The sequence below is a fragment of the Acomys russatus genome, chromosome 7, assembly GCF_903995435.1.
Source record: "Acomys russatus chromosome 7, mAcoRus1.1, whole genome shotgun sequence".
Taxonomy (NCBI): domain Eukaryota; kingdom Metazoa; phylum Chordata; class Mammalia; order Rodentia; family Muridae; genus Acomys; species Acomys russatus.
Genome location: NC_067143.1, coordinates 68034693 through 68177440, shown reverse-complemented (window position 1 = coordinate 68177440; position 142748 = coordinate 68034693). Strand labels below are relative to the sequence as shown.

Below are 142748 nucleotides of genomic sequence, written 5' to 3'. Positions count from 1 at the left end.
GTCTGTTTGCACACCCATCTCACACCAACAGTAACATCCTAGCACCCTCTCCAGGCACCTTCAGAAGTTCCTAGTGAGCACTGTTTGCGTACATGTGTAATGGATCCTTGGACAACTTCTAGAAGAGATGGGAGCTATGGATATGATTAAAGAAACAGGCCGGGCAGTGGTGGCGCACGCCTTTGATCCTAGCACTACTCGGGAGGCAGAGGCAGGTAGATCTCTATGAGTTCGAGGCCAGTCTGGTCAAAAAGCAAGTCTAGGACAGCCAAGGCTATACAGAGAGACCCTGTCTCAAAAAAAAAAAAAAAAAAAAAAAAAAAAAAAAAGGAAAGAAAGAAAAAGAAAAGGAGTGATCCCACACAATTTCTAGATTATCATAGTGACAATAAGAGAACTATTTTTGGTGTTTTGTAAGACAAGGTCTCACAGAATCCAGGTTGACCTCTAGAGAGTACGTAGCTAAGCCTAGCATTGAACTCCTGACCCTCCTGCCTCCCCCTCCTGAGTCTGGGATTAGAGGCATGCACCACCTTGCCCAGCCAAGAACTAAATTTTGCCTTAAGCTTCTTATTAGTGCAGAATACAAGGAAATCAGTGTCCAGAATACAAGGAAATCAGTGTAGGTCACTAGACTCTCATAAGTGAGCAGAAAGCAGGGAAGCTTAGCAAGTCAGCCATGCTGCTGAGGATCAGTTTCTGGACAGGTTTTATGAGAATTCTTCTAAAGGGATCCGATAACAGGGTGAAGCCAGCTGCCAATGTCACATAAAAAGCACTCAGGGACAGACAACCTCAGGAGCCTAAAGTTGAAGAGACACCAGGGTCCCCTCCAGGTCACTGATATGAAAATCTGTATAAAAGGGCTTATGCAGCCTTGATGAAGAGTGATATTATGCTAAATACAGAGAAATGTGTGCAGCTGGAGATCATCATTTTAAGCAAAAGAAGTCAGACCCAAAGAAATATCACTGGGCTGAAGAGAAGGCTCAGTGGTTAAGAGCACTTGCTGCTCTTCCAGAAGACTCAGGTTCTGTTCCCAGGACTGACATGGTAGCTTCCAGCTACCTGTAATTCCAGATCCGGGTGATCTGACATTCTCTTCTGGCCTCCATGACACCAGGGATGAACTTGGTACATAAACATGCATACAGGTAAAACACTTATGTACATTATAATTTTTAAGAGATAAAATATTCAGGTATGGTGCTACATTCCTTTAATGCTAGCACTGGGGAGGAAGAAGTGTAATGCCCAAGTTGTGAAATCCCCAAAGACCACCAGGAATCAGCCAGATGCAAATCACATAGGGTCTCATTTATTTATTTATTTATTTTTGTTTTGTTTTGTTTTGTTTTTCAAGACAGGGTCTCTTTGTGTAATCTTGGGTGTCCTGGCCTCGCTATGTAGACCAGGCCAGTCTCAAACTTACAGAGATCCTCCTGCCTCTGCCTCCCGAGTGCTGGATTAAAGGTGTGTGCCACCACACCAGGCTGGATCTCCTTTATTTTAAGCTCAGAGCCTGGACCTTCAGCCCCCTCATGAGGAGGGAAGATGGTGGTCCCTAGTGCTAGTGGAGCAAGATTTTTAGAGGAAACACTGTAAGTGGGGAGTTTCCAAGCCATTTCCAAGCCTTGCTGTTACATGATAGTTAGAGGGGTGCAGAAAAGCTGCCCTTTGAGCTGATTGGCTGGGGGACCAGGACTAAGTGAGGGGACCAGGGCCAGACCGCAGGAGGGAATTTTTCATTTATTCTGGTCATTGTGACCTGCAGCTCTGATTGGTTGGCCCCGGGTACAAGCTCCTAGGAATGGTTACAGGCTGTATGTTTGTGGCTCTTCCTGGAAACTCCGGGGGTCGGGGTAGGGGTGGGGGGGTCAAGTTCTCAGGCCCTGAACACAAAATGGTGTTGGTTTGGTCTCTACAGAAGCAGCTGGATTTTTGTGAGTTCTAGGCTAGCCTGGTCTAACATTGTGGGCTCCAGAACAAGGCTATGTAGAGACTCGGTCTCAAAAGACCCAATTAGTCAATTAATTAAAAAGAAAAGAAAGCCAGGCATAGTGGCACATGTCTTTAATCCCAGCACTTAGGGGGCAGAGGCAGGGGATCTCTGTGAAGTTGAGGCCAGCCCAGTCTACGTAGTAAGTTCTAAGACCCTGTTCAGTACACAGATAGATGGATGGATAGACAATCACATTTTCCCTCATTTATGGATTTTGGGTTTTATATAGACAAAATCACACACACACACACACACACACACACACACACACACACACACACCAAGCATGGAAACAGAAGCGAGACTATTGGGGGGAAATGGGGTTTTAGAGGAAGGAGGCGGGGAGATAAAAGGAGGGAATGGCAGTGAATATAGGTAAAGTACACGACGTATTTTGTAAAAATGTCCTAGCAAACCCGTCATTGAGGGCAATAAACAATAAAAATTCTTCCTAAAGAGGGAGCTAGATGACTGGCTCGGGGGTTAGGAGCACCTGACGCTCTTGCAGAGGACCTGGGTTCGATCGCCAGCGCCCACGCGGTGGCTCAACCACATGTAACACCCAGTTCACAGCATGCACACGGTGCACAGACACACATGCAGGCACACGCCTAAAACACCCACACACACGCACCCCCCCACATACACACACAAAAGAAAAATATAAAACAAAAAGATTTTTATGTGTCCTTCCTACAAAGAAAGGAGAATCCATTAACGGAACGCATTCAGCTCCCTTAGCCCTTGTCCTTAGCCCTGATTTTTCTCCCTGTGTCCACAGTTATGGGAACTGTGAGATCTAATGTGGTCTGCAGATGTCATTGTGAACTGCTGATGTCACGGTGTCTATAAAACAGGCTTCTGTAAATTAACTTAGTTTGTTGATTGATGTATCGTATTTTATTACACAGTCATGGGGTACAGTGCGATGCATGGTTGTGTGTACTTTGGATAATGATTAAGAGGGCAACAGCATGTCATCGTCTTAAACGACAACTGTTTCCTTATGGTGGAAACATGAGGAGTCTTTCTCTTGAAATGTGTGGTGCCTTTTTTTTTCCCCCTTCGAGATAGGGTCTCTGTATGTCCTGGACTCACTTTGTAGACCAGCTGCCTTGAACTCACAGAACCCACCTGACTCTGAGTGCTGGGATTAAAGGAGTGCACCACGACACCTGGCTGTGTAATAGTGTTGTTGTTGTTGTTGTTGTTGTTGTTGTTGTTGTTGTTGTGTTTTTGTCTTCCCTTTTTGAGACAGGGTTTCTCTGTATAGCCTTGGCTGTCCTGGACTTGCTTTGTAGACCAGGCTGGCCTCGAACTCACAGCAATCCCTCTGCCTCCCAAGTGCTGGGATTAAAGGCGTGTGCCACCATGCCTGGCTGTGTGATGCATTCCTATTAGTTACTTTCATCTGTTGTGCTAGGATGGCTTTTGCCAGGAACTGGGTGACAAATATTTATAATAGGCTCTAATCTCTGATGCGGGCCTCACCTGAATGTTCCAAGGTCACTGACTGCACATTGACCACCATAGTGGCCTTTATGGCTGACCATCAAGTGGACACTACAAGTGACCACCACATTGGACACTACAGCTGACCACCACAGTGACTCAGTGGCATACGTATATATATTCCAGAAGAGGTCATAGTGTCTAAGAGGAGTTTGAAGACAGCATGGAAACAGATAAGATGAAAATATAGTATACATATTGTGAAAATTTCAAATATAAAAATGCATTTCTAGACGAACTCCCAATATGGAGTGGGGAGGCAAGCACAAAGTCCCATTCCTACCCAAGGAGCCATTGGCAAATGGGCTGGTGAGGCGGGGAGGAGAGGTGGTTTTCTTTAAGCATGGAGCCCTGGTAAGGCAATCACACTCTAGTGGAAGACCACACATCCAAGAACATATGGGCAGCACAAGCTGGACTTGATAGGTATAAATATGTATATGTTTATATATTATTATACCACATATAATTTGTATATAATATATTATACTATATTGCATATTAGATATATAAATTATATATTATATAATAAACATAATATATATAAATAAAAAGAGGTCACAAAATTGGGTAGGTAGTAAAGGGGGAATCTAAGAGGAGCTGAGGGAGGGATAAATATGATCAAAACGAATTGCATGAAATTCTCAAAGAACTTGGAAAAAAATACTAACTAAATAACTAAATAAAAATAACTAAATAAAATAAAAATTAGTTTTTTTTTTAAACAGGGTTTTTCTGTGTAATGTCCCTGGCTGTCCTGGACTCCCTTTGTAGACCAGGCTGACTTTGAACTCACATTGATTCCCCCTGCCTCTGCCTCCCAAGTGCTGGGATTAAAAGCATGCACCACTATGCTTGGCTGCTTCTTTCTTTTCTTTCTTTCTTTTTAAAATTAGTTTTTTAAGAAAGCCTTCTTAACAGAAAATATAAACTTCAGTGAAAAGACACAGGAGTTTTCTTGATTTACAGTCATTTAAAATAAAAACTGAGCCAGGCGTGGTGGTGGTAGGAGTGTCAGAGATAGGAGGAATTCTGGGATTCACTAGCCAGTCAGTCTTTCCTGCTTAAGGAGTTCCAGGCCTGAGAAACTGTCTCAAACAGTAAGGCGGATGGTATCTGAGTAATGTGTGTACACATTTGTGTAACACACACACACACACACACACACAGCCACAGCCACACACACACATATGCACACACATGCATGCATGAACACAGAGGGTGCCTGACATCAACCTCTGGCTTTTGCTTGCACGTGCCCACACACCTGTGACCATACAAGCAAGCACACACGCATACCACACTCAGAGACACACACAAAAGAAGAACATTTCCACTGAAGTCTTTCTAATTAACAGGCGCATAACATCTCTACCAAGGAGTCTTCCGCAGCCTTTCAACTTTGTCAGGATGCCCTTTGCAGCCAAAGGCCAATGAAGAAACTTCCTGAAGCCACAGTGTGTGGCCAGAATCACACCGCAGACACATCTGCCTTACGAACTAGTTTTGTTCCAAGAAACCCTACGGTAAGTTGAAGATACTGTGTGCCTTAGGTAAGGTTTCATTGCTGTGAAGAGACACCATGACCACGGCAACTCTTAGTTGGGGCTGGCTTACAGTTTCGGGGGTTTAGTCAATTATCATCATGGTGGGAAGCATGGCAGCGGGCAGGCAGACATGATGGTTAGAGGAGCGGAGAGTTCTACATCTTGGTTGCTAGGCAGCAAGAGACCGGGTACCACACTGGGCATAGCTTGTGTATAGGAGACCTCAAAGCCCACCCCAACGGTGACACACTTCTTCCAACAAGGCCACCACCTCCTAATAGTGCCACTCCTGATGGGCCAAGCATTCAAACCACCACACTATGAAACCAACGGATGAACACCCGAGGCAACTGCACTCATCAGTACAGCAAACATTGTGCATGCCGGCTGCATTTCCCGTGGCCGTGGGACTGACAGGAAGAGTAAGGTGCCATCTCTAGGCTGGGAAAGTGTCAACAGTCACCTCTCAGAATCCAAGCTCCGAAGTGCTCCCCCTGAACGCAGGCAGCTCTTGCACCCTCACACAGTCAAAACAAGGTAAGGCGGAATTCCTGGAAAGAAGCTGTGTCTGCCAAGACTGACAGATTAGAGCTGAAGTGATGGGAATGCCTCAGTCCCGGGGGCTAATTACTTTATCCTGGGCTAGTTCCAGCCCTGGTTCCCCCAGCCCCGTGCCCAGCCATTCTTTACCACCTCTGTGAGAACCAACATCCTGTGGCTAACAGATGAAAACCTTTCGGAATCTATTTATTTACTAGGCCATCTGTTTCCAGCAACTTAAAAGCCAAGACTGTCATCACAGCGTCTGAGGACTGCAGAAAGCTTACACCAGTGTATTCAAATTCTCCTTGATTCATGACTTTCTTACTTCTGTAGAATTATAAAACTTCATGAAACGGCTTCTGAATTGAAACATCGTATTTGGGGCAACCTAAATCTGGGTCCCCAGGACATGGTCACTCAAAGTTAGCTCTAGAATAAACTCTTATTTCCCCTTTAAAGTGAGAGCAGCTGTTGGGGTTGGGGTGGGGGTGGCGGGTGTTTTTGTTTGGTTGGTTTTCTCTGCACAGACAGTAAATTGGATCATGGGCACTACCGAATTTTATTTTTACTTTAGCACACAATGACTTTTGTTTTTAATGTGTACTTGCTGCTTGGGGTCATGTCCCCTGAAAGGCCTGTGCATTCATGGCTTGCTTCCCACCTGGGGCTGCTGTGGGCCATTGGTGGGGCCTGTAAAAGGTGGGGGCCAATAGAAGGCCTGGGCTCAGTGGGGGAGGTGCCTTTAAAGATGACATTAGGCCTCCAGCCCTTTCTTCCTCTCTTTGGCCTCCTTGCCTTGACTGGCCATAAGCTCAAAGCAACAGACTCAACGACCAGACTGGAATTTCCAAAACCATGGGCCAAATAAACCTTTGTAAGCTGATCCGCTCAGGTATTTGTTATAGTAACAGGAAGCTGACTAGCACAGTATTTTTATTATTAGCAAGAGCAGTTCCCCACCCAAAAAACTGTTTGCTGCTGTTCTCTACAGCAACCTCCTGCTACCCTTAGATCTGTTCTCCGCTCACGCAGCTTTGCCTTTTCCAAAATATTTTGTGGATAAATGGAAGCCCATTTGTGGAGAGTGGCTTCTTTCACTCAGCAATAATATAAATAGAATTTAAACTATGGGCTAGTAGATGACTTAGTGATTAAAACCATGTGCTACTCTTCCAGAGAACTTAAGTTCTGTTCCTACCACCCACATCAGGCTGCTTTACAACGCCAGTTCTAATGATCTGACTCCCTCTCCTGGCCTCTTGGGGTACCCACACAACCAGGCACATACCCACACATACAGACATGTACATACATAAAATAAAATAAGTCTTTTTTTAAATATGCGGTTTTAATTTTCTTGAATGCATACATGCATAGAAACACAGAAACTGCCACTAAATCTGGTCCCAAGCTGTCTCCATACACAGGGAACTAACAGCCTAACAGGATAGCATATTCTCGTAGCAAGCAGCCATACCTCTGCCAGCCACTGCGGCTGAGTTTTCAGCTGTTCACAAGCTACAAACTGCTCAGATCTATGCAAATACAGCAAGGTGTGATCCTGAACCTCCCTCACTGCTTTGAGTGTCTCCCTCCTTGTTTTTGTTAAGAGTATCTGCCCAGTTGCTGGTGGAGTTTCCTAAACCTTCGCTCATTCAGACCACTTCACGATTCAGGGATCTTTTCCTTCCAGAAACCGAGAGACTGATTTACTTCTGAGAGCCGTACCTTGATGTGGTGGGTAGCAGAAGCCAGAAGAAACAAGTGACCCATACACACCTTAGGAAAGTCAGAGCAGCAGCTTGGTATGGAGTGGTAGGAAGCTCTTTATGCCACGTCTGAGGTTTTGGCACCAGATTCATAAGGGAGGGCAGGGCTCAGAGAGGGACAGGACAGCTCCCAGGTATGATGGAGAAGAACCTTTATGACAGATATGAGGGAGCGCATAGCCAGAGACACCTGGAAGGGCCCACAGTGAACATGACCACGTGAAAAAACAGGAAGGGGAGAGTGGAAAGGCCAAGAGGCTAGAAGACAAAGAAAGGTACCCCAGGACCAAGAGAGCAGGAGGTCAAGAGACAAAAAAGGGCTAAAAGGGACCCTGTAACCAAAATGGTTCAATTATATAGGGAAGAGCAGCTTGGGGAAGGGAAAGCCCAGCCCAGTCCCTGGGCTGTAGTTGTTTAGGGTAGCGAGCAGGGTATGTCATCAAGGAGGACCGTGTAACAGGTAACTAAGGAATGCTGGGAGAACGTGGTGGACAGAGTCACGCAGGTATGTTAACAGGTTCCTCAGGTAGCTGTTTGTCCTGAGCTTGAGACCTAACATTGACAGCCTTGTTCGTAAACAAATTGTACATGTTCTCCATTGACAATAGACATTAGTTTGCTGTTACAGGCTGAGAGCAGACCTCAGCTGTAGAGCCCAGTGTCTGCAGAACCCTGAGTTCCATCTTCACTCCACACACACGGGGTCTCTACTAAAATAAATGTATTAAGCGACACGAATAAATGCATAGCGTGTAATGTAATAACAGGACCAAAAGTGATGAAGAGAAGGAACACTAAACGACTAAAGTTGGCAACCGTGGCTTATACGCTATACAGAAAAGGTAGCTGTGGAAGCCTGTTATTAAGGTTGAAGTCTGGTGTTTCTGGATAGTCTCTGAGCTTGGTATAAAATGATGGACTCCCTTTCTCAGCTGGGTTCCCTCTCCACCTGATCTGGGGAACCCCAGAACCTCTAAAGAGCATCACACTGTCTTCAGAGAGATTACAAGCCCAACCCTTTCCTGATAAGAAACCTGTTCACCAAACACTTGGGGATTCCTGGAGATGCCCACTCTATGCTAATAAGATGTCTTGGTGTCTTGTCTTTCAACCAATGGCTTTTTAACCGTACCAGAAGGTTCTCCCCCACCCATAGGATAATGAAGTACTGCTTTCCCCTCTTACGATAGGGCTGTTTTGTTACGTGTAGATCAAGTATCCCTGGCACCCCCTAGGCCCATCAAATAAACACATTCACCCTCAAAACCCCTGCCACTGCCCAAGGTTTATGATGTCCCCCATTAGTTAGAGTAGGGGGAGATGTCATCCCCCAATTCATGAAATAAAGGTTTTTGCTTGCTTGCTCTCTCATTCTGTTTCTTCACCACGACCGTCTGAGCCTCATCATCTATTCTGGGGAAGAATCACTGATGGTTGCCGTGGGCTTGCCTGCAAGTCAGGCAGTGACCCAGGAACTGCTTTGGCAGCCTACCCCATCACTGAACTTAGTGCTGACCGCCAGTGAAGTACCCACGGGGGCCGTGTCTCACCCATCCTGCCTTCAGGCCCTCCAAGGCTGCATCATCTGCCCACCACCTCTACTGTTGGAACTCCCAAGTCTCCACTGCCATCTTATGCTGCAATCTCATTTTTAAAGAGCTAACTGTTGTAACACACAGTGGAAAACTCATTTCTACCTCCCCAGGTGAGACCAGGAGCCTCATCTAGTGCATGGGCCTCACCCAGCACATGGGCCTGGCTTTGGGCGCTCTGAGCAGCTCCTGAGAGAGAAATGGGATCTTTGATCTTGAGGTCCCTCTGTTCCCCTCTGGAAGCAAACGGTGCCTGGACTAGCCTGCTGGACAGGGGACCCAGGCTGCTCCTGGACGAAGAACAACAGGCAGTCATTGTACCCCCCTTCCCCCAAAAAAGACAGACAGACACACACACGTGCACTACATTAATACAGGATGCCAATTGGTTAGGTTAAGTACTGTTGAAAAGGAAGAAGTAACAGAATTCAAAGAGAAGAAATCTGCTGGATTCACTTACAATCCCAACACCCAAGAGGCTGGAAGCAGGGAGATCAGTATAGGTGAGTTCAAGGCCAGCCTGGGCTACATAGTGAAACCCTGTCAGAAAAAAAGAAGGGCATAGAAGGAAAGGAAGGATGAAAGAGAGGAAGAAAAAATGAAAAGGGGGGATGAGGAGATAGGAGGAAAGGAGTGGGGAGGGAAGGGGAGGGGGAGGAGGGAGGGGGAGGGAAGGGGAGGGGGAGGAGGGAGGGGGAGGGGGGAGGAGGGAGGGGAAAAGAGGACGGGAAACACACAAATCACTGCATTAGCTGTTTTCTTGTTGCTGCAGCAAAATGCCTGACAAAAGCCACTTCAGGAAGGGAGGGTTTGTGTTTTATCTCGGCTCACAGCTCCAAGGAATGCATTCCACTGTGGTGGGGAGGCCGTGCTGTCAGGAAGCAGTGGGTCACATTTCCACTGGAGAGGCGGAGGGTGAGGGATGCTGGCGCTCAACTCCATTTCTTCTTTTTTGTACTCCAGGACCCCGTGGAAAGGTATCACAACATTTATCATGGCTCTTCCCACCTCAGTTAGCCGAACCTAGAAACTGCTTCACTAACGTTTGTTTCCTAAGAGATTCTAGATTCCGTCTAGTTGACAATCCAGTGACTATCCCCATCACTCATTGCCAGGCATCTCATTATGACAGGCTCACACTGTCTGGGACTTGTGGGCAAGCGCTTGCCTAGTGCATGTGTGAGAGTTTGTGTGTGTGTGTGTGTGTGTGTGTGTGTGTGTGTGTGTGTGTGTGTGTGTCCCTGGCTTCATTCATTCCCCACTATTACAAAAGACAAAAAATAAGTGCCAACACAAAGGGTAGTGATGGTCATATTTCTGAGGGTGGTGGCTCATGTGTCTAGACATCTGTCATTCAGACTTATGTTTGTCAACAGAGGTTTCCATGTGCATCTCTTCACTGGGCTTTTGTCTGCATGGGCAAACTTTGCTAGATGTCAGTGCCATCACAAAGGCTCTGGATGCCCTTCAGCTCAGGATCAGGAAATGTCCATAAGGCAAACAGAACTGCAAACGAGAACTACACTCGAATGTAAACACTTCCTGGTAATTAAATATTTGCAAATGCAAGGTATGTGGACCTTTTCAGAGAACATTTCCGCCTCTGACTCAGACGTAGATGTTGCCAGTGTTCAGACACTCCCAGGCACCCCGGAAACAACCATACTATGGTTTCAGTGCTGAGGTGTACAACCTCAGATTGAGAGGGGGAGATGCAAACTGGGAGTGGCTGTAGAGATGGCTCTGTGAGTAAAGGTGGTCGCCACCAAGCCTGACAAGTGGAGTTCCATCTCCAGAGCTCACGTGGTGGAGAGGGATTCTCTGACCATCGCACATGTACCATGGCGAGCGCTCACGCACATGCAAGCACTCACGCGCCCCCCCACACACACACACACACACACGCACGTGGAATGTCTACTGTAAAAACCTGTTTCTTGTTTGGTGTGGTTCAGTCCCAGCACGCATGTACACAGGATTTAATAAAGTTAGCCCTAGGCCAAGAGGCAGGACAAGAAACCATATGGCAAGGAGTAAGCAGGAGAGAGGAACTCAGAGCGCAGAGTATTTAGGACGGTGTGGAGAAGTAGAAATAGCTCTTTGGCTTTTGGCTTTTATCTTTTGACTTTTTCTTCCTGGGCTGTCAGGTGAGCTAGCAAGCTTTTGGCCCTGGGCTTTGGGGTTTTGGCCTTTTCCTTCTGAGGTGTCTGCTGAGTAGAAGGTCAGCTGGATGCTTTCTCTACCTCTCTGAGTTGTTGGGGACAATAGGCCATATGGCCAATGTTCAGCCATCTTATCAGAGTCTGCACCTTTAAGTCTCTGTTTTTCCCAGAGCTTGCCTTTCACCAGAAACTAGCTGACCCTGTTGTGGGTCAGCAGTTAGACTAAAGACAGAGATGGAGCAACCCTGTTATGGTTTAGCATTACAGAGTCATTCACTCCAACATTTCATATTACTAAAGTCAAAACTAAGTTATTTAATCTGATCTTCCAAGAAATCAGGATAGCCAATTTCCCAGGAAGCCACGTTCAGCCAACAGAACAGGAAAGCCTCCTCTGCACCAACCTTTTCAGGGAAATTAACTTTGGAACAACCGATAGATCGATTGCTTTTGCTTCTTTTCTTTCTCTCCCAGCCGTTTTCTGGTTATCAAGCCACCCTGCACTCCGCTCATCAGAACTGGGGTGGTCCCCACTTCTAGAATCACAAACACAAGTCAATGAAGAGCATTCAAAGATTAAAAAAAAATATATGTGTGCGCTCGTGTGTGTGTGTGTGTGTGTGTGTGTGTGTGTGTGTGTGTGTAATATATATGTATATGTATTCAAATAAGCACATTGTAATTTTGTCTTTTAACAGAGGGCTGGATTAGTCACTGGCTTTGGAATTGGGGTACCCTGTGGGACTGAGCCCTTGACCTGGGGACGTTGCCCTGACTCCAGGTGGAAAGTACTAGAATTAAATTCACCTCTGGGCCAGCTGGAATAGGAGAATTGGCCAGGACTAAAATGCCTTTTACTGCCAAGCCTAGGAGTCTCTCTGTTGAGACCCAGTAGGAGTTTGGACTTCCCAGAGCCCAGGTTTCTTTGTGTGTTGCCCCCAAGGCCAGGACCTCAGAAGTTCCAAGTATCAACAAAGGTATTAAGCTGTTGTAAAACATTGCAAGGAGCTGGACCTGGCCCTGAGCCTAAATCCTTAAACCCTTGCACAAACTCTGACCCCCCAGGGAGCACTTCTTTCCTCTCTGTCACAGGGTAAGCGGCACTCTCTTGCAGGTGCCCTGAATCAACACCCGGACAGATCTGCTGGCACTTGCCACTTTCTGCTTTGGAGACCCAGGCAGCTCCACTACTGACTGCAAGGAACCTTCCTTTAAGGGAATTCCCCTGTGGGGACTCTTGGAGTGACACCAACCATCACAACTTCAGCAGGAGGAAAATGTTTTCCCAATTTTGAAGAAACACAAAATTCTTAACTGCCACAGTACATGCAGATGATGTCCAAGGGTGAAACAGGAAGAGCGCTTCAATGGAAGAAAGCGCAGAGGCGCCCATGTGCTCAGTTTATGAGGTGGGGTGTTCTTGTCAGGCCATGGTCAGCAGCACTCAGCTTGAGGGGGGGGCCTCGAATGTCAGCGTGTGTGCGTGCATGCATGCGATAGTTAATCTCAACGGTCAACCTGACATGTTCTAGAATCACTTGGGAGACAGGTCTGAGAAGCAGTTTCTAGATTGGGTTAGCAGAGGTGGACAGACCTGCCCTAACTATGAGAGATCCTATCCCATGGGCCGGGGCCCCACACTGAATACAGGGGATGGAACTGAGTAACAGCCTTCAACACTTCTACTCTCTGTGGATGTAATCAGCTGACTCAGGCTTTGGCCACCAAGATTTCCCCACCATGACAGACTGCGCCGTCAGCCAAATCAGCTCTCCCTTCCTTAGCTCGCTTTTGTCACACATTTTGTCACAGCAATGAGAAAAGTAACAGCTGGACACGGTGGTGCCCGCCTTTAACTCCAGCACTCAGGAGGCAGAGGCAGGTGGATCTCTATGAGTTTGAGGCCAGCCTGGTCTACAAAGAGAGTTCCAGGATAGCCAGGGCGGGGTGGGGGGTGGAGAGAGAGCGGGAGGGAGGGAGGGAGGGAGGGAGAGAGAGAGAGAGAGAGAGAGAGAGAGAGAGAGAGAGAGAGAGAGAGAAAAGGAGGGAGAGAGAGACAGAGAGAGATAGAGAGACAGAGAGAAAAGAGAGACAGACACAGAGAGAGAGAGACAGAGAGAGAGAGAGAGAGAGAGAGAGAGAGAGAGAGAGAGAGAGAGAGAGAGAGAGAGAGGACTAATACAGTATGCTATTGGCGTTTCTGGTATCCAGGAGGTTCAAAGCTCAACATTTCACAATACACACACAGCACAAGCCAACAAAGAATTTCCTGATCAAATTTCTCAACAGTGTGAAAGCTGAGATATCCTGATTCGTAGCTGCAAATGAAACAGACTAAAATAATAAGCAAAAATGGAAGGAGACCACAGAGAAAAGATAGCATAGGTGAGCTGGGCTCCTGAGTCCTCAAAACAGAGTCCATGCAGGATAGCTACATGGACTAAGCACCAGAGCATGTAATATTTCCACAATAACCAAAGAGACAACAGACCCCATAAGGTTAAAAGTGGTTGCCATGGTAACCAAGAAAACAGATAAGGTGGTCATCTCCCATGTGACCAAACAATGTGCAAGGTTTGGTGTAGAAGACACAAGAAGAAAGTGTTTAATCTTTATCATTTCCTTTATGCTATTTGAAATATTGTGGTGTGTGTATGAGAGAGAGAGAGAAAGAGAGAGAGAGAGAGAGGGAGAGAGAGAGAGAGGGAGAGGGAGAGAGGAAGAGGGAGAGAGGGAGAGGGAGAGGGAGAGAGGGACAGGGAGAGAGGGACAGGGAGAGGGAGAGAATGTATGTCCACACACTCACACATGCACCTGAGTGTGTGTATATGTACCACATATGTGTAGGACCCCTCAGAGGCTAAAAGGGGCATCTGGTCTCCAGGAATTGTAGTTACAGATGGTTGTGAGCTGCCACGTGAGTTCTGGGAGCCAAACCTTGGGCCTCTGAAAGAACAGTGAGAAGTTTTTGTTGTTGTTTGTTTTGTTTTGTTTTTTCAAGACAGGATCTCTCTGCGTAGCCTTGGCTGTCCTGGGACTCACTCTGAAAACCAGGCTGTCCTTGAACTCAGAAATCCTCCTGCCTCTGCTTCCTGCGTGTTGGGATTAAAGGCGTGCGCCACCACTGCCTGGCCCAGTGAGAGTCCTTAACCATCAAACTGTCTTTCCAGCCCAGTGTCCCCTTTTGTTCAGGAGTTTAGACACTGAACTCAACTACTTTACAAGCTGAACCATCTTCCCAGTCCTGACATAGTTTTGGATAAATAAGTATCACTTACAACTTTTGAAACTAAAGAATATGATGTCCAAAATCCACATTGAAACAACACAGAATCTCTTAGTTGGTTGTCTCATCCCTGTGACAAAAGACTTGGTGGAATAAGCCCCACCAAGAAAGGCCATGTCTGGGCTCATGGTTTCAGGGGCTATCAGTCTGTCGTGGTGGGAAACACGGCTTCCGGAACCGTCTGAGCAGCAGGGCTTGCAGGGCAGCCCATTCACACATTGGTGGTTCAAGAAGCAGAGAAAGCAGGCCCAGAAGGTTGGCGGGGCTGTCAGCCTCCAGGCCCAGGCCAGACACCCGTCTCCATCAGCAGCTAGAAGCCATGTGTCCGAGCACACAAACCTCGTGGGGATTTTCCAGATTCAAGTCCCTCCAGACTCCCAGAGCAAAACATTGACCATTCAACAAAGGAAGCATGGCCGACCTTCAACCATTCAGCTCCACACAGATTGCACATGAGACTCTGTAGTCTGCATGTCCCCTCCCCCACTGAAACGACAGCTCTTGAGACAAATCTACCTTTGGGAGGTAGCCCCCTTCTCCCATCATTTAAAGGCCATTTCTCTATCTACTCTTGTTTCTCATTCAAGATTCTGCTAACGAGGAAACTTCATCTTCTTTATGGGAAAAAAAATCACTCTTTTTTTCCCATTTAACATAAATGGGATAATAAAAGTCACAACAGGCTTCCAAACCTTCTTGTGAATTAACAAAAATGTTTTTTTTCTCTTTTTTCTTTTAAATGCTATTCAGACTCAAAAACCACAGGAAATAGAACTTGTTCCTTCTGGCATTCATAACAATATGAAAATCCTATGCTTCTTTAGATCGACCTGTGCAGAAACAGCTCTTGCTGGTGGTTAGCGTTTCGCCAGCTGTCTTGATCTCTGAGGATGTTGATCCTGAGGACCTCAAATGACCTCAGCAATGACACAGTCTCCTCGCCTCATTCTGGGAAATCATGGCAATAAATAAATAAATATATATATATATATATGTATATATATATATATGTATATATATATATATATATATATATATATATCTCCAACAGGTGATTCACTGGACTTTGATGGCGTTTCTACCTTTGGCCTAATCCTGCTGGAGAACTTTTCCTGATAGCCCATTTCCCACCTTGAGTACGTGTGCGCACGGGGACGGGGCACAGAAGGATGTTGGCTGTCCTGAGCCATCACTTCCCATTTTGTTCCTTCGAGACAGGGTACTTTACTGAGCCTGGTGCTAGGCTGGTGGCCGGCAGTTCTGTCTTTGCGCCTGATGGTGCAATAAATACAGGAGGCCACAATCAGGCCTAGCTTTTCCAGGACTGCTGGGATCTTACACATGCATAGTGCTCTTATCCACTGAACCATCCCTCTAGCCCCCTCTCTTTTTCTCCTTCTTCCTTCCTTCGGTTTTTTCTTCCCCCCACCGATTTGATTCTTGCTCTAGACCCTCAACATTGAAGTCATCCTGCTGTAATCTCCCTCGTGCTGGACCACAGGTGTGCACATCCATGCTAGGCTCAAATCTTGCCTTTAACATCCATCCCCACTGGGCACTTTCCTTTCCTCCAGTTCAGAGAGAATCTTGTTCGACGAGAGTCATGCCAACACCAACAAGTAAAGACACAACTGTGTACTGAGGGCTTGCCTGTGTGTCTACACTGGACCAAGCTCTTCCGTTTCAGCAACCGAAACTTCAAACCTTCCGGAGAGGTCTGGCTGGCCCATACTATACTGAGGCCGTTGAGACCAAACAGGTTGTGTAATTTGATCAAGATTGCACAGCCGAACAGAAGTACACCCAGGGGATGTGACCCCAGGGGCCATTATGGCCGAAGACCTTAGACTTTGGTCACTACCATCATCAATGCGAGCAGAGTAAGAAGAGGAAGAGCGGAGGAATGAGGAGGTGGCAGAAGTCATAGTGACAATACGTCCTGTATTCTTGTCAGCTCTGATATTTTCCTGTAGAGGTATGAGCTCGTAGCATTTTACTCATTCTATAGATGGGGAAACCAAGGCAGTAGGGCAGCAGTAATTTACCAAAACACAGTCAGGACCAGGAAAGCCTAGATTTTAACTAGGTAGGAGGAGGCAGCTAGAGCACGTATGGTCCTGGCCAGAGTGCTCTGGACTTCCAGGCGAGCATTCTTGGCTAACATATGTCTGCTGTGTGCATTTTCTGCATCCATACCCAGAAATAAGTCACAGGGAAGCCCTGTGTGCTGCTTCTCCCCTGACATGTTCCCTAAGCATCCCCTTTACTTCTGTGACCACCTGCCACTTCCCTCTGTCTTGGCACAAAACAAACAAACAACAAAAAAAACCATTCCACTAAGTCCACTTGGTACTCTGTGACAAGAGGTGGGCTGGGACCGTTGTGTGGCTCCAGCATTTAAAGCCAGGGAGATTTGTTTCCAGGAAGAGAGCTCAGCTGCAGGGATGCTAAACCCCAGCCAGCAATGCCTCTGGGAAGGAGACTGCTTTAAAGAAAAAGGAAGCAGGCACTTCCCTTTTAAAAACAGCCCGTTAAGGTTCTTCTCAGCCCCTGTACCAGGGTCCTGTGCACACAGCATGCCTGCCTAGCTGCCTCCTTCATTTTGTTGGGCAGGCTGCCACCCAGCTGGTGGCAGGGGCAAGGCGAACTGTTGACCCAGCTTGTGAAAGCTTAACAAATATCCCCTGGTTGTCACCTGTCCCCTCCCTACCAATGAAGAAGCAAGTCTCACCTGTCTCCGCAGCACTGATCCGCTTTGTAGCCAAGTGTCTGTCTGGGATAAGTGCCGTGGCTTACCAAGGCCCTTGCGGCAGCTCTGACTCCAATTTTCTTCCTGAGCCTGAGCTCCTCCCCCGATGTCTTCTTGGCATCAAGACCATAGAAAGAGCAAAGTCCCTTTCAGCTCAGTATTTTATTTCTTAGACACCATAAGGAAGTGAGCAGGTTTTCCTCTCTAGTGCCTGTCGCATAGGTGGCAGAAGAGACTGAGCCATGGGTCCCTTGGAACATGCTGGTAGATCCTGGTCTCCGCGATGCTCCCAGCCCTGGGACACTGTGTTCCGCAGCCAGCTCCCCTGAGGCTGATTGTGGCCTTAGCTCAGAGTTATGATCAAAGGTGGCCTGTGCCTTGCAGGCAGTATGGACACGGCTGACATTTCAAGACTGACAGCTCAGATTTCAAATCTGGACTCTTTTTTTTTTTTTTTTTTTTTGGTTTTTCGAGACAGGGTTTCTCTGTGTATCCTTGGCTGTCCTGGACTCGCTATGTAGACCAGGCTGGCCTCGAACTCACAGCGATCCACCTGCCTCTGCCTCCCGAGTGCTGGGAGTGCGCCATCATGCCCGGCCAAATCTGGACTCTTAATTCTTCATCCTCTCCCAGCCTCAGTTTTTCCCCTCCTCATCCGAGAAATGGGAGCAAACTCTCAGGGTCGGCAACACTGGAGACAAACAGGGCTTTTATGACTCGGGTAGTTACTAGCACCTAAGAGTTGACCTTCTGGAGAGAAGCCGCGGCCATGTGGACACTTGGCCTTCACTCAGTGCTGCCTCAAGGAAGGGAACAGTCAAAAGGCAGGAAAGAGATGGGGTTAACAGCACAAGTCTGAACTCCTAGCTCTTGAGAAGCTGAGGCAGGAGGATGTCAAGGGTGACGTCAGCTCAGAAAACATTGTGAGAAAGACTGTTTCACAGACAGGGAGGGAGGAAAGAGGGATGGAGGGAAAGAGAAGAGGGGAGGGAGGAAATGGAGCTTATACTTCCTGTTCCTGGCGTGCAATATTGACACCCACATTAAAATGCAAAGTAGGCTATGGATGTCGCATAGTCAGCAGAGAGCTAGTGAACATGCATGAACCCTGGGTTCCATCCCCAGTGCCACATAAAACAGTGCACACCCCTGTGACCCCTGTGACCCCTGTGACTGCTGTGACCCCAGGGCTCAGGAGGTAAGAGGCAAGAGAGTTAGAGGTCATCAGGGTAACATAGTGAGTTTAAGGCAGACTAGGACACAAGAGTCCCTGTCTCAAAACAAAAAGTAGAAACACAATTAACTAATGTAATTAAAAATAAATGTATGGGGCTGGAGAGCCGGCTCAGTGGTTTAGAGCACTTGTCAAGAGATTTGTAGCTGGGTTCCCACACCCATTTCAGGTAACTGCCTGTAACTCCTGGGGCTCCAACACCCTCCAGAGGCCCTGCACCAATGTGTACAACTCCAACCACCACCACTACAGATGTGCTCATAACTAAAAATAAAAATAAAATCCTGGGAGTACACCCCTTTAATTCCAGCATTCAGGAGACAGAGGCAGGCAGACTCCTATGAGGTCAGGGCCAGTATGGTCTCCATACCAAGTTAAGGATAGCCAAGGCTACAGAGTGATACTCTTTGTCATAAATAAATAAATAAATATCTTAAGAATAAGTAATTAAATTTTAATTTTTTAAATGCAAAATAGTTATTTTTCTAAAAGAGAGATGGGTCCTATCTTCCTCACAAATCAAGGGAAGGCTTTAAAATGAGAGGAAGTAGAAGACTGTCCCCAAGAAGATAGCTTGGTTTGCTTCAAGAACTGTCCCCTTGGGGCAGGGATAGGTCCCCAGTTGCTGAGGATCTAAGGAACACTGGGATTGGTGGTTCTGTCTGTTGAGAGGGTGGGGTGGAACCACATGGCAAATGGTCCTTTCTTGTTTGTCAGGCACGGTTTCTTGACTTCTGGAATGTTAAGCATTTGGGTGTTTTGTGTATTATGGGGTGCTTAGTAGTATCCCAGCCCTCTCCCCATCTCACACTAGAAATACCCCAATTAACCACACCCAAAAGCCCCACCCAGTTTCTCCTTTCTGGAAACCATCCCATGGCCATGAACTCTGCCCTAGACAGTGTGAGATGTTTCTTGCTCTTTCTGCAGATGCCCTAACCTGCCAGTAGTGATTGCTGTGGGCAAGTGGTGACAGGTGGGGAGAGAGACCTGTTCCACTGTTGCCTTAGACACCTTCAGGGGTTTTTGTCCCTGTGGCAGTGTAATTTTCTTAAGAAATAAACTGATTTAAAGACACTTGCTTGCAAGCTGCAGTTTGGACGGTACTACCCGTTTTAGTTACCATGGAAGGGCAGCACAGCTATTGGGGTGCAGAGACTGCCCTGAGCTCCCAGATCCGCCCCACCCCCCTGGCTTTGTCACAGCTGCCACCCATGGCCACCATGGCCCACCAGCCTCACCTGGGTGCAGCGCCTCTCTCACACTCCTCACTCATGGTGTGTTCCAGCTGGAGACGAGGACCTATGACTGCGTGCAGGTGGCTTGTCCTCCTGGTACCCAGAGACTGGCCACAGTATCCTTGGCATCCAGTGGGTCCCTGGGGATGGCAGCACCGGACAACTACTCATCCTGGTGTGCATGCGCTACTGTCTGCTATGAAAACCCCATCCTCCGCTCGCTCTGAAGATACCATATGCCACGTAGTCCCCAGGGGATGTAGAGGGCTGGAGCAACAAGCTTCAAGGGGCCTGCCAAGTACACTGGGGGATCATGAAGAAACGCAAAGAGTCAGAAGGAGATTTGACCACCAGACCACAGTGAGCAAGAACTGGGCCACCCACTGCTAGAGTGACACTGCACCACACCAGGTAGTCCAGCGGAAAACAGAGTGGAGAGTCTTCCAATACTGAAATAATAGTGGCATGCTATTATTACTTTGCTCAGCACACATGGGGCTCAGGGGTCGGCCTCGGCACCACACAGATGTCACTACACGGTACACGGTGCTTCAGGGACACCAGGATCCTGGACCATCTCCCTGAGGAAGCGGTGTGTCAGCAAACAGACTGCTTGCTCCGGTTACCTCAGGGGATTCTGACACCTGGCTCTGACAGCAAGAAGGTCACAATGATGATCTGGTTCTAGACGTTCTTTAACATATGAGCGTGAGACCACAAAGTGGCTCAGTGGGTAAAGGTGTCTGATGACAAGCCTGCCAACAGAGTTCAACCCACATGGTAGAAAGGGAGAGATGCCTGCCTACCATAAATTGTCCTCTGAGCTCCGCATGTGAGACAGACACAGACTGTCATAAAAGGGTTTTAAAATATAAGCACGTTTGTGTTCATTGAATCATTTTTTTTAATGCCCCCATGGTCAGGCATTGTGGCACATGCCTTATTTCCCAGCACAGAGGCAGGGTCAGGCAGCTTTTTGTGAGTTTGAGGAGACTCTGTCTCAAACAAAACAAAGCAAATTTAAAAATTAATTAAATGCCGACTGCCCCCCCCCCCCTACAGCTCTGCCCAAATATCTTCAGCTAGCCTGAAAAAGACCGTAAAGTATAACACTACTTGAAAGGTGGTGACTCTGGGTCACAAAAAGGATTTGACTGGGTGTTTTTCTGGGAGGAGCTGTGACAGTTCCACAGCAGCCAGAGATCAGACTCCCCAGAGACCCAACAGAACCCTGGCCACCTTCAGGGGCACTCGTTATAACTAAGATGCAGGTTTGGTCTGCCCTCTCCTGGGAGGATGGTGTTTACTCAGGGTTGCCATCAAAACAAACTTTGTGAAGTTCCCCAGGTGGCCTGAAGGGCTCCCGTGCCACTCTCTGGTGTCCTCTTGTGGTCATACGGCTCTGGTGTAAGGCAGAAAAGGGAGGTTTCATCAAAGAAGGGAGTTAACCTAAACTAAGGGGCTATCCCAGTCTCAGAGGGGGGCTCAGTGGTCAAAACAAAACAAAAAACTCAAACTAGAAGTCCGCCTGGCACTTGACATCCTGCACTCTCACATGAGACAACTACCTGAGATGCCTTCGTGAATAGGGAAACTGAACCGTGTGCAGGGACATACATGGTACAGTCCAAGCTACAAGTGAGGCTCAGGCAGGAGAACGGACTTCTTGAGCCCTGGGCTTCCAGATCAGCCCAGAAAACATAGTCATATCTTGTCTTAAGTGTAAAGGCATACAAATCTAGACAAGGAGAGGCAGATTCAGACAGGGATAAATGGAACCTGCCTAACACTGCCTGCCTGTCTATAAGCTGTAGAGCTGGTGCCGTGTGCTGTCTGGGTCTATGTGGCCTCAGGGTCGCATGACCTATGTCGCGTCTGTGCCATGCTGTGGATGTGAGTGCATCTGGTTGGCTGACATGACTGGGTCCACCAGAAAGTCGTGATTCCTGAGAATCCTAACCCTCCTCACATAAAGCCATCTCCCAATAGTCAGCGCATGGAGGAGGCTGGAGGCCCACCAAAGGCTGAGATTCAACGTGCACATTCCAAGATGATCACAAGCCATCAAAAGCGCTGGCAGCCCCGCTTATTTAATGCCAGCGCAGCATGACTGTAAATTAGGACAACGGGTCTCCAAATTAATGGAGCTCAGTGCGCAAGATCACTTGCTGCCATCATGGGGACTTGAACTCAGATTCCCCAGTACTGAGCCTGGCATGAGTGCAGGCACACCTGCAACCCCATTCGGGGGTGAGGGGCACAGAGAAAGGAAAGCACTGGGGCTTGCTGGCAGCCAGCTGAGTTCACTGAGAGACACAGTTGTCTTCCTTCCACCTGTGAGAGGCAGAGTTTGGTGTTCACAGCTGCGTTCACTAGCTGGCCTGGGGGGCTTCCGGCTTCTCCTGTCCTTCCTCTCACTGTAGGAGCTGCGATTGCAGACCTGTGCTACTGAGCTCAATTTTATGTGGGCGGCGCTTGTGCAGCAAGTGCTCTACCCCCTCCCGTCCCCTCCGCCCTCCTGCTCACCCTCTCCCCTCCCCTCAGCCATCATCCCCCAGTCCCCATGGCAAGCTTAATGCTCTCACAGGAGATCAAGCAAAGGCCTTCCCGCTGCACACTGATCGCAAGCATCAGCAGGCGAAAGCAGAGGAGGCCAGCTCAGCGCCATCTTTACTCACCTTTAGCCCAGATGCCCCCTCCTCCCTTTCTTACACTATCCTTTTTGCTACCTCTTTTTTCCCTTTCTTTCTTCTCCCCTCCCCACCAGTGTTGGGGTGTTCATTGTGCAAGAGCTTTAAACCATAGAGCTTCCTACCTCATCCCACCCCCCCACATCCCATACCCCCACACGCCCACACCCCAGCCCCCACCTCTCACCCCCTCACCCCCAACCCTCCACTTCGCACCCCCCCACCCTTCAACCCCCCCACCCCCATCCCCACCCTTGCCCCAGCTATTGATATTTTTGAAGTACCCTGGGCAATTTGCTTCACAGGAATGCTCCAGAATCTAAATTTGTCACTTTTCTCTGAACAGATGTCTTCCCAGCTGAAAACTGAGAGAAACATGCTTTTTCCTCTATAAACTACCCCAGTGTGGGATCTTCTGTTACAGCAACTGCTGGGGGTGGGGTAGGGGTGGGAGACAGACAGAGACAGAGACAGAGACAGAGACAGAGACAGAGACAGAGACAGAGACAGATTAGCTGCTGGTTTCAAGGAGCTCTCCTGAGAGGAGAGGAGAGGCATACAGGCTCAGTGCACTCCCAGCTGGGGTCGGTTAGCACCTCTATTCTTTCTCAGCTTTCTGGTCCACTTCCACTCCTGGGAATGTTCTCTGTCTTAAATCTTTTCTGCTTCTTCCACTCTCATGTGTTCCTGGTCCGGTTCTTTGTTCTGGGACACACAGACCTGGGGGGCTCAGCTCAGGCTGACCCCTGACAGGGATGGCAGCTCCTGACTGCTGCCTAGGCCAGCCTGTACACTCCGTGGGTGGCAGTGTTAGCAGAGATCCTTGCTCTGCTTGGTCATTTAGCAAGAAGGGGCCCTCATACCTGCTGCCCCTCAGTGAGTAGGGCCTCCTTCCTAGATGATATCTGTCACCTGATCTATCGGCAGCGACAGCCCTTGGGCTCAGCCTAGACAGAAACCTCCTTGTCTCCCTGTGGTAGCAGTGGTCTTCACCGCCGCTGCCTTGATTGGAGTGGGAGCCACCTACGGGGTTAAATGGAGAAGGCCATCCCTGCTGTGTCCAGCTTCTGACCTGATGAATTCTTAACTCTATTGCATTACTGGGGGGTGGTAGAAGGTAGAGGCTGGCCCTGTGGAGGAAGTAGGTCATGGGAAAGCTACACTGTGCCCGACCTCTTCCTTTAATCCCCCCCATGCCCCCTCTCCCGCTTCTCAATCTCTGCTTCCTGGCCTCTGAAACCTCACGCCAAAATAAGGCCTTCCTCCCTCACCTTGTATCTGGTCAGAGCAACCGAAGAATCAGCACAGCCCTAATAATTCCTCTTAGTAATTTCCCATCAGCAGCCCCGGGCCTGCTTCATGGATGCAGATCTCACCGATCCACGTCACACAAGGAGTCAAACCCATCCGTCTCCCCGTGTGCAAAACCCAGGTCCGGCTAATGCTAGTCTTTAACAGAGAAACAGATTCCATGACCAGGCTCACTGATAGAGGAAGAGAGTCAGATACAGCCGTGCACACCATGACCCTGAACTCTGGGGGCCGAGGCAGGAGCACTGGGAGTTCAAAGCCTGTCTGGGTTACATAGCAAGCTCTTATCTAAGAGGAACGGGGAGAGGGGGAAATAGAGATTAGGGAACAGAAACACGGGAGGCTTGGTAACACGCCTTGGGTCACACAGCTAGAGAGTGAAGAGCAGACTGCTGACCCAAGGCTGTCTGATTCTCCACCATGACTGCACATGAGAAGGTTGGAAGAGTGCCACATCAGAACAGACTAGTCCTCCCAATAGGAGCCCTTGGAGCTTGAGGCCTCATATGGACGCACAAACGTACAGGCATTGTAATAAATACCTAAGAGGGTGACTGAGCTGCCGGGTGTGTTAGTGTCCTGCTGTCTGCATAGCCAAGATGTCCCTCCTCCACCCACATCCGAGCTTCTGGGCCTGTGTTCTGGGCAGCTGCCTTATAGGCTGCGAGCAGCCTCAGTGCCCCGGCTCTCAGCTCTTGCCTGGGAGATTTCAACCAAGGCCTTCCCCCGGAAACACAGCAGTCAGCACTCAGCAGGGACCCAGGACAGTGTAGCAGGGCTGTGGGTAATGGGCAGAGGTGGATGTCCTCAGTAGGAGGTAAATGTTTTCCAGATGGACCGGATGTACTTCTGCAGAGGCTCTGGGAAGTGAGGCGGCCAGAGTGTGTAGAGAGAAGGGACACTCCTCTGTCTGTAATGAGAAATCACATAAAAGGCCAGTTAGTGAGGGAAAAGTATACCCACTTACTTAACCCAAGTTTTGTCCATATGGAAGACTCCAGAATGAAGGCAAAGACCGAGCCGAGTGTGAGCGCTCCCTTAGGCTCAGGTACAGTGGAAATGACTGAAAGGGCACAGAAGTCTCTGCAGGCAGCAATGCCCAGCATGCATGAGGCACCGGGCTCCACTGGCAGCAGTGTGGAGAAGGTGGTGTGAGTTCCTGCCAACAGACTAACAGAATCAGCAAAGCCTTCAAATTCACAAAGCGGCAGGGTATGGCGGTGCACACCTGCAATCCACCACTCGGGATGCTGAAGCACGTCAAGTTTGAGTCTGCATAGTGAGATCCTGTCTGAAAAAAAAAAAAGAGACGGGGATATAGCTCGGTTAATAATTTTACTCAGCATGAATAAAACCCCAGGATTGTTCCCAGACAGTCATAAAATTGGTCATATTGGCAGGAAGACAACAGTGACAACGCCACAATAACCAGGGAAGCAAGCTGTTGCTTCTTTTTCTAGAGGATGGTAGATGCTGTGAGAAAGGGAGACACAGAGAAGAGGATCGAGGCTCAAGGAGAGTGGGAACGGCAAGGAGAAGGCCGTGTGTGTTACTTTTATTAATGCTGTGGCCATAACACCTGAGGACGCAAGGAGGAAAGGATTACTTGGGGTGGTGGTCACAGAAGGCGTTCAGCCCATCATGGCATCACGGCGGGGGAAGGCATGGTAGACTAGCAGTGTTAGGAGGTGATGGACAGGATGCAGAGTCGCTGGTCCCTGAACCAGTCCTATGTTATAACTTCTAACGGTTCGTCCCTAGTGACCTATTATCACCTGCCAGGCCCCACACCCTAAAGGAATGTGGTGAGAGGCTACCCTAAAATAGCCACATCGCATCAAAGTCCCAGCCCTGCATGGCTGAACTGTATAGATGCACCCCCCCCCACACACACACGTTAACCTTCTGTCCTAGCATCCCTGGAGACCATAAACGGCAGGGACAGAAGTGCATCCAGCTGGAGTCTCAGGTGAGGGTCTGTTGTCACTCCCCAAGTCCTCTTTTGAGGAGGGAACCTCCACAGACCTGATCTTGAGGGTCCCTATTGGGTCGTCAAACAGCTGCTCTGGTGAAGATGGTGATGACCACCATGCCGGCAGGACGGTGTTCCACAACAGAGGGCTTTCAGGGGAAAACCACCACCAATGCTGCCTCTCCAGATCTGGGTCAATAGAGACAGGGAAGACCAAGACCACCTTGGAGACCAAATTGTAAGTACTCTTCTTATAATGTATGGGCTATTGTATTTCTGGAAAAATGCAGTTCTTGTTGAAAGAAAGCCAAAATACCAGACAGTTGTTCCTGCAATGCAGGCTCTTGTCTCACTTAAATATATATATATTATGTATGTTTGTGTATGTGAGGGTTTGTATGTATGTGCATGTGAGTGTAGGTGCCAACAGCAGCCAGAGGTGTCCCATCCCCTGGGGTATTCCTGTGAGCTGCTGGATTTAGCTGCTGAGAACCAGACAACTGGACTCAGCAAGAACAGTGTGTGTTCTGAATTGTCGAGCCCTCTCTAGAACCAACTGACTGTCCTCTGCAAGATCTCCATGTGCTCTGAATTGCTGAGCCCTCTTTCCAGCCCCTACTAATTTTCACTTATGTGCATTCTCTGTGTCTTTGTATAGTTGCCATATACATGTGTGTGCCCTTGGAGAGCAGGAGGGGATGTTGGATGCCATGGAACTGGAGCTACCAGGCAACTGTGAGGTGCCTTCTGGGAATGGGGGGAGGGGATGATAACCAAACTTGATAACCAAACTTGAGTCCTCTGGAAGGGCAGCATACACTGTTAGCAGCCAAGCCATCTCTCTAGCCATTGGCTCAGGCTTTTGTTACCAAGTTTCTAGGAAGCAGGATGTCTGTTGTGTGGGATAGGATGACCTTTAGCTTGGTGCTGGAGAACACCTGGCTTCCACCCTTCAGATCAAAAGCATTCCTAGATCACCAGGGCTCTCAAACTACCCCCAGGGCAGATGCCACCCCAGCCTAGAATCACGGCTCTAACCCAGGCTTTATGCAAACATGAAAACCAAGGACTGCCCACCCCCACCTCCTCACCCGGGGGTAGAGTGGGGAGGTGATTTAACTTCAATCACACAACGGCTTAGACATTGGGGTGGTTATTATTGTTAAGTGTGGAAATATTAAAGGTTTTAATAAATGCATAGGTTTGGTGTCTTCTGTTTGTCTATTGAGAGTCTAGTCAAAGGAAACAGAGCCAAGCACATGTCTCTGTCAAAAGGTTTCAAATAGCAGCTTCTAGCTGGACATGGTGGCATTTGCCTGTCGTCCGAGCACTTGGGAGACCGAGGCAGGACGATTGGAAGTTTGAAGCCAGTCTGGGCTCAGAGTAAGACCTTGGCTGTAGTGTGTTCAGTCTTGGAAGCAGAGACAGGAGGATCCCTGGGGCTCCTGGTCAGCCAGTCTAACCGAATCCCATGCCACTGAATGACACAGTTGTGAGAAAGAGGTTCATAGAGGGTCAGGTGGTGGTAGCCTTGTGTCACTCAGCACTAGCCAATCTTCTGGGGCTATCCAGGCAGGAGGGTCTTGCCTCCCTACAAAGAGTAGTTTTGAGAGCTTGGAGGTGCACTGGAGAAGAAAAAGTAAGTCTGAGGAGATGGACACACAGCACGTCCCCTGATGATATGCATTAAGCACCCCCATGTATCCAAAAACCTTGAAATGGCTGAGCCAGTCAGTGTGACCCTGACTTTAATCACAGAGCACTGGCTTGAATGAGAATGGCTCCCAGATGTCTGAATACTTGGTCCCTGGGTGGTGGGGCTGTTTGGTAAGGACGAGGAAGCCTGGCCCTGCTGGAGGAGTGTGTTCCTGGGAGCAGAGTTTTCAACAGACTTGTGCCATGGGATTAAGCTCCCTCTGCCTCCTGCTTGTGAGCACTCAATTGCCGCTCCAGCTGCCCACTGCCTGCTACCTCCACTCCGCCATCACAGACCCTAACCCTCTGAAACCATAAACCCAAAATAAACTCTTTCTTCTCTAAGTTGCTTTGAGTGTGGTGTTTTATCACAGTGTTAGAAAAGTAACTAATACAAGATAGAAAGCTCCTGAGGTGTGAGACCCAAAGGTGACCTCTGCCCTCAGCAGACCTGTGGGTATGTACCTGCACACATACACAAAACACTGCACACACACAAATAGTGATGATGACAACTTCCATTTCTATTCCTCTCTCCTTCCTTTCTCTCTCCCTTCTTTGTTTTTGGCACAGAGTCTCACTATGCAAGCTAGCCTCAAACAACTACACCCAGCTCAGTAATTTCTATCTCTTTATTACAAATGCAGTTTTCTGGAAGAGTTAACAATGAAGCTGGGCATGGTAGCAGCATTTGCAATCCCAGCACTTGCCAGGTGGGGGCAGGAGTTCGAGGTCACCCTTGGCTGTATAATGAGTTCACAGCCAGCCTGGGCTAAAGAGACCTCAGAAACAATATTGACAGGAAACCATTAAGGGCCTAGAGAGATGGCTGAGCAGTTGAGAGTACTGTCTGCTTCTCCAGAGAACCTGGTTTTGGTTCCCAGGACCCACATGGAAGCTCACAATTGTCTGCAACTCCATTTCCAGGGTCTCTGATGCCCTTTTCTGGCCTGCGTGGGCACCAGGCACACACATAGTGCACAGACATACACACAGACAAGACATCCATATTCATAAAATTACAATCAAAATTAACTGGAAGTAATGAAAAGTAAAAGTGAAAGGCAGACAATGAAGAAAAACAGTAGGAAACACATTTCTGTTTGAGGTGGAATGGCTCAAGCCATGGAGATGGGCTGCGGTTTATACACAAATGCACTATGTACATCCGAGCACTCTATCCTGGTTCATTTTTCTTGCTTGTTTGTTTGTTTTGAGACATGTCTTGCTGTATAACCCAGATTGGACTTGAGCTCATAATAGTCCTGCCTCTGTCTCTAGAGCTCTGGAGTTCCAAGCTAGCGTCAATATCCTGCATTAATCATCCAGTAGGACAGAGAAACTACAAGGACAGAAACCATGTAAGCAGCCAACAGACACTATCTAACTGACAAGCGAGGAAGAAGGCTCAGCAAATATGGAGGGTGTGCCAGGGCGGCAAAGGGCACAGGGAGGGAGGACCGGTGACCTTCAAACAGACTCGGTGATCCTGCTTGGCTGCCTTGGCTGCCACTGCTTGGTCTCTGGTGCCAGCTGGCGTCTGAGCCTTTTAGCAATTCTCAAAATAGAACTTTTCGTTCTGCCTTGTTGCCACCTGCTCTGCTGCCCGCCTCCCCCACCCCCACTTTTTTTTTTTTTTTTCTTTCTTTGGTGAGGCTCCTATGTTGCCCAGGTGTCCTTGAGGTCTTGGGCCCAAGCAATCGTCCCACCTCAGCTTCCTGAGAAGGTGGGACAGCAACTCTGACCATGGAGTCCCCATTCCCTCCTCCCTTGCCTCCTCCTCCCTGGGACTTGCTATGTAGACCAGGCTGGCTCAAATTCACAGACATCTGCCTGTCTGTCTTCCAAGCTCTTTTTTAAAGAATTATTTTTATTTATGTGTATGTGTGTGCTTGTGTGACCATACACTATGTACATGCAGGTGCCTGTCTAGGTCAGAAGAGGATATCAGATCGCTTGGAGCTGGAGTTCAGGGTGGTTGTGGGTGCTAGGAATTGAGCTCCAATCCTCTGGAAGAGCAGGAAGTGTTCTTTTTGTTTGGTTGGTTTGGTTTTTCAAGACAGGGTTTCTCTGTGTAGCCTTGGTTATCCTGGATTCACTTTGTAGACTACCTGGTCTTGAACTCACAGTGACCCACCTGCCTCTGCCTCCTGTGTGCTGGGAGCAGGAAGTGCTCTTAATCAATGAACCATCTTTCAAGCCCCACTTTGTTTGTTTGTTTGAGACAAGGTCTCTCTGTGTAGCCTTGAGTATCCTGGACTCGGACTTGCTTTGTAGACCAGGCTGGCCTCAAACTCACAGTGATCCACCTGCCTCTGCCTCCCAAGTGCTGGGATTAAAGGCGTGCACCACCATGCCCAGCTCAAGCCCCACTTTTTTTTTTTTTTTTTTAAAGAATATTTCTCAGTTCTGCGGTTAAGAGTGCTGGCTGGTCATCTGGAGAACCCGGGTTCAATTTCCAGCATCCACACCAATTGCAGGGGATCCACCACCCTCAAACAGACATACATGCAGGCAAAACACCGATGCACATTAGGAACATCCCCCAAATTTCATTTATTGGCATTTCTCCTGTGTCTGCATGCATGCAGGAGACATCTATGGGACTTTATCGTCTCCTACACAGTGTAGATTCCGAGGCTGGAACTGGCCGTGAGCACCTTTACCTGCTGAGTCATCTCACTGGCCCCACTCATTATTTTTAATTTTATGTTTTAGTTGTGCTTGAATATAGGTATGGGCTGTTGGTGAAAAGAACTTTTTTTTTTGTTTTTTTGAGAGAGGGTCTCTCTGTGTTAGCCTTGGCTATCCTGGACTTGCTTTATAGACCAGGCTGGCCTCGAACTCACAGAGATCCGCCTGCCTCTGGAGTACTGGGATTAAAGGCCTGCGCCACCATGCCTGGCAAAGAGAACATTTCTAAGGGGAATTTATGTTACAAATCCTCCCCCACCTGCTCTTCCCTCTAGTAACCATGCCAGCTAGTTAAACTGTATCCTCTAGAGCGCTTTCTACACACACATTGATATTTAGTGTCAGGTACATTGACTTAATTATGCGCTGCTACACACACACACACACACACACACACACACACACACACACACACACACACACACACACACACACACACACACACACACACACACACACAAATGGCAACGTTCCACATTTTCAGTATCCTTGTTACCAAATGACAATTTACAACAGGTGGGGTGGGGGAGTGGGGCAGCTTGTAATCCAAGCAATTGGGAAGTGGAGGCAGGCGGTTAGGAGTTGCTGGCCAGCCTGGGTCTCAAAGTACCAGAAGAGAGGCAGGGAGGGAAGAAGAGGAAGGGGAGAGGAGGGGGGAAAAGGAGGGGAGGGGATACTGGGACAAGAGGAAAGGGGAGGAGAAGGAGTAAGGAAGGGGGGGGGAGAAGAGAAAGAAGAGGGAGAGGCGCCTGGAGGTGGCGGTTCCACACCCCGCGCCGTGGGAGCGGCCCCGCCCGCCTCTGTGACGTCATCCGGAACCAGACGAGGCGGGGCCGCGGGTCCGGGCGGCAGGAGGGTCCTCGCTGAGCCGGGATGAGCGAGGGCAGCGCGGGCGACCCGGGCCGCGGGTCCAGCCGGCAGCGGGCCGTACACCCAGGTAGGTCGCGGCAGGAGGATGCGTGCGGGGAGGCTGGGTGGTCGACCTGGTCCCCCGCGAGGCACCACTGCGGGGAAAGCGGTGAGCAGTGGACCTGCCGGGCGAGGAGGCTCCCCCTCGCCTTGCCTGCTGAGCTGGGGAGGCAGTTCCCACTTTCCACAGAATGACTTTCTGACCCAGGACAGCCTCTAGATCGCATGTTCTGTGAAGAAACTGTGATAACCTGCCTGCCCCCAAAGGCTGGCCTCAAGCCCCCTGCCCCTAGATAGTCCCTTTAGATCCACTTAGAAGCCAGTCTGTCTCTAGCATTTATTGCTGTGTGAATTTTGCCAACTGGCTTGCCCTCTCTGAGCCTCAGATTGGCTGAGAAACAGTGAGATATTAATAAATGCCCAGCACAGCCCCACCATAGCGAGACAGCAGTCAACGCGATAGCCTACTGAGCACAGGAAAAATTTCTTCCTAGTTGTGTTAAACATACAGTCAAGTATACAGCTTCCTGAGACTTTATAGAAATGTGTAAAGACACCGCCCAGTATATATAGTAGAGCTGCCAATCTCCTCAGGCAGGCTTCCTTGTAGTTTGTATTTATTTTGTTTCTGCCCAGAGCCAGACCTCACAATGTTATCTGCAGGCGAGTTTCAGTGTGAGATTGTATCTACCAAGACAAAAGTTCAGTGTGGGGGGGGGGGAGGGGGGGGCAAGGTCATAGAAAGATCCAGTCTTGGGACAATGCTCAGAAAAGATAAATCAGGCGAGGCTCTTTGATAGCTTTTTCTTCCTCAGTCTTAGCATGGCTGATGTCAGCTTATTTCAGGAACAGTCAGAGGCCTAGAATCCCCCAGTGAGGGGTAGGGGCGTTTCTCCTGTAGAGCTTTCCAGCCGTGGGTGAAGTCCCAAGATCCCATGGCGTCCACTAGTCTTCCTCTTATTCCAGCACACCCTGTCACACTGTCGCCAGTCTCACGTTGGATCTTTGCTGAGAGTTGAAGGGCCACTCTAAGCAGTTCCTGGGCTCGTATAGCTGAACTGTCCCCCTTGGATATCTGCAAGTTTTTGTTTGCTTTGAAATACTGGGGATTAATCCCAGGGCCCCACACATGTGAGACAAGAACCTCTGAACCGCACCCCCCCCCCCCCAGCCTCTTGTTGAAGTGTGTTTTGTTTTGTCTTTTGAGACACAATCTCATGCAATCCAGGCTGGCCTTGGACTTTTGCCTTTGCCTCTTGATGCTGGAAGTATACAGGTGCGCATCACTACTTTTTAAAACTTGAGACATGATCTGGCTACGTTGCCCAGGCTGACCTTCGGCGTATGATCCGTCCTATCCTGGTGTCTCGGGATACAGGTCCACACTACCTGTTCCAGACAGATGCTGTCTTCTTGTCTCCTAATGTAGCAGCATGTGGTGTAGACAGGCAACCATCCTGTGCTAGGCCACAGTGTGCGCAGTCAGGAGGGAACCCTCTGGTGGTCTCTGCCCCCTGAGTCTCTTACAGGAAGGTTGTAGTTAAGGAGCACCTGGCTTTGCAGTGCCCTGCACCTTTGACTGGGACTCTGGAGGGTTCTTCCCACCATGGCTTGGTCGTATGGGGCGACCCGGCTCTGCTGGCAGGGGCCTCTTCCTCTCTGCATGGGCCTCCTCAGGGCTGTTTGGGCTTCCCTACGATGGCCTGGGTCTTCCCCAGAGCAGATGACTCCAAGAGAGCAGAAGCTGTAGTGTCCTGTGGTCTGTTCTTGAGTCCATGCCATGTTTCTGCAGCAGCTCCTTGGCCACATGGGTCGCCTTGCCCAGTGTGCAGGATGCTGGGCTTGGGTGTGAGTACCCAGGCATTGGGAGCATTGGCTCTTGAGGGCCATTCTGGGGTCAATGCTAAGACACCTCAACTGTTATTTATGGCCGTGCTTCTTTGTGCCCCTGGGCTCTTAGAAGGTGGCCTAGGGGGCTCACCAGTGCCTGCGTGGCACATTCTGGTGATGCTATTTGCATGTCTGTTTTGTTACCCATCACTCTCACACTTATCACTGTTCTGTTGCAGCCCCTGTCCCTCCAGCTTGGGGATCATGACCTTCCTCATGAAGTGCAAACACTGACTCTTCCTTCGGTGTCACTTCTTCCCAGAAGCCCCACCCCCCACCCCTGCCCCAGACTGGACTCTGTCCCCACTATATGCTCTTGGGGCTCCCCCCGCCCGTGGGGGGCAGGGATTCTTCCTTCCTCTAGCTAAATTCGTTTTGTTGTTGTTGTTGTTGTTGTTTTTAAATTGTTAAGCAGCTCGGGCCTGCCTGGGACTCACTATGTAGCCCAGACTGAGCTTGAGCTCATAGTCTTCCTGCCTTAGCCTCCTCAGTACTGGGATGACAGGTGCGTTTTTGCACACCTGGCTGACTCCTCTTCGTGTGTGTGTGTGTGTGTGTGTGTGTGTGTGTGTGTGTGTGTGTCCACACTTGAGCTGGCATCAAACTTAGGCTCACACATGCTAAGCAGACACTTGACCTCAGTCTTACTCTTTGGCTCTGGGTTACTTTTTTTTTTTTTTTTTTTCTCGAGACAGGGTTTCTCTGTGTAGCCTTGGCCATCCTGGACTCACTTTGTAGACCAGGCTGGCCTCGAACTCACAGCGATCTGCCTGCCTCTGCCTCCCGAGTGCTGGGATTAAAGGCGTGTGCCACCACGTCCGGCTTGGGTTACCATTTTTTTTTTTTTTTTTTATTAATTTATTCTTGTTACATCTCAATGTTTATCCCATCCCTTGTATCCTCCCATTCCTCCCCCCCCCCCATTTTCCCATTATTCCCCTCCCCTATGACTGTTCGGGTTACCATTTTTTTAAGAGCAGAGACTTGGGGTGGAGGTGGGGGTAAACATACTTGGCTCAAAACCCCCCTTTGCCTCTCAGAGCTGGACTTATGCAAATTTCTTCACCTCCACATTGATAAGGTGGAGTTTCTGACAGGGGTGCAGCCCTGTCCAGCCTGCTGGAGAAGACCCCAGCCTTCCCTTGTAGTCATGGCCACAGCATCTCTTCCAGTGTCTCCCCCCCCCCCCCAGGGTCCCAGCACCACACAGCGAAACTATTCACTGGGAGTCTACAGACAAGTAGTTGGCTTCCCTCCTTCTTGCCTCATTTCCAAACTTTCCTCCCACCCTCCCACCCTCCCTTCCTCCCTCCTGCAAGAAACATTTAATATTACTCTTTTCTCTTAAACACTGTAAAACTTTTGTTTGGCACAAAATTTTTAAATCTTTTTATCTCTCCCACTCTGAAATCTTTATGCAAAAGTTTTCATTCCCCTCCAACTGGCTAAAACTTGCTTATATAAAGGTCCTACTGTGTTGTCAAAATCTATATGTATGTTTGTCAGCTTGAGACAGGGTCTCATTATGTAGCCCTTGGCTGCCCTGGAGCTCACTATGTAAACCAGGCTGGCCTTGAACCCACAGAGACCTGCCTGCCTGCCTCTGCTTCCTGAGTGCTAGAATTAAAGGCGTGCAGCACCACACCCTGGTGTGTTATCAGACTTTAAGTGACCTCACCACACCCTGGTGTGTTATCAGACTTTAAGAAGTGACCTCACCACACACCTCTTACTTTCCTTCATTTCCTTTGCATGGGTTCCTTTAAAACTAGGCAATCATGAAAGACTCGGAGGTCCAACCCCAGACATGGGGGATGGGGCAGGGAGAACCAGGTGGGACACAGGATTTCTGTTAGAATAAAAGCAAACTTTCTGTCCCTTATGCTTGCTCGCCCAGTGTGAGCCTTAGTGCACCCTTTTATGAAAGGATCACCTTATCACGCTACTTTGTTTATGTGCTCTCCTGTGTACTGCCAGCGAGAACCTATCCGACATCCCCCCACAATGAGAACCCACTTTGCATGCTCTCCCATCCCCAGTGAGAACCCACTCTGTACCCCCTAAGTGAGAATCCGCTGTGTAAGCCCCCACCCCAGCACGCACACACCCACTCCCCAGTGAGAACCCGTTTTGCACACTCAGGGGGTTAAGGATACCTTGCATCCCATTCTGGCTGGGCCCAAAGAGGAGCTTGCCAGAGCAGAAGGTGTTACTAACTTACACACAGTAGGCTTGCACTTTTCACATACACTGTCATCCTTAAATCTCTTTCATTCCAGCCCTAAGTCACACAGTTTGAACAATTTAGACAGAGACAGGAGACTGCAAGTCTGGACACTTTGGCGGATGGGAGATTTACAGAGCAATGATGCTGTCAGAATTTTTTCTTAATATTATTTAGCAACCAGTGTTCTTTTCGAATGCTTGTTACCCAGGTCCGTCTTGTCCACCTGGCAGGACTGTGCTTTTCCTGGTAAGTGCTCAGGGGACTTAACTGCAGAACAGGACTTAATGAGGGCTGCAAACCTGCTTTGCCCCTTGAGCTGCCCGGAAGGGCCTGTTCTTTGATGTGGGAGGAGTCTAATGGCTGGTAGTGAGTCAGGGCTGTCTCCTTTTGTTATGGGAATGCAGCCTGATTGGAGGTCAATTGTGGTGAATAAACTTTAGCAGAAACTTTCTCCACAACCCAAAACTTCAATCATGTCCACATTTTTTCTTTCTACAGTTTCTAGCAAGCCTAGTTTAGTGCACTGCTAATCTCCAGTCATATTTTCTTTAAGTTTATAAAAGAAAATAAGAAGATGAGGTACCAGGCAGCAGATATTAGATTATATGAGCTTATTAAATGAGCAGGGAAAAGGAAAGGGGGAGGGGTACACCAGAGAGAAAGAGACTGAGAGAGACAGAAAGAGGGTAGAGAGTAGAGGGGAAGACAGAGAGGGGGGGGGGAGAGAGAGAGAGAGAGAGAGAGAGAGAGAGAGAGAGAGAGAGAGAGAGAGAGAGAGGAGAGCGAGGTAAAGAGAGCCATGAGGAGGGTCTGCCCTTTTATATTGCCCCAGCAATATTGGACTCTCCTTCGGCTAATTGCTACTTTGTGTAACTTCATATTTCTCAAGCCCGTTAATTAGTAAATCTTTCATAGCACGGATGTTACTAGTCTCCTCTGCGTCAGGAGGATGGATGGTCTGACTAGGTCTCACTAGTTTCAGAGCATCTCCATCACCCCAAGGAGACTCCATCCTGCTGTCCCCTCCCCCTCCTCAGGCTCATGCAGCCAGCCCACTTCTACCTCTATCTATGGACCTCCTGTCTAGACATTGATTTGAGTGCTTAGTGGCTTCCTCTCAGCATATCATCCGAGCTCACTCACGGACACAGGAAACAGTGCTCCGAACCCTTTTCACCAGGTGACTAAAGCTCTACTGTCTGGCACATTTTGTATATGCACACAACCCCTGGGCTCTTCCTGGGCACAGCTTTGTTGTTGTTGTTGTTGTTGGAAAACCTCGCCCTTGCCCCTCTTCTTTTTTTCTTTTTCCCCTTTCTTTCTCACAGGGTCTGAGCGTAGCCTGGTCTAGTTTTGAACCTGCCGTCCTCCTCTGTCTGTCTCTCTCAGTGCTGGCATTTTACAGTAGGCTACACCTGACTACATCAAAGGTTTTTTTGTTTGTTTGTTTTATACACTTGAAGACCCAAAGATCTAGGTTTCCATTTTGCTGCTTAGGTGGCGAAGCCACATAGCCCTGGAGAACCGTGAGGCACGCGCAGCAAGGCCGTGTGTGAGCTGTGCTAATAGGCCAGGCAGGGCACTGGCTTCTCAGGTCACCAGGCAGGTTCCCCCTTAAGATCCCCATCAGCACCTGTCAAGCAAAGGTGGAGAATTCCTTCTTGTCTTCTTGACAGGCTGGGGAGATTTAAAGTCAAGTTACTTCTGTCTTGGGATCAAAGGATTCTAGTTTTCATGATGGCCCATGGGCAAGAGAAGTTTTGTGTGTGTGTGTGTGTGTGTGTGTGTGTGTGTGTGTGTGTGTCTTGCCTTGGAGCTTGGACTTGAGATTCTGAAGCATGTTTTGGGATATTGTCCCAGAGCTCTGACAGCTCTGTGAGTAATTTTGTTTGTAACCTTAATGGGATGAGGTTTCATGAACTCTGCAGATGCACCACCAGGCATTTGCATGGACTTAAGACTGTTTTTTGCTTCTGTCCAAGGAAAGCCTACTCCACCGCAATAAATACAAAGCCACATAAGCTATTGACCTGTAGTGTTTATGTCTTCCCTTATTCACTGAGCCCTTCATCCGGTGAGTGACCCATCACCCTTCTAGGTGTGTGAGGAGGGTGAAATGTTCTGGACTAGGCTGGAGATCACTTATGCTTTTTTCAGCCAGGACAATCTCTCTTGGGGACTGGTTCTCTTGAGCTATTTTTGCCCCTCTGTCTGTAGGAGCCCAGCTCTGCCCAGCAACTGGGGCCCAGATTAGAGGTGGCTTTCTTTCTTTTTTCTTTCTTTTTTTTTTTTTTCAGGAAGTGAAAACTTTGGAGGGATAAAAGGGGGAAATGGCTTTGCAGGGATGTGACTTCATTGCAAGCTGGCTACTCTCTCCTAAGGAAGATTGTTTGGGTCTAGGACCACCCAGCCAACCTGGGCTGTGTACTTGGGGTACCCTCCCAGAAGTAGGAGGAGGGAGCTGGGCCAGCTCTAGTCAGGCCCTTGGACTGACCCCTGGGGAGGTAGCCTGGAAGAGACAGGACACAGCGCTCCAGGTCAAGGGAGTAAGCAATAGAGGGAAGGATAGGAAAAAGCAACCCAAGGGAGCCTAAGTGCCATGAAAGAAATAACACGCAGGGGTGGGGGGAGCAGGGTGGCAGTACCAGCCCAGATGGGGCAGGGCCTCTGAAGTGACTCTGAGCTAAGGCAGGAGGATATAAAATGTGTTTGGGGGCCCTTTGCTGGCAGCACAAGTGGAAGAAAGCTTCAGAGAGGGGACTGGAAGGGCAGAGGGCAGGAGAGCTAGTTAGAAAATAGGGGTAGGCACAGGAGGGTCAGGAGTTCAGGGTCATTCTCAGCTCCATAGTGAGTTTGACACTAACCTGGGATATACGAGGCCTTGTCTCAGAAGGCAAACCAGGGCGAGTGAGGTGGCTCAGTGAGCAGAGGCGCTTGTCAATCAAGCCTGGTGGCTTGGGTTTGATTTTTCTGCGGTCCACATGGTAGGAGGAGAGGACTCCCGAAAGTCATCTACTGAGCTGGACAGTGGTCTTGCTACATGCATGTGCTCCCTGGTACACGGCCCTACACACAATCGGTAAATGTAATGTTAGAAACCAAACTTAAACAATGTAGGAGAAGAACCAAGTAAGGTACCTGTGGCTAGTCATCAGCAGGAGGCAGGGGAATAAGGGGGGTACTAAGGCTTGGAGGCCATCTTTGTCAGCCTAGCCAGGTTCTGGCTCTGTCTCAGGCAAAGGGGGCGCAAGGAGAGTGGGAGGGAAGAAGGAAGGAAAGACCAAGTTACATGAGGAGAAAAAGGACCACCCCCCACCCCTCTACCCCCACCCCCCACTCGTTCTGATTTCTGCTCTCCCCCACCCCCAACTCATGGTCCTGATTTCTGCTCCTCGCTGGCTCACTCCCAGGTTTACAGCACCACCTTCCCCTTTCTGAGCAGTGCACACAGGGATGGTAGATCTTTGTCTAGCTGGGGGCTGGGGAGGTGGCTCTGTGGTTAAGAGCACTGGCTGCCCTTCCAGAGGTTGCAGGTTCAGTTCCCAGCACTCACATGGTAACTCTCCACTCTGTAACTCTAGTTGCAAGAGATCTGGTATTATCACACAGATGTATATGTGGTGTGTGGAGGGGGAAGGGGAACAGCAATGCACGTAAAATAAAAATAGAGGGGGCTGTAAAAAGAAACTCCGCCCTCCAAATGAGGCCTTAAGTCCAGCAAGAAAGGATCTCCTTAGTTGTGTTTTATTTCTTTTAGTGTTCGCTTTCCCAGCTGCAAGCTGTGTCTCTTCTGGAGACACAGCTCTGCGATGTCTTCAAGCCAGTATGGGCTTCCTCTAGTATCCAGACTTACAAATGGAATAGCTTGGAAGCCCCTGAATTGTATCCATAATGGCTGCTGAGGTGTGGGGGTGGGGGCGAGCCTGCCCCCCACAACCCTCTCCTACCTGCACTGGACTCTCCAGTCTGTCTTTCCAATTTCAAGTCTGTCTTTCCAATCAGTAGGCTTGCCAACTTTGCTTCACTTCTGACTGGTTTTGAGTTTCCCTGTGTTGGACATCAAAATCCTGCTGCACCTGGCTTTGAGGTCCCCGAGACTCTAAAGGATCCTCCCCCTGGCATCCCAGTGAGCAATGTGGAAGCGTTAGTGACAGTGAACAGCCTTTGCTGTGTGTGAAGAGGCCTCCAGTAGATCTTAGAGGAAGAAGGATGGCCCAGTCCAGGCAAGCCGGAGGCTGTTGGTGCCAATTCTGCAGGCCTGGGGCTGTGTGTGCCTGTGGAGTCTGTGATGTAACTTTTCTCAAGTTCTTTCAGAAACTCAGAGTGAAGTAAGGCCTAGTCCTGGTTAGTGTTTATTGTCAACTTGACACAACCCGAATCACCTGGGAAGAAGGGACCCCCCCCAGCTGAGGGACTGCCTATCAGATTGGCCTGTGGCCACATCTGTGACAGAGTAGTTGGTCTGGGGATTGATGTGAGAGGGCCTAGGAAACCATCCTGAGGCAGGTGTGTACACACACGCCCGCACACACACACGCACACACACATGCACACAAACGCATGTTCCTGCAGGTGCACATGCACATAGAGGCCAGAAGACAACCTTGGGTAATGTTTCTCAGGTGCCATCCTTTTTCATTTTTTTACCCAGGTCTCTCACTTGCCTAGAACTCACCAAGCAGCTAGGCCAAAGGCTGCCTCCAGGCATCCCCTGCTTCGGCCTCCTCAATGCTAGGATTACAAGCACATGTCACTGTGCCCAGCTATTTCATGTGGGTCCTGGCATTGAACTCAGGTACCTGCGCTTGCCAGGCAAGCACTTTACCAGCAGAGCCATTTCTGCAGCTCCATTTGTTTATTTTGAGAAAGGGCCTCACCCAGACTTGGCTTCAAGCTCTCAATCCTCCTGCCACAGCGTCTGGCTTTGGAGCAGTCTTGGAGAGAAGAAAGTCCACTAAGGACTAGCCTGGCCCCTACCAAGAAGACACCTCCCATGCACATGGCAAATCGTCTCAAGCACTAAGTTTATCAATGAATGGTAAGTCCGGGCTTCCACACGTGTCTTGCCACATCAGCTGCCACCTGCTTTTGTGAATAAGCTTTTGTTAGGCACAGCTGTGACTTACACTTGGCGCTCCTTCCTGCTATGTGGGCAGAAGAGACTTGGGGCACGTGACTTTCTCTCTGCCGCTTGTCTAAACCTTTACATACGGGAGCCGACTACTCTCGGGACAGCTGTCCCCGCTATAGGTGGGAAGGCAGAAGCACAGGGTGGACAGGATGGCTGCTGCTCACCCACACAGGTAGGAGGAGCTGGGATTCAGCACCAGGCAGGTGGCTAGGGAGGCAAGGCTCTGCCCTGCATGCCTTGACACATCATCAGACACACTGACTCACAGGAACTGGCCCGTAGCCAGCACACTCAACTCTCATCTGGCCTGACAGCTAGGTAATCTAGGCACTTGGCCCAGTGGCAGCTCTGATTGCTGAGTTAGTCACCTGCTCCCGCCGGCTGTTTGCTGGCCCGGTATCTGATACCAGCTGATGTGACTCAGGTTGTCTTCCTAACCCGCTGTCCAGGCCTCTGGAGGGCAGAGGACGCTTCTCCAGGCTCCTCCCTAGGCTCTGGGCTCCAGGAGGACAGGCTCTTCCACAATATCCCCATAGCACCAGCCACAGGTAGCTTTGGACATGTGACCAAATGAAAGCTGCGTTTCCTCCGTCACACTTCAGCTGCTTAACGACCCCACAAACAGAACTCTCCCTCCTGTCCTGGGTTCCTGTTGCTGAGGGCCGTGAACAAAAGCAGCTTGGGGAGGAAAGGGTTTATTTCAGCTTACAGTTCCAGGTCACAGTCCATCACTAAGGGAGGTCAGGGCAGGAACGCAAGGACGGAACCTGGAGGCAGGAACGCAAGGCAGGAATCCAGAGGCAGGGACTGAAGCCGAGGCCACAAAGCAAGCTGCCTATAGGCTTGTTTCCCGAGTTTGCTCAGCCTGCTTTTTTATACACCCCAGGACCAGGATCACTTGGAGAGGGACGGCCCTACCCACAATGAGCTGGGTTCTCCCACATCATTCATTAATCAAGAAAATGTCCTGCACACCAATCATCCCACCGGCCAATCTGATGGAGATTCCCTCTTTCTCTGAGGGCGCCAGGGATCCACGTGGTGCACACACGAGCAAAAACACTTATACACATAAATAAATCTAAAAAGTAAGAAAGGTTCCCTTTTCTCATATCTGTCTAGGTTTATGTTAAGCTGGCAAAAAGCAACCAGTATTCTACCTCCTTGCTTCAGCCACGTCCATGCTACCATGTAGAGACAGTGGTAGCACAGTGACCCCTTCCTAAGCCCAGTCAGAGCAGCGTTCTTCTGCCACAAACCCTTCATGGCTCCTACTTTATCAGACAAAAGCAAATGTCTTCCATGATACTCAAGGCCCCTCACCCCCATGACCTGCTGTCTTCCCTGTTGACTCTCCCGCCATATTGTTTCTCAAACCTGCCGAGCTCCACCTGCCTCAGGGCCTTTGCGTTTGCTGCTTTCTTTGATAGCCTTTCCTAAGATGGCCAGCATAGCTGTTTCTCCTTGTTTTCCTTACCTGCTGACCCATCATGATAACATACTGGTGGGTATCTTGTGGCAACTTTTAGAGTCTGAATTCTAGAAAAATCCTAGTTAAAAGCCTTTGGAATCTGTATGTGCATTTGTCAGGCTTCCTACCTCTTGTGACATCAAACCACAGGGAGTGTCCAGGAATGGGTGTAAACAGACCCGGTAGCCAGTGTCCCTGGGTTCTGTTATCACAGATTGTTTGAGAACAATGGATTGTTTTCCTGACAGACCAAAGTGCATTTCCATAAACAAGTCTGTGGAAAGAATCTGAAACAAGAACATCAAGTAGAATCAGTGTTTTCTGCCAGCTTCTTTTTTGTTTCCCCTTTAAAGGGCTCCAATGTGGAGCAGGAATGGTGGCTCACACCTGTAATCTGAGGCCTAGAGAGGCTGAGACTAAAGGATCGTGAGTTTGAAACCAGCCTGGGCTACAGAGTGAGCCCCAGGTTAGCCTGGGCTACATAGAGAAACTCTCTGAAAAACAAGGACAAATTTTATTTCAGCTGTAAAGATTTATTATCGTATAGGAAAGAATAATGCGCCGTGCTTGCCTTTCCCCTTGGTTTCTGCTCTCTGGGGTTCTAACCACATACTTTGATCAAAAGCTCCATAAATAATTGAACACTGTGTCCTCGGCACTGCGTTCATCCACTTCCAATTTGTTCGTTCATTCCTTCGTTTGTTCATTCGTTCATTCATGATCAGGTATCATGTGCCAAGCCCTGTGCAGACCCTGAGGAGTCAGTGGTGGTGCAGAGAGGTGGGGTCCCTGAGAAAGGACAGAGACAACATCCATTAAACAGCCTGGGTTAAGGGCGGAGATGACTGTGGTAGAGTGGGCCCTCAGGAGGTTGAAGGAAGTGGGAGGAATATCATCACACAGAGAGCAAACCTTTATTCTCTCCAGAGTCCTAGCCTAGCTCACAGCTAAGTGAGTCAGAGTTGCCCCCAGCCCCATTATCTGAGGTTTTTTTTTTGTGAATAATAGTTGCTGAAAAAGCTTATACATTTCAAATACAGTGATGAATCACATGGCTCCTGCTTTGTTTGACACGAATTGCCAGTGTGTCTGTGCTGTATACAACACCTACTGGTATCTGTGGTCCCATGGGAGCGTCCGCATTTAAGTCCCTCCTGTTTCACCAGAGTATCACCAGGAAGCCATGTAAGAGAAGCCCAAGTGCTTCCTGCAGGGCGTGTGGGAGAGGGGTGGGGGGAGGGGGAATGGTGGGGGGAGGGTGGTGGGGAGGGGGGAGAGGGCAAGTTTGACAGGGGAAAAAAAGAAAGACAACAAAAGAGATGAACACTGTGTGCTGAGCTTGCTAAGGCGACAGAATGTGTCCCCTCTCTAAGAAATCCATGATGGCTTTGACATCACACCAAAGCATTGATAGCTGGGCTGGTGCGATGGCTCAGTGGTTAAGAGCAAGCCCCGATCTTGCAGAGGGTCGGGAGTTTAGTTCCCAGTGTTGGTATCAGGCAGCGCCCAACTTCCTGTAATTCCAGCCCCAGGGAATCTGATGCTCTCTTCTGGCCCCTTCAGACACCTGCAAGCAGGTGCAAGATGACCCCCTCTACACACACACACACACACACACACACACACACACACACACACACACGATAAGGAACTGCAAAAGCTGAGGACACACACACTGTGATAAATGTTTAGCTTTGATGGGAAAGACAGAGCAGGCATTGTTGCTCAGTGATAGAATACTTGCCTAACATGCCCAAGGTTCTGACTTCATTTTTAGCAATATACACACACTTAAGTGGTGTGTGTGTGAGTGTGTGTGTGTGTGTGTGTGTGTGTGTGTAGTATAGAGAGAGTTCTATAATGTTCTTTGTTTCAGGCATCCATTGGCATTTTGGAACCTGTTCCATGTGGGAAAAGAGGACACTATTGTAATCCCCACAGTAACTGGCAGACTCTCCATGACCCACAAGGTCCCTTCTTACCCAGAGTTCCACAAACCTGAGAGTGGGAAGCAAAGCCCTAAGGGAGCCCAGCACCATGTATGGCTGAAGCCGTTCTTTGCAGGCATGCTGTGGGAGCAGCCAGGCCCTTGGTGCAGTTTAGATCATGGTTGGGCTGTCTCCTGGGAGAGTTTATATTTTTCACTAGAAATGGGTGGCCTGCAGAAATAGCTTCCAGGATTCACGGATGTCCTCCACGTGTCCTTGCGTCTGTCCTATCATTTGTTCACCCATCCATCCATCATCCATCCACCCACCCATCCATCCATCGACTCATTCTTCCAGTGGAGGGCCTTGTAGGGGAAAGATACTGCTGTAGACTCAGAGACTCAACTTTGAGCTGAGTTGAACTTGAACTTTGGTGCAGGCCTATCATCCCAGCTATCAAGGGGGCTAAAGCAAGAGGATTTTGAGTTCAAGGCCACTCTGGAGAACTTAGTGAGACTGTGTCACAGTACAAAGTAAAATGGGTTTAAGATGTGGTTGACAGGAGAGCATTTGACTGGCAGGCATGAAGCTTCGGGTGTGGTCCTAGTTCTGAAAGAGACAAAGGAAGCCCTCCCCCAGTCCCCCCACCCCCGCTCTGACCCATGGCACCCATCTCATCCATCTCATCGCCTCACCCTCCTGCCTTAGTACAGCCTAAGAAAATCTAGTCTTTTTTTTTTTTTTTTAAGAATTTTTTATTATTATGTATATAGTGCTCTGCCTGCATACACATCTGCAGGCCAAAAGAGGGCATCAGATCACATTATAGATGGTTGTGAGTCACCATGTAATTGCTGGGAATTGAACTCAGTACCTCTGGAAGAGCAGGCAGTACTCTTAACCTCTGAGCCATCTCTCCATCCCGAGAAAGTCTAGGTATTTCTAGACAGTCACCCTGACGTTGGAAACATTCAAACGGCGACTAAGCAGCCCCATACTGGCCACTGACCCAACTGGCCACGCTGATGCCATGACCAAGTCTGAGGAACAACTGACGCTCATACTCCCCAAGGATGAGTAGCCCAAGGCTCAGAGAGGTGCAGTGAGCGGCCTTCGCAAGATGCCAGACCGAGGCTGTCTTGACATTGACCCTTGAGCAAGTCATAGTCTCTCTGGGCCTCAGTTTCCCCATTAAATGTCAGGTCACTGAAACCTTCTGTGTGTACTTGTGCAGGTTAAAGTGAGAGAAGTCAGTCGGAGGTTGTGTTTTTTGAACCCAGCACAGCGAGAAAGCACAAGGAGGTGGGCCTGGGAATGGGGGCACTGTTGGGTGTGCAAGTGGCTCAAGAGAAAAGCATGTGTACAACATGTGAGGCCTTTTGGTGTATGTAAGGCCATCGCAGATCTACAGCCCATTTCACAGGGAAGGCAGAACTTGGGGGATTGGATAGTATGTTAGGCCCCAGTCCCAGTGCTCAAGGCAAGCTCCTTTACCTCCTTGCGGTGGTGAAACCTTTTTCTAAATTTAGTGTGTGTGTGTGTGTGTGTGTGTGTGTGTAGGTCAAAGAACATTCTTTGAGTCAGTTTCTCTTACTAAGAGTTATGGGGATTGAACTCAAGTCCTCAGGCTTGCACTGCAAGTTCTTTTACGGGCTGAGCCAGCCCATGATGGTCTCCTAGTTGATTCTAAATCCAGTCAAGTTGGGTCAGGGTCTAGCTGTGTAACCCAGACTGGCTGGCTTCACGATGGCAGCAATCCTCCAGCCTCAGCTCCCTGACTACTGGCTTTACATATATACACTGTTGGGGCCTAGCTTCCAGTACTTCTAACATCTAAGCCCAAAGTGAGTGCTCACTAAAGCTCACAGTGTGACAGATGTCTGTGGTTTTTATTGTCAGAAGTCCTGTCTCTGAGGTGAGTGGAATGGATGTCTTCCTGGCGTGGCCTGGCTGGTGGGTACCACCAGGGCAGCATCTGGAGCCACCCCTCGACTTTAGTCCCCGTCCAGCATGGATCCCTGACCTCTCGGATCCCTGACCTCTACAGTTGTTGAATATTCAACAGGCTCCATATTCAAAGACCTTTGTTCCTAGTTAATAACAGTTCTTTGTTGCTGCCTAGAGGGCGGAGTGGCCCCAAGGCTGCACCCATGCCCTACTGCCTGCCAGATTGAACCTCCTAATTGCTGGAGGCAGCTCTGTCTCTAGAATGGCTCACATTCGGGTGTGTCAGTATGAATGTGGCACGGCTTGCTCATGGAGGTTGGCAGAGTCCAGGCGCGCGTGTGTCTGTGTCATCCATAGTCAGACAACTGGTGTCTTGTATCTGAGCATGCCTGTCAGGGAGGGGCAGAGGTTAGGGAATCTACATATTCCAGAGAGACCTGGAATTATGGTCCCTTGTCCTCCCCATGCCCTCCCACACTTCCTGGAACATCTTGGGGGAGGGGCACCGTGTGTCTGTCATCTCACTGAGACCTTGCACCCTTGTGACCACCTAGGATACTGTGGCCATACAGGCTTGTCCTTCGGGGGTACCCAGGCTTGTCCTTAGGGTCTCACTCTGTAGCCCAGGACGGTTTCAAATTCAGAGATCTCCATCTTAGTCACCTGAGTTAGGATCACAACACAAGTTATAGCACCCGACTCAGGGCGACCAAAGTGTGGTCAGAACACAGTCACTCTAGCCAAGCGTCAGTCTCACTGGCTTCTTTCTTGGTCACATCCCTGGGTCATGTAAGCCTATGAGATCCCACCGGCTGTAGCCCAGCCACACAGGCCTGTTACTTTTCTCTCTTCCACATCCCACATGGCTTTTCTCTCTGGCTAGGGACAAAGGCAGGGGTTTGGTTCTTGTCAATGAGTTCTAATGACTGGATTTCTTTCAAATTCTGTTTGTTTGTTGATGTGTGTGCCTGGATGTGTATGTACGTGTGGTGCATGTTGGAGGCCAGAGGACAGCTTGCAGGAGCTGGTTCTGTCCCTCTGTCATGTGATTTCCAGAAATCAAACTCAGATCCTCAGCCTCAGTGGCACGTGCCTTTACCCTCCGAGCTGTCTAGCCGGCCCTGGTTGGTTCCTACATACCTGGCTCCCACAAGCTCAGAAGTGGCTTCTGGGTGCTTTTATAACTTGCGGCTGGCAGAGTATTTTCCTTTTGTGCCCTTTGGTTAAAGCAAGTGACAGCTCAGGTGTAGGGGAAAGGGGCACAGAAGGGCTGGATTGCTCTACCATCCCCCACAACCAGGTGGACTTCTGGGCTTCTGTCCTTCCATCCTTTTGCAGTCAGAAATCTGCACACTCTTCTACAGATGGGCAGTGTGCACCGCTGCCCCAGGCTCTTAACTTTTTCTTTCCCTCTGCTCTTCCTCAAGTCTGTGCAGCCTTTTCTTTCACTGAGCTTCAGCTAAGAGAAAGAAAAAAAAAATGCCCCTTAACCAGAAGTAGTGCCGGGCCCCATCATCGCCTCTGTCCCTTACGCTGCGGTATCATCATCCTGCTGTGCTCTTGTGTTTTGTTTTCATGGTACTTATCACTTCTTGGCATTAAGTTTATCACCAGCTTATTGTCTGGTCTTCCTCTCTCTCACCTCATAATATAAGCTGCAGAGGAGAAGGGGGTTTTCCTTGGTTACTATTTGGGATGACGACATGGGAGCTCTGAGAAGTTAAGTTAACCCCTCTCCCCATCACGACCAAATACATAGCAAAAAAGAGACCAGATCACGATTCAGACTTCAACCATTTAGCACCCAACAGGAAGGACAGGCATGAGGATGTCCGAGGAGGTACTCGCTTAGGTAATCATGGCTTTTACACACTGTCATCTCCCACACCTGTAGGAGCTAGAACACACATGGCTGGCTCCATTTGGCCACTGGACCATTCATCTAGCTCCTTGCTACAGCTGTCCTACAACCTAAGTTTCCGGCAGCCATGTCTATAGAAAGTGAGCCCACGTGGAGATGATTTCACTCTCCTGTGCATCATCATGGCCAACTAGACACAGCCAGAGCTGGGGGGATGGCTTAGTGGGTAAAGTGCTTTGGATTCCCCCCAGAACCCACTTAAGTGCTGCTGTATAGCCCACCCTCAGTGTTTCTCAAGAGGCAGAGATGATCCAAACTCTTGGAGCAAGCTGTCTAGCTGGAACATCTGGGTGGGTGAGCTCCGGGTTCAAGTGAGAGACCCTGCCTCAATTTATAAGGTAGAGAGTGATTGAGGGAGACAGCTGGCATTGTCCTCACCTACACATGTTCATACATGTGCATACATGTGCACTTGCGTGCGCACACACACACACACACAGGAAAGTACCCATACACATGCAAACGAAGCAGAGTGGCACAGATTTGTAATTTGCATTGGCACGGGTTTGTAATTCCAGCTACACGGGAGACCAAGGTCGGAGGACTCTAAATTCAAGGCCAGCGTGGGAAACTTAATCGAAGCCATTCTAAATGAATAAAGAGCTGGCTAATTAGCTCAGTGGTAGAGCACTTGCCTAGCATGTGTAAGGTCCAAGCACAGTAAAAGAGAAAAGAAAATCCAGCTACTCTGTCAGCAGCCAAGCGTTGCTCATGGTCTCCAAGATTCAGAGGCTTCCAAGCTGTCTGGTGTGATGTTTGCTTTTCTTCTCTTGCCTAGAGAACCTGTCTCTGGGTTCTAGCTGCTTCTCTCCGCCTGTGAACTTCCTTCAAGAGCTGCCAAGCTATCGGTCAGTGGCGCGCAGGAGGACAAACATCCTCTCTCGGGACAAGCAGAGTGGCACCCTACTGAAGCCGACAGACTCCTACAGTTCCCAGGTGGATGGAGGAATCACAGAAAACCTCGACAGCCAATCCATCCGCAAGTATGCGCTGAACATCTCCGAGAAGCGGAGACTAAGGTTTGTGCAGTAGCCGCCTGGAAGTGGCCGTGTTACGGGGCTGGAAGACGGGTGTGTGTGTGTGTGTGTGTGTGTGTATGTGTGTGTGTGTGTGGTGTGGTGTGGTTGTCCTGTGTGGAACTGAGAGTCCTGTTCTGCAGTGAGCATTCCTAAGCTGCTATGGCACGTGACCTTCATGACCTCCTGCTTGAATAAACAGTCCCAGGTTCAGTTCAGTGGGAGATGATGTAGTCACTGAGAGACACACACACTCTCCCCCCTCCTTTGTGTGTGTGTGTGTACATACATGTATATGTATATGTACATGTGTATATGTATATGTCTGGGCCAGAAGCTGACATTCAGTGTCTTCCTCTGTCATGCCACCCTATTTTGGGGGTTGGGGGACAGGCTCTCTCACTGACTCTGGAGCTCAGCAGTTGGCTATCTGGCTGGCCAGCAAGTCCCCAGGATCCACCTATCTCCCACACTTCTGGGGTTCCAGCAGGTCCTAGGGATCCTAATCAGGTCGTCAAGCTTGCACATCACACACTTTACCCTTTGAGTTAACACCCCGGGCCTCCCCCGCCCTCTTTTGTCAAGATATTTCTGTATAACCTAGGCCCGTCTTGAGCTCACCTGTCCCAGCCCCCCAAATATTAGGGTTACAGGCATGCACGTCATGCCCATCCATCTGTCTCTATCATCTGTTCACCCACTAATCTGTATCTATCTATCCATTTATCTATAGCTACCCATCATCCTTCTATATCTATATTTGTATCCATTTATCAAGCTGCCTAGCCTATCTATCCATCCATGTATCGATATCCATCTATCCATCTGTCTAAACATGCCCTGTGATCTGAGAGCGTGAGCTCACCTTCCATGATTATAGCAGTACATATTTAGTGTACATATTGCTGTGAGCGTTGCTTTTCGATTACTGGTGGATATGTACAAGAATGGACTAAGTGCCAGTGACTGTGCTTAAGACAGAGTGGAGCGCAGAGCAGAAACAACCAGCCCAGGGTTGTCATAAAGTCAGCTGTCCGTGTCCCTGGGACAGAGGACCACAGCAACAACATTATATATTCTCAACCTTTAAAGAGCTTGTGGCATCAGGCTAGCTGTGGTGGCACACACCTTTCATCTCAGCCCTCGGGAGCCAGAGGCAGGTGAATGAATCTCTGTGAGTTCAAGGCCCACCCTGTCAACAACAGCAAGTTCCAGGCTAGTCAGAGCTACATGGTAAGACCCTGTCTCAAAAAAACAAAGAAGTATTTGTAACATATCGGGAGAGACATATGTTAATTAAAGAAGATATGTTATCAAAAGGAGAGGTGGCCTGTAGGTGAAATAGGAGAAACTGATCAGTTGGCAGGGTGAGGCGAGAGGCCAGGAGTACCATAGGGTCATTGTACTGAGCACACAGTAACTTATAATTCAGCGGCACTGAGCCTATTGGCAATGCTGCGCACTCATCACTACCAGCATCTTCCAAAAATGCTTTATCCCCACAGCTGGAAACTCTGTACTCATTAGAAAAGTGTCTCTGTTCCTCCTCCCTCCAGCCCCAGGCAGCCACTTCCCTGCTGTCTCTAGAGTTACCAATTCTAAGCACGGTATGGTGTACATGGAATGTGACCTCCGTGCCTGGCTTTTTTCAGCTTATGTAATGCTTTAAAGGTTCCAGGTTCACTTAACACTGGAGTGTGTCAGAGTTTCATTCCTCTCTACGGCCAAAGTTAGGACTGAGAGCTCCCATCTAGGGTCTCATAGAGCTCAGACTTGATGCTGCCCTGCCATTGTCATGCATATGGCCTTTTAAAATATCTTATTTTATGCAGGGACATTCAGGAAACCCAGATGAAGTATTTATCAGAGTGGGACCAGTGGAAACGCTATAGCAGCAAGTCCTGGAAGAGGTTCCTGGGGAAAACTCGAGAGATGACAACCCACCTGGAGCTGTGGCGCAAGGACATCCGCAGCATTGAAGGTAGAGCCTGTTTGCCGCTGGCTTCCCTGCAGGCCAAGCAGCTCCTGGTTTCTGCCCACTCACTTGTGGCATTCCCTCAGGCAGCTGAGGGGTATAAGTGCGCGTGCGTGCGTGCGTGCGTGCGTGCGTGCGTGCGTGCGTGCGTGCGTGCCTACCTGGTGCGGCCTCCCCTGCAAGCGACTTGGGTTTGTACCAGTTGAGGGTTCCCTTCCAGGATGAACGTTGTGTTAGTGTTGGGAGCTTGAGGCAGCCAGTCACAGGACATCTGTAGTCGGGATGCAGAAGCGATGAACACTGGTGTTTAGCTTACTTTCTCCTTTTCACTCACTCTAGCACCCCAGCCCATGGAATGGTGCTCCCCACCTCAGCCAAACCTCCCTGTAATGTCCCCGACAGACAACACCCAGAGGTGCCTCCTAGATGAGAGGCACTGACAGTTAAGACTGACCATCTCAAGTATGAGCTTGACTCACTTAGCTCCTTAATCATGCCTGTGCCTTTGTCAACTAGAAAGGTCACAACAGAGCTGGGGGCAGGGCGGCGCTCCTTCCATTCTGTGTTTCCTACCATAAAACAAAGTGATTTTTAATCAGTGCTTTACAGCTACTAAAGTAGAAGTTTTCCTCAGTGAGATCTGTAAAGAACATGGCAGGATGTATGGAAGAAGCGACCATCTTCTTTATTACCTACTCCAAAAATACAGTGCCTGGCATGGCGACCATAACCTTAATGCAGGCAGGGGCAGGAGGGTCTCTGTGAGCTTCGGGCCTGCCAGGGCTACACGCCGAGATTTTCTGGTCTTCAGACAGGGGAGGGTGGTGCAGGAGCATACACAGCGCTGCAGGTAAGAGCACAGAGCTGCTCCTGCAGGGGACCTGAGCTCTGCCTTAGCACCCACACTAGGTGACTCATGTTGGCCTGCAAGTCCAGCGCCCTCTTCTGTCCTCCACAGGCACATGCATGCCCCACCTCACACATGCACATAATTAAAATAAATCTTTAAATATACCATTAATAGTTTATTCTCCTTTGTAAATTATTGTTTTGTAAGTAAACTGTAAACATGTTTCTAAGGAGTCTTCCAGGCTCATCTAGAACCTCAACACACACACACACACACACACACACACACACACACACACACACACTCCTGAAATGGAAGCATAGCATGGTTTTGAGCAAAATATAAGCAAATCTTTACAGTAATAAACCTAGTGTCGCCTTTGGTGTCTCACTCATATTACCTCTGTTAGTCCTCCCAAGACTCTCCTACCCTTTTGTTTCTCTCCATGTGTACCAGGTTGCCCTTGAGGTCACAGAAACCCATCCCCACCCCTTTGTTCCTCTCTTTATAGACAAGGTTGGCCTTGAACCTGTCTGCCTCTGCCTCCTAGTGCTAGAATTAAAAGTGCGTGCTACCACACCCAGCCTCACAAAAGCCTTTCGTGTGGACACTTCATTTGCCTGCCACAGAGAGATTAAGATGCTTGCCCAAGTGCACTGAGCTAGGCTTTGAACGCAGGCAGTCAACTTCGCAGGCCAAATGTGTTTTGGATGTGAACTGTGCCCCATAGACTCCTGTTTGGACACATGTCTCCAGCTGTGAGCTGGCCTTAAAGTAGGGCCTAACTGGAGGAAGTGGATGGGGCGGCAGTGTGTGTGTGTGTGTGTGTGTGTGTGTGTTTAGGTTGCTTAGCTGAGTCCCACTTCCGGTCTCTCTCTCCTGCTTTCTGACTGTGGACCCAAGGTGGCCAGCCCCTGCAACACTCCTGCCTCCAGCTCCATGATGGACTGTGTGCCCTCAAACTCTGAGCTCCCAAATACCTTACTCCTTGAGTTGCCTGTCAGGTGCCAGACCACAGTAACAAGGAAAAAGTGGTCAGTATGTTGTGCCCAGCTTCCTCTCTGGTTGGGTGGGACACTCCTGGAGACTGTCTGACTGTTGCATGCATTAGAAGCGTTCTTTTCCCTGGGGAACTGGAGCTTTGCTTTTCTCTTCCTTTGTTCTACTGAGATTTCTTGGCTGACTGGTTGTCCCTGGGGCTGAAAGAGAAGGGGTGTACAAATCAAAGCCACCTCTGGTGACATCATCACCCAGTGTTTGACAAAGCATGGTGTCATCGGTGCCAGCACATGTGTTCTTGACTTGCAGGGAACAAGCACTTCGCTCTGCAGACTGTCCCTCAGGGATTCAGTCCCTCTCTGCCAGGAGGCCTCCTTTCTGTTGAGTTTCAGTCCCTAAATTCACCACATGAGTGAAGACACTTTGTCCTGAGAGGTGCAGACAAGGCACCAATTGGCAAGTGCTCATTCTTAGCCAGTGTGAACTAGACAGAGCTTCTGTCTTCTAAAATCTAGGAAAGATCTACAGCAAATATCCTATTAAATGGGACGCTGGGAAGCCTGAGCAGGCAGATGAGGAACTGTGTTATCACTGGCTCTCCGGCACCATCCTAGAAGTCCTAGCTCACTGTGCTCTTCAGGGATGTGGGGAAAGGGAGAGAATTATAAAGTATCATTTGTCCAGGTTACATATACATAGGAAATAAAAAGACAATCAACAATTGAAAATATTTAAAAATCAATATGTGAATTTAGTAGGGATTAGTTGTTGATTTGACAAGGTCTGTATAAAATTGGTTGAACCCCTCCACCTTTAGGGGGTACTGGAGATTGAGCCCAGCCAAGGCTTTGCACATGCTAGGTAAGTGCTCCGCCTCTGATCTATAGCCCCAGCCCTAAGTGTGTTTCTTCATGCTAACAACATTTAGAAAAGTATAGGGTTTTTTAAAAGTGTACTTTTAAATATTTATTTATTTATTGTTTTTCTTTTTTTCCCTTTTTTTCTTTCTTTTTTTTTTTTTTTTTTTTTTTTCTTGAGACAAGGCTTCTCTGTGTAGCCTTGGCTGTCCTGGACTCACTTTGTAGACCAGGCTGGCCTCAAACTCACAGCAATCCACCTGCCTCCCAAATGCTGGGATTAAAGGCGTGAGCCACCACAGCCTGGCTTAAGAAAGGGTTTTTTTTTAAAGATTTAACCATTTCAATTATACATGTGTGGGGGTATGTGCAGGTGCCTAAGGAGGAAGCCAGCTACCCTGGAGCTATGTGACCGGAGGTTGTTAGCTGCATACTGTGGGTGCTGAGAGCTGAACTGCAGAGAAGCACACATTCTTAATTGCTGGGCTGTCTCTCTGGCCGCTCAAAATGACGTTTAATGTGGTTTATAATCACATTTTAAAAAGCCGAATCCCTAGGAGTTTATCTAAGGAGAAATAGAAGGTGCTCAAGCATAAAAGACTGTTAAAATTGTATGGAGGCTGGGAGTGATGGCACACCCCTGTAATCACTGAGCTTAGGAGATGGAGGCAGGGGGCTGGGAGTGATGGCACACCCCTGTAATCACTGAGCTTAGGAGATGGAGGCAGGGGGCTGGGAGTGATGGCACACCCCTGTAATCACTGAGCTTAGGAGATGGAGGCAGGGGGATCATAAATTTCTGAATAGCCATGGATACCTGTTAAATTCAAAGCTAGTCTAAATTACATAGGAAGACTCTGCCCCCTCCCCCCAAACTGCCAGGTGTGGTGATCTCAGCGTGCAGGAGGCAGAGGCAGATGGATCTCTGAGTTCCAGGCCAGCTTGGTCAATATAGAGAGTTCAAGGCCAGCCAGGTCTACGTAGGGAAATCCTGTCTCAAGGAAAAGAAAAGAGAAGGAAGGAAGGAAGGAAGGAAGGAAAAAGAGGGAGTGAGAAAGGAGGGAGGAGGAGATAAAGGAGAAAGTATCTTAGGGTCTCTATTGCTGTGATAAAACACCATGACCAAAAAGCAAGTTGGAGAGAAAAGGGTTTATTTGGCTCACACTTCCACACTGCTGGATCTCAGAACAGGAACTCCAACTGGGCACAATCCTGGAGGCAGGAGCTGATGCAGAGGCCATGGCTGGGCACGACTTACTGGCTTGCTTCCCCTGGCTTGCTCAGATTTATTTATTTATTTATTTATTTATTTTGTTTTTCAATACAGGGTCTCTCTGTGTTAGCCTTGGCTGTCCTGGGCTCCCTTTATAGACCAGGCTGGCCTCGAACTCACAAAGATCCACCTGCCTCTGCCTCCCAGTGCTGGGATTAAAGACAAGCACCACCACGCCCGGCTCAGCCTGCTTTCTTATAGACCCCAGGGGCACTGGGGACCAGACCCCATTGATCACTAGTTGAAAAAAAAATGCTTTATAGAGAGTTCTCATGGAGTCATTTTCTTAGCTGAGGCACCTTCCTTTCTAGCTTGTGTCAAGTTGACACAAAACTGGCCAGTACAGAATGAAAGAAATAAAAAGAGGGAGAAGGGGAGGAGAAGGAAAGATGGATGTAAAGTCTTACTGTGAGATGCTAAAGAAGATCCAGGAATCGATGTTCATGCATCAGGAGATTCAGTCTTAGAAAGATGAGATGTCACTTCTCAAATACAGTGTATTTTATGTAATTAAGTCAGAGACTCATCTCTGTGTGTGTCTGTGTGTGGAAAGCCGTACACTGACTCTAAACGTTATATGTTAGAAATGCTAAGTGCAAGGTAATCCGGAGGAAGATCAGAGCTGAAGACCTGTAGCATCAGACACCATCTCTTTGCACAAGTCTACAACAAGGGGTATAAAGATAGATGCATGGACTGTGGATAGGATGGGACTCAGAACACATAGACAGACAGAATCATTGCCATCCCAAACAGTGCTGAGGCAGCCGGTGTCAACTGTGAGACCCTCCTTTCTTCGCTCTGCTCTCAGAGGCAGCTATGGACCTACAGGAAGCCGGGCTTCAGGTAGAGAGCAGGGGTAGTTGAAGCGCCAGCCCCTGAAGCCGGGTGACCTGAGTGGATCCCTGGAACCCACATGGTGAAAGGAGAGCACCAACCCTCCCCCAAAGTTGTCCTCTGACCTCCTTACAGGTGCCACACACACAATTATAAAAAATACAGCAAAGGGATATGACTCTTCCCCTCTTTCCCACGGCAGGGAGCCTCCCACCTCAGCCCCCTCTTGGTGATGGAGTCCACAGTGTGTGTGTGGCTGGTCACCGGCAGCCATGTTGCTTCTTTTCCAGGGAAGTTTGGCACAGGGATCCAGTCCTATTTCTCCTTCCTACGGTTCCTGGTGGTGCTGAACCTGGTGATCTTCCTGATCATCTTCATGCTGGTTTTGCTCCCTATCTTCCTCACCAAGTACAAGATCACCAACAGCACTTTCGTGCTTATCCCGTTCAAAGACATGGGTGAGTGGAGGGCGCCGGCCCAGCTGCCGTGCTTCCTTTCCTGCGCACCTCGCTCTTAGTCTTGGGTGGCCCCGTGTCAGCAGGAGTGGGTGGACTTGATGCTGCAGAAACAAATGATCCCATCATCCTCGGTGCCAGTAGCTATGAACATTTAACTTCTCCACTCATAGTCCGGATCTATCATGGGCTGGGAAATCTTCACTCAGGAGCCCAAACTGCTGGGGCAGCCATAGTGGTCAGTGTGACAACAGGCAAGGCCCATGGCGAATGTGCATGGGGTTCCTGCGGCTTCTGGGTGAACACTTTTCCAGATGAGAACGCCCAGCCAGCCCCTCCCGGGTTTATGAGGCAGTTGTGGGCGGAGCAGTGCAGGGTGGGCGAACCTAGTAGGGTCTACCCCTCACCCAACATGACTTCATTTTAATTAAGACTGTTATCTATGAAAAGAACATGCTTCACGCTAATAGCAATTCCACGGTGATCTTTGTGCCAGACGCTACGGGAAGCGCTGGACTGGGCTTTTGTAGTCTCAACAAAAACTCAGGCCATCTGGGGATCCTCTTAGCCCAGATGGGGAGGGTTTTTTCTTGTTTCACAGACATCCACTGCAAACGTCTGATCCCAGGCTCAGTGGGAGCCAGCTCCGTCCAGGTCTTCTGAAGGTCCTTTGAAACCCCCACTCTCTCCTGTCACATAACTCCTTACCCAGGAGAATGCGGAGAGGCGCTCAGAGGCCCCATGCATTCCTCCTCACCTTTGTTCCCATCTGACGTCACTCAAAATTCAGGTGACCTGGCACTTCAGACTTAGTGTGACACCTGCCTTCTGCTCCACACGCTTTCTCCTGTTTTCTCATGTATTCATCTGCCTTTTTAAGAGGTGTATTTCCTGCTGCTGTGTGAAAATTGACATTAGATTTCTGGGCCAGATGTGCTGGTCAGTTAACCTTCCTGGGCCTCAGTTTCTTTCTCTGAGGAGCTGGGGTGACCATTCACCCTTACGATTATTCCACCCTTAAAATGATACTTTATCGAGCCGGGCTTGGTGGCACACGCCTTTAATCCCAGCACTCCGGAGGCAGAGGCAGGTGGATTGCTTTGAGTTCAAGGCCAGCCTGGTCCACAAAGTGAGTCTAAGACAGCCAAGGCTACACAGAGAGACCCTGTCTCAAAAAACCAAAAAAAAAAAAAAAAAAAAAAAAAAAGAAGAAGAAGAAGAAGAAGAAAGAAAGAAACCCCAGGACTTTATTGAGTGCTCGGCTCATTTAGAGAACAATCAATATTGGGGTGCCCAGATGCCTCAGCTTTGGGCCCAGCCCCGCAGTGGGCAGCTCACATCTGCCTGTAATTCCAGCTGAAGGGACTGGCCTCTGTGGGCACATGCATACATGTGTTCCCCCATATACAGAATTAAAAATAAAATAAATACTAGTATAACAATATTAAACAGTAACTGCGCTTGGTAGCGCGTATCTTAGAATCTCACTGCTCAGGTTGCTGAGGCAGAAGGATGCTAAGTTGGGGTCTAGTCCCAGCTAGGTAGTGAGATCTTGTCTTTAAAAAGTGAGACAAAGGGGCTGGAGAGGTGGCTCAGAGGTTGACTGTACTGTCTGCTCTTCCAAAGGTCCTGAGTTCAATTCCCAGCAACCACATGGTGGCTCACAACTATCTATAATGAGATCTGGTGTCCTCCTCTGGTGTGCAGGCACACATGCAAGTAGAACATTGTATACATAATAAATAAATCCTTCTTTTTTTTAAGTGAAACAAGGGGCTGGAGAGGTGGCCCAGCAGTTCGGAGCATATACTGGTTTTGCAGAGGATACAGGTTTGGGCCACAGCACCCACATCAGGCAGCTCACAACTGCCTATAACTTCTATTTCCAGGGATCCAACGCCCTCTCTTGCTCATGATCATGGGCACCTGCATGATCATGATGCACATACACACGTTCATATAAATAAATAATAAATGCAGAGCGAAACAATAAACAGTCACTAAACCCACAGAAGTAAGAGGTATCCCTAAATTGTTCAGTAAGGGAGCATGCTAAAGGGAAGTAAAGGCACAGTAAAGGAAATGCCAAAAATGGAAGTCAGAGGGAAGGGGATGTGTCAGACACAGGAAATGACAAACAGAGCATGTACCAACAGGTGTGTTGAACGTGTAGCCACTGCTTGTGTTTATAGGTTGGTTACTGACATAAGAAGCTGCTTGTGACACACGTCCTTGCCTTTGTTCTTGCAGATACTCAGTGCACACTGTATCCAATCAGTAGCTCTGGGCTCATTTACTTCTACAGCTATGTCATAGACCTGCTGTCTGGCACGGTGAGTGTTTCACTCAGTCCCTGTGGACCCGCCCCACACCGACAGCTGGGCAATTTAGACTTCAGTGTCCTGAATGGGGCTCTGTGGTGCACCTGTGATCTTACAGGTGAAGGTCTTACAGGATTGTCAGGCCGGCCTAGGCCGCGCGCATGGTGAGGCCTTGTCTCAAAACAATAACAAAACCCAGAAGACATTGTCCTGTTTCAAAGCCAGTGAGAGCCAAATGCCAGTGTTGACAGCGAGCAGTGGAAACAGGGTTTGCAGTGAGCTCATCAGCAAGTCCTGTGCTAACCTTCCGACCTCCCACTAGAGTTCAGGAAATACTGCCTGCTGCCTTTCCTGGCCTCTGATACCTTTGTATTGGCCTGAATTATAATGCCATGCAGTTGGCTCCTCTGATCTGAAAACCCAAAGCCAGACTAGAGAGTGTTTGGGATTGATTGGTGTCCATTCAACTGGTGAAGTCTGTGGGAGAATTCTAAATTCTGAAAAGGTCTGAAATCTCAGATGCTTCTGGTCCCAAGCATTTTGGAGAGAACACACCAGCTTACAGATTAAACCAGTTGCTAGTATTAAAATGTCACATCATAGAACTTGCTGCTTTTCTGAATAAGTAGGTAAAAAGCTTGGAATTTGTCCGTTGCATTTAATACGGTGTGTGTGTGTGTGTGTGTGTGTGTGTGTGTGTGTGTGTGTGTGTGTGTGTTGGGATGGTGCTTTTACATCTCCAAAGTCAATGTTTTCTAAAAAACAACTCAGAAGTGGTTAGACGCACAGTCAAATGCCAGACATGTAAATGAGAAAATGGAAGTTCTGCAAATGGGAGCAGCTCAGTGGCTTGCCCAAAGTCATTGTTCCTGAAAGGGGAACTTGACTTATTATGGGGTACACACCTTTGATCCTAGTGAAGGGAGGCAGAGGCAGGTGGATTTCTGTGAGTTCTAGGCCAGCCTGGTCCCCAGTCAGGCCTACATCGTGGCACACTGTCTCATTAAAAAAAAAAAGTCTTAGGGCCGAGCGGTGGTGGCACTCAGGAGGCAGAGGCAGGCAGATCGCTGTGAGTTCAAGGCCAGCCTGGTTGACAAAGCGAGTCCAGGACAGCCAGGGCCCCTTCCTCTTCTCTTTGGTTTTTCAAGACAGGAGCTCATTAAATACCCCCCCCCCTTTATGTTGCAGCCCACAAATGACATGTGTTGGAGTGTTTTACAGGCCAGTTAGTGGTACCTGATCATAGCTGTGTAATGCAGGAAGCATGCTTCAGCGGCCATGTCCAAAAGAACTTTCTGCAGTGTTCTAGAGAGCAGCCTGGTCTGTTGTGCACAGCATGAGAGCTACTGGCTCCCGAGCTCTCAAGATGTATCTGTTTTATTTTATTCTGTTGCTGTCACTTTACACTGAAACAGGCCCAGCAAGAAGATAGAGGGCCAGAGATGCTTGACTTCTGAAAACAGGCTCCTTCTGAAGTCAGGGAACTTATTTTCTAGGCTTTGGTGCTTTGGCCCTGTGATGTTCCTTCCTTGCAAAGGAAAGGTTGGTGAAAGCTGAAATCAACCTCGGGCCACATGGAAAAGGGTCTGAAGAGTTGGACGGACTTTCATGGTGTTTGTGCCCAGCCTTTGAGAGGGAGTCTTCTCAGCCGGGCGTGGTGGCACACGCCTTTAATCCCAGCACTCAGGAGGCAGAAGCAGGTGGATCGCTGTGAGTTCGAGGCCAGCCTGGTCTACAAAGCGGGTCCAGGACAGCTAAGGCTACACAGAGAAACCCTGTCTCGAAAAACCAAAGGGGGGGGGGGAAGGAGAGGAGGCAGTCTTCTCTTCCTATATTTGCTTCTGTTCAAACATTTCTTACTCAGGTAGTATCGGAATACATGGTTGTCATGATAAATTAGGACTTTGCTTATTATCTGTTTATTTTTAAACAGAATCTTGCTGTTTGACTCAGACTGACATTAAGCTGGTCAGCATTTTTGTGTGTTTGTCTCTCAAGCTTAGACCCTTGATCCAGTTTAGGCCGATGTTATATGCGACTTGGTTCTCTGTGTGTCTCAGAGAGTTGTTTTTCCCCTACTAAAAATCCACTGGCTAGAGATGTAAGGGTGCTTGCTTCTGTTTTTCTGGTATGTGTGTCTGGTTTTGTTGTTGTCGTTGTTATTTGTTTTGGCTTAGACATGGTCTCACTGTGTAGACCAGGCTGGCCCTGAACTCACAGAAGTCCATCTGTCTGTTTTCTGAGAGCTGGGATTAAAGGTGTGGCCACCACACGCAGCTTCGGTGCCTGTTTTATGCCTACGCTGGATGAACTTGCTTTTGCTTTGTAGTAAGATCTGGAAGCCAGACGTGGTCTTCCAACTTTATTCTTCTTCCTCAGGATTGCTTTGGCCACTGACTCCCTTGCAGCTACATTTAAACTTTAAGTCTAGCCTGTCGGTTTCTGATGAGGATAGCCTGGGCTCGGACTGGGGTCGTGCCGGTTCTGTAGACCCATTTGTGGAGTATTGATGTGGAAGTGCTGGGCCAAGGACATGGGCGTCTCTCCATTTGCTTTCTGTTGGTTCTATTGTTTTTGTTATTTTGAGATAATGTCTCATGTATCCCAGGCTGGCGTCAAACTAGCTGTGTGTCTCAAAGGATCACTTTGAACTTCTGATCCACCTGCTTCTACCACAGGCATGCATCTCCATCCCTGGTTTAAGCCGGGATCCCATCCATGACCTTGTGCGTACCTGACCGGCACTCTTCCCGCTGAGCATGCACATCCCCAGCCAATGTTTATTTCAAATGTGGTTCATAGGTTTTAGAATATACTATTTATACTTGTGTTAATCTTACTCTTTTTTTGTTTTTGTTTTTGTTTTTCAAGACAGGGTTTTGTTGTAGACTTGGCTCTCCTGGACTAACTTTGTAGACCAGGCTGGCCTCGAACTCACAGCGATCCACCTCCCTCTGCCTCCCGAGTGCTGGGATTAAAGGTGTGTGCCACTACCACCTGGCTTATTCTTAACTATTCTTTTTGAGTCTATGGACCAGTCTTTTTTTTTTTTTTTTTCTTTTCGTTAAGTATGAGTCACCAATTACTTTTAAAAAAGGTATTTAACTTTTTGTTATGTGTATATGGATGTGTCTGTGTAGGAGGCAGTTTCCTTGGAGACCAGAGAGGGCGTCAGTTCTAGAGCTGAAATTACAGGAGGCTGGGAGCCATCTCTCCAGTGCTTACCAGTTATTTCTGATGCTCTGGTTTTAGCAGAACCTCACTCCCCAAGCACTAACTGAACATCTTACGTATCTTGGGTCTCGTTCTGTGTGGAGAGATTCTGAGATGAATGAGGGCGCTTCAGTGTGGGTTCCTCGAGGCAGGGGTGCCCCCTTTGGTTGCCCGCCCGAGCCTGACCCACCTGACTCATTGTTCTTGCTTTGTCCAGGGTTTCTTGGAGGAGACCAGCCTCTTTTACGGACACTACACCATCGATGGTGTAAAATTCCAGAACTTCACGTATGATCTGCCCCTGGCTTACTTGGTGAGCACGATCGCTTACCTGGCCCTGAGCCTCCTCTGGATAGTGAAAAGGCAAGTGTGTCTTCCTTCCCCTTCTCTCTGATTGCCGTTTGTGTCAGTGACGTTCCTGCTGCTGTGACCAACTGCCTGGCGGGAACGGTCCAAGGGAGGAAAATTTTATTTGGCCCTGCAGTCACTGGGAATTTCAGTCCCTCACAGAGGGCAAGGCGTGAGGCAGAGCTTGTTCATGTGGTGGTGGGTCAGAAAGCAGAGAATGCTCTGTAACCAAGAGTCTAGCCCTCTGCAAGCTAGTCCCACCTCCCAAAGGATCCATACCCTTCCTAAATTTTCCCACCCACGTGAGCCGATGGGGGCATCTCAGATTGATGGTGCTCTCCGTGACCGGAGTCTCTTACTGTCCTGCGGATTCTGGAAGCCAGGGCCTGAAAGATGAACAGAGCTTTGGGCTTTTGGGGGGAGAAGGGATCGAATGTGCTGCAGCCAAGACTTGGAGGAAGTAGAAGTCAGGAGGTGGCGGCCGGAACAGCAGCGGCCTGCAGTTCAGTGTGCCAAGGATCTCTTCCAGATCTCTCTTCATGACCGGCTTCATTCTGGCTGGGGAATGTTGTAGTAACTAGGTCTCTGTTGGCTTGCAAATGGCAGAAAGTCAGCTCTGGTTAATTGGACCATTGGGGAATCGAGTGCACAGAGAGCCGAGGAAGGGGAGAGACTATTCTGAGAACACAGCCATATCTTAGGAACAATATAAAAAGCAGGCCCCCCCGCCCCCGCCCCAGCTCTGTAGTTCCCCGGGGTCACAGGTGCAGAAATCCTATGAAGGTGTTGTTGGCTCGCTCCACTTGGACACCTAATTGTGAGCCTTCCATTGTGATCAGGGCCAGGACACTGTGTTGAGCCTCTGTTGGTGTCTCTCCAGCCTCTGGTAATTTTGATGTGAAATTCCCTCTAAAGGCTTGGGTGTTGAAAGCTTGGTCCCCAGATGGTGGTGCTGATCAGAGGTGAATGCATCCTGAGGATGCTAATCTCATCAATGGAGTAATGCACCAATGAGTTCACAGATAAAGGGTTCTTAGGAACTGGGCCCTGTTGGAGGAAGAGGTGTCAGACTTGTCTCTATCCCTTCCCTCTCCCCTTCTCTGCTTCCTGGATACCTTGAGGTACTTCCCTCTCCCACTCTCTGCCTCTTCCACCATGCCCAGGTGCTCTAAGGCCTTCTCCATCATCTCAGGCCCAGCAGTGGGACCAGCCAACTGTGGATAGAAATTTCCGGAGCAGTGAGGCAAATAAACCTTTCCTGCTTTAAGCTGTCTATCTCGGGTATTTGCTGCAGTGTGAAAAGTCTGTTTTACAGGTCACAGGGCATCAAGGCCTTTCTCTGGTGGCTTGGTAAGGGAGCAACTTCCAAGAAAGGGCTCCTTAAGAGGTATTCTAAATACTGTTCATAACTGTCTCACTAAAGAATAGCCAGAACGCAATAGAAGCTGTGTTTATGAACACCACAGAGGCTACTGAAAAGCTTTGGGCCATGCATAATGTGCGCCAGTACATACCTATTAACTACTCAGGAGGCTGAGGCAGGAGAATCACAAGTTTGAGAACAACCTGGACACCTTAGTAAATGGTTCAAAATAAAGTTTTATAAGGACAGGGGAGCTGGGAGCGTGGCTCAGAGATTGGCCTGGCCTGGGAGAGGTTTTGTATTCAATTTGCAGCATTTGCAATAAATAATAAAATAATGAGGTAAAATAAATAAATACAAAAAAAAATTACTTTTGAAAAAATAAATGACTGCATGGGGAGGCTGAAGAGATTGTTCTGTGATTATGTGCACTGGCTGCTCTTCCAGAGGGTCAGGGTTAGTCTGATTCCCGTCACCCACGTGGTGGCTCACAACCATCTACAACTCTTAAATCTAAGTGATCTGAACAGGCCTCCTCAGCTACCAGGTGTACACATGGCACACAAGACATATATGCAGGCAAAACACCCGTACACATAAGATAAATGCATCTTTTTAAAAAGAGGTTCCCGAATGGATACAAGACAGCGATTTTCATCAGTGAAATAACTACTCAGTCGCCATCTGGATTTAGAGCAAACTTGACCATGTCACAATGGGCCAGCAATGGAGCCGTGTCCAACGCTGTAGAACTTAAATGAGACCAAATCGCAGGCCTGTATTTTGCTGCTGTTCTCAGAGTGATGTTTGTGCTTTGGTGTCAGGTCTGTGGAAGGGTTCAAAGTCAACCTGATTCGGAGCGAGGAACACTTCCAGAGTTACTGTAACAAGATCTTTGCTGGCTGGGACTTCTGCATTACCAATCGCAACATGGCTGAGTTGAAGCACAGCAGCTTGCGGTATGAGCTCCGAGTGAGTGCTTCTGGGTCACCCTGGGGAAGGACCTCACTGGCCAGGCTGGATCCGGGAAGGCTGTTGGTAGCTTACGTAGCATCACAGGGCCCAGTCTGTCCTCTTTGCAGTTCTTAAGAGCTCTTTATAGCAAACAGCTTATTGGGTTAATTGCTTTTAACCCAAACATGGGTGCTAGTAACCTGGGACTGGGAAGGGAGGTAGGCACATGGGGGGCTAAAACAGATGGTGACTTACCTTTACCTCTACTGTCTTACTAAGTATCCTACCTGGTCATGCTGTCATAAACACTGTTTGCAGTAGAAGCATGAAGAGACTACTGTGATAATAATGGATTAAAGAGAAGCTGAAAAATAACAGGAAAACTTTTACATTAGTAGAGAAAGAGAAATAAATAGCATGCTGGTCAGAACTGTCAGGAAAGGGCTGGGGTGGGAGTCTAAGGCTTAAGGAAGGGTCGGTGGGGTTGTTTCTATTTACTGTTAACATTACACTAAATATGAGTGGATCAAATTCTCCTGTTAAAAGCAGAAACTCCCAGGCTGAATTAAAAACAAACAAACAAACATAGTAGGACAAACCCATAATCTTAGCTACTTGAAAGGTGGAGGCAGAAGAGCTAAAATTTGTGGCTATGCTAAGCAACTTAATAAGACTGTATCAAAAACAAAAATTTTCTTTTTAATAGCTGGGGACGTAGTTGATGGTAGAGTGCTGCCCTGGCATACACAAGGCCCTGGCTGGGTTCAGTCCTCAGAACTTAGATAAATATGACAAATTAATAACCAAAATAAAATAATAATGGTACCCACTCATATCCCATTTAAAGACACACTGCATTATCTGTGTGTGAACACACACACATTGCTTTATAAATGCTGATTCAGCTTACACATGTATTATAAAGCCAAATGCAGTCTTGAGTAGAGGTTCCACCTTGCCATAAGCCAGTGGTTGACCTTTTCACAGGGGTCACCTAAGACCATCAGAAAATATAGATATTTGCATTAAAATTCATAACAGTAGCAAAATTACAGTCATGAAGTAGCAATGAAAAAAATTTTATGGTTGGGGTTATCACAACATGAGGAACTGTTTTGTTTGTTTTTTTTAAAGATTTATTTATTATGTATACAAACCTCTGCCTGGTACACCTGCAGGGCAGAAGAGGGCACCAGATCTCAATACAGATGGTTGTGAGCCATGATGTGGTTGCTGGGAATTGAACTCAGGACCTCTGGAAGAGCAGACCATGCTCTTAACCACTGAGCCATCTCTGCAGCCCATGAGGAGCTGTGTTAAAGGGTCACAGCATTAGGAAGGTTGAGAACCACTGCCGTAAGTCTTAGACATAAAAACTGGGGAAGGCATCTTGGGCAATGTCAATATTGAAGAGAAGTCTGTAGGGTATGTTCCAAATCCCCCTCCCACTGCTCAGACACGTTCTCTTGGGTCCTCAGGCAGATCTGGAGGAAGAGAGAATACGACAGAAAATTGCAGAAAGGACCTCGGAGGAAACCTTACGCATTTACTCTTTGCGGCTGTTTTTGAACTGCATTGTGCTGGCTGTACTAGCGGCATGCTTTTATGCAATCTACCTAGCAACTACCTTCTCACAAGAACACATGAAAAAAGTAAGTGCAGCAACAGGAGTCGGTGATCTCTCCCTCTGGCGTGGCAGCGTGCTGGGTGGAAGGTGCTACCATCAGTTCTCTGTTCAGGTGGGGAGAGAAGTTTGGTTGATCTAGGACCTGAAAATCAGGTCATCAGTTTCTACTTGGAAGTCATCTAAAACTCTGCCTGGGAATACAGCTTCCCGCCTGAAAGTTCATGGTGTTCAGATCTGAGCCGGGCTGTCTTTGGTTTGTCTCTGAGTCTTCTAGCTAATATCCAGGGCCTCAGTTTGTCCAGAGAATCAGTATTTTAAATTTTTTTTTCCGGATGGTGGTGGCACACACCTTTAATACCAGCACTGGGGAGGCAGAGACAGGCGGATTGCTGTGAGTTCGAACCCAGCCTGGTCTACAAAGCGAGTCCAGGACAGCCAGGGCTACACAAAGAAGCTCTGTCTCAAAAAATATTATATATATATTTTTTTCTTACATCTCATGTATATGTGTAGGGGGCAGGGGCTTGTGTACATGAGTGCATCTATCTATGGAGATAAGATGGTATCAGATCCCCTGAGTTAGAGATTTAGGTGGCTGTGGGTTATGGAAACCAGGTCCACTGCAAGAGCAGGGCACACTCTTAAACCCTGAGCCCTCTCTCCAGCCCCAAGCAGTGTTTTTAAAAATCTATGTTGGCTAGTTAGAGGGTGTCGTCTTCAGTCTCCCTGGACCCTGCTACAAGGAGTCTCAGCTACAGTCCCCCTCATATCCTCCCAGAGGTCTATTCTGGCTTAGGTCTCCAGCTTGTCACAGAGGTGCCCCCATGCAGTTTCTGTTTTCTCTGCAGACTCTCTGGCCTCCTCCCCCACTCTCCCCAGGTCTGATCTTCACCCTAATTTCTCTCCGTGCTCCCTCTCCTACCTTGTTCCCTCTCTCCAACCACAACCTCTGTCTATTCTATTTCTTGTTGTGAAGGAGGTTTAAGCATCCTCCTTTGGGTCCTCCTTGTTACTTATCTTCTTTGGGTCTGTGCATGGTAATATGCTTATCCTATAATAAATGGCTAAAATCTACTTATAAGTGAGTATATACCACGTATGCTTTTCTGGGTCTGGGTTACCTCACTTAGGATAATCTTTTCTGGTTCCATCCATTTGCCTGAAATTTTCATGGTTTCCTTGTTTTGAAAGGCTGAGTAGTATTCCATTGTATAAATGTATTACAGTTTCTTTATCCGTTCTTTGGTTGAGGGACATCTAGGTTGTTTCTAGATTCTGGCTATTATGAGTAAAGCTGCTATGAATATTGTTGAACAAATGTCCTTATTGTATGGTGGAGCATCTTTTGGGTGTATTCCCAGGAGTGGTATAGCTGAGTCTTGAGGTAGAGCTGTTCCCAATTTTCTGAGAAAGCGCCAGATTGATTTCCAAAATGTTTGTACAAGTTTGCACTCCCACCAGCAATAAAGGAGTGTTCTCCTTTCTCCACATCCTCACCAGCACATGCTGTCACTTGAGGTTTTTATTGTAGCCATTCTAACAGGTGACAGGTATAAGCTAGAATCTCAGACTCATTGATTTGCATTTCCCTGATGTCTAAGGACATTTAGGATTTCTTTAAATGCCTTTTGACCATTCAAGATTCCTCTTTGTGGCCCTTTTAAACACGAACCCACCCACAAAAACTTTGATCCAAAACTCACCCTGCCTACAAGATGTGCAGGGATAAAGATGATAGAGCAGAGATTAGGGAATGTGCATCAATGTCTGGCCACACCCAAGACCCACCCCGTGGAGGAGAGCCAACCCCTGACTCTATTAATGATACTCTGCTATGTTTGCAGACAGACTATCAGAGTTGTCCTCTTAGAGGCTCCACCCAGCAGCAGTTTGTAACAGATGCTCAGACTCACAGCCAAACATTGGATGAAGCATAGAGAATCTAGTGGGAAAGTGGCGGGAGGGGGTGGGGGGGCGGGGTGGAGAGGATAAAAGGACCTAGAGGTGACAAGAGCTCCACAAGACCAACATAGCTAACTAACCAGAGCCCAGAGGGGCCTGTAGAGGCTCAGGCAGAACTGCATGGTAAGTCTTTTTTAGATATATAAAATCAAAGTCTGAGCCGGGCAGTGGTGGTGCATGCCTTTAATCCCAGCACTGGGGAGGCAGAGGCAGTTGGATCTCTGAGTTTAAGGCCAGCCTGGTCTACAGATTGAGTTCCAGGACAGCCAGGACTGTACAGAGAAACTTTGTCTTGAAAAACAAAAAAACAAACAAGCAAAAAGTCTAAATTGGTCTTGTGGCTGCCAATCATTAGGCCTTAGATACCCAAATACCATAAATACCATTCAGCTTGTAGCTTTGGCATCCATTCATAGGCCATAGCTGTCTTCTGTATGGTACAAGACGGTTCGCTGCAGTATTCCCATCCTGGCCAAAGGGACAGTGCTAGGGGCTGGGGCAGGCTGGTCTCTTCAAGGATAAGATGTGCAGTTTGATTTAAAACTTCTGTTCCTACGGCCTCAGCTAGAATTTAGTTACAGCTTTACCTGGCTTCTAGGAAAGCTAAGAAACTTGCTTTTCACCTTGGCTAGCTATCTATATGGCTAAGTGAGGGATAGAGTGGCCATATTACAAATCAGTCATTACAGCATCCTTTAAAAGTACCTTGAATTGGCTATTTATACAGCATGCATGGAATTTTGTGTACTGCAGTAATGTCCAGTAGCACTCATTCTTCCAGCACGGCACTGGGTCTCTGCACATGTGCCTGTAAGGGAGAGTCTAAGCCAAGACATCTAAAGCTAGTGTTTCACAGCCACACTGGATGAGAAATATGCTTTGTCTGTTTGTCCAACATGCATAGTTGAGTTCTCTTCAGCTCAAGTCATCAGTGTCACCATCCTACTTATGCTGACCAGTATATTCTGTTATCTTTCCAGGAAATTAACAAGATGGTTTTTGGAGAGAACCTCCTAATATTGTACCTCCCATCCATTGTGATCACACTGGCCAATTTCATTACCCCCATCATCTTTGCCAAAATCATCCACTATGAGGATTACTCACCGGGCTTTGAGATCCGCCTGACAATTCTTAGGTAATGCCTAACTGCATGCACGCTGGGTAGACCATTGCTTGCTCATGGCAGACATTGCTAATAGATTGTGGCATATTTTCCTGCTGTGCTTTGGTGAGCCCCATGAATGGTCATTTGTATATGCATTGAAGGGCCTTAGACTTCAGAGTCTCCTGTCAGTATTATACCTTTAATTCTGTATTAATGCATGGGATTGGGCCTTAGAAGGACATACTGTTCTAAAAGATGTCAAAGTTGGCAATGCTGGGCAAAGTCCAGAGAATTTACACCAATAAGTAAAGATGGTTGAATGGGTACTATGGCTTGAATAGGATTTTTTTTCCAATTTCTCATATGTGAGATTGAATTTTTACCCCTGCCTTCTGAGACTGTCTTACTTAGGGTTTCTATTGCTGTACTGAAACACCAAGGTGTGGAGGAAAGGGTTATTTGGTGTACACTTCCATATCACTGTCTGTCACTGAAGGAAGCCAAGACAGGACCTCAAGTAAGGCTGGAACCTGGAGGCAGGAACTGATGCAGAGGCATGGAGGGGTGCTGCTTACTGGCTTGCTTCCCATGGATTACTCAGCCTGCTTTCTTATAGAACCCAGGACTACAGCCCAAAGGTGGCCCCACCCACAGTGGTCTGGGTTCTCCCTCATCAATCACTAATTAAGAAAATGCTACAGGGTAGTGGTGGTGCACGCCTTTAATCCCAGCACTCGGGAGGCAGAGGCAGGCAGATTTCAAGGCAGGCCTGGTCTACAGAGAAACCCTGACTCAAAAAACCAAAACCCAAACCAAACCAAACCACCAACAACATAACAAAAAACAAAACAAAAACCAAGCTTACACAGATCTTATGGAGGCATTTTCTTAATTGAGGGTTTAGTGTATGTCAAGTTGACCTGAAACAAGCCAGGACAGAGACAGCGCTGCGTGTTTAAGAAGGCTAAGGAATTTGTCCTTTTACCCTTTATGTGTGGCTGAGCCAACTGTCATTGTGAAAGAGAATGCTGTTAGAAATCCTTACTATGTCCGTAATGGCCTGAACTCTAGGTCCTCCTGCCTCAGCCACCTAAATGCTGGCGTTGCAGGCCTGCCCACCACTCCAGGCTGTATTCCTATCTTTTTTTAAAGCAGGCAAGTAAACAACCAAACCTTTGTATTTGGGAAATAGAAGGAGAGGGAAGGAGAGGGAGGAGAGGAGAGAGAGAGATTTTTTTTTTTCCTTTTGGTTTTTCAACACAGGGTTTCTCTGTGTCCTGGAACTCTTTTTGTAGACCATGTGGCCACCGCCTGCCTCTGACTCCAGAGTGCTGGGATTAAAGGCGAGCACCACCACGGCAAGCTGAGAGAGATATTTTTTTGTTATTAGCACTTAGACATTTTCACACATGTACATAATGTGTTTCAATCACATTGACTTCCTCCACACTCTTGTGTCTTACGCCCCTGCCCCTCCCCCACCCTGTGTTTTCCTCCTCGACCTTTGGCATACCTTATTTCCGTGCATTCTCTCTCTCTCTCTCTCTCTCTCTCTCTCTCTCTCTCTCTCTCTCTCTCTCTTTTTCCTGCTGGGTTATATGAAAGAGCTCTTGAGTAGCATGTCATTTCACCTGTGAGCACTTCGGTGTCTCAAAGTGGCCAGGGGGGTTTTAACAAAGCTTTATCACACATTCCAGAATAGATCCAGTCTCGATGATGGAGGGGCTAGCTGGTGGCTTGTTCAAATTAGAACCCACATAGGCCCACACGCTGAGTTGGGTTACTGAATCAGTCTGTCTGTCTATCTCTGTCTGTCTGTACTCCTCTCCTCTCCTCCCCTCTCTCCTTGTCCCCTTCATCCCTTCCCCTCTCTCTCTGAAGTAGGACCTCACTTTTTCAGCTCAGCTGAATTCTGTGTACCATTATGTCTTGCTTTTTCCCACCTTAAAACTTGTAGGGGATGCAAAGACGCCTCAGTGATTAGGAACTCTTGCAGAGGACCTGAGTTTAGGTCCTAGCACTCCACATCAGGGGGCTTATAGCTGCCTGTAACATCAGTTATAGGGGACTTTGGCTTCTGATCCCCACATACAAACACATACATATGCACATAAATAAATTAACATTAATATTTTAATTAATGTGTAACACTAACCCTTGATTTAACTAGTTGATATGTATATACGACATGAAGTCACCATTTGATTCATTTAAAGTGTACAATTCCCTGGCGTCAAGCCAGCTCCCCACCACCCACTTCCAGAACTTTCCTTTATTATCCCCAACAGAAACTCTGCCTAAGTTCAGGTTTGCTTGTGAGGAAGGTGCCCGCGTTCCTCAGCATCAGGTCCACAGGGAGGCTGGCTCTGATGCCTTCTCTTCCTCTCCCCTCTCCCCTGCAGGTGTGTCTTTATGCGGCTGGCCACCATCTGTGTGCTGGTGTTCACACTAGGCTCCAAGATCACATCCTGTGGTGACAACGCATGTGAACTCTGTGGCTATAACCAGAAGCTCTACCCGGTGAGCATGGCCTTGACTCCCAGCCTCGGGGCAGGTGTGGCCCCATGCGGTGTGACCCTAAGCTTAGGGTCAGGTTGAGGATACAGAAGGCTGGCTTCCCATGTTGGGATCAGGTCTTTTATGGTCTCCGTGTCTTGATTTCAGTGCTGGGAGACACAGGTGGGACAGGAAATGTACAAGCTGATGATTTTCGACTTCATCATCATCCTGGCTGTGACACTCTTCGTGGATTTCCCTAGGAAGTAAGTATGGAGGCCCTCTGCCACCCCCACTCCATGACTGGAAAGCCTTCCACCCAGCTGTTTTCTGTAAGTGCTGGGTGACTCAACCATCACTGAGGAAACCAGACATCTAATGACTCTCAAATGGCTCTAGGCTGTTGACATCATAGCAGCATCAGCCAACACATCTTTACGTGGTGCCCTGGTACCCAGGGTGGAGGTGGTGGCACTTCCCACAGGCCTCCCAGGTGGACTTTCTGTACTTGATGCAGCCAAGACCCTGCCAGACAGACACACTAGGTGCCCAAGATGTCTCAGAGGATAAAGTCACTGGTCACCCAGCCTCACCACCTGAGGTTGCTCACTGGGGCCCACATGGTGGAAGGAGAGAACTGACTTCCACAGGTTGTCTTCTGACCTCTATACATGTGCTATTGCACATCTGCACTCAAGTACATACATGTATACATGCCTACATGCATACATACATGCATACATACAACCATACATAAATGAAATTAAAAATTTTTTAAGGTAAAAAAGAAACACTGGGCCAAGGAAATGATTCCATCAGTAAAGAACTTGCCATACAAACACAGGACCTGAAGTCAGATCTCCACCATCTACATAAAAGCCTGGAGTGGCAGCCTCCAGCATTAGAAATGGATGGGGGAGGGGAATAGGGGGAGGGGGGAGGGGGAATCCCTGGGGCTCAGTGGAGCCCAGCTGAGGGAGACACCTGGTGTCAGTCTTGGGCTTTCCCAGGCATAGTCACATACCTGCATCACACACAAACTTGCCATGGAAATGACTGGCTGGTGGGCGAGGTTCTGCAGCCTCAGAGGGCTACTTGTAGGGTCGGGTAAGAATGTATCTAGTTTGTTTCCAGGCTCCTGGTGACCTACTGTGCCTCCTCAAAGCTGATCCAGTGCTGGGGACAGCAGGAGTTCGCCATCCCAGACAACGTCCTGGGCATCGTGTACGGGCAGACCATCTGCTGGATCGGAGCCTTCTTCTCCCCACTCCTTCCGGCAATCGCCACTTTGAAATTCGTTATCATCTTCTATGTGAAAGAGGTGAGGGAAGGGGTGGGGCTCACACCCTGCACCACTCTTTGTTGTTTTGGGTTTTTCTGCAGTGCTGTGGACAGGAACCCAGAGTGCCTCCAGCATACCAGGCCAGCAGTATACCACTGACCTGTGTCCCCAGCCCCATCTAGGACACTCACATGTTTGAAGGCCATTCTATGCCCCATAAGACACATCATAATTACATGTCTCCCAACCCCAGGGCCTCATGCAACAGCACTTCCTTAACACGTATTTATTCCAGGAGGAGACTTCAAATAAAATATTCACCTCTTTTCGTTTTTGAGCCACAGTCTTGCTGTATATCTCTGACTGGGCTCAGAAGATGCCTGGTCTTCCTGCCTCAGCCTCCCAAGAGCAGGCTTTTGTTTTGTTTTAGGACAAATTTCTCAAGCATGCTTAAGAATTGCTTTGTTCCTACGACTTACATGTACCTTTTATATCTGATTGATTGACTGAGCTGATGCTCAGTTGTCAGTCAAACAAGAGTGGTATATTTCAGTGACATTTGTTGGTTTCTGTTTTGTAATTTTGGAGTTAGTGCATAGCTCTCCAGGGCTTGGGGACTTGTGGAGACCCAGGGGCAGTTCATGGTCCCCAGGCATCGTGGCAGAACCAGGTGCTACGTGAGTGAAATGGCCCTGCGGGGGGACTGGCTCGCCTCAAGTTAGTTTGCTCATTATTGTAAAAGCAAGTTATGCTCGTTATTGTTTTAAATGGAGATGGGGATCTTTTTAAAATATTTATTTTTATTTTTGATTCTTTCTCTGTGTGTTTCTCTGTCTCTGTCTCTCTGCCTGCCTGCCTGCCTGTCTCTCTCTCTCTCTCTCTCTCTTCTGTGTGTGTGTGTGTGTGTGTGTGTGTGTGTGTAAGGCAGAGGTGTTAGGTTCTCAGATGAGTTACAGGCAATTCTGAACTTCCTGGTGTGGGTGCTGGGAACTGAACTTGGGTCCTCTGCTAGAGCAATATATACTCTTATCTATCGAGCCATCTTCCATAGTCATTAAACAATAAAACAAATGTGTAAATGGTAATTGCCACCCTTCTTCTGCTATATACTTTGTTAATAAGCCTAAGATTTATTTTTTAATTTGTTCGTGTGTGTGTGTGTGTGCGTGCATGCGTGCGTGCATGCGTGTGTGTGTGTGAGCTTGAACCCAGAACTTTGAGCGCATGTTAGGCAAGTTCCATGCCCTTCACCTACATGCCCACCTCAAGCCTACCATTTATATAATTACCTAGTCTTACCAACTCAAAAACGGAAGTAATAGAGTTCATAATGATGATGGTGACAATAGTGGATATTACTGCTATCAGCCTGTGCCCCTCAGTGCCCCTGCTTCCTGTGGGTTGTCCTGTGGCATTTACCTCCAGCCCTGGAACAGCTACTGATGTTTTAGGAAGGAGAATACTGGGACCCAGAAGGTTAACTAGTCCCAGATCGCACACTGTGGCCATGTTCCCTGAGTGTCCGAGTCAGGTGCAGCTCCCAGCAGAGCACTAGCTGCCCATCCTCCTGTAAGAGGGACCTTGCCAGGTGCGGCTCCCAGCAGAGCACTAGCTGCCCATCATCCTGTAAGAGGGACCTTGCCAGGTGCAGCTCCCAGCAGAGCACTAGCTGCCCATCCTCCTGTAAGAGGGACCTTGCCAGGTGCGACTCCCAGCAGAGCACTAGCTGCCCATCATCCTGTAAGAGGGACCTTGCCAGCAGAGCACTAGCTGCCCATCCTCCTGTAAGAGGGACCTTGCCAGGTGCGACTCCCAGCAGAGCACTAGCTGCCCATCATCCTGTAGTGGGACCTTGCCTTGGGCCAGACTGTATCCCGGGTCTCTTGGCCTTAGGCTGGTATTCTCATGTCTTATTTGGAAACATCTCTTCTGATGTTATCAGAGGAGACAAGATATAATCACAGGGAAAACACTGTTGGCTAGTGAGTTCCTGTGTGCACTGTAGTGAAGGGCAGGTAGGTGCAGCAGGGCTCGGGCCTCCTGTACACACAGGCTCCAGGCCCACCCTGCTGCCTGGCTGAGTATCCCCAGAACTAAGTTCCTGTGGAACTCAGACAAGTTTCATGTCTTACCCAGAAATACAGGTTAAAAAAAAATTAAAATAGCATTTTAAAGACAGGCATGGTGGTGCAGGCTTTTAATCCCATCACTCAGGAGGCAGAGGCAGGAGGATCTCTGTGAGTTTGAGGCCAGCCTGGTCTACAAAGTTAGGCCAGGACAGCCAGGGCTACACAGAGAAATCCTGTCTTGAAAAACCAAAAAAAAAAAAGTATTTTTTCTTTTCTTTTCCTTTCCTTTTCTTTCTTTCTCTCTTTCTTTTTCTTTCTTTTCTTTGCCTGCCTCTGCCTCCCTAGTGCTGGGATTATAGGCATGTGCCACTGCACCTGGCTTCCTATATTTTTTCTTTCCCTCCCTTTCTACTTGATATTTCCTTTAAGTCCTTTTCCACTCTGTGTAAATATTTATTTTTAAATATCTCCGTAGTTGGCATAGATTGTTGTAGACCTACTTATGCATATTTAAACCTCTATGAATAATAAAATAATAAGACTTTAATAGGTTTATGCTATACAGGGTCTTGAAATTTAACGTTTTCCTTCCAGTGTGTGGTATTTAGCAGTTTCTCGACCTTTTAACGTGCTGCATACATTCTGTCTCGCAGGTCATTTTAAAGAGCTGCGTGCATTACATCTTACAGATCCACTTTGAGGAGTCACCACTGTCAGCTTTCAACCTTCCTTCTGGCTTATTCTCTCTGTTCAACAGTTGTGGCATCGCTGTGTCCGTTCTTTCTATTATGTCATCAACATAGATTTCCCCTGAATGGAATCCGGGTTGAGCATTCCCCCTTTTGATGTGTAGTGCTGTACTCTGGCAGGGCTAGACAGTTTGTGCTGCAGCATGTAAGCGAGTTCCTTCTCAGAGACCCTGCTCAGGACTTTTATTTTTTTTCCCCTTTTGTTCCATAGTTGAGTCTTCTTTACACCTGCAGACCCTCCCCAAGGCAGTTCAGAGCATCCAATTCTAACTTCTTCTTCCTGTTGGTCTTGCTGATCGGGCTGTGCTTGGCAATAATACCTCTGACCATCAGCATGTCTCGGTGAGTAGTTCTGTTCTAAAAGCTTCCTTTGAGCGGGCGGTGGTGGTGCACGCCTTTAATCCCAGCACGCGGGAGGCAGAGGCAGGTGGATTGCTCTGAGTTTGAGGCCAGCCTGGTCTACAAAGCAAGTCCAAGACAGACAAGGATACACAGAGAAACCCCGTCTTGAAAAACAAAAACAAAAACCCCAACAACAACAACAAAAGACCAAACGAAAACCCAAGTAATAAACATAACATTAAAAGCTTTCTTTGTTTCCTTGTATCTCTTTATGTTCAAGAACTTGTAACATTCTTCATGGCTTTTCTAGAGTGTTCTACCTACAGAGGCCATTAAGCCTCTGGTGGCTTCTCCAGACCTACCATTTCGGTTTTCCTTGATCCTGCTACTTTTTAACCTCAGTGCTGGTGGGGGGGATGGGGATCAGAATGGAGTCAGGCAGACCCCAGGGCTCACTGGCCAGCCAGACTGATCAAAAGGGCAAGCCCAGGTCCAGTGTTCACTGAGAAGTCCTGCTTTAAAAGAAAAGGAAGATGCTGATGTTGACCTCTGACCTCCAGGGACAAGCAAGCACACTCATGTACACATGTGCACATGCACTCATGCTCACGCACATACACTCACACACACACAGGAAATATTGCCCATTTATTCCTGTCAGTTTCAAATCTCTCAATTATCCCAACACAGCCTTCCCAGGTTTTTGAATTTTTATTTTATTTTTATTTTTTGTTTGTTTGATTGTTTCTGTATTTATTAAATTTATTATTCAGATTACATCCCAGGTGTTATCCCCTCACTTGTATCTTCCCATTCCTCCCTCCCTCCCTCTTTCACCCTATTCCCCTCCCCTAGACATGTGACAGAAGGGGACCTCCTTCCCCACCATATGGTCACAGCCTATCAAGTCTCATCCTGGTAGCCTGTTTATCCTTTCTCTGAGTGTCACCAGGCCTCCCCACCAAGGGGAAGTGACCAAATAGGGGGCACCGGAGTTCATGTCAGAGTCAGTCCCCACTCTCTACACAGCTATGGAGAATGTCCTGTCCGTTGACTAGATCTGAACATGGGGTCTAGGTTTACTGCATGCATTGTCCTTGGTTGGTACAGCAGTTTGTATAGGACCCCTGGGTCCAGATCTGCCAGCCTTGATGGTCTCCTTTTAGGGTCCCCATTCTCCCATACTATTCTCACCTAATCAAAGACCCAGAAATAAATCCATACACCTATGGGCACTTGATTTTTGACAAAGAAGCCAAATCTATACAATGGAAAAAGGATATCATCTTCAACAAATGGTGCTGGTCCAACTGGATGTCTACATGTAGAAAAATGCAAGTAGATCCATATTTATCACCATGCTCAAAACTCAAGTCCAATCGGATGAAAGACCTCAACATAAAACCAGATACACTAAATCTGTTAGAAGAAAAAGTAGGGAAGAGCTTAGAACTCATTGGCACAGGAGGCAACTTCCTGAACAGAACACCAACAGCCCAGGCTTTAAGATCAACAAATAACAAATGGGACCTCATGAGGCTGAGAAGCTTCTGTAAGGCAGAGGACACAAAGCAACAGCCTACAGACTGGGAAAAGATCTTCTTCAACCCTAATATCCAAAATATATAAAGAACTGAAGAAAGTAAACACCATCAAACCAAGTAACCCAATTAAGAAATGGGATTCAGAGCTAAATCTCAACAGAGGGATATGGAATGGCTGAGAAACACTTAAAGAAATGCTCAACCTTCTTAGTCATCAGAGAAATGCAAATCAAAACGACTCTGAGATTCCATCTTACACCCATCAGAATAGCTAAGATCAAAAACTCAAGTGACAGCACATGCTGGTGAGGCTGTGGAGAAAGGGGAGCACTCCTTCATTGCTGATGGGAGTGCAAACTTGTATAACCACTTTGGAAATCAATCTGGCACTTTCTCAGAAAATTGGGAATAGGGCTACTTCAAGACCCATCTGTTCTACTCCTTGGAATATACCCGAAAGATGCTCCACCACACAACAAGGACATTTGCTCAACTATGTTCATAACAGCCTTATTTGTAATAGCCAGAATCTGCAAACAACCTAGATGTCCCTGAGTCAACAAGTGGATAAAGAAACTGGCACATTTACACTGTGGAACACTACTCAGCTATTAAAAACACGGAAACCCTGAGATTTGCAGGCAAATGGACTAGAAAAGATCATCCCGAGTGAGTTAACCAGACTCAGAAAGATACACATAGTGTGCACTCACTTATAACTGGATACCAGCCCAACATGGATGCCCTCTGAGAGTCTTCACTCAGCGGGGGATTGGGACAGATGCTAGGACTTGCTATTGGGACCCCAGGTTTATTTTACAGCAACAGTCTTTCCCACTTCCCCCACCGTGCTCAGCTGTCGTGTCTTTTTTAGTTGTCTTTGATTCTTTGAGGAGTCTGGGCCATTTTCTCTGCCTTTGAATTAAGAGACTAGAGAATGCATATAAGTCTTAATTGTATTCCATGACATCTTTTCTCACTTTTCTGCCTTAAATGTCCCGAACGTTAGACCTAGGGACTTGATGGAATTTCAGGGTCAGCCTTTTCAAACATAATTATCTCAGGCATTTCTGGGCTGGGGAAGCTCCCTGCGGACTTTTGTAAGTTAATATGCTGGCTATGCAGAGGCAGCCCTCTGAGCCTGGGCTGCATCCTCCCTCCCTCCCTCTCTGTCCTGGCAGCATCCCTTCCTCGAAAGCCTGTGGACCCTTTACCAACTTCAACACCACCTGGGAGGTCATCCCCAAGACCGTGAGCACCTTCCCCGGTTCGCTGCAGACCCTGATCCGCGGCGTCACCTCGGAAGCCTTCGCGGTGCCTTTCTTCATGATCATCTGGTGAGTGACAGCCGACCAGTAGTTCTCATTGAGCCACGCATCTCCTCTCACTTGGCAGCTGGAGGGTGTGTGCTAGAATTCTTTCTGTTACTGTGACAGAATACTCAGGGTTAGAAGGAGGAAGAGGGTTTATCCTGGCTCAGGGTCTCAGAGGCTCTATCCCGAGGTCACCTGGCCCTGTTACCTTTGGGCCTCTCGTGGCTTAGTACTGCACAGTGGGAGCACATGGTGGTGCAGGAGGCCTGTTCATGTCATGTCCACTGAGAAGCAGAGAGGAATGGACCCAGGTTTCAGTATCCCCTTCGAAGACACACCCCGCTGACCTCCCTCCTCCTGGACCCCACCTCCTCACAGCTCTACCTACTGGGAGCCACACACATGGGTCTTCAGGAACACCCCAGAGAGTCACAGGATGGGCTTGACAAGTTACGTAGTCTAAGAAGACATAGTCAAAGTGAGAAGTTCTGTGTTGGTTTCTAGTGGCCTTCGGGTGTTACAACTCCCCAATGAGTGCTGGGTGGTTTTTCGTGGCCTTAGATGATACAGGCTTCCATGTGAGTCCTGGGGTGGCTTTCAGTGGCCTTCTGGCTAACCCAGGCTTCCATGTGAGTCCTGGGGTGGCTTTTAGTGGCCTTCTGGCTAACCCAGGCTCCCATGTGAGTCCTGGGGTGGCTTTTAGTGGCCTTCTGCCTAACCCAGGCTCCCTTATGACCTGCCAGTCTTGCCTTGCAGCCTTGTCATGTTCTACTTCATCGCGCTGGCTGGAGCACACAAGCGGGTGGTTGTTCAGCTCCGAGAGCAGCTGTCCCTGGTAAGGAAACACTGGCCCAGAGGATCATGGCCAGGGACATTAAACCAGGCTTGGGGGCATGGTGGCACTAGGGAGTCTGAGGCAGGAAGCTTGTAAGTTCCACGTGTGCCTGGTTTACATAGTGAGTTCTACACCAGTCTTGGCTTCATAGCAAAACCTTGTTTCAAATATTTTAAAAAAGGGGAAAAAGAAAAACAGCCCCTCTAACTCTATTTATTCACTTGCTCCATCTGGTGCTACAGCACTAAAGAGTTAGAGAAGCTAACTTCGCAGTAGGGAGACAGTTGAGTGTGTAAAGTGCACTGCACAAGCATGAAGGCCCAAGTTCAACCCCAGCACCCATGTAAAAAGCCACACATCAGCTGGGCACGGCGGCTCGTGCCAGCACTCAGGGAGGCAGAGGCAGGCAGATCTCTGTGAGTTTGAGGCCACCCTGGTCTACAAAGTGAGTCCAGGATAGCCAAGGCTACACAGAGAGATCCTGTCTGGAACACTAGCCCCCCCCCACACACACACCCAAGCTATGCATTGTGTCCTGCATTGCTAGAGCCAGCACTGGGGAACCAAAATCAGGTGGCTCTCTGGTCTGACTGGCCTGCAAGCCTAAACGGCAAGCAAGTTGCAGGTCTAATTACACACACACACACACATGCACACACACACACACACGCACGCACGCGCACACACACACGCACACACACACGCACACACACACGCACACACACACGCACGCACACACGCGCACACACACACACACGCACGCACACACACGCACACGCGCACACACACGCACACGCACACACACACACGCACACATGCACACACACACGCACGCACACACATGCACGCACACACACGCACACACACGCACGCACACGCGCGCACACGCACACACACGCGCGCACACACGCACGCACACGCACACGCATGCACACACACACACGCACACACACGCGCGGGGACAGGGGGCAGGAGAAATGGCTCAGTAGTTTAAGAGCTCTTATTGTTGTAGTAGAGCATCTGGGTTCAATTCTTAGAACCATTTGATGGCTTTCAATCGTCCATAACTCTAGTTGCAGGGATCTATCTGACACCCTCTTTTGACCTCTGCAGGCACCCATCCAGGCATGTGGATGGTATACATAAATGCATCCAGGCAAAAACTTCGATGCACATAAAATAAAATAAATCTAAAAAAAAAATTTTTTTAAACAAACACAATCCTCACTTCCCTAGCCCTACTTGAGAAACGATACCCAAAGTTGGGCTCTGGCTGTCACATGATGTCCACATACATGCACACATGCCCTTGGGCACGTGTGCGCGTGTGCGCACACACACAAATATGTACACAGATACGAGGGCATGTACGTACAATAAAATAAATTCTGAAAACTGATTCCCATGGAAAGCCTACGAGCGAGGTATGTGGGGTGCTAGAGGGGCCAAGGCTGCTGCAGCCAGCAGCTGTGGAAGGCCTGGTGAAGTAGCGACTTTTAGAGGGGAGATGTGAATGAGGGCAATAGCCAGTGATTGCAAGTCCTGACTAGGGGTGGGATGGCCCAGTGTGGGGACAGAGGAGGCACTCTGGGGAGACCAAGAGGATGGGTGTGTGTGTGGCTGGAGGGCTGTGAAGGCTGAGGTGGGAGGCAAGACGATTCTTTGACGTTAGCCAGACGTTACTGTATCACCTGGTGGATCTGATAGGACGTTTGGGTTTTATTGAGTATCTGGGTTAAGTTGTTTGATTGTCTGTCTATCCGAGACTGAGTCTCTGTATCCCAGGTTGGCCTTAAAGGCAATAGTAAGTATGACCGGGAACTTCTGATCTTCCGGCATCTACCTCCTGAGCGTTAGGGCTACAGGCACCCAACGTATGCAGTGCCGAGGATAGAACCCAGGGCTGTATGCATGCCAGGCACTCTGCCAGCTGAGCCACATCCTCAGCCCATGTCATGTCTAGGAGATTTCTAGCCATCGTATGAACAACAGGCTGTGATGGGGACTCCAGTGAGAGAGACTGGCCAGACTGGAAGTTGCTGTGATAACCCAGTGACTGGAATTCCTTACCCAGAGACAGACAGAAATAGCTTTGTCCATTTCTAAACATATGAGATGGACTTTGGCCCTGTTTCTCTTTTTAGGAGAGTCGTGACAAGCGTTATCTCATCCAGAAACTAACAGAAGCTCAAAGAGAGGTGCGGAGCCAGCCGACTTGAGCGTGAAGACACTCCCTGCAGTCTCAGCACGTGACTGGCGACCCTACAGAGTCCACCTGGGTTTTGAGTGGAAATTTTTTAAATGTTATCTTTCTAGACTTTAGGGTTCTTGGTCACTTAGCCAAGCTGGCTGACACCCAGACTGACAACCTGGAAGGCGCTTGGCTCACTGAGGACTCCACCAACTTCTCAAGCTGCTCAGCTTTATAGTCAAAATCAGAGAAAGGAAACTTTTATTTATTTTGTTTTTGTTTATACTTTTGTACTTTTTTAAAAAAGGGGTTGTATGTGTTGTTTTTCAAAGTAAAACCAAGTTTCCTCATCGCTGAAGCTGGGTAGTTTCTTCGGAAGCCTTTCCAGGCCAAGCGAGTGGCCTCCCAAATGCCACTGGTGACTTAAAATTAAACATGACATATTTTTTTTTCAAATGAATAGAAACCTTCAGATGCTAAGGCTTAGGCCAAGTGATAAGAATGTGGAGAGGCTGTCTGTTAGAGTCAAACTTGAATTCCCCCCCCCCCATGCCAGTACCAGCCCTTGAGCAAGGGACTGGGGCAGGTTACAGGCTTGGCTTTTCTCCAGCCTTGTTCACGTCTCAAGGGAAGGTGTCCTTAGCTGACTGGCTGGCCACCAGCCTTCATGTTCGTTCTACCTGGCCTCTACTTCTGAGACTTTGTGACAGAACTAAAGAAGAGTAAAGTCTTGCAAGGTAGATGGACAGTTTCTCTGTTCTCCAAATGTCATTTCTCCTCCATGCATGGAGCTCTTCATTCCTGAAGGACGCCGAACATTTCAGAGCCAGGCTGCCATGTGCTGTTTGGCATTGGAGCTGGGGGTTATGTGTGATTTCAGACGTAGATCCGTAGCCTAGCTTGGTCATAAGAACAGCCTATTAATACAAACATGGGCTGGGTTCTGATTGCTTACATACACATTCCAAAGGGCTAGGTTTTGTTTGCTCGAACTTAAAACTTTGCATGTGTGCACCTTTGTTTTTATAAAACATTATGAAACCAGTATCTCTTGAGATCTCCACTACAGTGAAAACCGTATTTAGTAAATACATCATCGTAACCCTCCCGGAGTCAACGCTTTTAGTAGCGTCTGATTCGATCTGCTTTTACTTCAAGATCTTTACAAGCATGCTGCAGTCCTGGATGGACGGGTGGAGTCTTCCACTGTTTTTCACTGGCTCCTAGCCTTTCAAATTAGATTCATGTTTTAGAAAGCTGCCTAAAAGGATTTACCTCCTCTGATCTCTGCCTCAAAAACGAGGAACTTTTGGCTTTTTGTTCTGGAAGCAAAGCAAACTTGTCATGGCTTACATGTGTGTCCTTTGTCAGGGTATGAGTGTGTACACGCATTTGTACATCTGGAGATGGAACTCACATCCTCAGCACAGCACAGACATTTCTCTTCCATGAGGCTATATTACCAGAGCATATTTTTGTTCCTCTGGGAATGTGCTTCCTAACCTTGTCTAGTATTTGATGATCTATGAGATTTTAAGCCCAACAACTGGAGTTTTGAGTAAACCAAAATTCTTTCCATCCTCATTCTACAAAGTCTAATTGTTGGCATTTTTGCCTAGTGCCTTCAAATGATATTCTTGCCTTCGCCATGCCCTAAGGATTATTGACTTTTCTGTTTATAGGGATGGTGGATAAAATGAACAAAATGTAGTTTTCTTTGTTGTAAAACATACCCAGATAATGCCAATTGGTATCTTAGTTTTAGTTACTGATGCTAATATACATATATTTTACTTGAATGTTTTGATAACTTTAAATAACAAGGCAATGCCTGTCAGTTTTAAAGTGTGGTTCTCTCACAGGGGTGTGTTAAACTACTGATGTACAGTGTCTTGAAAGTTTTAATGTGTGATTGTGTGTACTTGAACCCACAGAAGCTCCTCATCAACAATCAAGTGATGAGGAAAATTGTAATACTCCGTAAAGTTGCTCTTTAGTTTTCGCTGAAGTTAGAGAAAGGAGCATCTTGACACCTGATGGACGTGTTAGATGAGTTTTCTCTCTTCTTGGCTATCCTGAAGCCAAAGATAAGCATGTTCGTATGTTTTAAACTTCAAAGACAAAGATATTTTAAGCATTTTATATCTCGGCACCATAAAAAGCCAGTGTTAATATTTATTATTTTATAAAGATATAATAAATATTGTAGAAGATGTGAGTGTGTGTTGTGAATACTTATTTCTCAATTTCTCTTTAATAACATCTTGCAGTTCTAGTCAAGTGGCTACCTCCTTTTCAATGGCGACATAGCGTCCCACAACAGTAAAGCACTTTCCCCGAAACCATGCAGTCACTAACGGGTATTTGAAGTGGGTTTTGTCACTCCCCCCACCACACACACACTGGAAAATTGAACTTTAAAAGCCTGTGCAAACATCCCCATTTTGCCCTCTTTTGCTGTTGGCTCTTTTTCTTTTTCTTTCTTTCTTTCTTCTTCTTCTTCTTTTTTTTTTTAAGACAGAGCAGACTTGCGGGTTCTTGCAGTCACACAATGTTCTCATTCCCAGCAAAGAGGAGAATCCAGTTAGACAGGTCTTTAGTTTGCATTAACTGTTAAGTTAGCAAATAAGATCTTGCAGCCAAAAATCTGATGGTAGATGGCCACTATGCTAAGCATGTGGGAACTGAAGAATTCATTTTCCATGGTGGCACACAGTCTGACCCTGTGAGAACTCCTGGAGTTCTCACATCTTTACTCTGGAGAGTATGGCTTTACCAGAAGTCTGTCCAGAGCATGAGAAATGCCTGAAACATGGGGTGTCCCACCTTCAGAGGTAGTGCCCTTATATTTAAAATACAAAAATAAGGCGAATGTGCTTTTATATTTCAGAGCCTGACTAGGGAAACACACTCTCTTTGTTCCCTTTTGGAAACACAAAACTATTTACCATAGACAGCCTGAGACCATTGAAAACAACAGAGAAAAAACTAAAATCACACATGAGCACACAACTGGTTTTTAATGAAGCACACAGGCATCAAGGAGGCTGAGGCAGGTAGACAGACAGAGTTCAAGGCCAGCCTGAGTCCAGGCAAGTTCCGCGGCACCTGGATACAGGGTGAGATTTTGTCCCATAACCAAAAACACAAAAACAAATACACACAGGGAAGGAAATAAAATGTAGCATTCTCACTTTTTCCAATTAAATGTTTTATCACTTTATCCAAAGTTCTTTCAAAACGCATTGAACTGACACACACCTGTAAGCTCCGGAGGCCAAGGCAGCTGTATCACCAGTTTGAGGCAAGCCTGAGCTACATGATCAGAGGAGGGAGCTGGAGCCATTGGAGCTGGAGTTACAGGCAGTTGTCAGTCTCCGGATGTGGCAGCTGCTGGGAACCAAACCCAGGTCCTCTTCAAGAGCAGGAAGTGTTCTTAACCTCTGAGCTATCTCTCTAGCCCCATTTTAAAAACCATTTCACTTCCAAAAGTTTCCAGTAATAATTAGGACGTCATACAGCTCAACCATTTTTTTTCCTCTTTAGGACAGATCTAGAAGTGCAATACATGGGAAAGGTTTTGAACATGTGACAGCTTTAAGAGCCAGACTTAAGCTGAAGATTACACAGAAATGTTACAGCACCCTTACTATGGCTAATGTAGAGTACTTGGGCTCATCTTAGTTTACTCTAGTGTACTAACTTGAACACTGTAGTTACATAGAACAGCTTAGTAGCTTCAATTATTTTACAGTAGCTATGAATCAAATATATAAAAAAAAAACCAAACTCTCCTAAAGCCAGGCTCAGGTGGTACCTATAGTAAACACTGTACATCCTTGCAGGCATGCTTTTTGTTTGTTTGTTCCTTATATACATTACTTCCTTACTTGAAAATGCGTGTCTATTGGCTAGACCCTAGCTGTCATTATTAATGGAAATGCACTTTAAACTGTTAAATGTATGTTGCTAAATTTTTCCTTCCCTCAACACACACCCATCTTACTAATGTGCACCAATACACAGCCACGGACAATCCTGAAAGTATAAAGAATAATATATGAAACAACTATCTGAAAACTGAGAAGGGACAGGAAATACTGTGAAATGAACTTTCTGGCCTACAACTATCACAACTGAAAACTGGCGTGTTTTAGCAGGTAATTACTACTGATCTTTAGGTGTGGATGGGCTTTTAATAAGAAAAATAATTCCCATAAGGCGTGGGAATCAAAGGCCCCAACAGTGACCTAAAGTCGCCTTCCCAAGACAGAAGGCGGACCACTTAGGTGGCATCACCAGGTCAACTCGGCATCCTAAGCCCAGGCACCTTCATGACGCGCCAATGATTGACAGGGATCACACCCAATAGGGTACTTGCAGTGGTCATTTCCAACCAATAGGGTGTAATCTGGGGCCTAGGGGCGTTTCCGTTGGCTCCTGGCCCACGGCATCTACTGCGTCATTATCCTGAGCCGAGAGCACGATTGGCCCGGACGCTTGGGCCGTGGTTACATTTTCACCAGCGATGAGCGGCACGGGAGCGTTAGCCGCTGCTTCCGTGTGGCGCCCGCGCCCTGGCGTCTGGAGGCCCTTCTCAGGTACCGGCCGCTCGCGGTCGCGGTCCGGCACGGGTTCCACACCGGGAACTAGGTGGAGGTCACGGATGTCACGGGGAAGGCGTTCGTTACGTCACAGGCGCGCGACGTGGGGTGGGGTTTGTAGTACACGTCGAAGTGATTGACAGGAACGGGTGAACCAAGTGATTACCAACCAGTGACCAGACGTCAATGCAGGTGTGGCACTTGAGTGTCCTGCAGTGTCCCTGTAGTCTCCACTGGGACTTTCTCGAGCAAAATAGCCTTCCGTCGTCACCGTCAACCTGTTATAAATGCAGATTTTCGGGTCCCGCTCATTATCTGCTGGGTTGATATGTTTCTTTTTATAATTTTTTATTATGAGTGTGTGTGTCTAGATGTTTCTTTTTTATATTTATTTTAATATTTTTCAAAATTAGTGTGTGTGTGTGTGTGTGTGTGCGTGCGCGCTTACACACACACACATCTACAATAGGAGTTTGAATCTGGAACTGAAATAACAGGCGGTATGTGAGCCCCTGTATGTTTGCCCTGGGAACCCAGCTCAAGTAGTCCTCTGCCAAGTGCAGTACACACTCTTAACTGCTGAGCCCTCTTTCCAGCCCTGGTATATGTACTTTTATCAAGCTTCTCTCGGGACTGTTTGCATTGCAAAATATGAGAAGCTTTGGGTTTGGAACGGAGAGAGGTGGGTCTGGATTTAGGTCTGAATCATGTCTCACCCGAGCTGCCTCAGAAAATTGTGAGGTCATTTTCTCAAAACTGAATCTTCAGGCATTAGACCTCTGTTTTGCCTGATGGCAATACTGTTTGCAGTTTTGAGATGTGTGTGTGTGTGTGTGTGTGTGTGTGTGTGTGTGTGTGTGTTTGTATGACTGTAGCCTATTAAATAATTTCATTGAAACCACATCCTTATGGTAAACAGTGAGCCAGTATTGCCTGCTCCCAAATCAATGCGTAATCACACACACACCGTGATAACAAAAAAATGAAACTTCCTTAGATACTGTTGTGTGTGCCCACCCAGGCTGGATCCAAGACTGTTCTTTCTGAAAATGAAGCATGCTCAGCAAGTGTTTGGATATTACTCAAGACGTGCTAGCTGAATGGAGAGGTTTTCCTTGATGACAAATGGAAGAGAATTTTTAAGAGCCTCTTAATATGTTACTTATGTGTCCATAAGCCGCTTAAGATATTCTCACTTGCCACTTAAAACCTCCCAGGCATCCCTGTTGGATCAGCACACTTAAGAGCTTCTAGCACTGGCCTTCAGTTGTATTTTAAAGTGTGTAACAAGGCTGTCAGGACTCGAGGATGTGAGTTTTAAGGCTTGTTGCTAACCCAGTGAACAGGTAACAAGAATAATTTGTGTTCATTTATGAAGTCACTTGGATAGTGAAAGTCATGATAGTAAAAAAAAAAAAAAAATCTTAAGTGTGTGTTTCCCCTTAAAAAAATAAAAATAGGCTTGTTATTGGGTAGGTTTTTGTTTTTGAGACACATCTCACTCTGCCTGACCTGTAACTTGCTGTGTTCACCAGGATATCCCCAAACTCACGGTGCGCTGCCTGCCTCTGCCTCCTGATTTTTATAGATAAGGGATTTTTATAGATAAGAAATAGCTATACTGATTTGGTTAGATAAAAGGATAAACACAGCCTTCACTACCCTCTCCCAGTCCTTGAGTGCCTGAATCTGGAAGAGAGGTGGGATTTTAGGGAACAGTCCAGTGTGTTCTCAGTACAAGCAATCCTGTTCTTCACACCTCAAAAGCCAGCTGTGTGAGCTTGGCCCACCTGCTCAACTCCGTGCTAGTCCTCAGGAGCTTTTTAAAGAGTACTGATTAGTTTGCCTCTAACCTAATTGTGCGGGGCCCTTGAATTGGACACAGATAAGCAACAGGTCACCGATTATGTCCCATTGTTCTCCCATAAAACGTGGGCCACACACCATAGGGACTCACTATCTGAAGACAGTGTGGGGTGTTTGATGCCTTACACTTGGGCAGAAGACCTGAGGTTCCAGGTTCGGTGTCGGCTTTATTTTTTGTGTCGGCTTTATTTTATGCGATTGCTCTATCTGCATATACACCTGCAGGCCAGAAGAGGGCACCAGATCTCATTTAGAGGGTTGTGAGCCACCATGTGCTTTCTGGGAATTGAACTCAGGGCCTCTGGAAGAGCAGGTCAATGCTGTTAACCGCTGAGCCATCGCTCCTGCAGAGGTCATGCTTCTTTGCACACAGTGCGCTGTTTATCCCAGGACCATGGATGTAGCTCAGTGGTAGACTGTTTTCCCAGAACGTACCAAGCCCTGGGCTTGGTCTCTAGTGCCATAATAAATAGGTATAGCATCGAAAGTTCTACTTGGTAGCAAAGCTCATCATGTTCAGGGCTACAGCACACATATACACCAGATTCTCCAAACTGCTCTGTGGCCTTGTGTCCAAAGGCCTTAAGTCTTCTTAATGAAAGAGCTGAAGATGTGTGTGAACTTTTTCGCCCATTTTCTGGATGTTGAAGTTTGCCTGGGTAAAAAGTATTTTCCAAAGACATGGTGGACATAACAGAGAGCCTGCAACACATTAAATAGCACCAACCTAGGGCACTGGTAGAGTGACAAGCCAGAAGACCTGTGGTTTCCCTTTTCTTATGGGTGAGCACACTTGACTATAAGACCTTTCTGGGAGGAGATAAGCAGTTGAGATTCCCCTAATCTGGGGCCTAGAGAGTGGAAGTGTTTGCTGCTTGGTTTCCTGAGAAGAATTTAGGTTTTGAAGAGGAGTTTAGTCTGTGTGATCAAACCTTGTCTGGCTGGGTCTCAGTCTCCTGTCCATGGAACTGGTGTCTTAAAGAACTTTGACATTCCCAACCTGGGTTGTCAGACCTTGTACCCTTAGCTGCTACAGAATACCAACACAGGCCACTTCCCAGGGAGCCTGGGGGAGAGCAACATGGCGTCGCAGCTTCTGGGGCCTTCTGCTGTGCAGCTTGGGATGGAAGCCTTTCCTGAAGCAGCTGTCATGTCAGCTGCCTGGCGAGGACAGGCTTCAGCCTTTCCAGATCGCCATATGTCCCCGTCTTTCAGTGAAATCTTTGGGGTTTGAGCAGTGCAGGAGACAAAGAATGCACTGAAAGACGTGTCCAGCCCTCAGGGATTTGGTTATGGCCTTGGTTCTAACAAGTCTTTCCTTCTGTCTGCAAGAGGACAACAGGCCAGTGCGATGTCTCAGTGGGTAAAGATTTTGTTGTTGTTTGTTTGTTTAGAATAAAAAGAACAATATCAATGTTCTGTGTGGATAATGAAAGATTGTCATTTGCATTTTCCTTGCAGCTTATGGAAGAGGAGTCATCAGGTTTCATAGTTCAGGAATGACCTTAGATAGTATTAACCGGGCAGCTGTGGATCGAATAATTCGGGTGGATCACGCTGGTGAATATGCAGCGAACCGCATCTATGCAGGGCAAATGGCTGTGCTGGGCCGGACCAGTGTGGGCCCTGTCATTCAGGTGGGTTCTTCTCCAAGTCTCAGCTTGTTCTATTGCACTGGCGGTGTGTCTGAAGCCCACAGTAATACTTTTGGCTGTGTGTTTTAAAGGGAGGTGCTGAGGAACACAGCATATGTTCTGTTTATGTAAAAGCACAGATAGAAATTGAATATGCCTGGGCATGTGGTGCATGCCTGTAATCCCAGCACTCGAAGGCAGAGGTAGGCTGACCTCTGTGAGTTGGAGGGCAGCCTGGTCTATATAAGAGGTTGCAGGTCAGAAAGAAAGAATGGGGAGAGAGGAAAAGTAAAAGGACGAAAAAGTTGTTATGGAAATGGACTGTATTTGTGGTGTGAATGTTTCATGGCAGAAAAGGCTGCAAATCCGTCCATTAGGGCAATGTTCTACGTGCCAGGAGGTTATTGTAGGCTTGTCATAGCACAGAGTGCCAGAGAGAGGGGTTAACAGTCCCAAAGATCCATGTTTCCTCTCAGCTACTTCTGTGACCTTGAAGAAGTCACATGACGACTAGGTATTCACTTCCCTGTGGGCAAACTAGCCTGGTAACCCCAGCTCATTGGGTTTGGTTGGGTAATAAACAAGTTCATGTAGAGCTATTGGCACCATGCGTGACACATGGTAACTTAGCATGTGTCCCTTTGGATTCCCCACAGACATCCCAGTCCCCAGAGCTCATCCCACGTGTAAGATGGTGTATGTCTGCTTGTGGCCTCTGCACACTCTATGTGGAAGCATATCAGGGCTCCTGAGAGTCCCCCAGTGCAGGGGACTGCCTTTCATTTGCTGTTTGTTTTCTATTGGGAACAGTCTGTGTATTTTCAGGACGCAGTTCTTTTCTGCTATTTTCATCTGCGGTTGTCTGAGCCAGTGGCTCAGAACCAGAACGGTTGCTGTGCAAGCTGACTGTTAGTGAAGTTTTTGTGGATCTGGTTGAGTTGTGGCAGTGGAACTCTTCTTAGTTATGTCTGAGGTGTAGCCTTGGTTCTTCCTTTGCCATCCCCCCCCCCCCCACCAAGAGATTCTTTTGTGTTTCGCTTTTATTTCATGGATATTTAAGGGGCTGGAAGACAGCATTATACCAATTCCTTATCACTTCCGGTGTGTTGTGTCCTCAGGGCATAGCAAGAGGCCGCTGTAATGCTTGCCTCCTTTTGTGTTTCCCCCGCAGAAAATGTGGGATCAAGAGAAGAATCATTTGAAAAAGTTCAACGAGCTGATGGTTGCATTCAGGGTCCGACCTACAATTTTGATGCCCTTGTGGAATGTGGCAGGCTTTGCACTGGGTATGTGTCTGTCCAGGAGCTGCTTGGGCTCTTATCTTATATTACTTTAAGATAGAGTCATCATTTTTATTAACAGAAAGTGTGATCCACACAGAGACAAGCTAGGATGGTGCAGCCACAGCCAGACACTGTCTCCTGACAATTCTAACCTTAGAGCAGCTTGAGTGAGGGCATGGTGGCACACGCCTTTAATCCCAGTGCTCGAGTGGCAGAGGCAGCTGGATCTCTGTGGATCCGAGGCCAGCCTAGTGTACAGAGTGAGTTCCAGGACACACACACACACACACACACACACACACACACACACACACACACACGAGCAAAGAACCTAGTACAGTGCTCTTAGCTCTCAGCAGGAGGGTCAAGGCTCATTGAGCCTGTGTGGTGGTGCATGCCTGCAACCTAACCTTTTAGGTGGCAGAGGCAAGAGGGAGGAAAAGCCGGCCTAGGCTACACAGTAAGTTGCAGGTTAACTTGGGTTTCATGGTGAGACCTTGTCTCAACAAAACAAACCAAATAAAGCAGAAAAATCCATTCAAAAGAGCTGGCATCTGACATGAATTCCAGCTGCTTCTCAGCTTGGGGTGACTGTTTCTGGCATTCAGTGGAATATCTAAATGTCCAGGGGTTATGCCTAGCATGTATGGCTGACACCTAGAGGGTAGATACTGGGCTCCATTAAACACCCTGAGATGCACGACACAGCCCCCCCCCCCCATAAAGAGTTAACCAGCCCAGATGTCAGGATGCCTCACAAATGTCCTTGACCAGCAGCATGTGGCTCGTGCTTGACCCTGTCTGGCGTTTGCAGGGGCGGGAACTGCCTTGCTGGGGAAGGAAGGAGCGATGGCCTGCACCGTGGCCGTAGAAGAGTCTATTGCGCATCACTATAACAACCAGATCCGTACGCTGATGGAGGAGGACCCTGAGAAGTATGAGGAGCTGCTGCAGGTGACTGGCTGTGCACTGCTTGAGGGAGAAAGGGCGGGGACAGGTGGGAAGAGGGAAGCAGCAGGGTGCGAAGGAGGCAGGGCCTCAGCCAGCCGAGGGAGGGGACACTCTTCCAGGCCCAGGTCCAGGCCGTAAGCTGAGGCCCAGCGAAGCCTAGAGCCCGTCTTTTCCCTGAGTCTAGGTGTGCGTGGCCTCTGCACATCCGTTGACTCAGTAGCACAGGAGCCGAACAAGGATGACACTAGCTAGCATACTAACCTGGGCAGAGCGAAGTCCACGAGGCCTCGTCCGTACACACAGCACCAGAGGCAAGGGAGGAAAGCTGAGATGGGAGGGGTGACCTTCTCCAGCGAAGAGCACACCAATTGGTTGTGCAGTGCCATACATACATACATACATACATACATACATACATACATACATACAGGTAGCATTATACAGACTGAGCGAGTTATATTTAAATAAATATGTGTATACAATGCATAGCTGTATGCAATAACAATTAGTGGAAAAAAAAGAGACCATGAATTTGAAGGAGAATGTGGAGGGGTAAATGGGAAGATTTGGAGGGAGGAGAGGGAAGGGAGAAATGTTGTAATTAGATTATAATCTGAAAAATAAAATATAAAAATGACGATGAACTCTTTAGGATGAATGACTAAAGTGCTGCAGTGCCTCAGGTAATTTTCTGAAAGGAAAAGAAGGAACTATTTAGTCCCAGCTGGTTTTGAACTTGTGGATACAGAGAATCCTCCTGCCTCAGCACCATCCCTCCACCTACCCACCCCAGTACTTTGTTTATTTGGATATTGTTTGTTTTATTTCTTAAGACAAAAGCTGGTCTTGGCCCTCAGCTTTCCTGCCTCTTCCTTCCAAGTGCTGGGGTTCTAAGTGAGCATCGCTGTGTTTGGCTCATACGTTTGCAGACTTAGTCATCGAGGAGTGGCGTTATTTGGGAAGGATTGGGAGGACTAGTGGGTGTGGCCTTGCTGGAGAAAATGTGTCACTGGAGGTGGCGGGCTTCGACATTTCAAAAGCCCATGCCAGGCCTAGAGTCTCCCTCTCGGCCTGAAGATCAGGAGGTAGCGCTCAGCCACTGCTCCAGTACGGTCAGTGCTGCCATGCTCCCTGCCATGCTGATAAGGACCAAGCCTCTGAAACTATGAGCCAGCCCCCTGTTAAATGCTTTGTTTTGTAAGAGTTGCCTTGGTCATGGTGTCTCTTCACAGCAATAGAACACTAAGGCAGGTGACAACTCTTAATCTTTAAAACCTAAGTCAGCACTTGGCAAACTCCAGCCTGTGGCCAAGCCTGTTTCATAAAAATAAGGCTTACTGGAGCCATACCCATGGTTTAGTCTCGAGAGGCTGCTCTCCCCACTGGAATGGCAGAGGAACTCTGTCCCTTCCCAGGAGAAGCATGTCAACCTCAGCCGTATCGAGGACACGGAGCTCTAGCCGGGGCTGAGCGGTGGGTGACCTGGAGTGCGGGCTGACCTCCACTTGTGGTTCCTTTTCTTTCCAGGTCATCAGGAAGTTTCGAGATGAAGAACTTGAGCACCATGACACAGGACTGGACCATGATGCAGAGCTGGTAGGGACCAACGGGGACCGCAGCGCCTTGGGGACCACTAAAGGCTGAGGGGTGAAGGTTTCAGTTCCCAGAAAGAGACAGTTGAAAGTGAAGGTCAAGAGGCAGGGAGCCAGCTGTTGACAGAAGCTCACAAGCTCAGCCTTGGTCCAGGGTGAGGCTCCCGTGGTGTGCTCTATTATTATCCCAAGAAACAGCCCAGGGGCTCAGTGGCCATCGAGGCTTCTGGTGTTCTAAACGGCTTTTGTTTCTAATTAAATCATTTCCCAGCTCCCATTTCTCATCCAGAGGAGCCCAAGCCCCACCCGACCACTGAGTCCTCGTCTGAGATCTAAACCTAAATGCAGTGCGTGTGGTTGGGTTGCTGTTTGTTTAGGTGCTGGGGTTGAATCCAGGGCCATGCCAGGCAAGTGGAGGGCTCTGCTGCTGAACGTACCTTGTGCCCCGTTTGCTTATTTTCCCCCTTGGGGTACTACAGAGCAAACCCAGGATCCTGTGCGTGTTAGCCAAGCACTGGACCACTGAGCTACATTCCAGCCTCTTGTTCTCACAGGCTCCTGCGTACGCCCTGCTGAAGAGAGCTATCCAGGCTGGATGCAGCGCAGCAATATATTTATCCGAAAGGTTTTAAAGTATGTCTGTTGATCCGTTTCTAGAAAAGATGGTTGTAGCTTCAGGAGTGGTGTTTGCAGAGGCGGGACTGGACAGTTATCACCATGTGCATTTTGTTAATAAACTGTAAGAAGTAGTTGGGGTTTTTGCCGTTGTCTTTCAATAATAAAACTCTTTGGCACTGGTTTCCTCGGTTTCCTTGTGCTGTAAGGCCAGCGCTTGACCAACTCTGCTCACCTTACAGTCCACGCAGCTAGTCTTCCTTTGGTCTCATAGTCATTTTGGCCCAAGCCATCAACAACAAATCATCCATTAGTTAGCAGGAAGCTTTTTTAAAGATTTTTTTTCTTTTTATTTATGTGTGTGCACGCATGTGTGTGGGTGTCTGTGGAGGCCTGCTCTCTGGAGCTACCTGCAGTTGTGAGCTGAGAACCAGACTCGGGTCTTTTGTAAGAGCAGCAGGTGCTCTTAACCGTTGAGCCATCTCTCTGGCCCCTGCAGGAATCTTTTAGAGAAAAATAAGTTGAGTTTGCAGATAGAAAGAAAAAAAGTAATTTAAAACACAGGGCTGTTTAAGATGGGCTAAGCAAGGCTGGGGAGTCCATCCAGGGAGTGGCTGCGTGCTCTGATGTCTGCATGACGTGGCATAGCACTGTGGTCTGAGCAGCTGAGTCTCCTGAAAATCCCACCCAGAGCCCATGGAATTAGGCGGTGGTAAGTCCCTCACCCGAGGAGACACGTGAAGGGAGCAGAAGGTGGGAGGTGGTCAGCTAAGGGGCAGAGCCCTCAGGAGTGGGAATAGTGAGGCCTAAGCCGGGCATGGTGCTGCACGCCTTTAATCCCAGCACTCGGCAGGCAGAGGTAGGTGGATCGCTTTGAGTTCAAGGTCAGGCTGGGCTACAAAGCTAGTCTAGGACAGCCAAGATAACATAGAGAAACCCTGTCTGGGAGGGATGGGAGAAAGAAGAGGAGGAGGAGGAGGAGGAAGAGAAGAAGAGAAAGAAAGAAGAGAGGCCTGAGGGAGACCCATCCCTTCCATGTTGAACCACAAAAGCTGCTGTCTGTGGGAATGCAGACCTCACTGGACACCAACCAGCTGGCACCCTGACCTTGGACTTCAGAGCCTCTGGAGCTTTGAACAAGAAGTTTCTTCTGTTCACCAGCTCCTGGGCCCACAGTATATTAATAGCAGCCCTCGTAGAATAAGACAGGACAGCATTACCCCAGTCAAAAAATATGCTTAAGTCGGGCATGGTGGTGCAGGCCTGTAATCCTAGCACTTGGGAGGTGGAGGCAGGAGGATCAGCAGTTCAGGCTGATCTTCAGCACAAACCAAGTTGGAGGACAGTATACATGACACCTTGCCTCATCAAATAACCACAATATAACACAGAGTTGTGGATTACTTGCAACTTGAATTAGAGCAATATCTGTAAGGTCTGCTACCACCAAATAAGCCATACTGACTAAAATCTAGCACTTTTATAAACTGTTTCATAGTTTAAAAAAAAAACTCAAAATATATTAAAAAAAACAAACAAACCAAGAGAGTGGAGGTTCATGCCTACAATCCCAGCATGTAGGAAGCATGGGCGGGGGGTGGGGGGGGCAGATCTCCATGAGCTGTAGGTTACTGTGGGCTACACATTACATTCCAGGCCAATCGAGGCTACATAGTGAGACCCTGTCAGTGTAAAAACCAAAACCAAAATAACAACAGCAAAAAGATGAGCAGCTTTCTTCTCACAGCAGAACATCCTGTGGAGCTTCTCTGCGAGGCTGAGGCAGGAGTCGGAGGTCAGTCTGAGCAACACAGCAAGGAAAACAAGTTTGTAGGCTAAGAATTCTGACATAGCTCGGCTGGTCCTGGGATGAGCAGTTCCCATAGCCCAGCGTCCCTCATCAGCACCTATGGTGAGATAGCGCTGGCTTCAGTGGCTCAGGCTTTGGGTGATGGTGGACACCAGATAGTTTTTTATCAGCGCTCTGTAACCTCTTCTTTTCTGCCATTCAGTGGATTTAACACTCAGGAGGCTGAGGCAGGAGGATTACAAATTTAGGGCCAAGGTAGTGTCCACAAGTGAGGCTCTCTATCAAGAAAAGAAATCAAGGGGCTGAGAGATGGCTCAGCAGTTAGGGGCACTCGCTCCTCCAAAGGACCCAAGTTCAGTGCCTGCACCCACACTGGGATGCTCACAGCCCTCCATGACACCAGCTCCAGGGGATCGAACACCCTCTTCTTACACCCAGGACCAGAATACACATGTGCACGGATAAATATGAAACGAAGGGGGAAAAAGAAAAAAGCAAAAGTGATTTTAACTTTGTGGCCACGTAGTAGTAGTAATTAAACAGGGGAAGAAGGGGTAAAGATGGCTGTGGTCTGTAGTATAGTTTGGTGTGGCTGGAAGTGGAGCTCAGGTTGCTGCTGTGCCTGTCTCACTAGTGGCCGTCTTCTTGTCTCTCCCGTGTGAGGTCAGTTGTCCTAGTACAGAGCAGGTGCCCATTTAAAGGAAGGGACATGGAAGGGACAGAGGCAGAAGACATAAAGGGTGATGCTTTCAAGCAGGTGGAGAAAACAGTGGACCCACAAACCACCTCGAAGGCTCTCCTGGCTCACTCCTAATGCCACAAGCTCCAGGTGCACCCTCACCCTCTTGTCTCCCCTGCCTGTCTCGTTGTGAGCATTTGTGCTGGCCTCCCACCCCAGCTTCCCATCCAGGGCCTCCATTTGGAAGTTGAAAAGAATTTGTGGGCCAAACTGCCCCAAGCTGAACCCCTGCCTGAAGTTCCAGGTCTGCTTCCGAAGTGGCCTCCCTGATAGCTAACAGCGATGCCTGTGTTCTGGTGCTGAGGCAAGGTTACTGCCCTTAGCCCTGACTCCTACCTCTGTCACCTCCACCTCGTTGTTGAGAATGTGGCATCAATATACGAAACCCTCCCGGCACCTTCCGTGTTGCACCTGGGGTTCAAGCACTCACTTCCTTGCCTAGGTAATTCCAGAAGTTGCCTCCATACTTTTGTCCTCCCACAATCCATTTCCAGTCTGCCAGCTCAGCTCACCCCAACCAGCTTTTGCAGCTCCTTGGCAAAGTCCCCACGGCAGCCAAGGTCCCCACGGCAGGGATTCCAGGTGACCTGGCTTTCTGGATACATCTCTGACTCACTCTGCTCCAGCCACTGGCCTCTTTGTGCTCCTTACAAATGTCAAGCACAGGCCTATCTGATGCTCTCCACAGTCCATGTGCCCTTGGCCTGGAATACCTTCCCCTGAGACAGTGGCCATCAAGTCCCCTACCACCCCCCACATGAGTTCAGACTTCATTGTCACCCTTGAAGAAGCCCACTGTCATAGACCAGTTTCTGTCTCTGTGATGACAATCTTTGGGAGAATAAATTAAATGAGTAAAGATTCTGGGGGTAGCCGGGTGTGGTGGCGCACACTGTGTAGCCTTGGCTGTCCTGGACTCACATTTAGACCAGGCTGGCCTATGAACTCAGAAAGATCCTCCTGCCTCTGCCTTCCTGAGTGCTGGGGTTACAGGTGTGCGCCACCACGTCAGGCTCTTAGTTTGTTTTCTATCCCTGCAGTAAAACACCATGACCGAAAACAGCCCTACCACAAAATAAACAACAAACCCATTACTGGACCCCATCAAAACTAAAAACCTATGCCATAAAAGTCAAGATGTTGAGAGGAAAAAAATGTAGGAGATGAAAAGTGCCTGCAAATTATTTATCTAAAACACTTATTTCAAGACTACATAAAGAAACCAAGCATGGTGGCTCATGCTTTTAATCCCAGTATGCAGGAGGCAGATGCAGAGGCAGGTGGATCTCTGAATTCAGGGCCAACCTGGTCTACAAGGCAAGTTCCAGGATATTCTGGGTTATATAGAGAGACCATGTTTCAAACCCCCTCCCTCCAGAAAAACAACACACAGAGCACCTACAGCTCAGCAAAAAGAAATAGCTCCGCTGAAGAACAGGCAAAGGACTTAAGCAGACATTACTTCAGAGGAGCCACGTCTGCATGGACGATCAGCTAAGAGAGGGTGCTCACAATCAGTAGTCATCAGGGAGGGGCAGGGGGAGGGGGAGAAGAAACAGCAGCCCTTGGGTGCCGCTAGTCACGAAGCAAAGCCAACCGGAATGAAAACAGGTTCACACACTAGTACCTGAGTGTCCATGGCAGCCTAATTGCCAGCAGTCCAAGTGCCCGTCAGTTGAGGAACTGGATGAAAGATGGTCTCAGCCATCAGTAAAAACGAGGCATCAGTCCCTGGTGTTACGTGGATGGACCTTAAAGCATGTGTGGCTACAGGGGTTCAGGACAGGGGCACCAGAAGAGTCTTGGAGAGGGATGCTGGTGTGAGTACCCCGAATTGTGTATTAAACATTGGTCAAAGTGGTGATGTCACATTAACACTTTCCCACAATCTCAAACACATGTTCAGTGAAGGAAGCCAGATCCAAAGGCGGCTTCTGACCTCATTTGTATGACATGTCCAGAACAGGCTGCTCACAGAGACATGGGAGATTGGTGGGTGCTTGGGGCTGGAGTGGGGCATGGGAGGGAGGAAGTAATTCCTAGTACATAAGGGTGTCTATGTGTATGTGTGGGGGTGTGGGTGATCATAAGAATGTTCTAGAATTGGTGGTGCCTGTTGTATAGCTTGTTTGGTTTTTGTTTTGTTTTGCTTTGCTTTTTTGTTTTCCAAGACAGGGTTTCTCTGTGTAGCCTTGGCTGTCCTGGACTCACTTTGTAGACTAGGCTGGCCTTGAACTCACAAAGATCCACCTGCCTCTGCCTCCCCAAGTGCTGTGATTAAAGGCATGCACCACCACCACCCGGCATATAGCTTGTGAATAGAGTTAAACCCACCGACCCAGTTTAACAGTGTGAATTTTCTGCCATAGAAACAAAAATTAAATTACACAGCTCCATGCTGTTTTTGAAAGCAAGTTGCAATCCAGGCCTTTAGCAGACACTCCATGGTTTATGTGTTTGTGGTGAGGGATGTGGGAGAGAGAGGCAAAAAGCCACTGGTGGCCATCTTCCTCAGGCACTGCCTGCTTTATTCTTTGAGACAGGTCTCTCGCTGAATCTGGAGTGGATAGATTCAGCAGCACTGGTGGGCATATGGCTTCAAGGATCTTCCGGTCTCTGCCTCTCCAGTTCTGGGCAGAGGTTCAGAGAGCGTCTTCTGAGATTCCAGTGCCGGTTCTGGCTGTCCCATAGCAACGCTTTTAAGCCACTCGAAAGGTTTTACAGTCAGCCTCCGTGTGTTTAGCCTCCCCTTCAAAATGAAGGGCTGGTGCTCGGTGCTTCTGAGAGCTGCCCGAACACGGCCAGAGGGGTTCTGACCTCCCGTGTTGTCATTAGCCCATTGCAGCATGTCCTCACATAGTCAGTGCTCCTCTTGTCTTCCCTTTCAGGGAAATACGATTTAAAGTTGGATGGAACCCAGAGCCGATGCAAGGATGAAGGAGCCGTCCCTGCGAGCACTGTGCTTCCAGGGGCAGCTGAGCTAGGCTTCTCCGGGTGCTGCCGCCCCCAACCCCAGTTTCCTCCCTACTCTAACTGGAATGGTATCCGCCTGAGAGCAGGTGGTTACTGCAGCCTGGTGTGCTCCCTCACCCCAGTCAGAATCCACGTCCTGGCCAAGTGGTTGTCAGGGCCTTGGGAGTTTTTGTTTGATGGTGCTTACCTTCTCTGGCTAATGGTTACTTCAGGAGAGACTTTTCTCGGTGCCCCCCCCAATAAGTTGCCAGTGCTCCCATTCGATTCTTTCGCTGACCATGCGAGACTTGGCGGGGAATGATGGTGCACATCTGGGTGGAGGATGCCAGCGACACCACTTGTGGTCCAGCTTCTGTGGACCAGCTTCTCTTCTGCCTGGCCCTGGTGTTGCTACAGGGGACCCTCTGAACTTGTAGCTCAAGGTGGAGTTTTTGTTGGTGATGCTGGTTGCAGCCTCGCTGTAGAAGTATGGAACTACACGTCTACCCCTGTGGTGCAAGGGTTTAACACTGTTGGAGACCCCACTGTCTTTGAGCCTCACCCAGGGCCTTGCAAAGGTCTCCAGAACACGGCTTGATCCTTGGTTTAGGGGAAAGGAAACAAGATGTATCCTACTGGGGGTGGGGGGAATGAAAACAATGAGAAAACACATTAACCTGCTCTTTTGTGGGTTTTTTGGTTTCTTGGGGGGGGGGGTTGGGCTTTTGTTGTTGTTTGTTTTTGTTTTTGACACAGGGTTTCTCTGTGTAGCCTTGGCGGTCCTGGACTCGCTTTGTAGACCAGGCTGGCCTTGAACTCACAGAGATCCACCTGCCTCTGTCTCCTGATTGCTGGGATTAAAGGCATGCAGGTCTGCACTGCTTCCCGGAGTACTACCACAGCCTCGCAGGACCGTGCCTGGGATGCCTCCCCGAGGACGACCCAGGACGCCGGCGGCCTCCAGGGGGCGCGCGCACACCGAGCGAAGCCCAAACCCAGACTGTAGCTGCCAGTGGGCAGTTCCAGGTGGCTTGGGTGAAGGGCACCTGGGAGAGGCAGGGAACTACACAAGGTGGATAACTTGGCCCTGGCTGTTGCACCCTTTGATCTCTGATGCAAAAGGGGAACACCCCCCAAATGTCACACCTGAGCGTTGCGAGATGGGAGGGTGAGCTGGAGTGTTCCAAGTGGCGCTGCCCACGTAGTTGGGTGTTCTGGTCTTTATGGATTCACTTATTTTTTCAGAAAAGGGAGAGAGATGAGAATGTGGGAGCAGCCAGCCATGCCTGTTCAGGGCTTTCCTGCGCCGGGCGGCACCTGATGGTCCCTGCTCTCCCTGCACACCCTGACTCTCACATTAACTATCCCCCTCCCCCCATCCATGGGCTCAGCTGCTCTCCACCTCGCTGCTTGCTTCTGTAACCCACCCCATACTCACCGCTTACCCGAAGCCCTCGCCGCCCCTGTCCCCCAGCGCCTCGCCTGTTTGTTATCTCTTTCTCACGATCTCCCAGCACTCGTAGCTGAGCAGGTTCTTAGGCTACATCTGTAAATGAATCTAAGGTAAATATATTAGGTGGACTCAAATCAAGTGGAGGACACAAGTAGCTGCAAGTCGGACGGCCCTCCTGAGCTGGGGTGAGCCCTGGGAGCTTTTCCCTGAGAGTCTGGAGGGAAGGAGGGCTCCCCTCTACTGGTGCTCAGCCCTCTGCCCCTCAGTGCCTCAACCCAAGCCCAGGGGTGGCCAAGCTTATTTCACCCTTTCTTTTCCCAAATGCTTTTGATTTTTGTTTGTTTATCTATTTGCTGCTGTGTTTGCTTCTGTTTTGGTTTTGAGAATTTCTCAGTTCTTCATGCTGCTTTTTTCTTAGGTACTTTTTCTGTTGTGATTAAAACAAAACTGGCAAAAGCAACATAAGGGAGAAGGGATGGATTTGGGTTCATCGTTTGAAGATACAGCCCAGCATGCCGGGAAGACCTGGCAGTGGGAGCTAGAGGCACCTGGTCACATGGCACCCGCCCTTGCCCTCGAGGACAAAGCTGCTGCTTGCTCCCCACTCTCCTTAGTGCAGGACTCCAAGCCATGTACAGGTGCCTAAGGTTTAGGAAGGGTCTTTTCCTCCTCAACCTAGACACGCCCTCATGTGCATACCCAGAGGCTTACCCAACCACTCAAGCATGCCCAGAGCCTGTCTCCTCCGTGGTTCAGGAAGTTACCCACAACCAATATTAACCGTCATCTCTGCCTGCAAAAATGAAAGTCCACTCATCTTCCTAGGGTCACACAGAATTTCAAATGCTTCATCCCTGGTAAGTAAGCCAGCCTATCAGAATCAGCTCTTGAGATTAAGGTGAACTCTACAGACTCACCTCTGCCCAGGCCCGGCCTCTGGGATGCATGGATGTTACCCCACATGGGAGCTCAGATATGCAGCCTAGGTTAAGAAGTAATGACTGATTCCAGGACCGCCTCAGTCTGCCCTCATGGGCACGTTCCCTCTACTTCACAGCTTGCTTTCTTGGCTGACGCAGGGTTTCCACCGTCCTACTTTGCACACTGCTTTCCACTAAGAAGGGACCTCTTTTTGCTATTTTTCTCCAGCCGCTTTGGTGCCTCAGCAGCTGGAAGCACATTCTGAGTCATGTGTCTTCAGCAGGTGGAGGCAATTGTGAGTGGCCCCTCTCCCCTGCTCCCCAGCAGAAAGGAAAAAAAAGAGAAAAAAAGAAGAAGAAGAAGAAAAGAAAGAAAGAAAGAAAAAACACCAAACAAAAGCTGCACCAGCACCCTCAGCTTTTGTTTGGTATTTTCAGAGCCTAACTACCAAGCAGCCTCCACCCAAGATGAAAAATTGTGCTGAGATGCAGCCTCCTATGCTTACTTGCTGATGCAGTATATGTGTGTGTGTGTGTGTGTGTGTGTGTGTGTGTGTGTGTGTGTAAATAAGGCCACATGGTCATTAAAAGAATAATTAAGTTAAAGGTAAACCTTGCTCTAAGGCCATGGAATAAAATAATTTCAGAATGGGAATTCATACATGCTATTCAGAAGGGCCACAAAAATCTGACCTCTGTGCCTAATAGGAAATTAAGCACTCTGTTAAAGGAAGAGCCCAAGGATCTGTACATGAGTCACTTGGCTCCCCACGCTCCCCACATCACCCAGTAGAGGCACACTAAGGGACGTGTCACATAGACATACATGCAGGCAAAACACCAATGCACATAAAATAAAAAGAAATAAATCATTTTTAAAAAGAAGAAGAAAGTATGTTCATGTACCTTACTTCTCAAACGTCTTCGTTTTGTTTTTGTTTTTCAAGATGGGTTTCTCTGTGTAGCCTTGACTGTCCTGGACTTGCTATGTAGACCAGGCTGGCCTCAAACTCACAGCGATCTGACTGCCTCTGCCTCCCAACTGCTGAGATTATAGGCCATGCCGGGCTTCAGAGGTCTTAACAGCACAGCACTCTACAGTGAGCCCTTGTGCCCTTCATTGCTGCATGGCTGATGGGGAGCTTCGCTCTCTGACAGTGCCCAGCCTTACAGGCGAGGATCACACCACATCTCATTAGGGAAAGGCCTTGGCTCGGTGCTCTAAGCACAGAGCTCACTGGGCGTGGCTCCTGCACCATCGTAAAGGTGAAAAGGCTTCAAGTCAGAGTGTTGTAAATGGGGAGCTGTCTGTGTCACACTGGCTCTCCTACTTCTAGAGCCTTCTGTGCAGACTGGATTTCGTGAGCTGCTCTCCTGACCTCCTCAGCCTTTGTAACTGTAAGTCTGTTCCTTCTAATAAACCAATCTTTGCATCTATCTGTTGTCTATCCATTCACCTGTCATCTATTGTCTATCACCTATCTATCTACTCATCTACCTGTATATGTCTCTACCTACCTACCTACCTATCTACTTAGCTACCTATCTATATCATCTACCTATCAATCAATCGATCACCTATCTACCCATCCTGTGCCCATTCTCTCTTCTCTCCTCTTTTTCCCCATCTCCTCTTTCCTGTACTTTTCCTTCTCTGTTCTTTCTGTCTCTCTCTGCTCCTCTCCTCTCCTTTCTCTCGGTTCTGAGTCCCTGGAAACTCGGACCACAGGGTTTACAGGGAGTCTGAGTCAGTCATGAGCATCGGCAGAATGATCAGGGGTGTGATCAAAATACAGGGCAGATACACGGAAGTCAAGGGAAGTGCCTGGTTTGGGGTAACGAAAACTTTTTTTTTTTTTTTTTTTTAATGCAAAAGCACTCCATCTTCCCTGTGCCAAATGGCATCCTAGCCGTGGGAATGAAAAGACCCACCGAGTGTCTCACCAGAAATCAAGCCAACCTCCCACTCTGCCTGCAGTCCGACTCTTCAGGGTGAATTCGTCTTTCAAACTGAAATATTACCTCCTCAATCTTATTTTTAATTCTCTATTCTTTATTTTAATTCTTTTCCTTGGCAGGTAGAAAGGGTTTGAAGGGTCGTTCTCAACCCAGAAAGTCACTGTCCTGCGCCCTTCCAGCACCAGGCTGTTTGCTAATGATCTCACTCATCCGCCAGAGTGGAAATCTGAATGAGGCTTCCTGGGTGTGAAGTTAGGACATAAAAGTTCTGGGTGTCAGCCAACAATCCAGGGACATAAAATCTATTTTGTGTCCACTCGTCCGGATAAAGAGGAAGGATGTCACTATCTGTGTTACATGTTTGAGGGGCAGGATGGTGTCCAAAGAAAAAGAACAGAAAATGTCCTGTAAAAGGCCATTATTCCTGCCAGGCGGTGGTGGCACACTCCTTTAATCCCAGCACTCAGGAGGCAGAGGCAGGCAGATCTCTTTAAGTTTGAGGCTAGCCTGGTCTACAAAGTGAGTCTAGAGCAGCCAAGGCTATACAGAGAAACCCTGTCTCGAAAAACAAAAACAAACAAAACAAAACAAAAAAGCCATTACTCTTATTGAGGCTCTGATAAGAGAGGAGATGGAGGAGGTGGTCATCAAACACTTAAAACCATCAAATAGAAAAAACATTTATTTTTGGCCCAGTCTCAGAAAGCTCAGGGTTTGCTGGCTCCCCTGTTGTGGGGTCTGTGACAGGGAGTAGGTGGCAAAGAAGTCATTCTCTGTGTGGCAACCAGGAGGCAATGAGAGGGGAGTGACTTTGGGGGGGTTCCAACACCCCTAAATCTGAAGTGCCCTCTGTAGGCTCATGGTTTGCACTCCCAGCCACCAGCTTATGATGGTGTCTGCAGCTGTGGAGCCTGCTGGGGCCTTCGGCAGCTGTACCCCCGACCCCACCGCTTCTGGCCTTGCTTGCTATGGAAACCTGCATCTCATGCGCTCAGCGCCGCAGACAGAGCCCACCATGCCTGGCCATGGACTCTCCACAATCATGAAACGGAAGAAATCTTCTGTAGATTGTCCCTCTCAGGTGCTGTTTGTTCTTCTTCTTCTTCTTCTTCTTCTTCTTCTTCTTCTTCTTCTTCTTCTTCTTCTTCTTCTTCTTCTTCTTTTTAAATCACAGCAATCAAAAGTAACTAACACAGCGTTCACTTGCATCCTGGGGCATTCATTACATATTCATGCACATACATGACTTGTACGTGAACACATACACATGTCAGTGAACAAAAGTCCTCCACGGCACAATGGTGCCCTGCTCAGAGAACTCTGCTTCTCTGTTCCTCCCCGTGGCTGTGGGCCTCTGAGGCCGAGTTTCCATGTGATGCCTCACTCTCGTGCACATCAGACACCCATCTCACACTGCGTATCACACAAGTTGGGCATCCGAGATGACTGATGAGTGAGTGACGTTCCTTGGGTGAAAGTCTGAAAATACTGCATACCAGTCTAATTTCCAGGCACAGCACAACCTTTAATGGGGTGGAACCTAGCTGAAGGCTCTCTGTCTTTTGGGGCAGGGTGTCCTTAGAGACGACACCGCATGCATGCATGTGCACGCACACACACCGTGGGGGGTGCTTCCCCTTTCAATTCCTCACCACCACCCCAACACCCCCAACTTCCCCCCCCCCCCATGCCAGGCGATCATTTCTGCTGCTCTTTGCTCCCTACCAGGATGTACTGCCTTACCACAGACTTGGGGACCAGCCCGCCACAGTCTGAAGCTAAACCTTGAGTCTGAACTAAGCCTTTGACTTTGTATGCAGTTCCTGGTATTTGGGGATTATCCTGCAAAGCTGGCTAACACCACTGCCCTCTGAGGGATACTAGTGTCGAGAGACAACCCTTCATGCAGGGTCAGAAATAAAACTCATCAAACTGAACCTTAGGTGGTTTTGCCCAAGAGAAAGAAGGTAGATTGTGTGCTCAGCACAGGCCTGATGGGAAGGCAGGCTGATAATCCATCCCTTTTATGCACACAGTATGGTGTAGGCCATTTCCAGCTGCAAAACAAAGCCTGACCTTTGCAGAGAACCATAAAAAGACAGCCAAATTCACCTCTTCTTCCTCCTCACAGTGTGCCCTCCACAAAGGGAGATGCCTGTGGGGCCTCTGTGCTCAAGTGTAAGGTGCGTAAGGCGCACAAAGGCAGCTTGGCATTTTCAGGTTGATGGCCAGAGGTGGGAGTGGCAGACACGGGGCTCAGGCTCCAGGCAGCCAGAGTGGCCGGGATCTAGCGTTGTGGCTTGTCCTCAGGAGGGGGCGATGGAGAAGGGCCAAGGCCTTCAGGAGTGATCGTGAAGAAACTGGATCTGTCTGTGACGGGGTAAACATTTGCTCGAGTGAAAACGTTTGGAATTGCCACAGATTCAAAAATTATTCCATAGAAAAACACATGTGTGGGAGCCAGTGCAGGAGTTGTGCACTCAGCCCAGGTCACTCAGGATGGGCACAGGGCAGGGCAGAGGAAGGCCTCGCCTCTTACAGGTTCTACCAGATAACAGACTGCAGACAGCAGGTGAGGGAGTCAGCAGAGTCCAGCTCTGGTTAGTCTGTGAGGCGGGTTTTCACAAGGGCAGCTGGGGCGCTTCCCTGAGGTTCACCCCTCCCCTCCCCCCATTTCCCCTCTGTTCTCTCTGCCATGTGTTTGTACTTGAGAAAAATTATAGGGCCGATTCCAGAGAGGAGGCACTAATCTCTCCTTAAGGGCCTGGTCGCCTCCCGCTAGGCCTGCCTCTTAAAGCTCCACCACCTCCAGGGCAGCTGGGTTCCCCCCCACCCCCACCCCCGCCCCGACACCGCCTGGTCCCTTGGAATCACCTGGAGCTCTCCGATACTGGAGAATCTGAGTGCTTCAGCCAATGAGAGGCCGAATGCCAGCAGCATCTAAAGAGAATCCTATGCCTATCATTTACCTCGAAACATTAAACAAACAAACAACAACAAAAACCCTCCCAGACAAACAGAGAAACAGACGAGACCCATGCTACCAGCCCTGTAGCCATGAATATGAGCGACGGGGGTCGGGGTGAGAGGCGAGGAGACTCGTCACTTCCCCTCATTTGGCCCATTTTATCTTCCCTCTGCGCACCCATCCATTCATCTTACTCACTCTCCAACGCGCCTGCATCTCACTGCACTCCACTTTGTGTTCATGGGATTTAAAAGTGAAATGGGTACGTAATGGGTCACATGAGGCCGAAGCCGCTGTTCAGTGGCCCTAATGAGTGTGTGCCACAGACTCCTCTGCCCCACATGCGGAAGGCAATTTGAACTTAATACAGTTTTTTCCCTTCTAAGTGCTAGATTTGAAACGTCCCTGCTCTGTGCCGGGGGACTCTACTGTAAATGGAACCTTAGGAAATTTCTCTTCATATGTCTTATTTTGCTCCAGACCAGGAAAAAAGAAAAAAACAAAAAACAAAAACAAAAAACAAAACAGAATATCTTCAAAACAGGAGGCAGGGAATCTGGAAACAACAAATTTGAAGCAATGTGCAGAGTGATGAGAGAGACCTGGGTTCAAATCCCAGCTCTGCCACTGCAAGCTCTAGGACCCCAGGCTGTGAACACAGCCTGCCTGGGCCTCAGTTGTCTCACTGGAAGACAGAAGCTGCCTCTTAAGATAGTTGTGCGTAGGTTACAGCATGTGGGACTACCTGTTAGAGCGTTGCCTTCCGCTGAGGAAATGCTCTGCGATGCTGCCAGCAGACACAGGGAAGAGAAGGTCTTGTGTGTGGTAGACTCACTTTACAAACTTTGTGCACAATTGCTCTTTGGGCTCTATGGTTTTGGTTCCACTCCCTTCTGAGTTTCTTTGGCCCTGCTGGACTTGGGGCCATAAATGTAATGTCTGTCCAGATTCTCACCATGACATCACCAGACGATGTCAGTGGGAACTTGGTGTCCACGAAATGACTCAGAGACAAAGGGATGGAGCAGATGGATTAGTCTCTAAGTGTGCAGGGGCTGCACTGCAGTTCTCGTAGCCTTGGTTCATATAGTTCCATTTTATTGGTACCTGATTATATCAGAAACTCATTAGTTCTCTCTTGGCTCTTCATCTTAGCCAGACAGAAGCTTCCCTCTAACTGAACTCTAGGCAGTGGTCTCTAAAATGCAGATCAGGGAAAGCGTTCTCCTGGGCAAGGCCCCTTACTGATCTGAGGGACTTCAGAGATGAAACTCGCCCAATCCTTCATTCTCCCATCCCACCAGCCCTTACTGACTGACAATTGATGTGGCAGACTGGGTGAGGGAGCGCACGTCTGGAATCCCAGTGCTTGGAAAACTGAGCAGACGCTTTGCAGAGTATTAGGCTATCGTGGGCTACAAAGTGAGGAGATAGAGGGATAGATAGATGGATGGATGGATGGATGGATGGATGGATGGATGGATGGATGACAGGGGAAGGGAGATACAGAGGGAGGGGACAGAGGAATTGATAGATGTGGTAGGGTACATCCATAATCTCAACACTTAGGAGGTAAAGTCAGGGGGACCAGAAATTCTAGGCCAGTCAAGGCTACATGAAACCCTATCGTTTCTTTCTTTCTTTCTTTTTTTCTCTCTTTTGTTTGTTCTTTTTTTTTTTTTTTTTTGAGGTAAACATTTGAATGTTTACTCTCATGATTGTTTTCTCTGAAGAATCAAACTTGCTCAAATTAATTTGCTAATATTCATTACATATCCTGTAAAAAAGAAGGAAAGAAAATAACCCTAACCCTAACCTTTTAAAAATTGAGACAGAAGAGACTGAAAACCAAGTCCATCCTCTTAGCTCCAAATGAAATTAAATTAAGAAAACTTGATTTCTAATGGGGGTGAGAGGGGACCAAAAACCCCAAATTCCAAGCATCAGCATCATTCTTCCTGCCCTGCCCCCACCCCTCCCCCACCCTAACAAATGAGAAACAGCAGGTGTGTTGTGTTCTGCTCAAAACATGGGCCGATCCTAGGTCCTGTGGCCAGAGTTCTCTGTCCCCTGGGACAGCACCAGGGACACACTCTGCTGCTGCAGGATTTTGTGTGGCTGGTGGGTAGTGGGGTGGAGGGGGTAAAACCCTGTCTTTAAGTGAAAAACAAAAAACAAAAACAAAAAAGATAGTTCCTGCTCTCAAAAATCATGTAGTCCTGCACTCTAGACACTGAGGCTGCACAGTAAGACTGTCAAAAAGAAAAAATAAAAGTACTTTCGATCAGCGAGCGCTACTAAACAATTCACAAATAAAAAATGTAAAAACAAGAGCTCTTGTAAGCCATATGTAATGCAAGCACTCATCAGTAACTATGCAAGTCACAGGTAACAGGAGGCCAAGCCAGAGTGGATTTTGTTGGCGCCCTGCTGTGGCACAGCCTGGAGGCTGTCCTTCAGCCAAGGATAAAATACAGTCTAGAAGGGTCCGTGACATCTACATGACTGCTGTACTTCCCAGCCTCCTTTGCTGTTCCTTGTGACCATGTGAGTAATGCAGGAAATGTCTTGAAATTTTTCCTGTTTTTCAACAGGCCCCAGAAGGAAAGATGAGTCCTTGTCTAGTGTGCTGTGGTAGATGTTCTGGGTCTTCCTTCCTTTCTTCCTTCCTTCCTTCCTTCCTTCCTTCTTTCCTTCCTCCTTCCCTCCCTCCCACCCTTCCTTCATTCGTTATTTTCCATGTGTGTATGGAGAGAGAGTACACACACATGCACACGGAGGACATAGGAGGACAGTGGGGAGCTTCTTCAATCACCTTATTCACTTGAGACAGAGTCTCTCACTGAACCCGGAGCTAGGCCAGCAGCCAGCAAGCCCCACAAACCTCCTGTCTCCACCCAACACAGTCGTGGGATTGCAGGCCTGTGTGGGGTGCTGGGGAAACAACTCAGGCTCTCAGGTCTGTGCAACAACCGCTCTTACTCAGAACCATCTCCATAGCTCCTAGGTATGTTTTCTTTCTTTCTTTCTTTCTTCCTTAAAAAAAAAAAAAAAAAGAAAAGAAAAAAAGATATTATTTATTTATTTATTTGGTGGGGGTCATCGTTATGTGTGCCACCCTGCAAGTGTGGAAGTCAGAGGACAAGGTGGGTGTTATGATCTAAGCAACAGAGCAACGGATGCCACAGAGTTGCACCATGCGACGACGCATCTCCTGTGAGAGGTTTGTTGGGGGAAGGGTATGTGGACGCTGCCTCTGAGCGAGGGGTGGAGGGGAGAAAGAGAATGAGGAGAGGAGACACTTGCTTTTCATAGTGCGTGTGCATGGGGGGAGGGATATATGTGTGGCTCCCAGCGACAGTGGAAATGTTTCACATCCTGACAGCTAGTGGTGACTGTCCTGTTAGCTCCCTGAGGCCAGGCTGGTGGAGATGCTGGTTGCTAACAGTAGGGGAATGGGTTCTCTTCTGTGATGTGGATTCCAGGACTTGAGCTGAGGTCACTGGGCATGGTGGCATGCACTGTTAGTCTCTGGCTGGCCTCTGAGGTATGCTTTCTGATTGTTGTTACAGTGTTTGGATGTGACTGCCCAGAGACTTGGTAGTCATCTTGAACCAGGGGGAGGGCAAAGCTGTATATGGTAGGACAGAGAGATGGAAGGAACTAGATGCCATTGGTGTGGGGCTCTTCTGGAAAGGTTGAAGTCTGGTGCTTCTGGATAGACTCTGAGCTTTTCTCAGCAGCATTCCCTCTCTACCTGAACTCCAAATCCCCTAAGGAGCCCTCACATAGGCAGCAGGGAGACCACGAGCCCAACCCTTTCCTGATTAAAAAAAAAACAGGGGATTCCTGGAGATACCTACCTATGCTAATAAGATGGCTCAGTGTCTTGGCTTTCTCAACCAGTGACATTTGACTTTTCCTGGAGATCTTTTCCTCCCCATAGGATAATTAGGTAATGTTCTTCCCCTCTTATGATAGGGCTGTCTTGTTATGCGTAGATTAAGTGTCCCTAGCGAATCAGACACGTTCACCCTCGAAACCCCTCCCACCGCCCAAAGTCTATAAATGTCTCTGATTCATGAAATAAACTTTTTCTTGTGCTCACGCCATTCCTCCACGTGACCTCTGAGCCTCACCATTTATTCTGGGGAAGAGTCATTGCTGGATGTCCGGGGCTTGACAGCCAGTCAGGCAGCGATGGCAGAGCTGCATTGGTAACTGCTGAAGCCTTTGCCATCTCTGCCGCTAACTTGATGCTGACTGCCAGTGAAGCACCCGCCAGGCCTGCTTCTCACTGGACTGGGGCATCTGAGTGCTTCCTCTGGCGTGCTTAGTGTTACAAAGGGCTGTAGCACATCACAGGCTGTCGAACTCCCGAGTTTCCAGTGCCATCTGATACCAGCAGTCTCGTTCTAAAAGAGCTGGCCTGTAACAGTTGGCGGAAAACTCATTTTCCACCTCCTCAGGTGAGACTGGGAACCTTGCCCAGCATGTTGGCCTTGCCCTGAGTACCCTGAGAGAGAAATGGAGGGACCTTGAATTTCAAGGTCCCCCTGTTCTCATCCAGAGGCAAACAGCACCTGGACCAACCTGCTGGACTTGGAAGCTAAACACCACCAGACGAGTGATGGACAACATAAGTGAACCACTGGAAACAAAAGCAAGCTATGGTACCCCTACTTTTAGTTATGAAGAGAACACATCCTTATTTTCCTTGTTAGACAGTCTAATGTCTTCTAAGAGCTGCGCCGAGGACATCTCGGCTAGACATGGCGGCACATGAGGCTTATGACCTTACTCACCACCAGCTCTCAGTCCCACCTCCCTAAAGTTTTCCACACACTTCGGAACTGCTAAAACCCAAACCAGCTCCCTCAGGACTGCACTCGAGGGTGCCCCTCTCCACCCTGGCTGTTAAATCAATCCATCTTCCAAGGTCAACTCAGCAACTGCTCCAAATAATTTTTTTTTTTTTTAATTTTCTTTTTGAGACAGGCTTCTTTGTAGACCAGGCTGGCCTCTGGACTCACAGAGATCCGCCTGCCTCTGTCTTCCTGAGTGCTGGAGTTACAGCCATGCGCCACCACTCCAAAGAACTTTAGGTATCAAACCAGCTCAGAGCCCACTTCACATCTATCCGGTCCCATTTGCACTCACGGATCCCAGGTATTTTACTTGTTTCTCGGGCAGGGCACGGACCAATCACTCCACTCACTTGTACAGCTGGGAAGACACAGTGCCACCCGACTCCTAAGCCAAACACTTTCTTCACAAGCTGCCAAACTCACTGGGACCCCGGCTTCATCGCAGTGCCCTGTACGTTCAGTCTATCGTGTGACTGGCAGAAGCTGGGAAGCTGCTGTAAGTGCTGAGCAGCCTCTCTGGACAACAGGGAGCCAGCTCAATCTGCTGCAAAGCTTCCTTGGGGCTCATTTTCCAAGGAAACATTTTCAGGTGCCATGTGGATTGTAGTCGGCTTTCCAGGGAACAGGAAAGGCCTTTGCATCCCACGCCATGCCGCCCCCCCACCCCCCCCCCCCGCCTTTTCTAAATCTGAGCTGCCAAGAAGAGATTCATTCTATGACCTCAGGCCCCATAGGGAATTCGATGGATCCCGGAACAGAGGCGACAGCTGTTCCTTCAACCCGAAGGAATGCCAGAAACTGGAGGCCTCCCCATCAGCTGGTCAGCTGGGACTCGCCATTTTCAGCCGCCCCTCACCATTTTCACCTGCCTCAAACCGTAGCTCTTCCCTCTTCCCCCTCACTCACGTGGTCTCTGTGGCTGGAAGGCTTCTGCCTGTCCCAGGGTTTCTGATGTTTAAAGCTCCTGTTTAATTGTCAATCCTGCTCCCCCAGGATCCTCCAGAAGCACTAAGAGAGAAGACTGGGCTGAGCCAGGTGAGGGTTTGAATGAAAATGGACCCCACGGGCTCATAGGGAGGTGTGGCCTTGTTGGAGGAAGTGTGCCACTGAGGGTGGACTTTGTTTTGGGTTTTGTTTTTTTTGGTTTTTTGAGACAGAGTTTCTCTACGTAGCCTTGGCTGTCCTAGACTCACTTTGTAGACCAGGCTGGCCTCAAACTCACAGCGATCCACCTGCCTCTGCCTCCTGAGTGCTGGGATTAAAGACGTGCGCCACCACTCCTGGCTCCAATTTATGAGTTTTAATCCTTTTTCCAAATAAGGTCATACTCGGGGGTGGGCATGTCTTTTTTAAGAGGAGTGATGGTCAATCTTCATGACCAACTTATCTGTGTTTACAGTCACCAAGGCAGCAGAGCTCTGGGCCTGTCTGTGAGAGCATCATCTCCAGATCTGGGCCTGTTTGTGAGAGCCTCTCCAGAGAGGTTCATCTGAAGAAGGGAGATCCACCCTGAGTGCAGCCTCACTCTCTTTCTTCCCACTGCCTGCTGACTCAGATGTAGAGCTCTCAGCTACCTCCCTAGCACCGTGACTGCCTGCATGCCACCATGCTTCCTGCCCTGATGATAATGGGCTAAACCTCTGGACTGTTGAGCCAGCCCAAATTAAATGCTTTCTTTTATAAGAGTTGCCCTAGTCATGGTGTCTCTTCACAGCAATAAACCCTAACTAAGACAAGCCACTTGGCTGTTAATACATTTATAGATCGTTGGCAGTGTTGTGTGCCAGGTCCTGTTTCCACTGGCTTCTCTGGAGCAGGCCCGTGTGTCTTAAACCACCTGCATCAGTTCTCCACCAGTGGGACAGCCATACAAATGTCACCACTTGACTCTTCGCTCCGCTGGGACAGCAAGGTGTGTGAGATGGTTTGGGTGCAGTATGAATGGCAGGGCAAAAACTGTTTTTGAGACAGGTTATCTTTGAACTCAGGGTAACCCAAGGATGGCCTTGACCGTCCATCTCCCGCCTCCAAGGATGGCCTTGACCGTCCATCTCCCGCCTCCAAGGATGGCCTTGACCGTCCATCTCCCGCCTCCAAGGATGGCCTTGACCGTCCATCTCCCGCCTCCAAGGATGGCCTTGACCGTCCATCTCCCGCCTCCAAGGATGGCCTTGAACCGTCCATCTCCCGCCTCCAAGGATGGCCTTGACCGTCCATCTCCCGCCTCCAAGGATGGCCTTGAACCGTCCATCTCCCGCCTCCAAGGATGGCCTTGACCGTCCATCTCCCGCCTCCAAGGATGGCCTTGACCGTCCATCTCCCGCCTCCAAGGACGGCCTTGACCGTCCATCTCCCGCCTCCAAGGATGGCCTTGACCGTCCATCTCCTGCCTCCAAGGATGGCCTTGACCGTCCATCTCCCGCCTCCACTGGGATGGGGTTATAGGTGCAGCACCACCCCAGGCTTGTCTGGTGCTGGGGATCAAGCCCAGTGTCTCCCATGAACTATACAAGGGTTCTAACTGACCCACATCCATCCCCAGCCCTAAAGATAAAACTACAAAACGAAAAATCAACTACGGCAAAAAAAAAAAAAAAAAAAAAAAAAAAAAAAGAAAGAAAGAAAAAGAAAAAGGAAAAAGAAAAGAAAAGAAAAAGAAAAGAGCAGTGTATCACTGGCCGTATATAGTTTGAGAATCACAGGCAAGTGCATAGGAAAAGATGCGAAGTGAAGCTTTCAGAAGGCTCCAGAGCCACATAGCAGAGCTGGGTACCAAGGGACTTGCTGGCTAAGGTCCCACCAGGAAGCTGCTTTAAGAGTCAGGGCTGCTGCAGGTGGGGGGGGGGGGCTTCAGAAAGATCCCAACCCCCGAAGCCTGCTGCACTAGCCGCGCTCATGTTCGCAGCCCACCGAATGTGAGAGACCTCTGGAAGGATCGGCTGGTGAATGGAGCCACAGCCTCTACTTAAAAACTGCAGACTTCACAGGACAGCACCGCCTTCCTCTTCCTCAGCCGTCAACGGGCTCACCCACCACAGCATTCCCGTGTTTGTTTCTCTCACCTGCGGTTCCCCTGCTCACACTTCCTGTTCATTCATGCATTCATTCAGTAAACCCCTCAAGTACCAAGAGTGGCAAAAGCGGTGGGAGTGCCAAGACGAAAGCCACAGAGATTCTCCTTAGTAAGTCAGACCGTCCAAAACCTGCCTTCTCAGGATGCTCCAGTGCTTTCTCCTCAAACAATGTACCAGGGAGTAGAGGCCAGAGGGTACGAAACTTGCTCCGGGATCGGGCATGCCTGATGTGCGGCTCCTGACAAGTCTGCTACCCTCTCTCACTCAGCCTCACTTTCCCTAGATGACAAATGGTCCCCGCCTCTCACTGTGCCCTCTCTGAGCATTGTGGGAGATACTGCTCAACACAGGCACACCTGGGAGGCACCTGGCACAGATCCGCCAGCCTGTCCATCAACCTGACCACCACCCTCTGCATCCTCTAGCCCTCCTGTGGGAAAGCAGCCACTTCTCCCTCTTCTCTTTCTCTGCTATCAGGACAGACCTCTACACCAGAGGGGTGTGTGTGTGTGTGTGTGTGTGTGTGCGCGCGCGCGCGCATACCCTTGTTGGGCCATCAGGATCCTGGTGTGCCCATCACCACGTATTGAAAATCAGTGAATATATTTTTTTTTAATTTAATGAGAAGATTATCCAAAGTCACTTACTCTCTATGGGCCTTTTTATTCTGTAACCTTGGAATGTCTCATTTTTCTTCAAGTTCCCTTCTTCTGCCTGGCACACTTAGGAGCCCACAGGCGTGGGTGGTGAAGGAAGCAATGGATGAACTTGCATTTGGTCCAACACCAACAGCAGATGCTCCAAGCTCCAAGCTCTGAAGCTTTAGCTGGAGCCCTTTGGAGGAAAATTCTCAGAGGAACAGGTGCAGAGAACAGCCAGCAGGAACTTGTCGTCACTCAAGCCCAGCTGGGTGAGTATAGGTGGCCCCTGTATTCATTACTCATTGTGACCAAATGCCCTGCAAGAAGCAACCTAAAGGAGGAAGGGTTGTTTGGGCTCACTGTTGGAGAGAACAGTTAGTCATTACAGGATGGCATGGTAGCACCTGTGGGTGGGTTAGGTGGCAGGCAGAGGTGAATGCTGGCACTGGGTTGGCTCCCTGCCTCATAGTTTGTTTGTTTTTGTTTTTGTTTTTCAGTCCAGGACACAGATGGTGCTGCCTGCACTCAGGGTGGATCTCCCTTCTTCAGATGAACCTCTCTGGAGAGGCTCTCACAGACAGACCCAGATCTGGAGATGATGCTCTCACAGACAGGCCCAGAGCTCTGCTGCCTTGGTGACTGTAAACACAGATGAGTTGGTCATGAAGACTGACCATCACTCCTCTTAAAAAAGACATGCCCACCCCCGAGTATAACCTTATTTGGAAAAAGGTTTTTTTTTTTCAGATATAATTAACGATCTTTGAATTAAAACTCATAAATTGGAGTCGGGAGTGGTGGTGCACGCCTTTGATCCCAGCACTTGGGAAGCAGAGGCAGGTGGATCTGAGTTCAAGGCCAGCCTGGTTTGCAGAGTGAGTTCCAGGACAGCCAAGGCTACATAGAGGAAACGCTCTCTCAAAAAAACAAAACAAAACAAAACAAGACTAATAAATTAAGCCTGTCTTGATAAAGCCCAGGGAATTACTTAGGCGGATGCAAAAACAAAACAAAACAAACAAACAAACAAACAAACAAACAAACAGGAGTTCTTATAAGAAACAGGAAAGGAGACAGAGTCCCCGAGAAGCCCATGTGTAGGCACAGGCAGGGATTGGAGTTTCACAGTCACAGCGTATCGGGACATAGAAGAGGCAGGAAAGACCCTCTCCTTGGAAGGGGGCCCAGCTCTGATACACCTCAATTTCAGAATTCTGTTCCACAGAACTGGAAGCATAACCATTGCTTTTTTTGTTTTTTGTTTGTTTGTTTTGTTTTGTTTTTTGAGACAGGGTTTCTCTGTGTAGCCTTGGCTGTCCTGGACTTGCTCTGTAGACCAGGCTGGCCTCAAACTCACAGCAATCCACCTGCCTCTACCTCCTGAGTGCTGGAATTAAAGGCGTGTACTACCATATTCGGCCACCATTGCTTTTTAAAAAAAATATGTTATGTATTTATTTTATGTATATGACTGCTCTATCTGCATGTACACCTACATGCCAGAAGAGGTCATCAGATCATATTATAGATGGTTGTGAGCCACCATGAGGTTGCTTGGACTTGAACTCAGGACCTCTGGAAGAGCAGACAGTGCTCTTATCCACTGAACCATCTCTCTAGCCTGGTCATTGCTTTCTTATTACGGACCAGCAACTTAAGAGATGTGGTGAGTGAGATGTCCTTCATATTCTCAGGTTTCTGAACACTTGGTCCTCAGTTGGTGACACTTTTTGGGTAGACTTAGGACATATGGCCTTGCTGAAGCCCTGTGCCATTTCACGTGCTTCCCCACTGCCCCCTTGTGGTTGGAGATGTGAACCCTCAGCTGTCCCTGAGGCCACGCCTGCCTGTGGGGTCTCTTCAAACATTACACCCTGCAGAGAAGATCCTCAGAAGCAAGAACAGAAACCTGGGTCAGTGTGTCTTAGTTAGACGGGTGCTTGGTTCAAACTTCTGGAGTCTGACACCAGGCCAGCCTAATCTAGACATATTTAAGTCAGTACAATCTTGGAAAGACATTTTCTAGTAAGAATCACCCCGGTGGTTCCATGTGCACAGGAAGGCTTAAGGTGCAACTACGTTGAAACTCTCGACAAGTACATGTGACCTCTACCATGAAGACGGGTTTTATAGCTTAAGGGCCTAGAATCTGGGGATAATGCAGAGGTCACCACACTCTAGAGTACATGTGACAACTCCCCTAAGGATGGGTTATATTGACCAGGAATCAAAGTCAAAGTCCAGGGGGAGATTCTGGGGGTTGGGGTGAGGTCTGGCTCTACAGAGAGCAAAGGTCACCAGGTCATTGACAACACCTGTTCCCAGCCTTCTGGGTGGAAACCAGGTATGCATTTCCCCCACCAAGGAGACAGCCCTGTGTGATTAACATTCCTGGTTCCTCCTTATCTGTGAGTACTCTACACCTGCCAGCTTCCACACCTCTCTGTCCTGATGGTGACAGACTCTTGTCACTCTGGGGCCATGATTCCTAATAAACCCTTCCTTCTCTAAGTTGCCTTTGTCATAGCAACAGAAAAGTAACCACTACAGGAAGGAAGGACTTGTTTTGGCTTGTGGCTTAGAGGGCACAGTCTATTTCGGTAGGGAAGGCATGGGGGTGAGCGAGACTTGTTCACATCCAAGTGGATCAGGAAACAGAGAGCTCCAGTGGGGTGGGGACAGGACATAACCCTCAAAGGCAAAGGCATGCCACCCGCCCCCCACCTCCCCACGTCCGTGACTCACCTCTGGCAGCCATGCCTCCCAGGCCAAGGTCCCACAGCCTCCCCAGACAGCACTGCCAGCTGGAGACCAAGCAACCAAACCTCAGCCCCTGTGGCTGATTCTCACCCAAACCACAGTGCTGAGTGAACACACCTGGGTGGTTGTAAGCCATCCGGTGTGTGGTGACTTCACAGCCATCACAGGAAATTGAAACACTCAGCAAATACAAGGCCAGAGCGGCGTGCTTTTGTTCTAGGATGGACTCCTGGTGGTCCCATAGAAGATGACACCTTCAGTGTGTGCAAGTATAGCCTGGGATGCTCTAGAAACAACAAGATTGCTAAGCGAAGCTCCTCGTGGAATCTAACCTGCCATTACGCAGATGCCCCTCCATATTTATCAGGGATTATCATGTCTTGGACACTCACCGTTCTGGGAGACAGGGATACGTTAGCAAGCAAGAAAAACAGACACAGGCCTGCTTCTGTGATGCCCTTTACTAGGACAGAGGAATAAACCACAGAATAGAGGACACATACGCCATATCCCTGAGTACCCATGGGCTTGGCACATACTGCACAGCCCTCACTATGGGGGAGGGGGTTGGTTTTAGGATACTAAAACCCAAAGACAGACTATATATGTATAGCCCCTCGCTTGAAATCATTTTAGATGACTTGTGATAGACGCCTCAATACAATGTCAAGGCTGGCTGGGTGAGAGCTGGCTCCAGGCCTCTGTAGGGAATGACCTGAAATGTGGAATTTTCTGTCTACACATATTCAGGGCAGATTAATCTCTGTCTCTCTCTCTCTCTCTCTCTCTCTCTCTCTCTCTCTCTCTCTCTCTGTCTCTCTTTCTCTGTCTCTCTCTCTCATACACACACACACACACATACACACACACCTCTCTTTCACACACACATACAACTCTTTCTCACACACACAGACACACACAGACACTCACACACATATACACACAAGTCTCTTACACACACAGATACACAACTCTCTCACACACACATACACACACAACTCTTTCTCACATACACACATACACAACTCTCTCTCTCACACACACCTCTCTTTCTGTCTCACACAGACACAGACACACACAGACACACAACTCTCTCTCACACACACATACACAACTCTCTCTCCCTTTCACACACACACACAAACTCTCTCACACAAAAACACACACACAACTCTCTCACACACACACAACTCTTTCTCTCTCTCACACATACAACTCTTTCTCTCACACAGACACACAGACACACCCACACACCCACACACACACACACACACACACACGTATGTACGCTCAGCCGCGGCATGTGGGTAGAGGTCAGGACACCATCAGGCGTCAGCACTGTCCTTCCTCCATTGCAGCACTGAATTGAGATGCGTGCCACCACTCCTGACTTTTTATGGTATTGTGGAGGTTTGACCTCAAGTCTTCATGACTTGGGGGCAAATGCTTTACCCATCTCCCCAGCCCCAGATAAAAAGTTTAAACAATGTTTTCAACACACGGCTGGCTGACTCCAAGGATGCAGAGAGCCAACTATATCGCCTAGCAGACAGAGAATAATCTTTAGAAGAAAATTAAGGTGGAGTGTGAGAACAGGGAGTGGGCAGGACTGCTGTCTCAGGTCATGTGGGCCCCTGTTAAGGACTGTGTCACTGACGAGAGGATTTTGAGCAGAGATGTAGAAAAAGTGAGGGAGTGAGCTGTGAGTCACTGGTCAGGGGATAGGGCCTTGTCAAAGGAATGGCAAGGGTAGAGGAGGGGACAGGATAGAGAGGTAACAGCAAAGGATGGTGTGCTGCCTGCTTCTTGTCAACTTGATATCAGCTAGAATCATCTGGGAAGAGGGAACCTTGCTGGAGGAGGAACTGCCTCTGTGGTAGTTTGAATGAAAATGGCCTCCATTGGCTTAAGTAGTTGAATTCTTAGTCATTAGAGAGTGGAACTCTTAAAAAGGATTAGAAGAATTAGGAGGTGTGGCCTTGTTGGAGGAAGTGTGTCACTGAGGGTGGACTATGAGGTTTCAAAAGCCCATGCCAAGCCCAGTCTCTCCCCTCTCCCCCCCCCCCTCTCATCCTGCTGCCGTTGGATCAGGATGTACAACTCTCAGCTACATCTCTAGCACCAGCCTGTGTGCCACCATGCCCCCCCACCATGATTATAATAAACTAACCTCTGAAACTGTAAGCAAGTCCCCAATTAAATGCTTTATTTTACAAGAGTTGCTGTGGTCATGGTGTCTCTTCCCAGCAACAGAACAGTGACTAAGAGAGCCTCTATGAGATTGGTCTGTGGGGCATTTTGTTTATTAATGATTAATGTGGGAGGTCCTAGTCAACTGTGGGTGGTACCACTCCTGGGCAGGTGATCTTGGGGTGTATAAGAAAACAGGCCAAGTAAGTCAAGGGAAGCAAGCCAGTAAGCAGCATTCCTCCATGATCCTTGCTTTAGTTCCTGCCTCCAGGTTCCTGCCCTGCCTTCCCTAAGTGATGGAGTGTGACTTGAAAGTTGTTCCTTGGGCAGTGTTTTATCACAGCAACAGAAAAACAAACTAAAACAGATGCGGGGGGCAGGGGGCACCAAGGAAAGGGAACAGCAAGCCTAAAGGCAGGTATGTGACTAAAGTGCTGAAGGACAGGGAGCTATGGGAAGGAGAGGAGCGCATGCAGGAGAGGAATGTGAGGATGTGACACTTCCTGCAGGGTCTTAGAGACTATGGGGGGCTGGGTTCTGGGGATTTTGTTCTGAACAAATAGGAAGGGTAACAAGTTTCAGAACAGAGCCCTATGCGGTTTTATTGGGTTGTAGAAAAGCCACTCTGGGTGCTGGGTCAAGGGTGTGGGGATCGTGACTGGAGGCCTGGGTACGGGGCTGCAGGAGCAAGGCAGGCAAGGGAGGCAGATGACTGACTATAGTGGCAGAAAGGACTCGATTGAGGCTGTAACAAATAAGCCTTAGAAATGGTGATTGTCGATACCAGCACCCAGTACTGTGCAGTGACTGAGCACTGACTACCCAGCACCCTTATTCTTCTTATTGTCCTTATTGGTTTTCTTAGAACAAAATAGAAGCTTATTCTTGGACCTAGTGGGCATGTAGTCCACTCAGGCCTGCCAGCTCGACAGACCAGGGATCTTCCTGCCTTTGCTGTTTGAGCGTAAAATGCCCTACACTGGTTTCTATGTCGTGGTCATCGAAGGGGACACTGGTCTCTGCTTCCTATCCTGCCCCCATGATGCTCCTCAACTCCTCCCGTTCTGCTATCGCCCGCGCACAGAGCCCAGTGACCACTGAACCCTCGAAGCTGTGATCAGAGAGAAGGAAACCCAATGGTCAGGGTGGTGCACGCCTTTAGTCCCAGCACTTGGGACACTGAGGCAGGAAGAGCTCTACGGGTTCAAAGTCAGACTGGTCTACATAGCAAGTTTCAGGACAGACAGGGCTACACAGAGAGACCCTGTCTCAAACAAACAAACAAACAAACAAAAGAAAACCTTTCCGTAAGTTAGTCTGTCCAGTATTAGGGGCTATACTGTGCAAAAATAACTTACACTTTGCCCCCATGCTCAAGGTCAAGCTGGTTTTTTCATCAAGTAACTAATTGGTTTTCTTGAAGCATGGTCTTGCTCTATAGACTATACTGGACTTGAACTTACGATCCCACTGCCTCGGCCTCCTGAGTGCTAGGATTATAGTTATATACTGCCATGCCTAATTTATAGGCTCAAACAGTTGGTAAAAAAAAAAATCAAATGGTGTATGTATCAAGACATGAAAATGTTTAGAAATCCCAGCTTCACCCCTATGAATAGGCAACAGAGCTGACTCACCTATCCACTGACATGCTTTCGGAAGCTGCTACAGTGGCTTGGGTCAGGTGTCCCCCAGACTTGGAGACTTTCTGACTCTGCTGTCTGTACATCAGATGTTATTCAAATATATCTTTGCAGACATTGTGAGATAAAATTATACTGGACCAGAGTAGGCCTTAAAACCAATGACTGACATCATTTCCTCTCGCCCTGGGTCCTGGGTATTGGGTCTAGGTCTTCACACACGCTAGGCAGATGCTATGCTACTGAGCTACATTCCAAGCCTTTTTTTTTTTTTTTTTTTTTTGTAGTTTTCCAATTTTTGATACAAGTTCTCCCTAAATTGTCCATGCTGTCCTTGAATTCCTTGTGGCCCAGGCAGGCCTTGAACTGACGGTGCTCTGCTTCAATCACCCAAGTAGCTGGGATCACAGGTCTGTGCCCTCACATGTGGCATGGCTGATTTTGTTGTTGGTTGTTTGTTTCTCGAGACAAGGCCTCGGTTTTCAGCCCAGGCTGGTCTGGTATCTACTGTGTTGCGCAGTCTGGCTTTAAACTCATAGGACCCTCTTGCCTTAGCTTCCCAAGCACTGGAATTACAGCTGTGGGCCACTGTGCCCAGCTCACAACTGACATTTTTAAAAACAAAGGAGAGAGATATTTAGAGACAGAGGCACCAACAAACTCACAGAGTAGAGGTGGCAGAGGTCACACCTATAGCCACACGCTAAGGAGTGCTGGGGACTTCCAGGAGAAAGTAGGAAAGGCTCTACTCTGGGGCTTTTAGCGGAGGAGGAGCCTGGCCAATCATGTGGTTTTGCTACTGAAACCTCTAGAATTTTGAAGAAATAGATGTTGTTTTTCTGAGACAGGATTTCACTATATAGCCCAGGCTGGCCCTACGCTTATGATCCTTCTGCCTCCACTTCCTGAGTACCAGGATTACAGGTAGATGTCACCAAAGCTGCTAGATTATTTATTTATTTATTTATTTGTGTTTTTTTGAGACAGGGTTTCTCTGCGTAGCCTTGGCTGTCCTGGACTCGCTTTGTAGACCAGGCTGGCCTCTGCCTCCCGAGTGTTGGGATTAAAGGTGTGCGCCACCACGCCCAGCCTGCTAGCTTTATTTTTACAGCCACTGTGCTTGTACTGCTGTAGTCCAGAGGCCCCAGAAAACAAGCAGCACTACGCCAGGGGCTCCTGAGCAGACCTGAGTGGTTGTGGGAGTCTGGCTCATAATCTGAAACCAACATCTGATCTACGGCGCTGTTTGGATTGAAGGAGACAGCGTGCCGCCACATCTAACCGAGGAGAATTATTCATCACCTGGTCCGCGTCATGGACCTCCCTACTCTGGAGATGAGAGGACCAGAGCAAAGCAAGGTTAAAACATAAATGGGACGGCCTCTGTTCTTCTCACCGCCCTTGCCTCAGCACCGTGACTTTCTCTGGGGTTAACACCTCTGTCACAGTAGCCCTGTGTCCCGTTCCCAGGGCTGGGACTGCGTGGCCTGACTGCAGATACCACAGGCTGAGCGACGTAAATCATGGGACTTGTCACACCTGGGTCTGGAGGCCGGGACGAGAAGGATGCTGGTTTGCTGGGGTTGGGTTTCTGAGAAGGGCTGCTTTTCCAGCTTGGAGATGGACACTTCGCCCTGAGACCTCAGGATCTTCCTTTGGTGAGCTGTGTGCAGCCAGGCATCTCTGTCTACTCAGATTAAGGTCCTATCATCACAACCTCACTTAACTTTAGTGGACTCCTCAAAGCCCTATCTCGTGCGGTCATCTTGGGGGCTGGGGAGTACAACCCAGGGGAAGAGAATCAGTGCTTTTTCTTACTTGGTCACTTTTCACACGTGGCCTGACAGTATCCCGAGGCATAGCCTTCCTTGGTTACAGCTTTTGGGAAAGCAAGAGTCTTTTCCTCTGAACCCAGAAAACTGTGAGGCATATAGAGGTGACCTGTCAGAGCATAGCCCGTTAGGAGAAACCAGAGCTGAGAAACAGAAGGAAGATAGGTATACATGGAATGATTTGGACCTAGATCCAGCTGAGCCTGGAGTAGGGTTACCTTGGACTTCTCTGTTAACATGATGCAACATGTTTGCCCTTAAATCATGTCTAGCTGTATTTCTGTCCCTTTCAACGTGTGAGCTAGTCGGTAATTTCTTACCTAACACACATTCTGTGGGTGGCCAGCCTTTTTCACCCCTGTCACTGCCCAATAGACCCTGAACAAAGTGGCCATGGGGGTAGAGATGCTGAATATGGGATCAGAGACACAGATGTCCCTCGCCAAGGCTGACCTGCCTATGGTTGCTGCTGAGTCCGGATCTATCAACAGCAGAGACCAACCCTGAGCCCCAGATATGGTACCACCGCCCGGAGTGAGGGTATGGTCGGCCATTCCTCCAGGAAAAGAGCCAAGACCTGTTGAGGTGCTTGCTGAGAGTGGAGGAAACACAGAATGGAAAGCAGAGAAAGGTAGCTATAAATACCAGCTAAGGGCATGTGATCAGTTACTGAAACAAAGGTTATAAATGACAGGAATGCTTCTGTTGTATTTTGTTAAGAATGCATTTGTGTGCACGAACACATACATTAAGCAGATATTTGTGCTTCCTTCTATTTCCCTGACATGTAATATAACATAGATGGAGATAATATCGGTGATTACAATCATATTTAAGTCATGAGACATTGAAAGACTATGCATTCCTACTATGCATTCCTCAAAGGGATTTGCCACCGATTCTAAAGTATATAACGCATTAGCCACTTATATGGCTAGTTCAGCAAAATTCTGACCTAGTTATTGTTTTCATTTGGAAATTAAGTGTGGCGTGGGGCAATGTGACTGTGTGTCCGGTTGTCAAGGGATGGGTGTGCAGTGGCAAATCTTGGTTGTCAACTTGACTGCATCTGTAATCAACTAAAACCCCAGTGGCTGGGCCCTTCTGTGAGGGATTTTCTTGATTGGATTATTTGAAGTAGGGCTAGCCACCTGAAATCCGGGCCTTAGATTCTGGTGGCTCCCCAAATCCAAAAGGACATGGAAGAGGCAAGCTCTTGCTTTTTGCCTACTTGTCCTCACTCTTGCTGACATGTTCATCCATCCTGCTGCTAAGGCATTCTTCAGGGTTCCAGCATGGGCTGAAGACCAGCAGCAGCTCCCTAGGAATCCTCCAGGACTCCAGCACTACCACAGATGGGATCAAAAGTAGGATGTGGAGATGGCTCAGCCAATAAAACACTTGCCTCGGAAGCATAAAGACCCTTGTTCCATCCTGGAGCCACTGGGAGGAGGAGGCAGGTATGGAGGGTTTGGCCATGATGGCACTGGCTTGAAGTCCCAGCACTGAGGAGGTGGAAACAAGCAAATCCCTGGAGCTACTGGCCAGCCAAACCAGCATCCTCAGGTCTAGTGAGAGACCCCGTCTCAAAAACCAAAGGCGGACCTGAGGCTTAGCCCCCAAGGTTGACTCACGGCTTTCACGCATACATGTGCGTGCATACACACGTGCTTTTGCTTAGCACTAACTGGTTCAATCAAGAGCTAGACTAATGCCAGGAGGGCCCTGTGTCCTGGTTCCAGACCGTGGTGGGGATCTCATAGGCTCCAGCTCATTCACCCTCCCTCTCGTCACACAACAGTAAGGTGTGAGAGGTGTGAGCAAAACCAGGAATTCAGATTTCTGGGAGTATCTATATTATGAAAAGGCACAGGCTTTTCAGCCGGTCCTCACAAAGGACTAGGAATAAAAATGCCCAGAGGATGAGAAGGCATCTACGGACCTGTTCCCTGGGCACCTTGCCCTCTGGCTGCTCCAGATGTGAGCACCGGAGTTGAAGGCACAGCTCTACAGAGACTGTGTGGCCTTGGCTGATCTTCGGAACCTCCTTGGGCTCAAGTTTCCCTATCGAGAGGACGGAGGAGAAGATAGTACTTATGAACAATAAATATTAGCATTAATGTCTTATCAGTATGTATTAGCATTCAAGTGCAGAGTGGATGTGTAGCATGCGGCTAACGCAGGTGTGTACGTCCTTTGCAAAAGCCAAAAACCCAATTCTTTATTTTTAAAGAACAGTGTGTGTGTGTGTGTGTGTGTGTGTGTGTGTGTGTGTGTGTGTGTGTAAGTTAGAGGGAGCTCTTCTTTTCCTCCGCTATTTAGGTTCTGAAATCAACCCCAGGTGGTGAGGCTAGTCATCAAACCTGTCTCCAGTCCTGTAAAAACTATCATTATCTCATTGTTTCAGCTCTCCGAGGACGCACGTCCAACACCACGCCCTCAGCCTGTGGTTTGCGAAGGACTCTGTGGAGGAGCACCCTGTATTCCTTCATTCACCTTCCTTTCAGAGCGTTTTGCCAGTGGGATCTTGTTTGATTTTGAGACAGGGTCTCCCTGTATAGCCCAGACTAGCCTTGAACTCATGACCCCAGCCTCCCGGAGTACCGGCATCAGAGGTGGTCACCACCACCTTTCTGTTCCTAGTCCCCTTTTTACAAGGCTGTGAGCTTGAATGGCTAGCAGGAGAACCTCCTATAGGCTGTCGACCACATCCCCAGCCCTTAGGCTCCTTCCTAGCGCTTAGTAGGTGCTCAACGAATGTGGGTTTTGCAAGACAGCACAGCCACAGACAGCTAGGGGCCACTTCCGCCCAGGCCTGCCACGCCGCCAGCGGGACTCGCTGGGGGTGGGGCCGGGCGAAGGGAGGGCCGGGCGGTGGGGCTGCGAGGCTTCCTCCAGCAACTTCCCAGTAACTGCGGGATCAGATGCAGCCACCGCCCCGGAACCAGGCCTTCCCCGTTCTGCCTTCCAGGAGGGGACCCAGGAGTAGCCCTCGGGAAGGCAGTCACCCGCACGTCCCGAAGTCCCTCTGGCCACCCGGCGTCGATCCAGGCGGAGGCAAAAGGAGGGGGCCGCCCTCCCCGCGAGGCTCCAGACTCCGGCATTTCCTCCCGGCTGCCCGGTGCGGCCTTCCCCTCCGAAAGAAGAAAATCCCGGCGGCGCCCGAGTAACCTAGCGAATTGCCCCGGTACTCAGCTGCGGGGGAGCCAAGAGGGCCGCCCAGGGTAAGGTAGGAGTCCGGGGCAGAAGCTGGACGAGGACAGCGCGCCTGGGACTGAGCGGGACAGGGACAGGGCGCGGCCAGGGGCTGTGGCGAGCGGCGCGGGAGGCGCCTGGAAGGGGAACTTGAGCTGGGAGAGGAGGCAGAGCAGCGGGGCTGCTGGCCCCGGCGCTCCGAGCAAGGAGCCTCCTCCAAGGCCAAGGACACGGGGGCCTCGGGGCCGCCGAGGCGCTGCGCGCATGCTGGGCAAGGGACATCACCCGGGCTCACGCCCTGGGCCGCCCGGGCTCCCGGCATGTCCGTGCGGTACACGCTCAACCTACGGGTCTTCTGGCCCTTGGTGACCGGACTGTGCACCGCGCTGGTGTGCCTTTACCATGCCTTGCGCAGCAGCAAGGGCGCCCAGGCCGAGACTCCCGACGGCGCAGACAGTGGCTTCCCGCTGCTCAAGGTGGCCATCCTTTTTCTCCTGGGCTACATCCTCCTACGATGTCGCCACACCATCCGCCAGCGTCTCTTGCCAGGCTCTTCCCGCCCATGTGGTCATGCCAGCTTCTCAGCCAGACCCTTGCAAGAGCCAGGCCTGAGCATTTTACTGGAGAGTTACTATGAGCACGAGGTGCGCCTGTCGCCCCACGTGCTGGGTCACAGCAAGGCGCACGTGAGCCGGATCGTGGGTGAACTGGTGCAGGCTGGCCGGGCCCGAGGATCTCCGGGCCCTATCACACGGGGAGCGCTGGCCCTGGCCTTCCGGGGCGATTTCATCCAGGTAGGCAGTGCCTACGAGCAGCATAAAATCCGCAGGCCAGACAGCTTCGACGTGCTGGTGCCACTTCGCCTCCCACCGCAGGTGGCCCTGGAGCCACGGAGCCTGGGGACCGAACCCACGCTGACCCCAGCCTTCCGCAGTTGCTTCGTGTGCGCCCTCAAGGCACCGCCCTCGCCGTCGGGGACCTCCATGGGCCAGTGGCATCGGGACTGCAAGCCCTTCGCCGAAGGCTTCTGTGTGGATGTGCAGGGCCGTCGCCACCTCTCGGCTAGCCTGGTGCTGCGCTGGTTTCAGGCGCACCTACAGCGCTCCTTGGCCACGGTGCGCTACAGCTTGGAGGGTCGCTGTCGCGTCAGCCTGACCCCAGGTGGTTTGGAGCAACCTCCCACCCTCCATATCCTTCCTTGCCGCACGGACTACGGCTGCTGTCGCCTTTCCATGGCCGTGCGCCTCATCCCCGCTGTCCATCTGGGCGATGGCGTCTTCCTGGTGGCACCGCCGCTGCCACCACCCTCGCCCAGCGGTGTCCTGTCAGAGCTCCCGGGTGGCCTGCGCGCTGAGGCACTGTGGGGTGTGAATACAGCACGCCAGGAGCAGAAACTGCTGGGCTGGCTTCAGGAACGGGCTCCTCCAGGTGCCTGCTACCTCAAATGCCTGCAGCTGCTTAAGGCTCTTCGAGACTTGGGTGCCCGTGGGCTGGACCCAACGGCTGCTACCCACTGGGGACGCATCCTGTCCTCCTACGTGCTCAAAACAGTGCTGCTGGCGGTGCTTCTGAAAGAGGGCGGCCCAACACCCAGCTGGGACGAGGCACACCTGTGCGAATGCTTGGAGAAGCTGGTGAAGTTCCTTAGGGACTGCCTGCTGCGACGCCAAGACCTCTTCCACTGTGTCCTGGGCCCGGGTGGAGCGGCTGCCGAGGTGGGCCCCCTGCCCAAGGTGCTGCGTGAGGCCGCTCCAGTTGACCTCCTGGCGCCTTTCGACATGCACGCCCGGGAGCTTGCGGCAGCTAGGTTGCTGTCCACCTGGCGAAGGTTGCCCCAGCTTCTCCAGGTCTACGGTGGCCCCCGATACCTTACCAGGTGCCCTACACCCCGAAGTCAGCGCATCCAAGGCTTCCCGGAAGATGAACCGTGAACCCCGATGACAACTCCACCCGACCAAATGCCCCTTTCCCACAGGCTGGGAGTGACAGTGGCAGTTAAATTTGAGATGAGCTGGCAGAGGTGTTGGAAAATTTGGAGGACGTGCCCGGCTTTGGTGTCACAAATGTTCCGTCCGAGGCTTCGTGACCTAAGATAGCCGTGGCATCCTCTGCAGACCCATTAGAGTATCCTGGGTGGCCTTATACGCACTGATCTCGCTGCTCCCAAATTATTAGAAGCAATCCTTTTTGATGGCATACTAAGTTCGAAGCTGGCCCATAGTTTTGGAGGGGTGTCTTATGTTTGTTTGAATCCTGGGGCTAGAATTCTCGACCTTGGCATATGTTAGCAGGTCCTCTACCACAGAGCTACATTCTCGACCCGTAGTGGGTTGTGTTTCTTTTGTTTTATTTTGTTTGTTTGTTTTTTGTTGTTGTTTCTGTTTTTTAAAAAAGAATCCTTTTCCACAACTGGAAATTGATTTTCTAGTCCATCTGTAAATAATCCAGTCATAATTTAGCTATTCCCATGAGCATTCGTGTACTTTTTTTAAGTGGTGCAATCACAGGTCTGTTGCAAAAGATTAGTGGAATCATCATAAAGCAAGTGACCTGTACTAAGAGGTGATGTAGAACCAATTAGAGACGTTCAGAGCAAGTGGCGTTTGTTCTCCTGTTTTGTGGTGCCTCCCTCGGTGTGTTATACCGCTGTTCAGCACTGGGCCAGGCCATGGGTGCCGATTTGCACTTGACACTCAACAGCTGTTCATTTGATCCAGGCAGAATGCAGAGGGAGCAGATCCTTAATTAAGACAAGTCTGGCAAAAGTGCAGAACGCAAGTCTTGAAAAAGATCCTGCCTGGGGCTCGATGTCAGCTGGACACAACCCACCTTTGTTTCAGAGCTTCTGAGCTAAGTAAGGCCCTGCAAGCTTGTTTCAGAGTGTGAGGACCTGTGAGGAGAAAGGCTTGGCATCTGGGTTAGTGGTATTGGTATGGGTTAGGGTTCAGCAATGCCTGGTGTTTGGGGTAATGGTTGGAAGGAAGGTTCTTGATTGCCCAGGCAGCCTTACACAGTCTTAAAGGCCAGTTCTTGCTTCTGCTTATGAAACAGTAGCTTGTGGTGGTGGTGATGTGCTTGGAGACTTGTCACTCCCCACTAGTGGGCGGAAGAGGTGGGGCCACAGGAGCTGAAGGAGGAACAAGGGAGCTGGCCTTACAGCGCTTAGCTCTTCTTGGTCATATAAACTTCCCTGGGCTGGGTGCAGTCTCAGTTGGGAACAGCCCATTTTCCAGTGCCCCCTGTCCTCCTGGCTTCCTGTCCACTCCCAATAGTAGTTCAAGTTTAGAAAGGCCCACCATCCTGTCTCCTGGTGGGAGGTGCGGCCAGTGGTCCCTTAAACTCTTTAAGATGAAGATTGGAAGACAAACGTAATCACACGAATAAAGTCGTTGTTCAATTTCTTAGATGTTTGGAGGCAACCCTGCAAACCCCTTTCTCTGGGGCACTCAGTTGGCAATCAAGGGGAGTAGACTGTAGGGACCTCCTCTGTGTCCTCTGCAAGTGTGGACTGAAAGAGAAAGAGCTAGCTCACTGAGTTGTTTTTGGGGACCATTCCTCTGGAATACCCCATGGGTCATTCCTAGGTTTTTGAGGCCAGTATTTGGTCATAAGGTGTGGCATTGGATGAAGGTTCGTTGTGTCAGCCTCTTGCAAAGAGACAGAAACGGTTCAGTGAGGTGTGAGTTTTAAATACTTTAAAAAGTCAGTGCCAAGGGAAGTGTGTGTGTGTTTGTGTCTTTCTGTCTGTCTGTCTGCCTGTATGTTTAATACACGTATGATTTCTGTACTCAGTCTGTTGATTTTTCTGTCCTTAAGTTGGAATAGGGGACAACGAGGAAAATTTCCAACTATTTTTAGCTAAGCTTTTGGATTCCCTTTTTTCTCCCTTAAATCTTGATAATATTTTAAAATATAAACCTGATTATGGTCATAAATATGAATAGCTTGTATAAATCTTTTTGGTAGTTTTTTTTCTGTTATTTTTATTCTAGTTATACCCAAAGCTTCATCCATCCTCAAAGCTTTTAAATTTTATTTTATTTTATTATTATTATTGTTATTATTAAATTAATGGGCATTGTGTTTGTGAGTTTTTAAAAAATGTTTTATTTAAATGCCAAGCTGAACATATGTTCTGGCTATATGGCAACCAAAACTTAGGAGATCACTTTTGATCAATGTTTACTGATCTGAAGCATGTACTGTGTACAGATGCAATAATATGGCCGTTAGCCGAGCATGGCGGCTGCCTGAGGCCTTTAAATTCCGCTCAGTTCTGCATTTCATCTCGGCTACTGTCATGGCCTCTATCTGACATGCACACATTTTTGGTGTATATTTGGTACAGGAGAGTCATATATGCTAATATTCTCATATAAGATGGCTCTACCAAAAAATAAAGAGTTGTTTAGCCAACGTCCAAAGAAAATGCTTTGAGGAAGATGACTCAGCCATTTGCAGCCAGACACCTCAGTAACTCCCGGCTCAGGAGCCTTCCTGGGATGCTCGTGGGCTGAGGAGTCTGTGTTTTGCAAAATGAGGCTGGAGTGGAAAGAGAGGACAGTGTGAGCGAATGCAGACATTCTCTGAGGATCTGGGGAGGAAGGACTTAGGATGGACGAGAAGGGAAGAGACGGGAGGGAGACCGGTGAAGGTGCTTTGAGGGTGGGAGAGAGTTTTGGGTGAGGAAAAGTGTTTTTAGGTAAGTGCTATTTCCAGCCAGGGAGTCACAGACTCAGTAGCCTAAAGCCAGGGAAATAAGTAAGGGATGGGGTGGGGGCAAGGAGGGTGGGAGGGCGGACTGTGCCAACCTTAAAGGGGCCAGCACAGATCAGCTCCAAGCAGGAAAGGAAAGGGTGGGGCTAGGAATCGATATATCAGATTAAAATACTGAAGCTCACTGGTATTAAGTTAAAAAAGTAATTTCAAATGTCTAAAAACCACCAAGTAAGCCAGATAATATGCTTAGTTGAACCTGAGGCCACCAGTTTGTGACCCCTTGCCTTGCACAGCTGGCCTTTCCCCCCAGGTCTATATAGGTTTATGTTCTTTGCCATGGGGACAATGGTTTTATATATATACACACACACATATATGTGTACGCATACATATATGCATATATGGGTGTTTGTTCATTTCTACTTTATCTCTCAGAGTTAAGCTTTGTCATAGGAATAACAGCAGAAAAAAAAAAATTAACACAACTGCAGATAACATTTCTCCCCAGGTCCTGGTAGGGCAGTCAGGCGAGCCTGGCTCTCCAGTTGGAATCTCAGCTAAAACACTTGAGGCTATTTCTGGATTTTTTTTTCTTTCCTGGTGATTTGGGGCCAACCTCTTAGCCTGGCCGGAAGTTTTCAGATGAGTAATGAGGAAGAATTGCAGAATAACTTCTTTCCCTGTATTTGGTTCTTATGTGAAAGTTAATTTTCTTGCTAACCATGGTAACCTAAGACTTCACATTAGACGTCAGGAAAACCAGAGCAAGAGCGACAGCCAGGGTTCCATCTGTGGGCTAAAGTCCATGGATGTATACTATTCTTGCCTCCAAGAACGCCGGCAGACTTTACTGCCAACATTTCTGTCCCTTTCTGATCCAGTGTCTCCTACCACAATCACCAGTAGCAGAGCCTGCTCCAAAGCATCTTTTGCCACCTCTCAGAGGAAGTCATGTTTTCCACATAACTGGGCTTCCTGGCTTTGACCATGGTGAAGAGGTTTTTCCCATATCTACACAAAGGAAAAAAATCTCTCCTGTGGTGGAGAAAATGAACCTCACTCAAATTTCTGATGTCCTCAAGAGGGAAACTGGTTCAATGTTACCACTGTGGTGTGTGTTAGTTTTTTTTGTTTTTTTTTTTGTTTTTGTTTTTGTTTTTTTTCTTCAATTGCTTCTCTGTAACCTAGACATATCTATCTGATTTTTTTTTTCACACGGTGGGGTGGGAATATTGCTAGTGTAAATCCCCGATCATGGACACAGAGAAAATAGACCAAGACCTGCAGCTGACTGATACATAATGTGGTTCTGGAAATATCAGGCACACAGGAGTATTTTAGTGCCTTTTGCAACAGCGATGACAAAAAGAAAAAGCTGTCCTGACTTATTCACTTGACTTGAAGCATTCCAGCACTGGCTGTTTTTAACGTGCCTTCTGACCCCAAAACTGCACATTGGGATAGAGTTTGGGGGTTGAAGTTACAGCCTATGTTTGTTCCAATAAAAGAGACCAAAGAGTTAATTACACCTGGTTGGCTGCTAATCACAACTGTGTGATTAAGGGTGTCTTAATCATGCCGTTTCCATGACCTCAGTGGTCAAGGCCTGTCGCTCCTCTTCATATCAAGTGGAGTGAGTTTGCACTTTTGATCCTGTGGGTCTTTAGGGGACCCTGTTCTGTCCTATTTTGCTTTATCAATAAAGGAACTTGTGGAAACCTCTGGACTGTGTTTGGGCTTTGGGGACCCGAGCAGGAGGTGCTGGTGCCTGTGCCTGCACTGGCTTGAATTTCTTTGCACAGAGCTCAGTTCCTTGACACTGCCCCCTCCCCACGTATGTGTGTGGGTGTGGGGGCATGGGCATGTGCAAGTGCATGCTGGAGAGTGGGGCACACACACATGTGTGATGGGTTCTGGAGATTAAACTCAGGCCTTCCTGCCTGGGCAACAACCACATTCTCAGCTGAGCTCCTCCCCAGCCCACCTCAGAGGCTTTTCTGGAACTCTGCCTCGAGATCCTGCTGGAGAGAATTGTTTGCCCAGGTGGGAGAAAATGGCCTGCAGGGGTGCAGCCTGGAATTCTGTCTTCCATCGTTCCCTGTCTAGAACTCTCTGCCTTCCCCCTCTTCTTTGGCCCAACCAGACCCCTCCAACACAGTTCAAATGTTGGCCTGTGGCTAATTCATAGTTCAAACATTTTCACTGGAAACAGCCTGGGCCCTGGGGCCCTCTTGACACGGTTAACTGCTAACATTGAAAAACGCTGGGCTTAGCCTGAGCTAGAATCTTGGAGACCGTGCTGGGTGGTTGACATCTCAGCCAGGTAGGCCTCAAGGAGAGCTGCAGCTATGGCTGACTAAGCGCTAGTGTATTGTGCCTTGGGGAAAGTTGATGAGTGTGTTTTGTTTGGTTTTCAATTAAAGTAGTAATGTCCCAGGGCATTGAGGACAGAGCAGAGATGGCAAAGGCACACTGCCTCTTCCAATTTTACAGACAGGGGTTGGCAACTAAGCTGGGTACTAGAGTACAAGGCAGGGAAGGCAATGAAACTCACAAGAGAGACACCTCCGGGGACAGGGATTTCCAGGGGGGCTGCTTGGAGGAGGTGGCATCTAAGCATAGATCTAAAGACAGGAATTAGGCAAGCCAAGGAGGTTGAGCTGCAGCAGAAGACTACATCAAGGACCACCGTGAGGAACCGTGTAGCAGAGGAAAGCTAGTCACCCCACAATCACCTAGAAGCAATGAGAGGAAGGAGCCAGAGTCCCAGTGTCTGCTCTCAGTGACCTAGCCTCCTTCATCTATGGCCCAACTCCCAAAGGCTACACCCAGCCTCTACCATAGGGAGACGTCAAGACCCAGGCCATCCCAGAAGAGCATGGAGGAAAAGGTATGACTACAGCCTGACCTACAGTTCTACAGTTATACCAACAAATACAGATTTCAAACCACACTCCCTCTAGAAGCCTGGACGTAAGGGTCCCACAGTTGAGGGATGATTCGTGATCCCTGCGTCTCGTTGCTTTGGCTTTCCAGGTTTTGCTCTTATCTTCATGCAGTGTATGTCAAGATTCCAAAGTGACTACTATCTACTCCTACAGCTAACTTGCTCTGAGGAGAGAGAACTGACAGTGGAAACCGATGGACTTCCCCTCTCTCTTCCTATTGGACAGAGAGAGCCCTGTCACATGACTTTTTCAAGGGAAGTTGGGAAAGAGGCTGGTGCATGGCTTTGAGCAGACAGCCCTGGGCAACAGAGGAAGGGCAAACGAGTATTTGTGGATAAATAAGTCTGTCATAGAATCTGCCAACAAACAAATCAGCCCTAGAGACAAATTCCAGACAATTCTACCATGGAGGACTTACCATTTCATATCTACTGGCTTTAGCCTGTCCTAAATTAGCAAGAACTTTCACAGGTGTGTCTGGTCTTGGGGTCACTGTTTACTCAAGGCAAGGACAGCGATGACGATGATGATGATGGTTTTGTTAAGTCAATTAACTTTTTAAAAATGTCACCCCCGACCCCATATTCAACATGAGATGGAAAACCCATCCCTTGATGGGGGCAGTGGAAGACTTCAGGAACAGTGCATGTACAGGTGGAAGTGTAAGTCAGACATCAGCTGTCTGCCCCTAGTATCTAATTGCACACCAGATTTTTTGGAACAAGCAGAGCGTGAACAAACAAGACAGAATCCCCCTCAAAGCATTCAGCCCGTTGTCTCTCCATCACCGAACTTTCTTCCCTGTGAGGCCAAGGATAACTCTGCAATTCTGAACATCTGGGGTTAGCTGTCTGTAAAAAGAGGTCCATCCGATTAGAGGTTTGCCCATGACCACTCTCTTTTTCCACACTGCCTCATCTTACCAAATGTCCTCCAGCTGTTCTCCTCAGTAGAATTCCAGGAACAAGGCTCAGGTTCTCAGTGGTCTCAATCCTGGCTTTCTTAGAACACACCAGAGACTTTACAAAGATACCCAAGCTAGGGGCCTCACCCTACACCGGTGAGATCAGAACCTCAGAGAGTGCAGCCCAAGCAAGGCCAGAACTCTGTGGCTGAATTTAGACTACAGTCATTAGCCACTGACTTCTGTCTGGAGGCCCTTCCAGAACCTTCTGTCTGTGATCTCACTATCAGGAACTATGGGAGGAGTTGGGTGTTTGTTGCATCTGTTTCATGGCAGAGAAGGAAAGGTGAAGGGTCAGCAGCAGAGGTGAAGATGGGCAGGACTCACGGGCTGAGAACAGAAGCTAAGCATCATTTCTGAGCTGACATGGGGCTTAATTTTTCAGCCCCTTCCCCTTTTCCCCAACCCTCAGGAAGACAGACAATTTTGTCAGGATGTTGGAGTCACAGTGAAACTTCTCCACAGAGAAATGTTTCAATATCAGAAAGAAAGACACTACCCTCCTTTCATAATTTACCATTCGGGAGAGAGCATCTACCAGACGCTGCCATTGCTTTCCGTCCTCTGACAAAACACCAGACACAATCAAGTTTTAATAAGGAAGGGTCTGGTTTGGCGCAGTTTTAGAGGGTTCAGCCCATGGTCAGTTGATCCTGTTGCTATTGACTTCATCGCCGTTGGGGGACATCAAGGGAGAGATAGGGCTGAGATGCCCTTCAAGGGTATGGCCCCTAGTGACCTAACTTCCTCCCATTAGGCCTAACTGCCTAACAGTTCAAACCCCTGCCTCCACTCCAATTGCACCATAAGCTGGAAACAAAGCTTTTGACACATGGCCTTCAGGGAGAGACATTCAAGCTTCAAAGTACAGCAGCTATAGCCTGTCTGCACAGAATCCTGGCTTTTCCCATGAAAATCCAATGGCCTTATCCATGTGTCATGCATATGTCGTGTGTGTGTGTGTGTGTGTGTGTGTGTGTGTGTGTGTGTGTGTGTGTAAAAGTGGATGTGGGCATGCATGCATATTTGTACATATGCATGTAGCAGTCAGAGGTTTATCTCAGGTATAATTCTTCAGGCGGTTTTAGTTTTTGTTGGCTTTTTTGTTTTGTTTTGTTTTTTTTCTTTGTTTGTTTGTTTTTTGAAACATAATCTCCCAGTGGTCTGGAATTCATGAAGTTGGCTAAACTGACTGGCCACCAAGCCCCAGGAATTCATCTGCCTGTCTTCACATTCCCAGAACTGACTTTACAAGTATGCACCACTACACCTGGCTCTTTAACATGGGTCTTGGTGGCAGAACTCCGGTTTTCATGTATCCAAGGCAAACACTTTAACAACAGAACTGTCTGCCCAGCTCGTCATCTCACTCAGCCTCTCTGCCCAACCGCTCTCTAGATGCTGTGACTCCGAGCTGGCCCTGAAGAAGAAATTCAAATCCATTGAGTCACTTTCCACTAAAGCCAGAGGGAAAAGAACTCAAAAGTCCCTCTGCCTTCCAGACCCGACTGAAAGCTTTTAAGGACCTAATCTCTTGACATATTTTTGTCTTCACGGCTTATTGAATCATTGGTCACTTCAAATTAGGAGCTAGGCCTCTAATGAGTGGCTGTCCATACCTTATCAAAACCAAAACATCAAAACATTTCAAATGTGGAGACAAACGGCCGCAGTGCTGGCGATGAGTGGCCTTCCGGAACTTACAAGGTAAGAAACTGCAGACTGAAGACACCGTCTCACATGTCTTAGGTGTCACATGGGCAAGGGCCTTGTGAGTCCATGCTTTTTCTGATTTTTAAAAAAAGTCAACTTTCCATATTCATGGCTTGCCCATCAATGCATTCAGCCACCCACAGGTCAACGATTCAGGGTCGGGGAAGGGGCGGGGGGGACAAAAACTGAGTCTGGGAGCCAGGAAGACAGCTTAGCAGATAAAACCATTTGCCCAGAATGGGAGCTAACTCCTAAAAGTTGCCCTCTGTTCTTTTTTTTTTTTTTTTATATTTAATTTAATTTTAATTTATGTGCATTGGTGTGAGGGTGTCAGATCTTGGAGTTACAGACAGTTGTGAGCTGCCACATGGTTGCTGGGAATTGAACCTGGACCCTTTGGAAGAGCAGGCACTGCTCTTAACCACTGAGCCATCTCTCCAGCCCTGCCCTCTGCTCTTAACACACACACTGTGGCATGCTCAAACCCCTCCACACACATTAGACACCTGATGAGGGTGCTCAGTTGACCAAGCTAAGCTGGCCCCTGGAGCCCAGAAGAGCTGTCTTCTGAATACTGTTCTCTGATCTCTACATGAGTGTCACGGCACATGTGGATTTAAAGAATGTGGGAGACTTTTATAGTTTTTGGAGAAAAGACCTCACTCTGTACCAACCACTCACCCAGAACTCCAACTCCCAGGTGCTAGGATTACAGGTGTGAGCCACAATGTCTGTTTGTTTGTTTTTCTCTCTGCTATTGTGTACAGAAGAGCTGAGCATCCAGTTTGGGTCCGGGTGGGTCTTGGAGTGGGTCTCAGAGCTGATCCCCCCATGGACGCTGTGGTGCTATTTGACCTGGTTTTCAGAAGCCGTTTTGTTAGTAGCGATTTATTTATTTATTTATTTATTTCCCAAGTCTTCAGAGAGCATAGGGACTTCCTCTCTGTGTTCACAGACACATGAACCTGGCCTCGGAGTCTGAGCCTTCTTCCATGCAGTGGCACTTGCTAGCTATGAGTAATCCTCTACCTTTCAGTCTCCCTGCAGGGATACTCCCAGGGCCCAGTGACCAGTTGTATCCAATGGGCGGGGAACAGAAGAGACAGGTGCATGGTCCTGCAGGGGCAATCAAAGTGGCCAGTTACAATGACGGCATCCCAAATTGCATTGGAATCATTAACATGTGATCAACTGCCCACAAGAGTCACCAGAATTATGTTTAGATGGCCAAGAAGTCAGCCTTTGTGGTGTCAGGCTTCTGAAGCTAAATGCTGGAGTTCCTTGACCCTTACAACACAGCCTAACCCTAACCTAACTGGTGCATCAGGATGCTTCCCGTTAGGACAGTGGTCCTTAACCTATGGGCCACGACCACTTTGGAGGATCAAATGACCCTTTCACAGGAGTCATCCAAGACCATTGGAAAACACAGGTATTTACATTACATTCCTAACAGTAGCAACATTACACTTTTGAAGTAGCGTCAAACATAATTTTATGGTTGGGAGGTTGGTCACCATAACATGAAGATCTCGCCATTAGGAAGGTTGAAAACCACTGCATTAGATTTCCCTGGGAGCTGGGAAGCATATAGCAAAAATAAACTATGTGCTGGCCCTGTGCAGAGGGTGGGGGATGGAACGTTTAGCAGACAAGATCTTTCCATGTCTGGAGCTCAAGGCTGACTAGAGAGAGTTTATTTGCAGACACAAGAGCCAATAAAGGTTCGTGCTTTGAAGCAAAGAAACCGGTTCCCGTGACATCATAAACGAAAGAAATCTGGCCTAGCCCAGAGGTGTTGGGGGTAGCATCTCTAAAATCTCAGAAGTGCCCTGAAGGTCTGTCTCAGGGTGCTGCCTCAGGGAACACTCCCTGAGCACAAAGCTCTATATCAAACATTTGACATCCACAATTCTCATCACTGCTGCAGCCCCAGAAGCTGTTCCTAGGAGCCGCCCACTTCACAGCTCAGCAGAATGAGGTCATAGGCCCCAAGGAAGTACACACAGGGTTTTGAACTCACATCTGTAGGCTCTATAAAAACCTCTCAGCAGCCCCTGTATATCTGGCCTTTAAACTCAGCCAAAGAAATGACTCAGGCAGGAAGTTACCCTTTGAGAGTCCCAGGGGAAGATCACATTGAGCCAGGCAGTCTAGTGTTCACACAAGCGCCCTGCAGGACGGGGTGTACAGCTTTCCCTAAGTCCCTCTTTAAGACCGCCCTGGTTCCTTTTTCATCTTTACAGCGTCTTCTCCCCACTCCAACCCCCAGGGTGATTTCATTTCTCTTTTAACAGAAGGGAAAGCATGGGCAGCTGGCCCCACAGTAGCCCAGCCTCTGGCCTTTTTTTTCCCTGCAAACTTAACCAAGAGACAAACACGGTGGACTCAGCCCTCACACTTGCTCAGAAGCACTTTACCTACTAAGTCATGTCTGAGCCCCCTGGCATTCATAAAGCATCACATCTCAGATATTTTGTTACAGAAACTGAGCACCTGCTAAAATCTAGCATGATTAAAAAGTTTTTTTAATTAATTAACTTGTGGTGCTGGAGATCAAAGCCAGGGCCTGCGTGCTACCTGAATACTCTCCCACTGAGCGGCATCTCCAGCCTCAGTAATATTGTCTTTGTTTTAATGCACGGTGGTGCCTGAGCTCCATCCCCAGAAACTAAGACTCAGTTGGTCTGGGCTGGACCTGAGCACTAGGGCTGGTTCAAGCTCCAGGTGGGTCTAATGCATATTCTGGCTGGAGCCTGGCTGCTCCGTGGAGAAGCTGCTGTGGGAAGGTGGCTGAGACTGCAGAGGACAAGAAAGGTACCTGCTGGAAATTCAAAACAGGAAAGTTTGGATGGCAGCACCGCTGGCTGGTTTATCAGAATCAGCTGCTCCAGGCAGGACACACCTCTTTGCTCTTGAATGCTGACCCCACCCCCCCATGGCCTTTTACCAGGGACTCTGTCGCTTTAACTACTACCCTGACACCCAGACACGTGCTTTTACTGTGGTAGCTGGCATTGGCCAAAGTGACCTGCTGGTCTCAGTCTGCCCATGGTGTTCCAAGAACTTAAAAAATTTTTGTCGAATTTTAATTTTATTTATGTGTATGGGCATTTGGCCTGCATGTGTGTCTGAATGCCACTCGTGTGTCTGATGCCCACAGAGGCTGCATCCCCCGCAGCTGGAGTTACAGATGGTTGTTAGCTTACCACGTGGCTTTTCAGAAATTGAACCTGGGTCCTCTGGGAAAACAGTAAGTGCTCCTAACTGCTGAGCCACCTCTCTGGCCCCAATGGGGCTTCTCATATATCTAGTGTGATGGCTAATCTTGACTGACAACTTGATGACATTTAGAATCGCCATGGAAACAAATCTCTGGGTTTGTTTAAGGTCTGGATTAGGTTAATGGCGGGAAGGCCCGCTGTAAATGTGGGCGGTGCTATCCCATGGGCTGCGTGCCCCCCTCCCCACACGCACTGAGTGAAAGGGAGAAAACGAGCTGAGCATGCGCATTCACCGCTCTCTGCTTTCTGACTGTCCACGCAATGCTACGGATGTCCCTGCTACGGGGCAGCAGACACCACCCTCCAACTGTGAGTGAAACAAGTGCTTTCTAAGTCGCTTTCATCTTTTTTTTTTTTTTGGTCACACGGAGACAAGCGCTATCCTAAGTACTTTACATCTGAGGCTTATGCAAGGGCTGGTACTAGTTCCACCTCCCACTCAGAGGTCTGCAGATGACAGGACCTCCGGGAGCCTACTGAATCTGCTGGGTGCTTTCCAGGAAAGCCAATCCAAGGAGACGGTGGTCCGGGTACGTCAGAAGCTGACTGTAGGCATGTAGAGGAATGCCGGTTGAAGCAGAGTGGGTTTCTCGTGATGGAAATCGTGTCCTTGGTGTATGGGATTGTAGACATTTGAAGAATTCAGAGGTACATAGCAGGAAATAGGAATCACTAGATACCCCCAAAATTTTTAAGGCAGCGCTTCCTCATCTGGTGTCGGAGTGAGGGAGAAGGCCTTTGTGGAAGGGCTCCTCTCCACCCAGCATGGCTTCAGAATAAAACCCGCCATTTTCATGACATCATCTCTTTGACTGGGGACAATGGCAGGATGTAGCCTTCCAATCTAGCTCTTGACATCAGCCTGGTTGGAAAGGACTTGGCTCAAAGCCTCTATGTGCCTCTGGGGAGGAACTGTTGGGCTCGGGCCCAGATCTTGCCTCTGGGGGTGACTAATAATATGCCTCTTGCCTGGACACTCCCTGCATACCAGCGTCACTTCACAAAGCCAGCTCACTCAGACTTGGGCACGCCCCAGGACTGTTGAGTGTTTCTTACAGGGCATGTGTTGAAGGTGTGCTCCTCCAAGAGGCGTTATTGCAGGTTGCGAGGCCTTTGAGGGATAGAGTTTAGTGGGAGCTCTTCAGGTCATTGTCTGCCTGGTAGGGGACAGTAGGACTCCAGCCTTTTCAGGTCACTGGGGTATGTGTGCTGGAAGACTCCAGGGCAACCTCAGCTCTTCCTTCTCTCTCTCTCTCTCTCTCTCTCTCTCTCTCTCTCTCTCTCTCTCTCTCTCTCTCTCTCTTTTGGTCCCAGTTATGGGATGAGTGGCTTTGCCCCTCATAACACACTCTCGTGACAGTGTGCTGCTTTGTCACAGGCCCAAAAGTGACAGACAGGGCCAACAGACCCTGCCTGAAGCCTCTAAAAATGAGATCCAGAATCAGCCTTTCTCCTCTGTAAGCTGACTGTGTTGTGTACTTGCTACAGCGATGGGAAGATGACGGACAGAGACACAGAAGATAAAGTTGCTCAGAGAAGTAAAGCAACTGGGCCAAACTCACAGAAGCTAGAAAGCAGCAGAGCCAGGCCTGGAGCCGCTCTTGTCGGGGCCACAAGCTCTTCGTCAAGGACCCAGCGTGATGCTCTGAGTGGGCTGGTGTATTCGGTGTCCTCCATACAGGCTTGAAGAAAACAGTTCACAAGGAGTTGGCCAGAGCCTTCCATCTCTGAGATAACTTAGGAGGAGGAAGGGGTGATTTGGCTTGCAGTTTCAGCCTGTGATTGGTGGTGCCATTGCTTCGAGGTCACAGTGATGTGTTGCATCATAGTGGGAGCCTGGGGTGGTGCAGAGCTGCTCGGGAATGGAGGAGGTGAAGCAACAGCACAAGGGGCAGGCCAGGGTCATGCTATCTCCTTCAAGAGCATGCCCCAACCCATGTACTCTCCACTCCTAATTTGCATCATATTCCAATATCTCACTCAGGTAGGCATCTGTCTCCTGATTAACTCCTGGTTGAAGTCACAGCCCTTCCGATGCAAACACCTCCCATAGTGCCCATCTGTAAGCACTGTTGCACTTGGGACTAAGCCTTCAGCTAGTGGATGGGTTTGGGGGTGATCCTTCAGGCTATGAGACTTGAAGAAAGAGGTCTATGCTTAGGGGAGTGGCCT

At 48.6% G+C, this 142748-nt stretch overlaps 3 protein-coding genes across 3 annotated transcripts; all 3 read left to right on the top strand.

The window, feature by feature from the left end:
• The first annotated feature begins 30829 nt into the window (after window positions 1-30829).
• Window positions 30830-81693, top strand: Tmc7 (transmembrane channel like 7). Its single transcript, XM_051149292.1, has 16 exons — window positions 30830-30933; window positions 48199-48439; window positions 50269-50417; window positions 55518-55685; window positions 57933-58015; window positions 61434-61579; window positions 63752-63899; window positions 65360-65533; window positions 68451-68608; window positions 70981-71098; window positions 71243-71340; window positions 72209-72395; window positions 75386-75516; window positions 78242-78397; window positions 79130-79208; window positions 81353-81693. The coding sequence occupies exons 1-16, from the start codon at window positions 30870-30872 to the stop codon at window positions 81425-81427; spliced, it is 2175 nt and encodes a 724-aa protein (XP_051005249.1). The 5' UTR covers window positions 30830-30869; the 3' UTR covers window positions 81428-81693.
• Window positions 81694-85837: 4144 nt separating this feature from the next.
• Window positions 85838-94045, top strand: Coq7 (coenzyme Q7, hydroxylase). Its single transcript, XM_051149291.1, has 6 exons — window positions 85838-86000; window positions 89331-89506; window positions 90675-90789; window positions 91601-91740; window positions 93265-93333; window positions 93884-94045. Exons 1-6 carry the CDS (start codon window positions 85928-85930, stop codon window positions 93959-93961), a joined length of 651 nt encoding a protein of 216 aa, XP_051005248.1. The 5' UTR covers window positions 85838-85927; the 3' UTR covers window positions 93962-94045.
• Window positions 94046-126610: 32565 nt separating this feature from the next.
• On the top strand, window positions 126611-129097 carry Itpripl2 (ITPRIP like 2). Its single transcript, XM_051149290.1, has one exon. The coding sequence runs from the start codon at window positions 127269-127271 to the stop codon at window positions 128877-128879; it is 1611 nt and encodes a 536-aa protein (XP_051005247.1). The 5' UTR covers window positions 126611-127268; the 3' UTR covers window positions 128880-129097.
• The last annotated feature ends 13651 nt before the right edge of the window (window positions 129098-142748 follow it).

Excerpts from the sequence above, each read along its gene's own strand:
- Tmc7 (XM_051149292.1), top strand. The coding sequence starts at position 30,870 with ATGAGCGAGGGCAGCGCGGGCGACCCGGGCCGCGGGTCCAGCCGGCAG. Across the intron at positions 75,517-78,241 it reads CTGACCATCAGCATGTCTCG|CATCCCTTCCTCGAAAGCCT; the intron begins GTGAGTAGTTCT and ends CTGTCCTGGCAG. Across the intron at positions 78,398-79,129 it reads CCTTTCTTCATGATCATCTG|CCTTGTCATGTTCTACTTCA; the intron begins GTGAGTGACAGC and ends CTTGCCTTGCAG.
- Itpripl2 (XM_051149290.1), top strand. The coding sequence starts at position 127,269 with ATGTCCGTGCGGTACACGCTCAACCTACGGGTCTTCTGGCCCTTGGTG.
- Coq7 (XM_051149291.1), top strand. The coding sequence starts at position 85,928 with ATGAGCGGCACGGGAGCGTTAGCCGCTGCTTCCGTGTGGCGCCCGCGC. Across the intron at positions 89,507-90,674 it reads GTGTGGGCCCTGTCATTCAG|AAAATGTGGGATCAAGAGAA; the intron begins GTGGGTTCTTCT and ends TTTCCCCCGCAG. Across the intron at positions 91,741-93,264 it reads AGTATGAGGAGCTGCTGCAG|GTCATCAGGAAGTTTCGAGA; the intron begins GTGACTGGCTGT and ends TTTTCTTTCCAG.